Source organism: Rhipicephalus microplus, chromosome 2 (assembly GCF_043290135.1).
Source record: "Rhipicephalus microplus isolate Deutch F79 chromosome 2, USDA_Rmic, whole genome shotgun sequence".
NCBI classification, from domain to species: domain Eukaryota; kingdom Metazoa; phylum Arthropoda; class Arachnida; order Ixodida; family Ixodidae; genus Rhipicephalus; species Rhipicephalus microplus.
The window spans coordinates 198,692,548-198,836,726 of NC_134701.1; the positions used below are offsets into that span (position 1 = coordinate 198,692,548).

Here is a 144,179-nt window from a genome sequence, read left to right on the forward strand (position 1 = left end):
GGTTGACTAAGTTTGTGTTGACAGAAGGTATAACATTTAAAAATGAATTAGAGAAGCACAGGTCAACAGGAACAAGTGCAACTACCCACTGCATGCATCGTTTAAACATATATATAGCGCAAAGTATACATGCAAGCACTAGACCAAGATTTATAACACGTGAGAACAAAGGCTGCCTGTGCATTTCTTGTTTATATTTAATACTTTCAATCATTGCAATCTCAGTCACTGAAGCTCAACTAACAACCAAAGTAAGCCCCTAAACACAGAGAACTCTTTCTGTGCCAAGCGTTTTCCCATTAGCCCTTCTCCTTGAACAGAGACACTCCTTAAGTAAATTGCAATGTATTATATGAACTAAAAAGGTTTCGACAGCTTACATTAAGCTGTGCAAGGTTGGGGGCAAAGAAGAGTTTCCGGGCACCTAGCTGATCTTTTCATGGCTGGGCTTTTACACCCTCACTCCTCTCTTGCTGAACTTTTCGTATACTATACTTTATGTGGTTATGCTTGCTCTTTTTTATTTACCTCTATTTCTATGTCTCTTCAAGTCTTTTTCTCTCTCTGCAATCATCCTCTTGCGTTTCATACTTTGCTCTCTCTCTTTCTTGTTATATCTCTGTGCTTGCTCTCCCCTCCTCCTCATGCCCACTTCCCTTTTTCACACCACATTTTATACTAGAGTATACAAGGATATGCTATGCGAAGCTAGCGTGCATGCATAGTCAAGTGATTATGATGCTTATCTTTGGATAGTAGATACACAGGTTCGAATCTCGACTAGCCAAAAATTTCTCCTCCTCGCAATCTGTACTCGTTCTATCAGCACTCACGATCTGATAGCGAAGCAGAAGAGGACGAATGGAGCACATGGCAGTTTTTGACGATGACCATTTCCTATCTACGACACAAGGCAAACCTCGAGCATAACCACTCAGTTCTAAAATTGAGACAACCAGTTGCATTTGCACAAATGTGGAGATTAGTACAGTTGCACAGCTTTTTTTTTTCTTAATGCACACTGACCAAGTAAAAAAGCACCGTAATTGAAACTAAGTAAGCAGGTCTCATAATCTGCTTTGATAAGAGAGCATAGGACACCTTATCAATGCTTCTACGGTTGGTTACTTATTTGCAAAATAAAAAAAATGCAACTCAGAATAGTAAAAAAAAAATGATGGAATAACACCACCTCACCCTTATCATCAAGTTCAGTACACATAAAACATGCTCAGCTGTGGAAGAGCAATGCTAACGAAACATCAGTTATGTTTTCTGTAGTGAAATTGGGTGTGCAAGTTTCCTTCTGCAGTGACGTTGAAAGGTTGAAGAGGCCCCGCTTCATGAATTATGAATGCTGTTTCTATAATATGTTTACTTTCTGTTGGACTTGACGATGTTTGGGCAGCAGTGAAAGCACAATAATCAAAGCATAATTGTGTGCAGCCTTCCTCTCCAGGGGGGCCAAAAATACATTAGAACCCCACCTTCAATTAAATCAAAGTATAGATTAAGCTTTGCCACCCCCACCCACCCCTTGTGCACTTGCCTATGGATCAAAGTACTTGATACTTTAATAAGCCCAGGAAGCCAGTTTTTGTGCTGACTGCAGGTGATGGATTTCCACAGCCTAAGGATGAAAAAGGCTACCTGAAACAACAGAGACCACTCATCTAGAAACATGAAATAAAAAGGAAACACACAACAATGAACAAACTACATGCTTTGTAAATATGTGCAAATACTATGCATATATAAAACTTAAATGTGTATTCTAAATATTTGTCAGACACTGTTCAGAAAATGAAAATTGTTATAGTCATGTGCTTCGTTTATAGTATATGATATATAGTCAATTATAGTCACGTGCTTCGTTTCTCCCAAAAAAACGTCTTTTTCCTCTTCTTCCTGATGCACTGTTACTCGCAACACCGTAGCGTTGCACTCTGATAATTCCTAGCACAGGACGTTAGCCGGGTGGCATGTATGTGATGTGCAAGTTTATGCACACTCTGAATGGTTGTGCTGCGTGAAAACTTAAAAGCCACGCAAGTAGCTTGATGGTGCTCAACAACCAGACTATAAAAATCAGTAACAATAAGCAGTTCAGTAGAACGCTCGGCATGAAAACAGCAAATAATAAATACACATACATAGGTTTGCATAAAATTAAATCAATAACTGGAACTGCTCAAGGACAGAAATACCAACTACAGAAATAGATATTATATACAATACCACTACAAAAAGAAGAATCGTGCAATGCTAATGTAGCAATGCCAGCAATATAAAACAAATGAATCAAACACCAGCTAGGTAACAACAAAAACTCATTGTAGTAGAATAATCATACTAAGAGAAAAAAATATATTATACAATACATACTTATCGTGATACATCATGTTGCAAGAGAATGGAATATAAGCACTAGTCTCTTTACCGAAAATCTTGATATCTTACATTTATACAAAGCAGGTGGTTATGCACTAACGATTGATGTTTGCAATGTATTCTGAAATTTGGAGCTGACTATGTTTCTTGGTTTCATGTGTTCATGCTAGTTCAACAACACTATAATGATGCATATTGTCTTGTGTGGTTACTGACAAATTCTGAAGCACAACGTACAGCATGTCAGACCTTTGCATCTAACTGGTTGGGTTCAATTGTCTGATTGCAGGTCACATGCTTTCACTGCCTTTTAATATCAAAATAAAAATGCAAGTCACATTTTTAAGAATTACACTATGTATTAGAATTGCCGTGTTGGGCCCCATCGTGCTAATACTGGCAGCACCATGTCGTGAAAGGATGTGAGCTAACTCACCGAGAAACAACAATGAGAAAGCCATGGTCTCACAGGAGTCTGCAGCTATAACAATTGACATGTACTAGCTTTTCTTTTCTTTTTCACCCTCCTGCAACAACAGTGGTGCAATGAAATGTTTACCAGGTGCTCCTCTAGAGATGCAGCTACTAGTGCGTTATTACGGCAGGGTTGCCACTGGTGGCTACTTTTTGCCAAATTGGTGAATTTGAGAGGTCCGTGGTGACTTAAAATTATGAATGGCAACATGATAAATTTTTGGCGATTTTCGGCTTAGGTGTTGACTGAGTTATGCATTCTATAGTCAGTGTCTTCAGAGCAAATGGGCAACAACATTTTTCTAGTTTTTGTAGTTTCATACCCACCAGTATAGCACTTTCTGTGCAATTGAGTACATCTGTTCTGTTTCTCTTGTGTATCTCCTTAATTCGCCCACACCCTTGAAGTACTGGTGCTCTGGTATGTCAGCCAGCAACCTCCCAGTAGAAGGTCAGTAAACTGCTTCACGTGCCACAAGGCGGTAATGTTATACTAGGCTTTTAGGCGCTCCAAGAGCTTTAAGCTTCTTTAACGTTCGTTTCTGAAGTGGCTAGGTGACAGGCTGTGTGTTTCAACGACAGCACCAACTGCCCTGAACAGCTTGTCGACTTCTCCAGTGCTGTAGTACTCCCTGATTTGGTATGTAGAGTGCACACTTGTTATTAACCGACTTTTCAGGACGATCAGGAAATCGGGTTCTTTAGGCGGCTTTCAGAAACTTCAAAAACTGCACTGAGGCGAATGTGTAGCATAGGCATGAGCGCAAAGAAAGTGTTCTGCGGGCATTGTGACGAGTATGCAGTGTGTTCAAATTTATTTCCGTTGTTTTGTGATTAAGTTGGTCAACTATTGGACACAAGATTGCACTGCAATGAAATTCTATAAATCTGCAGGAATGCCACGCACGCTGCCCCTCGTTTGTTGTAGTGACTGCTTCGCCCTGTATTCGTTACAACTGAAAACATCACAAACTTTTCTTATGAGGCGCTAGCATTCAGGAGCGCTGTTGGAGCATGCATGCTCTTTCTGTGCGCTCTCATGGTGAAGTGGCTGACACGACAGGCATTAAAAAACGCCGATATAATTGAACTGTATAATTGAGTTATGAATGGTACTGTACTGCATGGGGGCTACACATAATTAGCAATTTTTATAACCAGACAAGCCACACACATGTAGAGTGGTGAAGTTTTTGGCAAACTTTGGCATGACTTTTCGTGACACTTCGCTCGTCATTTGTCAAATTCACTCGAAAGTCGGTGGCAACCCTGCACCAAGGTCACCTGTCGGTGATAAAGCTCATGTAGAAGTTGCCATGGGAAAGCCACAATAGATGGTTGCTTTCACTAACAAGTCAAAGTTGTTTTAAGGATGGAAGCTGCACACGTGTGGACTAGCAAAATGAAATGCCTCCCTTTGTTGTCCACTCTTGGTTTGAATTCAGAAGTTCGATCGATTGCTCACGTCACTTTAAGCACTAAGCTCAGCATGACACAAGGGAGGTGTTGTAATGGAGAACTTAGAAAATAAGACAGGGTCCCTATTAAGTGTGCATAAAACGTTATTCAATGAAGGTAACAAATCAACAAGAATGCAATATAAGGTGCTTTGACAAAAATAATTAAGAACATCACTGACAAGAACATTCCGGATAAAAATAATGTTGCTTCTGAAAAATTCTACATTAGCTATCAGTGGCTGTCCCACAAATTATCCAAAGAAGCCTGAGGCTCTATCAACAAAATGACAAAACAATCGTTGAACAGGGGATGTCACTGAAGCCAGTTTAGACAAAATGGACATGCCCTAGTTAGGGCAGCAATGTCCTAATGATGAAACATTCACTTTTCAAGATGTTGCCTGCTGCGATCTTTCGAGTTTAACTATCCTTTTCATCCCTCCAAGCCTCCAGATTCCACCAAGTTTTTGTCTTGGTTTCATTATTTAAAGGGGTCAGGACATGGTCACCCAACAATTTGCGGTTTTTGGAGAAAAACGAAGGTAGACGGTTGAATATGCTTGTACACACGTGAAAACTGGACTGTGAAAGATTATTTCAATCTAAAATAAGGCGTAGAAGTCTTCGGCTGTAAACTCCGCCCAGTGTCAGCGACTGCCATTTTGCTGTGGTGGGCGTGACATCACAAACTGATGGGAGCAGTGCCGTTGTCTGCAACCAAACGGCACCTTCGGCACGCGGTCAGTGTGTTCACTGTGTTGCGAGTGTTCCTTGCTGCATAGTCTGCACATATTGCAAGTGTTGCGAAGTGGTACCAATACCATCGCCATGTCACCGGCCCCATCATCAGCTCAAGATTTCGGCAATGATTCATCAAGCAGCAGAAGCAGCAACGACATTGGTGTACGCTCCGCATTCTGGTTTCGACACCATCACCACCAGCTCAAGCGACGAAGAAAGCGTCGAAGACGGGGCAAACCCAGATGCCAACGACCTCGGTGTTGTGGAAGAAGTTGCTGACGGCCTTCTGCAATTTCAAGCATGCCAGGTTGACAAGCGAGCTTAACGATTAGGAGACGCTGCATTCGCGAGCACTCATTGCGCATTGGAATTCGTAAAGCGTGCAGATTTTTGATTGCTAGCATGCACAACTTAATAAGTGGTGGTAACAATGCTGTGCATACTGACCGATGCTTTTGCATCTTTTGGTATACGTGCGGCATGTATGTAATTATTAATTGAAGCGAACGGCAAGTACTCCGTGCGACACTACGTGCGAAAACAAGGTCGGCACATCGTCTGGCCGCAGGCTCGGCTTTTGAACTGGCATACCGAACTCGCCGAGAAGACACTGGTCATCATTGTACCTGTCTGCTGTGAAGTGTGCCGAGTACAAAACAGATGTGTCACTTGCGCACCAATCCTTCCTGTGCACATTTATCTCCAGAGCCTTGCCCTTGGCGGGCTCTTTAGCGAACTTGAAGAATGACACAGTATTCTCCCTGCTTTGTGCCCTCTGGCACCCCACAGCACAGCATGGGCGACACGGTGGAATTGCTTCAACCACTGCAAGTCATTCAGTTCCAGTGGCACGTTGCACAACGCTAAAATAACTTGATTGCAAGCGCAGCTGACCATGAAACTTGATCACCCTGCGTACTGCACACAATGCAGAAGCTTGCGGAGTAAGCGGTTAGATACCTCACGGCTAGCGAGTGCGCCAGTGTTGCCCAACCACTAGGCCACTTGCTTGTTCATAAAAATGACGAATTATAAATGACTGGTATGACCGAATGCTCCGAAATTTCGCCAGCTTGTTTGTGAACGTACAAGGACCTACCCATACAACAAAGATTATGGGCGAAAATCGGGTGTCACGACCCCTTCAAGTCTTTTGCATTGGTAATCACCTATATCCAACTAGAGCATTTTGTAAAAGGGTTCAAATTGCAGGATGGTGTGCCAATTAGGATTAAAAGGATGGAATGTGTACAACTGCTTTGCTATTCGAAGCCATACCTAGGGCTGAACGAAAATTCAGCAATGGAAAAAAAATGTTCACAACTACCATAAAATACCGTGGAGGCACTTTTCTCACATTAATTTAAACTTGCATTTATCTAAATATGGTTGCATGTCTGGTCGAAGCAGTAAAAGTTAAGGTGGTCACCAATGAAAACCTTTGAGGTAGGACTACGGTGGGTACAGAATCGAAGAAAGCATATTTACTTTCAAATGGCAAACGATGAGGCACACAGCGCCCACTCATTGTCCCTGAACACATTCTTTCCCATATTCACATTTTTTTGCACATCACAGTGCCACTCAACTTTATTCCTCCTGACAACAGATTATGCATCGTGCTTCTTAATTGTGGCCTGCTCGAGAAGTGTGCGGATTGAGGCTGCACAAGCAGTTTATCAAAACTTGTCCCGACTGTCAAGACTTGCTAAGTGTTTACTAGGTGCTTCCAACAAGCATGAAAATGGGCACTGCCAGGGTGTTTTACAGTATGTTACAAGACCTGAAGTGACTTTGAGAAGTCGAAATAGAATAACAGGCTGTACTTTGACTGCGTATTTCCTTACAGAGAAACAATCATTCTGATTCATACTGAAGTGGATGAATGAGTTTTTGAAATAAACCATATTCAGTTCAGAACTAGCACAGCATGCATCATTTTAGAGTGAAATGGGCAAATAATGTTACGAAAAGCTAAGTGGGGCATAATGCCTGAAAGCTCTAGTTTGGACATATTTGGAATATGCAAAGGCTCTTATAGTGTCTACCATTTTTTTTTTTCGTATTCCCAGACTTTGAGAACAGTGAATTGAGTTTAAAAAGCGGATCTTTACCAATGAACATCACTGGATGAAGAGGCATTTTGTCTCGATGTAGTAACCGGAAATGCTTTTTTTTATATGGTCTAGTTCAGTGCATTGTACTAATATATGAAGCACGGTCAGTGGTTCTCCATATTTCTCACACATGAGAGGGTCATCACCGAACAGAAGGTACGAATGTGTACTGTAAGTGTGTCTGATTCTGAGCCTTGTAAGTGTAACTTCTGTATGACGTGGCTTGGACACTGGCGGCCAAATACCAAGTTGCGGCTTGGTAACGTGTAGTTTATTTCGTATGTGTAAATCCCATTTGCTCTGCCAGTAAGCTCTGAGCTTTTGTCTCAGGAAAGGTTTTAAGTCAAGCGCAGGGATAGCTACGGTTGTATTGGTGTTTTCGTTGGCGGATGCAGCTTTCCGGTCCGCCAACACGTTTCCTTGTATCTCGCGGTGCCCTGGCACCCAGCACATTACGACATGTTTTTAAGCGAGTAAACTGTGCACAGGAGTGAGTAGAGCGAGACTAGGATGGGTTTTTTGTGTCTTTTGGGCGTATTGAGGGCTTTAACAAAGCTTAGGGAGTCTATGTATATTACTGCGCTTTGTAAAGTGAGTTGTTTTATGTTTTTTACGGCCGCAAGTATCACGTAGGCTTCTGCTATAAACATGTTGGTGTTAGGACGCAGAACGTCGGCATCTGTAAAAGATGGACCGGCCGCTGCGAAGCTCACTGAAGTGTGGGTCTTTGAATCATCTGTAAAGAATTCAGGGCATGAGTATTTATGTTGGAGTTCAAGGAAATGTGTACGGATATGTGAAATGGGTGCGTGCTTGGTAACTTCAGCAAATGATAAATCGCAATCTGTGAGCTGCCACTGCCATGGCGAGACATATGCAGCAGGAGCAGCTAAACAGTGTTCAGAGGCGCGCCTGTTTCTTCAGTTAAACCCCTCACATGAACTGCATAGGGCTGTCTCGTGGCAGGGCGCTTGTTAAACAGGGCAGAACTAGACATATCATTGACAGTTTAGTGTAAGGTTGTTTGTTGTTGGCGTTCACTTTGATTAAATACACAAAAGATAGGCAGCACCTTTGGAGACGTAATGACTACTCGTTCGAGTCGACGTACAGGCTTTCTAAACACTAGTACGAAAAGCACCTGTAGAAAGACGGATGCCCAAATAATGCACAGTGTCAAGCATTTTCTTAACGCGCTTGGTGCTGCGAACTGATAGGTGATCGCCCCATAACCCATAATCCAGGCATGTGCGTCTAAGGCTTTTATGAAAATTCATCAGGCATTTTCTATTACTGCCCTATGATGTCCGCGACAAGACCTTTAGTACATTCATAGCTTTCAAGCATTTTTCATAGATTTTTTATATGGGTTACAAATGTAAATTTCATGTCTAAAATTATGCCTAAAAATTTGTGTTTAGTTTTCACAGCTAGTCGCTGGCCGTGAAGGTCAATGATCAGATCAGGATAGAGACTTCTCATGTAAATAAAACGCATGTGCTTTTTTGTGGGTTGAGGATGAAACCGTTTTCGCCTGCCCATTTATTGACCGTATTCAAACCAAGCTGAAACTGCCGCACGAAGATTGCACGATTGCAGGATTTAAAACTGATCTGAACATTGTCGACATATGTGTAATAAAACATGTTGCGTAGAATGCGGGAATGCAGCGTACTCATTTTTACAATAAAAAATGTGCAATTCAACACACCACCTTGCGGCACTCCAGTCTCCTGGACAAATGTTCGTGACAAGACATTGCCCACTTGAACACGAAAAGTGCGGTTTGACAAATAACTTTCGATTAGGGTCAGCATTTTACCTCGGACACCTAAGTATGAGAGGTCTTGCAGTATGCCAAAGCACCATGTCGTGTCGTATGCCTTTTTCATATCTAGGAATACTGAAAGAACTGTTATGAATGAAAGCGTCATAAATTTGTGCTTCGATGCATAAGGTGGTCGGTGGTGGATCTACCCTCACGAAATCACGATCGAGAAGATTTTTTGATTCCAAGTAATGTAAAAGCCGGCGGTTAATCAATATTTTGAAAAATTTGCAGAGACAACTTGTTAATGTGATCGGTCCTGAAGCGCGGTGAGTACACTGTCAGGCACTGTGTGCTGACCAGGTATGCATGCGACAGCGAGGTGCCCTGCCATCCTAACAACACTCGGTAATGACGTAAAGCGGGGGAGGTTAAGCTCGTCTGCATGCCACAGCCATGCCTCGGTCAGCCCAGTGGTCGGGTCCCTGCGGCATTCTCAATGGCACATGTGCATGTCAACAATGACTTAAACTCAGACGGTCGCGCTTGACCTGATTTTTGGAAGACGCACTTTCGTGCAAGATTTCCTTCCCCTTCTTGTCCCAAACGAGGGTGACCTTGACGGCTCTGTTCGTGAACCTTGCGAACAAAGGAGTCTTTTTTTCTTTCCCATGAGTGGGCCTTCCGCGTTCGCCTTCGCGGAACTGATCAGCGTCACTAGCTGGCAAGTAAGGAACTCGCCCCGCACTTCTGCAGCAGCAACAATACTTGCACCATACAATATGCCGCTAATGGGTGCCTCATACTAACTGCATGTATGCATTACAGAAAAAAAAAACAGTGACAAAGGAACAAAGGAAAAAAACAAAGTTCCCTTTATTATGCTCTGTTGTTTTAATGACACAGGGTTGTTTTAATGACATGCACTTGCATTTTTTGCTTGCTTCCAATACAGATGAGCCAGTATTCAGTGACATGTTCAGCAAAACTATTTTAATATTTCCTGTCGATCTAATAGTTCCCAATAAGCACAACGTGCACTGTCCAGATTTGGGGGTGAAGAAGGGGGGAACCTTCCTGCCTCCAGAGATTCAGAATATTTAGATGACAGTGAGGGTTTCTCATTTTTCTTCAATGTAATGGCTTGTCAAAAGCACATTTCCCTTGAGGTTGCTACCATGGCCCAACAGTGCATTGCTTTCCCTAAGTTGTCTTACTTAGGCCTCATGACCAAAGTAAAGGGTACTTAAAATAAAGAGTCATCTTTTTAAATCATTGTGCCATCACAGTACAGGTATGTCTGCTTGAGCTGTGACAGGTGGGTCCAAACCACATGTGCTCGGGTCCGTGGTGATGCAACACACCAAATGCCTGCAGATTCGCAAGCACCCCTGCGGGTGAAGTACTAACTCATTTCCACGCCAAAGCTGTTCAGCTAGGACTCATCCAAAATGGTTTCAAGAAGTCATGATAGTGATTGAGTAAAAGATAAAAGCTTACAAAAAAAAGGTTACAACCTACTAAAAATTCAACTCTGTGTTTTAGAAAAATACATAAAAAACATAATCAGAAAACAGCAAGACTTAGCAACGCGTCTTTTATTGTCGTTTGTGCTAGAATGCATGGCTTTTAAAATAGAAACAGAGGTTATAGGGAAGTCGCAACTTTACGAAGAAGGGCAAAAAGAGCAAGGGGATACCAACAATGATGAGGCTACTAATGTGGAAACCACACAAAGAAAGAATTATTTTGTTCTATCTGCTGAGTTTAAACCTTTTCATGTAGGCCTCACAAAAACTTTTCAGTAAAGTTTTATTGATTCCCATCAACCACAGCCATCACCCTTTACCAACATGCTTACGACTTCACGAGTAAAAAGAAAAAGGTAATGAATGCAACAGTAGTATTTTATGGATATGCAGAGAAGTCTAACACTGCTTCCAAGTCCTCTATGGAAAAGTTTTTAATTCTTTGTCATGGAAAGCATGCTGCCATTACATCCCATTGTTGCACCTACACCTGGTGGAGTGAATATGCGTGGGTGCTTGGTTTACGAAATCATAATAGTAAGACTAAATACTAAAAATACTAAAAAGGTATAGCACAATCATCATTTAGTTTCTTGAGATAAATGCAATCCAATCAACCTACTAGTATTAGCAAGACGACACATTAGAACAAACATCTCCCAAATACTGTACAGGTGTTTGTTCACTAAGACCTCCATGAGAAATTCTGAGGGCACAAAACACGCTCAAGTGTGTGGACCCTTGTGGGTAGTTTCATATTCAACAGATTCCCAGTGTCGTATTATACAGTCAACCAGATGCTTTCGAGCAATCTAAGCATCATGGCAATGCAGTTTACAATTTGTATGTCAAAGATAGTGACTCAAACACAATTGCCTAGGTTTTTTCGTGCACCACTCTTTACTTTGAAACTCTCTTTGCGTGCTACGCAGTTCATGTTCACCCAAATTTAAGTAAATGGTGTTATTGTTTTCCACCACCATAAAGATGCTCATGCTGTGGACAGAAATCGAACTCGCTCTTTTGAGCTAAGCATTGCCCTGCCGTGGTGGTCTAGTGGCTAAGGTACTCGGCTGCTGACCCACAGGTCGTGGGATCGAAAACCGGCTGCGGCGGCTGCATTTCCAATGGAGGCGGAAGTGCTGTAGTCCCGTGTGCTCAGATTTGGGTGCACGTTAAAGAACCCCAGGTGGTCAAAATTTCCGGAGCCCTCCACTACGGCGTCTCTCATAATCATATGGTGGTTTTGGGACGATAAACCCCACATATCAATCATCATCATGAGCTAAGCATTGCAACACAGCTGGAGGTGCAAAGGTAGCAAACCATCCAAAAACATAGGTCAAACATCACAAAGGCTTTTATCTCAGCAAACATTTTTAGTAACAACACAATGCATAAACAACACAGAAGTACAAGGTGCAACTAGTTTCCCTAGGGCAAAAGTAAAAAAAAATTCAGGGGTGTTCATACAGACAGGAGTCTATAAAATACATGCCCAAGTGACACAACAGTGATTTTAAAGACTAACAATCAACCATTCATCACACTTACACAAACAACTATTTTGAAGAAATACTGTATAAAGAAAAATCATGGTAAGGCAACAAAAGCTCTTTTAAAACATGTCTCCCAAACTTGTTGGAAAATTCTTGAAAATCCTCTGATTTCATGTGTCAGCTCGAAACATAAAAGCACATGGTCCGAGTTCTGACTGCATGAGCATCACATACACGAGCATCACATACACGAGCATCTCATGCACGAGCATCACTGCATAAACAACTGAAGTACCAATGTAATGACAATTTGCATATACCAGGCTGAAAACATTCAATGTGTTGTTTCCATATGACTCTTCAGGTAACTGTACCTCACAAAAGACTTTGAGAAGACAGTGCAACTGTATGGTCAATTGCCTGGGTGGATGCATACATGATCTGATAGAGTGGATCAATGTGAAAAGCTTTGTGGGCAGAAGGAGCATTGTTAAGGTCGTTCTCTAGTGTGAGTGCGCAGGTGTTTCTTTAGAGAGGGATTCCATCGAAAGCTTGCAGGGCAGAAATCACACTTAAACGGTTTCTCGCCTGTGTGTACACGTTGGTGTTCTGACAAGTAGGAATGCCATGCGAACCTTTGTGGGCAGAAAGAGCACTGATATGGTCGCTCGCCTGTGTGAATACGCAGATGTTGTGAAAGTATGTACTTCGTTGAGAAGCTCTTATCACACGAAGGGCACTGATGCGGCCGCTCGCCGGTGTGAACGCGCATGTGCTGGTTGAGATTTCCCCGCGATTTGAAACTTTGAGGGCACAAGTGGCATTGAAACCGTCGCTTGCCTGAGTGGGCCTCACGACGATTTCCCATGTCGTACAGTCTTCCAGTTTTACAAACACCAGTGGAAGAGGAATGGGACTGTCGCTTCTGTGACTCGCCATCCTCCAGAGTTGCTGTACAGCTGGAATGCCCCTCTTCTGCACAAAAAAAGCAAGGAGAGCCACCTGAACAACACTTGTAATTTAAAAGCAAAGTGTGGTTAAGAAAGGTCGAACAAAACTTCCAGAATAGATTATGGTGCTTGAGATGATCACCACTTATATTTCTTAACAAAAGAGAATGGTTGCTCCAGGCTTGTCAATCTTTTTTCCTTGCTCTACACATTCACGTAATTACACAATGCTTGGTTGTGTGCATTCTCCCCACACACCTGTAAAAGAAAATTGTTTCTGCATGTGATGGGTATACCCTGGAAAATGTTTTGAGTTGTACACCCAACATAGCACTCCAGAAAATTGTGGTTACAAAACTTCAATAGAGATTTAATATTCGTGACATTGCCAAGCAGAAAATTAGACCTGCAATGCAATGAAACATTTTTCTAGAACAGATTATGAGTGCCTGCAAGTCCCAAGCAAGACCCCCTTCCTTCTTTAATGAAAAAAATTAGACAATATTTGGTGAAGGGGCCTTTAGTTGGTCAGGAACCAAAATTTGAGATGGCAGCAATACAGCCTCTAAGAATAATGCACATCTGTGTATCAAATAAAATGCTTTATTTAACACGCATGCTTTTACTAATTTTACAGAACTAAAAGGAGCCATTGTGTCACAGTTCTTGTTTTATAGTAAAGGGTGAAGATGCTCTTCAAATGTACCGACAATTTTTGACACCTTAGAATGTAAAACTGAGGCACCGCACGGTAGAAGCACTAAGAAATCGTGCACATATCTAAAAGCTCTCAAAACTTGGGTCTATAGAAACCACGGCAGCAGGATTCTGTAACTGAGAAAAGGTTGCAAAAAAAAAAAAAAACACTAGGCCTGCGCGGTAGGCTCAGCACGGTCACAGAAAAGGCTAGAAGAGCGGCCTTTCAGAGCCTTTTGAAAACCCTCATTGGGTAACTACTGCAAGCACACTTGCTTGGTACCAATGAGGGCATTAATAATAAACTTTTGGGTAGTAGGTCAGCATTCACTATGCTATTTTTCATCGATTTTCTGAGAAGCGTGATATCTGTTAAACAGTAGCAAGGAATTTTGTGCCAATTGTCCATGCAGTGGCTGACGACCAATATGGGTGAAGTGAGTATGCGCCACAGTTAATAGGGGAACAAGAACCATCTCTCGTGATGGTTTGGAACATTGGACGGCCCACTCGTTACGCTATTCGCATTGTGTGACAACCGTTTGTTATTCCGCTGTTGTGAAGCGCTTTATAAGTCATATTAACGCAATCGCTTTCTCAACATCAAGACTGCCTAAGGAAAGTTTGACAACAGGTCACAAGCACCAGTGTAGCTCAGTGGTAGAATACTAAGCTGGCACCCAGCAGACCCGGGTTCGAGCCCCACTGTGCCATTAGTGCTAGGTCATGCCTGCCTAAGGCAAGTTTGACAAGTTACCAGCTACGGCATAACTCAGTGCTAGAATATTACGCTGGCACTCAGCGGACTCCGGTTCAAGCCCTACTGTATCATTAAAGCAAGGTTTTTTTCTAATTTTGCCTGATGTGGCTAAAAACAACAGCGGCGGCGGACAAAAACTGCCCGTGACTTGAAAAGTGATCTCATAACAGCTTTCACTGTAAAAAAATGACAGGAGGGTAGGGCAGGCGTTTGCTCAGTCCCCCCCCCTCCCCCCCGTGAAGCATATCTCAAATCTCCCGAAACGAAAGAACCGGGACGCGTGCTCAAAATTTTATGGTATTATACTTTACTGTTCAATACCAAACATGAATAAAACCAATATCCCAAATTCTTCTCACAAGCTACTTGTTGTGAGCCCATCAATGTTCTAGTTTTTGTTTCCCACTATTCACCACACCCTGTATGTACAGAGGGGAGGGGGGGAGGTCAAAAGTTCCCAGGTTCCTATCCCATGTATTCCTATGGCAGCCCGTCCTAGAAACTTTTGAACCCCCCCCTCCCCCCCCCAGTACACAAGCAATCACTAGCGTAACCACTATTAAGGCAGAAGTACATGGTTTTCGATGTTCGAAGTGGTATGCTGAACTGAGAACAGCTATGAACAGCTATGAACAGCCAAGGCCCCATGTATTACTTAATTATCACCCTGAAAAAATTATTCTCAAATTACCTGTTGCTTTGAAACACAACCAAAGACACAACGAAACCAATCAACAGTAACATTTGCAACAAAGCAACAGTTTCAACAGTGACCACACCAATAAATACATAGTCAAGACAAGGAAATTAAAATAAAGCATCACATAATATTTATTATTATGCATTAGAATCACCTTCCCCATCACATAATATTTATTATTATGCATTAGAATCACCTTCCCCATTTTCATACAAATGTAAAGGCAAAAGAAAATGATGCTGTAATGCTTAAAATATATCTTTTTTCACAAGAGAATCAGCTATATTGCCACGACAGGTTGGCCACGTTCAAGTAGCCCGCCGCAATTATCGTGGCATGAGCACCAGGCAAGACCCGGCTGGCATGCGCCACGCATTCGTGCGCTCAGGCTACGAGGAAGAAGAAGACAGTTGGATCTGTGCAACTCAGCTACTCGTACTTCGACGACCATAGTCATTAGACTCGTGGGCACAAGTTCACCCTAATAAAAACTTGTTCTTTTAGCCGCAGCTCCAAAGAATTTTTTTTTCAAGATGGGCAAGAACTTCTTCCTACAGAAGGCGCTTGACGTAGCGAAAAAAGAGGAGCGCGTCAGACGTGCGTTGCTACAGTTATCTGGAGCACAAGTCGACGCGGTGTCTTCGCATCCGATTCGAGATGGCGGCTCGGCTCGCCGAATTATTCAAGATGCTAGGCCAAATAGTGGCCGGCTTCCCCAACCTTCGTTGCAAAATGGCGCTGGCGAGACTTCTCATTCTCCTGCATGCACCATCTCGCCCTCCGCTGCTGCGGACACCTCCTCTCCAGCTTCGCCGCTGGCCCGCGCGGGTGCTTGATACCACTGCGGCGCGATGCTGCATTGGGCCTACTTTGCCACTTGCCATACCAGCAGCCGGACATGTTCCCGGTGCGGACGTCGTAGACACTTCGTGTGGGTCTGCGGCACTATTATTGAGTCGACCGGCTATCAAGGCACATCGTGACTGACCAATACAATTACTGTCCTGCAAGTTAGCGTGCCAGCTGGCCTTGCTCCTGAGGTGCCTGATCCTGCCTTGTGTCCTGCAGTTGAGCATACCCCGACTGCACGCGCTTCGACTGGGAATACTGTTGCGAGGAAGGCTGTTCCAGTCAGGTCTGCTGCTGCTGACCATACTCTTCCTGCATCAATTGTCCATCCTTCGCTTGTGCCTGCTCTCGCTCTGCATACTGTCGCTCTGCATACCTTCTCAGCAACTCTGATGCAACAAATGTCTATTTGGTGTTCCTATAGAAATACAGTCACTAGTGCTGAACTAGGGCGAGTCACTCAGCCACTAAAATTCGGCCACGAACATTCATTGGAAGGCCACTATAAATGACTGCTTCCACTATCGTGTGAAGGCTGTTTTATGAATGGATGCTGAACGAGTCTGGACTAGCTAAATAAAATGCTAAATGTAACTTCTCTCTTTGTCATCCACTCTTAGTTTGAATTTGAAAGTTGAATTGACTGCTCACGCCACTTTAATCACAGAATGACATGAGGAAAGCTTTGTAATGCAGAACTTGGAAATTGATATCTGAGTGCGTTGCCCCTTTTAGGCGTCTGTAAGACGTTATGCAATAAAGATTCACAAGTTACCACGAATGCAAAAGAATGTGCTTCTACAAGAATTATTAAAAATCATCACTGACAAAAACGTTTCATATAAAAGAATGGCGCTTTTGAAAAATTTCCTTCATGCTTTTCCTAGAATACCCAAGGCTGCGATCCTCTGCAGCAGGAAGGATGCTTGTCTAAAATGTCCTACTGGACTTGACCTGCAGCTTTACATAATTAATGGCAACCAAAGCCTGCAAAAGAGCAGATAAGGTAATATTAATTAGGCAGCACAGACCAAAAAGAAAGAAAAAGCTGCAGAAACAGCAAACAGAACCAGCAAGAAAATTATATAAAATGTGAAAACATGCAGCAAAAACAATGAAAGCACCCAGTGTCATCTCTTGAGCACTCAACCCTAATACACAATAGTGTTCTGAAAGTACAAAGGAGTAGACACCATGTTTTGAAAGTATTAAGGTCCTCATTCTGTATATTACCAAATAATCATAGAAAGTTTCAGAGTAACATAGAACGTAAACTCATCAGCAAACTTAAAGGGGCCCTGCAGCACTTTTTGAGCATGGTCAGGAAATGCTGCTGATCAGCAGAAAAGGCTCCCGAGAACTAGCGAGCCAAATATTATAGCGCAGCACACGGCCTGGAATTCACAAAAAATTATTAAAGTAGCTAAAAGTGGCTTTCTCTTTTCTTGACAAATGGCGGAAGAACCTCCAAAATCACTCGTAGAAGGCCATCTATCAGCTTTGGCTGATTTGAACATAACGCACTCGGTCGTTACAGGGTTCACATTGGAAGGCAACGACTTCTTTACGCATACGTGCACGATCACACTGAAAAAGCCATGCATTAGAATGAGAAGAAGAAGAGAAAAAAAAGTGCCTAGGTCACGAGGCGCGCGTGATTTACCATTTCCTTTGCCCCTGCCATGCCTCCGTGCTTAGCTTTCAGTGCTTTCGTCGGGACGAGAGAAGAGAGAATGCAATTGCAGCGTGCGACAAATCTATGTAACTTCGTCGTAGTGGGAGGATTTTTAAAAATTTTGCAGTGTTGAATTTGTGAATCCATTCCATGGTTACTTGAGAAAGTGTTTAAGGGCCCCTTTAACACCAAAGTCCCAAAACATTTCTGGACTTCGACAAGTTTGTTTGATGCCAGCCGCCAAGCACTGAACGCGGTTGCCGAGATAATGCTTCGGTATGCTTGAATAATATGTTGGCAAGGATGGGTAACACCTCACCAACAGAACTCAAAGCTACATGGCACAAGCATCAATCAAACTGTTTCAGGAAGTGCTGCGGAGCGTTTGTGTTAAGCTTGCCGTATAGTACGTACGAGGGTGCACAGACAAAGACACACTTTACAGTTGCAACGATCAATAATTAGCATGCATGCATTTGATAGGGGGAATCTAAACAGACATGCAGAATCCTTATGAGAGGCTTAGCCAGTGACAATTCTCTGGCATACAACGCATGCCAATTCCACATGGTTTTGTGACTTCATCCTGGACATGCCAGGGTCTATTTGTAAGGTTACTATTTTTATGCAGTTGATGAAACAGCGCACATTGATAGACTGCAGTATGCCAATAAGTGAAAGCAACCAAGAGCTACAGCGAGAAAACTGTAAATTATACTGAAGGGAGAATTTGACTTTTTTTTTTCCAGCAGTTAACAGGACCGTGGTTGTGAATGTTGAATAAACTAGTAAGCAGCATTTGCAATTTTCCAGCCTCATTACATAAAGCCTGTGCCTTGTGTTCAATTCATATTTTGGATTCGAAAAAGAACTTCAACAACTGAAAGAGTAGCAAGAAAGGCATTTCTGTGTAGTTTACAAATGAATATAAAGTAGTGCAACCAACATCTACCGAGTACACAGAACTTGTGTAGAAATGAGGCATTACAAGTACTGAAGTTCATTATGTGGCAATTTAATCAAACTGAACACAATAAGTTTGTTTAGTTTGTACATTAAAATCAGGAGGCTACCACTACATCGAGAATACGAATGACCCCTACTTGCTTTTTAAAATTGTCTGCCACCAAAGCTTAAGTTGAAAACACCACACAACAGAAAGAGAGGGAAGTGGAGATTTTAGCTACACTGAATTTCGCAATAGAAATGATACAGGTGGGTCAAATTTATGCTGTCCAAGATTATGCAATACCTAGCAGTGATTGCCCCATAGATTAAAACAAGCAGAAAGTGTGACCCTTTAACAACAAAGTGAAGAAACATCATTGAATGGGCGATGTCACTGGAACCAATGTTTAGACAAACTGGACTTTCCTTCATTATGGCAGTGACGTCCCGACAAGAAAACACTCGTCCATATGAATAACATTGGCTCCAGCAAGATTCCATGCTTAATGATTTATCACTTCAAGCCTCCATCTTCCATTGAACTCGTCTTAATTTCAAAAATTAAGCATTACATATTGATTATAACAAAGATCAAATGGTAGTTTTTATAACATAGATGGCTTCAAACTGATGGAAACAATGAATGTGCACAGAAAGATTGGAAAGATGGGCTGTGGAGCACTGCCTTGCTATTCGGAGACATAACAGGAGCAGGAATAACCTTCGGAAATGCCCAAAAGAGTTCCCCATTACCAGAAAATACCGTGGACGTGCCCATCCCCTTTCATTGAAAATTGTGTTATTCTAGATCGATATGAACGCTTATCTGGTCAAATCGGTAAAAACCGATATTGTAGCCAATTGAAGCCTTCGAGGTAGGGCTATAGTATTGAAGAAAACATATTTACTTTACCATGATATATGATGGGCTACACAGCACCAAATAATCATCACTCAACTCATTCTTTCCGAACATTACACCCTTCCGCGACTTGCGCGGCCACTCGAGAGCTTTGGTAATCTTGGCAAGGGAGTAGGAATCGATTGAGCAGCCCATGGTCGCCATGAGAAGTGTGCCAATTGCGGTTGCACATGCAATTTCTCAAAACATGTCTGACAAAAGCCTTACTACCATTGGGTTTTCCTTTAAGAAGTGTTCACTCTCATTCTGCATTATCCTGACCCCAATTCCCAATAAGTCTTTCTCCTACCCCTACAAGGGAGTGAATATTCCAAATTTGTGCTTAGACAACTTATAATGGCCACAATAAAGAAAATGTTTTGAATAATGGAAGCTCTTGGAATAGGTGGGCCTTGAAAATTTTCAGAATTTTGGAAGTTTATACACTGGGCATTTGTGCAAAACTGGTTGCTTGCAGGGTATTTTACAGTATGTTACAAAACTGGAAGTGACTTAAAGAATTCAAAATAATACCACGAGTTGCATATCGACTGGTTCCTTTCTTGCAGGAAAACAGTAATCTAGGTCTACAAGACAAAAAAAAATTTTTCTTAAACAAGCCATATTCTGCTTCAACGCCAACACAGAATACTTAATTTTAGAGTGAAAATGATTAATAACATCCAGAGAAGCAAACAACATATTGACGTAAAAAGTGCTCCATAATTTCTGTAAGCTATAGAATGACTATTTTTCAAATACACACAGGATGTGCATCTGCAAACAAAATTTGTGAAGACATATAAAAGTATGCAATATGACGCATCTGTTATATGAATCAATCATAAACTAATAAACCATAACGAGCCGTCTTCTTGAAGGGTGCGCCTTAACAGCTGCAGACTTGAAGTTATGCCCTTAAAAAAGACACTTGCACCTACGTTCGCTAATTGTACGCCTTCAAGGGACCCTCCAGCACTATTGAAGCACCTATTTTTTATTTGTGATTTGCAGAGGCCGATAGCTGCAGATAATTTTAGCATAGATTTAAACAACGATATCAAATGATTTAGTATTTTATTCACGCAATAAAGTCACTACACCGCTGCTGACCGCATTACCACGTAGCGGCGCTTGCCAGAACTTTGCGGGCGGAAATGACGCCGGAAGGTTGCCGCCATGTAATTGAATAAACGTAACGTTGAAACAGATCGTGGTGCAGGATCAAAACTGACATTACTAATCTGTTCCATTTTTCTTATCTGTGCTTGTTCATCGAACCCTGAACAGACGCGACTGCAGGAACAAAGATCACTGCGGCTACAAAGCCCGACAGAGACACCAGCTGCCATTTCGCCACTGTATTTTCGGCCTGCGTACCTCTCTCTTTCTTCCCTCTCCTTGTTTTTGGGAGTTGGTGAGCTGTCTCTTTCCACACGTGCGCTGTCGAAGGGGCGCAGTGTACTCTTGTTGTTCGTCAAGCGGCTCACCGAACAACGCGCAAAGGCTCAGCAGTACTTCACCGTCCTGGTCGTTCCACAAGTTCCTTTTTCAAAATAAGAGGAGGGAGTGACTCGAAATGTTGTGAAAAACAGCAGAAAATAGGGAGTGACTCAAGATATTGTAAAAAACAGCAGATAATACCTCGCTTCGACACAATAACTCCTGCTCACGATCTGGTAAGCCAGGCATCAGGCACTATGTATGTTACTGTGACAAAGTCAACATTAGTTTGAAAAAAAAAAAAAAGCAAGCAACGATGAGGTGCGAGCTTCCCCTACGTAGGCGCTTCCAGCTTACTTCATTGGGGCAGCCCTCCAACGTCACGGGCGAGTGAAATGTGGCCAAGTGACCCCGCGAAAATCGCACTGAAGTACACCATTTTTTTCGTTATATTTTGATCTATGTAAAAAAAAAAAATCAGACTGAGCGCTGTTATCACTGCAGTTTTTGTTGCGTTAGTCTGTACTTCAGCCTACACAACCAACGAATAAAACCTGGGTGTTGAATAGTGTTGGAGGGCCTCTTTAACGTGTTCTGCATGCGCTAATACGCGAGAATTAAGGTTTAGAATAGGGCTTTCTGCTCCCTGTTCAATATAGTAATGACGCAACACAATAAGGAGGTGTTGGGTCTCGCCTTAAATTGGTGTGCCGAATGGAAACAAACTAATGTAGTTTGCATCTCGCACATGAGCAGCAGCTTTTGAAAATATTAAGTATGAAGCATTTCTAAGTGAACCTGAGGTACTGTGAGGGTTTCAACACATCAGCAATAAGCAATGAGTATGTACTTCCAAGATACAGGTGTTATGTCAGATTAACGACAATATTAGTCTCAGTGTTGGCTATGCTTTAATAGCAGTTCAACAAACTTTGCATTTGTATTTATATAGTTCAGCAAGCTATATTCAAGCATCGCTTGAACTTGGAGGAACACGTTAGATTACACATGGTATTCACATCATCGCACCATACATGCACTTCACTTTTTATAATACTGGCGTCTGTGGTCTAAAATGAGTGCTTACGTCATGTCAGGGCATACACTACTCTTTAAATTCCAGTTTGACATTTTACATGCCAGGTGACGATCCTTATAAGCCCGTGATGTGCATGCAACTACTGCACTAATAAAAAAACAGGTCAGTTGACTTAGTAACGCTCGACTCAAAGGCAAAAAATGGAGCAAGGATGATTACTCCCAGAGTGTTCTACATAAAACTGATTGGGGGTATGCTATTTTTTTTCTTTTAGGGCCAACATTCTAAAACCGTCTATTAACTACCCACCGTTGTTTACTTTGTGCCATTCTCGACACAATCACTCAAAAGGAACACATACATGCAAAAGGTTCACAAATGGCTCCAACAGAATAACTATGAAAGAAATGCCAAAAAGAAACAAACAAAATGCAACACAGAGACAACCAATACATCAGAGCGGCATATAAAGGCCGCGATCACAAGCCCTCAAAGATGATGTGTTGGGAGCTTTATGCAATTTTATACTGACAATGAACATTTGCATATTTACGCCAGCTGTGCAAATTCTGTGCTGAGTTTGACGCCTTAAAAGACAGTACAGAAAACTTCACATAGTCTGCATTCGCTTTTCTGGTACACTGAACTTAGGCTTCAAGGAACTAGTAAATAATAGCAAGGAACGATACTTGTGATGATGAGATAACTGCACACCTATTTGATGTGAACATGTTTCTGCAAGAATTTTGTTAAATAAGTATTGCAACAAATAAGTTACAGTAGCTGGTTTCAGTTCCTCACTAAGCCACTCCACCCATCAACACCACTCAGAGAAAATGGCGAAGTTCACAGTCGTGACTATGCCAACACCAGCAACATAACACGTCAGAGTCTGCATCATTGTCGGGCAATATGATGTATAGCATAACAATGCTTCTTTTTAGGCATTATATTACGCATACATTGCATATACACTGCATGCTCGTTACAACAAAATATCAGTGAGAAATTTATATTTTGTGCCATTCGTGTTCGCTATATTGCCTTGTAGTGAATATTATGTTATCGTAGCTGGAAGGACTACTCGCTTTCCCAAAATGAAAATAGTTTAAAGGTTTTTGCGCTGGGTCCCTACTTCAAAAATTCATATTGTATAATAGTTGCTTTTAAGCACAACTAGTGCTGTGCAGATCTCCAGGCACCTTCATGCATTCAGGTTCAGAACATTTAGAAAACAACTAAAGTTTCTCATTTTTCTTTAACTTAATGCCTTGTCAAAAGCGTGTTGACCTCGAAGTTACGATGGCGCTATAGTTCTTTTCCTCCACAAAGGGCACCTTAAGGTCAAAGTAAAGGCTAGTTATATACCAGGATAGCCTTTTTTAGTTTTCTTTGCGATTGGGCTGCAACAGGTGGGCCCAACCTATACATGCTCGAGTCCGTGGTGTCGCAACACACCAAATGCCTGCATACTTGCAAGCACCCCTGAGGGTGGTATACTAAACTAATATGACGAAGCATCTTAGCCTTCACCTGTCTGCAATGATTTCATGAAGTTGTGATAATCGTCAAGTAAAATATCAAATGCAAATACACACACGAAAAAAGATTATAATCCGTAATGAACATGAAGTACCTCCTAGAAATTTATGTTTTCGACTTTAGACAGAGAGAAATTGAGATGATAAACAAAAAGTGATAACTGGCAAAGCAGCTTTTATTTTATTTTTGAAAGAATGTATGGCTTCGAAAACAAGAACAAAAGCGTAAAGTGAAGTTTAAGCTTTATGAAAACTGCCAAAAACATCGTTACACCAGCAATAACAAGGGTACTGACATGGACAATGCAAGGCAAGAATAATTATTTTCCTCCAGTCTGCTAAGTAGATCGATACAAAAAACAATTTTAGAAAATACTTAGCGATTTCCATCAACTAGAGCGATAACGCTTTACCAATTTTCTTATTTCTTCATTGGTATAAATAAAAGAATAATGCAACAATAGTATTTTACAGAAACAAAAAGAAGGATGATCTAATAATCTTGCCAAACATGTTCCAATGTTTTAATCCCTTGCGAAGGCGACCATGCTGCCATTTCATCCTATTGTTGCACCTCCTTTAGGTGAAGTGAGATTGACTCGGTAATTGGTTTATAAAAACATAAAGGTAAAACTGAATATGACTAATGACAGCAAAAGCTTTCATTTAATTTCATGAAGAAAAAGCAATCACGATGCTGACACTGTGGCTGGGAATTAAGCTCTCTCCCTTGAGCTAAGCAATTCAATACAACTAAGAGATGTGTTCACTAAAGTAGCAGTGCATCCAAAGACAGCACAAACACCAACAGGGGATCCTATTTCAGTACAGAAAGCTTGACAACAACTCTATGCAAATAACAAAAAAGGACAACGTGCTACCAGTTTCCTTGGCGTAGAAATAAATAAAGTTTAGGAGTTTTCACGCAGGCACGACTATATATGGTAAATACGTACATGCCCCAGTGAAAAGACGAACATATAGTATTTAAGCTAAATGTTTATCACTTCCATGCATACAACCATTTCATAGAATATTATAAAAATCACATGACAGCAAAGATACCTAATTTCTTTTAAAAGAAGCCTCCCCAACGTCTATGACGATGCTTCGATATCATGTGTCACTTCAGTATATAAGAGCACATGGTTTCTGTTGAAAATGCGTGAGAGTGGCAAGCGGAATACTACATGAGGAACTGAAATCCAAACAAAGCTACAATTCATACAAGGCAGGCTGGGAACACAATGTTGTGTGTTAATCTGACTTTGCAAGTGAGTACTCAACACAAAAGAATTTGCAGAGACAGTGTAGCTGAATGGTGTTTCCTTTCCACATATCTTCATAGGACTTTTCAAGCGAGCACTCTGCACAAGAGACTCGGACCAAACTGTGCAGCTGTACAGTCATTCACCTGTGTGTGTCTCCACGTGATTTTGCAAGTCACTCTGCTGAACAAAAGACTTAGAGCAGGCAGTGAAGCTGCACTATCTCTCCCCTGTGTGTGTGTGTGTCAAAATGTAACTTTTCAAGTGAGCCGTCTGCACGAAAGACCTTGAGCAGACAGTGCAACTCTATCGTCATTCGCCTTTATGAGTACGGAGGTGATTTGATATGGTGCATTGAAGCGAAAGGCACTGTGAGCAGAAGGAGCACCAATATGGTCATTCACCAGAGTCTTGAAAGTGAGTACGCAGATGTCTCTTCAGAGAGGCACACAATGAAAAAGTTTGGGTGCAGAAATGACAGTTAAATGGGCGCTCGCCTGTGCGGATGCGTTGTTGAGCTATTAGGTGGGATTGTTGCTTGAATCTTTGCGGGCAGTAAGAGCACTGATATGGCCTCTCTCCTGTGTGGATGCGCAGGTGGACCATAAGCGAGCCCCTGTACAAGAAGCCCTTACCACATGAAGGGCATTGATATGGTTGCTCGCCAGTGTGGGCGCACAGGTGTTTCCTGAGAAGGCCACTCCATTTGAAACTTCGGGGGCACAGGTGGCATTGATAGAGTTGCCTGCCTGTGTGGGCTTTCTTCTGAACTTTCACATCAGATGGTCCTTCAGTTTCAGAGACACCAATAGAAGAGCAAAGGGACTGCCGCTGCTGTGACTCGCCATCCTCTAGAGTTGCTGAGCAGCTGGAATGCTCGTCTTCTGCACAGAAAAAACAAGGCAGCTTGAAAAGGTCAAACAATACTAAAGGAATATATGCTGAAGCTGAAAATGATAACCACTTTTTTTCCCCAATAAGTGCAGAGGGTTGCTTCAAACTTCTATATAAAATTGAGTGACCCTTAAGCTTCACCTTCAGGAGTTAACCACGATAGCACTATCCTGTCCCTAATGCATACTCTAACCGCCTAGTGCGTACTTTAATTGTTTGATGTTACTCTAGAAGTTTAAATTGTAGATTACTACAATGTAAATGATAAAGTTGAAACTGGCTTGTGTCATTGAAGCTTTTGCATATGGCTGTATTCTGTGTGGTCTTACGAGAATACGCGCAGCAGTGAGTCTGCCTTTTGTAATGGGTGGCTGGCTTTAAACATGAACCTGCTACTATAATCAGATGTTCTGATGCCCGATGGCAATGTATGCTTGCATCATGCAATATTACTGCAATATTACATGTTGTATGTATTGTGAAGCCTGTATGCAAGACACATACGTTTGTAAACCAAGTTATTTTCACTGTATTTCCAATAGGAGAAAGTTACTTACATTGTATTTCCAAACAGACATGTGGCTGCATGGTAGAACCTCTACTTCCCACACAAACAGCCTGGGTTTGATCTTCACTCAAACCCAGAAATATTTATCAATTTCATTTGCATCTTTCTCAATTTTTTCAGCCCCGGACAAGATTTCTCACTCCCGGCTATAGATGCCCACACTGACGCCAGAATTTCTGCGAAAAGGGCTCTTTAATGCTATCACATTAATATTTCTTTTTCTCTACATATTTGGAGGTGACTATGCAATGCTTAGTTATGTACAAACCTGCCCACACAGGAGTAAAAACACACTGTCTATGCATGAAACACTCTCGAGAATGTTCCAATATATATGCATTGCATGCCGCTCCAGAAAAGTGGAATAGCCAAACTTCCATGGATATTTAATATCCATGAAAGTTTAATATACAGGGAAGTTAATATCCACTCTGTTATGCAGAAAAAACATACTGGTAATGCAGTGAAGCTTTTTTCTAGAAATGCCTTTTCGTATGTGCTGTTTTTTCATATGTAATACTAAATATGAAATCAAAATTTTAATTGTCATTGGAAGTTACGCGCGTTGAGGACATCAACAATCTCATTCAGTTTTCCAGCATTCAATGCACACCCTGCACACAAGCAACAACAGCAGCACGAGGGAAAGAGCCATTTTAAAATCATTAGAAATGCATTGCTGTCACTAATCTTCCAAGTGGCGTGCTAGATTTAGGGAACTAATGAACGACCAAAGCTCCATGTATGACATAATTATCCATACGAAAATATTATTTTAAAGTTGTTTGTTTCTTTGTTATGCACAAACATGCTTGCATTTCATATTATTTCCTTCTCTTCTTAACACGTCAAAAGTCACATTTATGACACACGTCGCCACGAATTCTGTTTCAACGTCAACAGCTTTCTTTGCATCTCTTACACATTGTCATGGTTGGTGGTGAGACTTTTACCACTAAGTTTGTTTAGACTCTCATGTTAGAATCACGAGGCTATCACAATGCTGAGAATACACATAACCTCGACTACAGGTTTTCCCGCTCACTTTAATCCAAGTGCCAGCCTAAATAATCTGCATGCCATTGAAATAATCTGAACGCCGAGCTATTTAATGCATGTGCCAAACATTTAATCCAAGCGCCAACATATTTAATCCAAGCGCCAACTCACTCAGGCCGCATGCCATTGAGTTTAATCCAAGTGCCACCGTGTTTATTCCAATTGCCAATGACATTAATTCAGGTGCCAGTCAGTTTAATCCACGCACAAAAACCAGAATACGGGGCGTAAAAATGGCAGTGCAATTGAAATGCAGTTCCTACAGTATAAAAGACAATAGTCGGAAGGTAGAATCACTCATTATTATTTGCATGCGCCGATAGTATTCTTGAAAAAATTTACTGCTGTGGTTTGCTTAAGCCATGTTTAAAGTGCTTATACTTTGCTAGGCGCAAGTTTGTATAATGAGTGCTTGGCCCAGGTGAAATAAATTTAATGAAAACGAAAAAACGCAGGAACATATTACTGAATATTTTACAGTGCAATGAAATTCAGTATCCGTCACTGAAGCTCATAATTGGCTTTGGTACACACTACAACATTACATGACCAGGACAGGTCATGTAATGCGAACGACACACTATGTTTATTGGAGTGCCGGAACGCATACTAAGAGATTAAAAGCATGGTCACGGGCAGTGATGGGTCAAAGACAGCTAAATAATCAAAAAATTAGGAAGCCGCTGCGCGGCACGCGCTGTGAATTAGAGATAATTCTAATATGTTTTTTTTTCCTGTAGTGAACATAAAACGTAAACTGATCATCCTGATGTGGCAATAGAAGTTTTATTTTACATTATTGTATGCTCTTATTTTTTTATTCAAACAAAGTTAAATGTCTCCAATGATACGAACAGTACTGATTGTTTGTTTAGTTCGTTAGTTTTGTGGCGTACTTGACGAATGCGATGAAACGAACACAGAGGAAACAAAATGATAATAACACGCAACTGACCTTGGGTCTAGTTTTCTTTTTTGTGTGTACGTGTTTTTTTGCGCGGCATTATGCCTCTCATCGCACATTGGAAGCTTGCGGATTCAGTGCAATCACTAAATTATTTGTTCTGTCCCCCCTTTCGATCTCTACACACACACGCACGCGAACACGCACACACACATACACATACGTGTGTGTGTGTGTGTGTGTGTGTGTGTGTGTGTGTGTGTGTGTGTGTGTGTGTGTGTGTGTGTGTGTGTGTATACAAATATATACATATACATATACAGGAAAACAAGAGTGATTACTACTAATTATTCAAGAAATGCAACATAGGCACAGGCTAGTGTATTTATTAATACAGAACTGTCTCATAGGGCTCAAAGACGGATGTTCACAAGTCATCTTCACGCAAAGCGGCAGGCACGAAAGAGAAATTGTGCCGATCAAAGGCCGCGCAGTCCATGCGCTGTATTTGTTGCATGGAGTGGCGAGCCGCATCCAGCAGTAAAGAACGCCTGTGCTCCTTTTTCGTCATGCCTTGCGGTGTCACTAAAACTAAATTACGACGTTCGCTCAGGTAGGCCTTCCCGTGTGACTTGAATTTCGAGAAGGCTTCTTCTATAGGGTTAAAGAAGGGACTGTACACTGGCAGGCGCTTAATAGAGTGCATGGAGTTAGCCAAAGCCGCCTGTTCTGCTCGAGCGTGAGCAGGTGCATTATCAAGAAGGAATACAGCTTCGGTATTTGGCTCATCACATTCTACACGGGCCGAAACATCACTGAGGAAGTCATTAAAAACAACCTAATGAACTTTGTCCACCACAGTACAGTGAATAACTCCATTTGCGAACATGCATGCTATAATGTTCAAGTTCACTCCCTTTGTCGTTGTGGTCATGTGTACAGCTGGTTGTCCTTTAGCTGCCCTGCCGAAGTTCCTGGAACACCAGATATTGAAGTTAGTCTCATCCAAATAGAAGCGGCAAACACGCGGTCCATCAGTCTGCAGCCATTGGGCGTACAGCATGCGGCTGTGCTTGATATCGTCACGGTTGCGATCTGTGGGCCTCTGTGTCACTAGCTTCATCGAGTAGCAGTGGGCATCCAGCAAGCGGTCGACTCTGCTTGCACTGATTGTTACTCCTGGCATTTCTTTCTCCTGGGGCCTCCTATATTTGCTTCAATGTAAATGCACAGTTTTCGTCGACAATTCGTCTCAAAGTACTCACGACGTCATCTCCAAACTTCATTTTTGAACCCCCACCATGCTTTGATGTTTCTCTGTCGGTAGCGGCAATCGATCTTGCTGTTTTAATGTTGACGCCTAGAGCGTCGGCTAGTTGCTTTAAGTCACCGCCACGCCTGTAAACGTCCACAATCCTAGCCCTGTCGACCACCGATACTCTGCAGTTTTTTCGACGAGGTTTGTTGGGGTTCTTAAAGTGCGGTCCTCGCTTGCGTCCAGCCATGGCTTCAAGCAAAGCTCTCTCTTCGTCTGAAAATGTTCCCGTATGAAAACACATGTTTCAAGTAAACACGCTTCAGCTACACTAAGCGTCGTCTGTTACATGAAAACTGGAGTATCTACTTTGATGCTTCTATAACAACTTATTTCCACATGAACCCGAATAAATGCAAGTTTGGTATTTTTAAGTGGTTATTTCTGATTTCAAGAACAAATGAATATCATCTGTCGGTCACTGTTCTCCCTGGTCTGAGCAGACGTAGCCAAATGCCGTCTGCTCAGCAGACGACACGAATCTATGCATATGCGATGGTGTAGATGGTTAAGCGGAATGAAGCAGTAGCAATGCAATAAAGACTAACATGGACTCTATGAGCAAATACATTCAAGTACCCATAAATGCAATTAATACTGACTGTTTTTTTTTTTATTTTGAAGCTATGACACCAAAATGTTAAGGGGAAGTCGCACTGCGCACTTCATTTCATAAGCACTACCATGTATAGCAGAGGGAAAAGTTCTTGCTGTGACGCCATGTTTACGTTATTCTGACATTTATACTATATATAGTGGCTAACTGTGTGTTTCTAGCGCATGGATTAAACTGACTGGCACCTGAATTAATGTCATTGGCAATTGGAATAAACACGGTGGCACTTGGATTAAACTCAATGGCATGCGGCCTGAGTGAGTTGGCGCTTGGATTAAATATGTTGGCGCTTGGATTAAATGTTTGGCACATGCATTAAATAGCTCGGCGTTCAGATTATTTCAATGGCATGCAGATTATTTAGGCTGGCACTTGGATTAAAGTGAGCAGGAAAACCTGTAGTTTTCTTTTGAAATTTTTTGCCACCAAAGCTGAAAAGTGTGAAGATATTGTGCAACACAAAGAAAGATTCTGCGATGTTTAGCTGCACTGAATCTTGCAATAGAATTGACAAAGGTGCAATCAAATTTATGCTAAGTTATACACAAGGCAGCAGTGACCGCACCCCAGATTAGAAATGAAAAAAAAAAAAAAGTAGCCTGCCACTCTGTTAACATAGTGATAAAAAAATCATTGAACAAGGGGTGTTGGTGGAGCCCCTGTTTGGAATAAGTGAACTTCCATCACTGTCACAATGATGATAGCGATGTCCTGGCGCAATAATGTTTTGTACACTTGGTAAAAAAATCATCCGCTCTAAAGACATTCCATCTTTAATGATTATTTTCATCACTTCAAGCCTCAATCTTCGACTCAACTTTTGCCTTGGTTTCATTACTGAAGCATTACATAATGACAATTAAACAATAACTGGCATTATGTTGTAATATAGTCCAAATTGCTGGAAATAATGACTGAGAGGTAAGATTGGAATGGTGAGATGCGTGTACAACTGCCTAGCTATTCGGCGCCATATCAGGAGCAGTGCTAACAGCTAACGCTGGTAAAAAGGGCATAGTATTGCCATAAAATACGAAGTTTCTAAGTAAGTTCCCATTTCACCTCCATTGAAAATTGGATTAATCTCAATATGAAGCCTGTCTGGTTTTAAAATTAAAAAAGATTACACCATCTCTCGCTAAAGGGAGCCATGCATGGATGCGAAGCAGCTCGGATATGAACGGCACCCACAGAAACTCATCTACGTCACCTTAAGCTTCATATGCATAGTAATAGAACTCTGCATAGAACTCTGCATAGTAATAGCATGATCTTTTTCGTTGGTTATTTTAATCTTGTCTTGTTTTTATGCTTTATCTTTCTGGAGGCTATATATTTGGTGATCCCTTCTTTTGAAATTTCGGTTGAAAATAGAGCTTGTCCTGTGTCCTCTGCTCGTCTTACGTATGTGCCTTTAGTGCTTACGGAAGTTATGGATCAGTACCAACTAGCCCAAACCCAGCGCCTTCTTTTTTTCTTTCGTGCAACTTATTTATAGCATTTAGTGATTATAAAACAGAATTTTAGTGCCACCTGAGTGTATTTTACAAGTGGGTTTGGCTGTACAGTGCAAATTTAGTTTTGGTTATGTCCATTTAGAGCAAAAAAGGAAAAAAATCATGTATGTATGTATGTATGTATGTGTGTGTGTGTATATATATATATATATATATATATATATATATATATATATATATATATATATATATACATATATATATATATATATATATTGATACAGGATATATATATACACACACACACACACATATTTGAAAGAAAGTGGTACGTGAAATGACTCGTTGAACATAGTAAAGTGATCGGCAAAGTGATCACATGCAACAGTAAACTGCCAAACGAAATTAAATGCAGACAAGTTTATAATGCAGGAGGTTCAATTCATCCAAACCTCGATATACTGCGCTCTTATTAATATATATATATATATATATATATATATATATATATATATATATATATATATATATATATATATATATATATATATATATATATATAGCCAAAACAAGTGGTGCACACAATTGGGCACATAGTGTCTCAAAGGGTTAAGCTTTGCCTAGAAGATGGGAATGGGATTGCCCAACATGGCCGATGTCTCACAAACAGATACTCTCCTGAAATGTCAGTGTTTCAGCCAGAGACACAACTTTCGGATATAACAAATTTTCGGATATAACAAACTTACTTCTGTGTAAAATGCAATTTTGTTAGAATGAGGTTTCAGTGTACTTAAAAAATCCATGTGGATTTGATGGTTGCCTTTAAGCACAGCATGTGTCGTGCAGACTTGGAGGCACGTTCCCGCCTTCAGAGATATAACATATTTAAAAAACAATGAAGCTTTCTCATTTTATATCTAACTTAATCCCTTGTCAAATCTACATTTTCCTTGATGTCACTGTGGCACAACAGTTCATTGTCTTCACCAAGGTTACCTCAGGGACAAAGTAAAGGACACCTAAGATAACCAGATCTACTCTTTAAACCTATGTGTCATTACAGCTCAGCCATGCCAGCCTGAGCTGTGACAGCTGGGTCCAACCCACGCATCGGTTGGACCCAGCTGTGGTGTCACAGCCCACTAAATGCGTAGAAATTTGCAAGTACCCCTACGGGTGAAGTACCAACACATTTTCATGCCAAAGCTCTTTTGGCCATGACCTGTCCACAATGGTTTCCCAATGCGATCACAGTTATTGAGTAAAAGAGGCTATAATTGACAATGAACATATGGTATTGCCAGTTAGAAATTGATGCTCTGCACTTTAGAGAAGGTAAAAAAAAAAGAAAGGTATTCAGAAATTCTTAAGACCTTGCAATGTATCTTTTATTGGCATTTATGGTGCAATGCATTGACAGTTACACAGAGAAGTTGTAACTTTACCATAAAGGGCAAGGAGAGCAAAAACATGCAATTAATGATGTGGTTACAGATACGAGAACCACAAGACAAGAATAACTTCCATCTGTCTTCCAAGTTTGCACTATTGAAAAACCATTTGAGTAATAAATGATTAATCCATTAACTACCACCATAACACTTAACCAATGTGCTTACGATTTCATTTTAAAAAGAAAAAGATATTGCAGCATTAGTGTTTTACAGACACAAAGGGAAGGGCAGTCAAACAATACTTTCAAAACCTTTATAACCATGTTTTTAACCCTCTATGATGACAAGCACGCTTTCATCCCTCCTCACTGTTGTACCTACCCCTGGTGAAGTGAGAATGTGCTTGGCTTACAAAATAATAATGGTAACCTGAATACTAAAATGAGGCGTTTTAGAGTGGCACTCTTTTATAAAACACGAGAATGGTCACGACACATCAAGTGGTAATGGCGGAACCAGCCGGAGTACCCAGCTAACCAATTGTCGTCTTCTTCATCGACTGAGTGATACCCCCTGCCTTTCTGAGTAGCACTCATTTCCTTCACTACATTTTCCTCCCCTCCGGAAAAGAGCCATCCTGGCGACTCATGCGCAGGAGACAAGAGAGGAATCGTAATACGGTTTTAGGCGGTCTATGTAGACGGTCTCACGTCCACGGCGTCGTTGATCTTGGGGCTGCTCGAGCGGCTCCACGATGTAATTGACGGGTGAAGTTTGTTTAACCACATGGTAAGGGCCGTCATACTTGTACATCAGTTTCGTTGAGAGACCAGGGCTGGTTGAAGGGATGCGAAGCCAGACAAGGTCATCCGATGCATAAGAAGCCGGAGGCGTCGGGCTATCGCGGTGGTGTTTCTGGCATTGCTGTTCAGCACTTGTGAAGGAGCGGGCAAGCTGACGACACTCCTCCGCAAATTTAGCAGCTTGTGACATCGTCGTTGACTCAGCAACATCTGAATGGTAAGGAAGGATGGTGTCTAGCGTGCAAGAGGGTTTGCGACCATAAAGGAGGAAGTGTGGAGAGAAACCAGTAGTTGTCTGGACAGCAGTATTATGCACGTATGTTACAAAAGGGAGAATACTGTCCCAGTTGGTGTGATCGGTTGCGACGTACATTGACAGCATATCTCCTAATGTACGGTTGAATCGTTCTGTAATGTCATTAGTTTGAGGATGATACGCGGTGGCTGTGCTATCAATGACTTAGCATTCTTTGAGAAGCGATTTGACGGCTACAAAAACACACGCCCTCGGTCACTCAGGAGTTCACGTGGTGCACCATGACGTAAAATGATCTGATGCAATATGAAACGACCGACGTCACTGGCTGACGCAGAAGAGAGTGGTGAAGTTTCTGCGTAGCGCGTAAGGTGATCGATACCGACAATTACCCAGTGATTTCCAGCCGGTGTAATCGGAAGAGGTCCATAGAGATCGATACCAACACGGTCAAACGGTCGGGCAGGACAAGGTAAGGGTTGTAGTGGAGCTGGAGAACTTGGAGTGGGATTCTTCCGGTGTTGGCAAGCAAGACAGGAACGTGCATAGCGACGAACGAAGCGATACATTCCACGCCAGTAGTAGCGGTGGGACAGGCGGGTGTAGGTTTTTAACACTCCAGCATTGGCGCATTGTGGGACGGCGTGAAAGGAGGCGCATATGTCTGAGCGGAGACGTCTGGGAATGACTCGGAGCCATTGGCGACCTTCGGAGAGATAATTCCGTCTGTATAGCAAACCATCTCTGATAACGAAGTGCTGTATTTGACAGTGCTATATTTGACGGCGAATATTTTGCGAGGGAGTTCGACTCAACAAGTTGATAAGTGAAGCAATCCAAGGATCTTTTTGTTGCTCCTGTAGCATGTCGCTGACACTAAGTGCAGATACGTTGGGGGCAGGCGACGACGGTGACTTGTCACTACATCGTAGAGGTGATCGGGACAAAGCGTTTGCTTCCCGTCCTCGGACTCCAGTGACCGTGCTTCATCTTTCCTATCTCTTCTATCTCCTCATCTTGTCGTCGCTCGCTCTGGCTCACCACCTCACGTCTCTTCTTCTCTTCTCCTTCTTCGGCTTTCCTACATCTTTACTCCTATCCTTTTTATCCCTCCTCACCCCCATCCCTCGTGAGCTACTGTAGCGGTGTCGCTCACTGAAGCAGACAATAACGGGGCTCACTTTTCTCTTCTTTTCCCTTTTTAAGAGTCACTTCGCTTCGGAATGTTTTCGGCCAGATTGGTAAACGACATAAATGTCGTACTCTTGTAGCCGAAGTGCCCAACAGGCGAGCCGGCTGGTGGGATCTTTTAACGAGCACAGCCAACATAATGCATGATGATCTGTAACCACGGTGAATGGGCGCCCGTAAAGATAGGGTCGAAACATGCCTATGGCCCATATGATGGCTAGACACTCTTTTTCGGTGACTGAATAGTTGGCTTCTGCTTTTGTGAGTGCATGGCTGGCGTAAGAGACGACGTACTCATCAAATCCAGGTTTACGCTGGGCGAGGACAGCACTGAGATCAACTCCGCTAGTATCCGTGTCTGTTTCCGTCGGGGCAAGAGGATCAAAATGTCGCAGTATAGGAGGTAACGTAAGAAGGTGACGGAGTGTGGCGAATGCATCATCACAAGCTGACGACCAACTAGAAAGGTCATTGTTGCCGGCAAGGTCAGTCAAGGGCGATATGATGGAGGCGAAGTTGCGAATAAAACGACGAAAATATGAGCATAAACCGAGGAAGCTGCGAAGTTCTTTTAAGGTCTTCGGCTTAGGAAATTCGGCAACGACACGGAGTTTCGTCAGATCCGGAAGAATGCCATCTCTAGATACAACATGGCCCAAAATTAGGAGTTTTCGAGCGCCGAAGCAGCACTTCTTCAAGTTGAGCTGTAGACCGGCGGAGGTGCGGCAAGTAAGCACTGTCTCAAGCCGCTGAAGATACGTTGAAAAGTCGTTTGAAAATATCATGACATCGTCTAAATAACACAGACATGTCTGCCATTTCAGGCCACGGAGGATGTTGTCGATCATGCGCTCGAAAGTGGCAGGCGCATTGCAGAGCCCGAATGGCATGACGTTAAATTCGGATAAGCCATCAGGGGTAACAAAAGCCATCTTGGGGCGTCAGCCTCAGCCATGGGAACCTGACAATAACCTGAATGCAGATCTAGTGACGAGAAGAACTCCAGGCCTTGTAAGCAGTCAAGGGCATCGTCTATGCGAGGTAGCGGGTAAACATCTTTGTGCATGATCTTATTCAACCGGCGGTAGTCGACGCAGAATCTTATTGAGCCATCTTTTTTCTTGACTAGAACAACTGGGGAGGCCCACGGGCTGTTAGAGGGCTCAATAACACCTCGCTTCAATATGTCGTCAACTTGTTCCGCATTCATGCGACGCTCAGATGTCGATACCTGATGCGGACGCCGAAGTAAGGGAGCGTGAAGGCCAGTGTCGATTTCGTGGGATACTGTGAAAGCACGGCCCAAAGTCAGTTGCTGGTGGTCAAAGCTGGCGCGGAAGCGCTCGAGGAGGGCGATGATGTCGGTGTGCTGCTGGGCCGTACGGTTGGTGTCGATGCAGCGCGAAATTGCGTCGGTGAATGATGGGGAAGAGGATGACGCGCAGCAATCAACAGTGTCAATAGGTAGCGTAGTCGAGTGGTCAGGAACTACACATGCACTCGAGGGATCAATGTCATCGGCAAAGCCCAGGCACTCACCACACAGTAACTTGGAAGGCGAGGGAAACGGATTTGAAACATAAATTGCACTTGATGCATCGTGAATATTCATAACGGCGAAAGGAATCAGGAAGCACTTGCGGCGAACAGGGGTTTTAGAAGGCGTAAAAAAAATCAGTTGAGGTTCTAGAGACGTCACAGGAAAGCGGAACTAGGGCGGATGAGAACGGGTGTATCGAAGTGTCGCCGGCAACGAAAACTTTTGCAGGTGAAAGGGACGAGTCGAGTGAAGCAGCGTCGCATAACGACGCGAACTCCACTTCGGCGCGAGCACAGTCAATGACGGCATGATGAGTGCAGAGAAAGTCCCAGCCTAATATAATGTCATGGGAACACTGCGGGAGCACTACAAACTCGACGACCTAAATGTTATCAGCAATAACGACACGTGCTGTGCATGCAGCAAAAGGGCGAATTCGTTGCTCGCTCGCAGTGCTCAAAACGAAGTCATGAAGAGGTATTGTGACTTTTTTAGTCGACGGCAAAGTTTTTCAGTCATTACAGACACTGCGGCGCCAGTATCAACCAATGCAAAAATAGGTATACCTTCAACGGAGACAGCAATGACGTTGGACAGCGAGAAACAAGGTCTTGTGGAGTTCGAAAGATCCGCAGTTCTTGCCCCCGGAATAGCGGCTCCTAGTTTTCCTCAGGGACAGGGCGAGGTCGTGTAGCATAGGGGAAAGGGAACGGCGTAGAGGTGAAGGCGACCGGTGTCTGTTGAAGTTCCGGCGAGGTGAAAATGTGTCCATGGTGGCAGGCTCAACAGATACAGCAGGCTCAGGTCATGGTGGGAAATCATAATTGTTGGGCCTGACGTCGTCACGCAGGAAAAACTCACGCCGTCGACAAAATCGCGCCACGTGACCCGCAATTCCACAACCGAAGCACATGGGGCGGTTGTCTTGAGTGCGCCAAGGGTTCTGAAAGCGCGGAGGTGGTGGTCGGGAGAAAGGACAGGCAGCCTGGTACATAGGCTCAGTCGGTACGACAAAGGGGCGCGTGGACGTAGGCGTTCACGACAAAGAAACGTGGCCGTTCGCGACAGGCGGACGTCGGGTTCCGTTCAGTGCTTCGGCATAGGTCAATGGAGCAGCCACAGGTGGTGCGTGAGCTGTTGGTAGTGCCTCGGACACTTGCTCCTGGACTACTCGCTGTATTGATGGCGCTAAAGTAGATGGGGCACCTTCGGAGGTATAAGGCACGAGGGACAACTGGCGTGCGACCTCCTCTCGTACAAATTGCTCGATCTCGAGAAGCAAAGTGGTGTGGTCTATAGCAGTGCCAGCCGACGTTAAAGTCGAGATTGCTGCACATGGCGCGCTGGCACGACGAGTGGTGTCACGCTGTTTCCAGAGCTCATCATAGTTCTGACAAAGTTGGAACACTTCCGCTACCGTTTGCGGGCTTTTGGCGACAAGCATCTGAAATGCGTCGTCAGTCACGCCTTTCAAGATGTGTTTGATTTTCTCGGCTTCTGTCATGGCCGAGTTCACACGCCGGCAAAGGTCGACCACATCTTCGATATAACTGGTGTAATTCTCACCATTCTGCTGAGCCCTAGTACGCAAGCGCTGTTCGGCCCGTAGTTTGCAAAGCGCTGGACGGCCAAACAAGTCCGCAAACGCCGTTCGGAAGGCCGACCAGGTGGGGAGGTCTCTCTCATGATTACAGTACCACAGACTGGCGACGTCGGTCAAATAAAATTGGACGACAATAAGCTTGTGCGTACCGTCCCACTTGTTGAGCTTGCTCACCCAGTCGTATTCGTCGAGCCAGTCTTCCACGTCTTTGTCATCGGTTCCACTGAAGGTAGGCAGATCGCATTGCCGAAAGGAGCCGAGACAGGCAGGAGCTGCAGTAGTTGGAGCCGAGGCGGCCACCTGCTGATCGTCGTCCGTGGACATCGTAGCAACTGGAGGCAACGTACGGTTTCGCAATTCCAGGATTAGGCGTTACCCAGCACTCTCCACCAATTAAAATGAGGCATTTTAGAGTGGCACTCTTTTATAAAACAGGAGAGTGGTCACGACACATCAAGTGGTAATGGCGGAGCCAGCCTGAGTACCCAGCCAACCAAACGTCTTCTTCACCGACTGAGTGATACCCCCTGCCTTTCTGAGTAGCACTCAACTTCTTCACTATAATACAACTAATGATATAGTACAATATTTATTTATACTCTTGAAGCCAAGGCAATACAATCGAACCATAGGTGCTAATGGGGGCCTGCATTAATAAAACAAAAATTTGCCAAATACAATACAGGGCTTTCTTCACTGTGACTTCATGATAAACTGTGATGGTACAAATTGTGCTTGTCTGTGTAGACCCCGGTGTGCGATTTCAATGAGTTAGGCAGATTATCAGTCTCGTACGATACAAATGAATAGCTCCTTTCGAGCACTCTAGAGGCTCTTATATTGGCGTTTACAATTGCTCGTCAAACACAACTGCACAGATATCTTGGAGCCTCATTCTTTCCAGCTGTTACCAAATTAATGCACATCTAAATCCAAGTACATTGGTGTCCCTGTTTTTCCTCACATCAGTATGCTCATGCGGTGACTACGAATCAAACTTGCTCTCTTCAGCTAAGCAGCACAACACAATGGGAAGGGGTGTTCACTACAGTAGCAGTGGATCCAAAACAGGTAGCTCAAACACTACGAGAGATTCTACCTCAGCACAAAAGACTTGTAAATAACTTAAGATGTTAACAAGATAAAAATACAATGATCAACCAGTTTTGGTAGTGCAGAGGTAAATTGATTCCGGAGTGTTCACACACGCCGGTGAATACTTGGAAAATACATACATGCCCTAGTAAGAGAATGGACATCAAGAAATTAACTAATATATTTACATACCTGCCAACCTGGTAACACAGCAATTAGACCTTTTTCAAGCATGCTAGTGCCACCAACAGGTGCGCATGCGCTCATGCGAAAAGTTGGTACGCTGCCACAGCTGCCGTGATGAGCGTGCGGACCTCATGCTTCAACTTTCCATTTGCACCGTGCCAGCGCTTCTCGAACAAATGAACTCAGCAAGGTGTGATATATTCACTCACAAACTTCAGTGTTTGGGTGTGATGACCTGTCTACAATTTGCACTTGTCCCCCTGTTCAACCAGCTGAGCGGCTTAGAAGCGTCAGTTAATTACACAACTTGGTTGCCTAAAAGGTGCAAGCACTGTCCTTAAGTTCACAAACGCATTAGGAATCAACATCCTCTGACGCTATTTACGAGTAAATTGTATTGTTCTGGTATATTAAAACAGTGCTATGGAAATAAGTGCTATTTCGTAAAATAAAATAGATTTACTAGACCACTGCTCGCCGCTCGCAGCATACGCTTCAACCAACTTCCCTTGGCATTGCAACTGCAGGTTGAAATGAAGGCTACAGGGCGTAAAGAAAGAAGTAGGACCAGGAAAGAAATGTGCACACCAGAAACGTTCACTCATGACTGAAAGCTTATTGCACCTGTTAACAAGCATAAGTAAGAAAAGGGGGGTGCATCGCACATATGATAAAGAGGTACAAAAAGACTAACAGCCAAAGCGCCTGTTTAGAGTTGTTTTTTTTTTTTTAAGTTGTAGTGGTAGCAAAGGTTAATTGACCTAAATAAGGTGCGGTGTTTTTCAAGATATGTCCCCGAGAAACTTGCCAAGCTTAGCTGGTTGCCCACGCCTCACATGTATCCCTGGTGCTTTTTTTTATACTGATGTGGACATTGATGTCGAACTTGTCACCATGTGTTCATGTCACAGCACACGTGGTGCAAAAACCAAAAGCTTTTCTTCAACAGAATGAAACATGCGATTCTGTTGTGGTCACATAACTGCTAAATTAAAAAAATTTGAATGTGGGAAACTTGGGAAACAAGGGGCAGAGTGGTGGTAGGCCATGCCTATTTACCTTCTCCCTCTCGCGCACTTTCTTTTTCACATCTCTGAAAAAAAGGTCGGGGGGGGGGGGGGGGGAGGGGCTCTCGAATAGCCTTGTAAGCATTAACATTGGTGTTGCGGTCTTATAATGACTGATAAACAACGCAGCTAGGATTTCCCAACTATGTGATACAAATCTCCAGTGAAGCGTAAATACTTTTATTACCAAAAATTTCGTATAAAAACTACACAAGCAGGTTTTCAACCGGGAGATACGCAAGAAACATCTATTTCTGCCAAAAAACTCGCGTATGTCTTTTTGGCAATCATGTGAACGGACCATGAGATGCCGGTTGCCCCGAACGCGTGCGTCAATATGCTAATTGAGGCCAAATGAAAACAGCGCGGCCAGGTCTGCTGCAACATAGACGTAGGCGAAGGTCGTCAAAATGCTTTGTCCCTTTTTTACGACTTTATAGGTTTTGATCTATTGCTGCCCTGGCCGCTTACCATAGGAGTATAGTGACTAGAAGAGATGTAGTTGCATGACCGGAGGGGTACGCTTGGTTTCCCGGCGGCCCTTTACGTTCTGGACAGCCGCTAGAGTTGGTGGGGGCGCTGCTGCTCCTTTTCACACTGATGGTGGCGTGGACAGTTTGGCGCCACGTGCTAGTAACGTTGGCTGGGCCTTGATATGACTGAGACTGATTGCAGAGGCCACACTGTTTTAATATATTCTTCAGCTTCATTTTATTAGGAATAAAATATTTTCCATAAGATTTCAGGCAAAAGGAGTAAAATCATAAGTGAGGTCTAAATTTGTTCATTTTACAGAAAATTTGGAAAAGTTGGCAGGTACGTATTTATCACACAAACACCACAATTTTGAAGGAATACCATATGAACAAGATCACGGTAGGGCAACCAATTTTTTTTAAACACCTCTGCCCAAATTATTAGATGAAGTTTGCAAATCTGTTGATTTCACATGCCAGCTAAAAATGCTACATTGCAGCTAGAGCACACATGCCAGCTAAAAAGCTAGTACATGTGAGTTCTAGGTGCAACTTGCTGCGTCAAGCAATGAACTGTCAATGTAATGACAATTCACACATGCAAAGAAGGAAACATCCTCAGTGTTGTGTTTTCACAAGACTCGCCGAGTGAGTGCTTCGCAAAAATGACTTCCGAGCAGACAGTAGCACTGAAAGGTCATTCACCTGTGTGTTTTTTCATATGTTTTATCAGGCAAGCCCCTCGCACAAACGACTTGTAGCAAACAGTGCAGCTGTACACTCCCGTGTGCGTTTTCATGTGTTCCGTCAAGTCAGCGCTCTGCACAAATGTCTTGCAGCAGACAGTGCAGTTGTACAGTCCTTCGCCCATGTGTGTTTTCATGTGTTCTGTCATGCCAGATCTCCGAATAAACGACTTGGAGCAGACAGAGCAGCTGTACGGTCGCTCGCCTGTGTGTATTCGCATATGACTCTTCAAGTAAGCATCCCGCACAAATGACTTGGAGCAGACAGTGCAACTCAGTCCTTTACCCGTGTGTGTTTTCATGTGATCTGTCAAGATAAATCTCCGAACAAATGACTTAGAGCAGACAGGGCAGCTGTACGGTCGCTTGCCAGTGTGTATTTGCATGTGACACTTCAAGTGAGCACTCTGCACAAATGACATAGCACAGACAGTGCAGCTGTATGGTCGTTGGCCTGAATGGATGCGTAGGTGAGCTGATAAGCTGGATGAGTGCGAAAAGCTTTGTGGGCAGAAGGAGCACTGAAATGGGCGTTCTCCAGTATGAGTGCGCAGGTGTGACATAAGTTTGGGCCTTTCGGAGAAGCTCTTGTCACACGAAGGGCATCGATGTGGCCGTACCCTGGTGTGGGTGCGCAGGTGCCGACTTAGATAGCAACTGCGTTGGAAACTTTGAGGGCACAAGTGGCATTCAAATCGCCGCTTGCCTCTTTGGACTTTGTGAAGAACTTCCATATCAGATAGTCTTTCAGTTTCAGAGACACCAACAGAAGAGCAATGGGGCTGTTGCTGCTGTGACTTGCCCATCTCCAGAGTTGCTGGCTCACTGCAATCCCTGTCTTCTGCAGAGAAAAAAAAATGGGCCATCTAAATTTTCCTTGTTTTAAGAGAACAATGTAGTTAAAAAATGTCTAACGAATCCAGAGGAATAGATATAGGTACTAAATATAATAACTATTTCTTTTTTCTTTTAAAAAACGTGGAGATTATTACTTCAGGCTGATCAACCTCTTTTCTTTTTTTTGGACTGCATATTTATATGCGACTACACAATGATTTAACACGTGAATCCTGCGCATATGGGTGTAAAATGCAATTCGATAAAAAGGCCCTTGCGTATGCACCGAGTTTCATGCATATTATGCTGCTCTAGAAAGGTCTGACAGCCAATAACTTCCACAGAGATTCAATATTCATGACAGTGCCATAGAGAAAAACATACTGCCAATGCAGTGAAGCTTTTTTTTTTAGTCAAATGTTCTTGAAGGGAGGGGTCCTCCAGCACTATTCAACACCTTAATTTTCACGCCTTAGTTGTACAGACTTAAGCATGAACAGATTTGTGCAGCAATAGCAGCAATAGTGGCACAAAGTCTGGAATTATTTCGTCTAGATAATACAGATTACAAAAAACATGCCTACCCTCAACTAAACTTTAAAAGAGTACCAAGACCTCATTTCACTTGCCCGACACATTTTATTGCCAATGGAATTATCTGAAAGCTCCCTCAAAGGAGAAGATTGCACACCAGTGTAGCTTGTTCTTTCCAACAAATTTATGATGCCACTGACATAAAATCCAACGAGGCATTTGACATCTGACTTGTCATTATTTCAGCGAGTGCTACTGCTTTGAAACGTGGCTTTGTCTGCAGTTCTCTTGCAACATTACATGCCACATCCTCCTCTCATTAAGAAAAAGGAGTTTGTGCAATGACATAAGCAATTAAGCACGCTTGACCCTACATGAATTTTTGGTGAGCTGCCAGACAAACTACCAGGGTGAAGTGACATTAATTGAATAAAGGGGATTACTTGCACCTTCAACAAGAATCAAAACCCTACAGCAGGTGCAAAAAGAGGCAGCTCACAAATGTACAAAAACAAGAAAATGGAAAGGAGAGAAGGCTTTCATATGATCATTCCACCCGCACAATAAACAATTTAGAGGTTAAATGGCAGCACGCACCTCTGTCATGCTTTTTTTGTACGATTGTTTTTTTTCTTTTAATGACGTATGCATGGGGATTAGCATAAAAGCAGAAAAAAAAAGAACTAACCATAATCTCCATTTTGATAGCATGACACAATAACAGAAATGAATATCTCCTGTTTTGAATGACTGAAGAGAAGGAAAAACTACAGGTTTTCCCACTCACTTTAATCCAAGTGCTAGCTTAAATAATCCACAGGCCATTAAAATAATCTGATCACCAAGCTATTTAATTCATGAGTCAAACAATTAATAAGCACCAATATATTTAATTCAAGTGCCAACTCAATTAGGCTGCATGCCAGTGAGTTTAATTCAAGTGCCACCACGTTTAATCCAATTGCCAATGGCTTTAATTCAGCTGCCAGTCAGTTTGATCCATGCACAAAAAGCAGAATACTTTGCATAAAAGCGGCAGTACAATTGATATTCAGTTCCTACAATATATAACACAAATATCACAAAGTAGAAAAATCATTATTATTTTTATTCGCCGCTGGTATTTGTGAAAAAAGTCACTTCTGTTGTTTGCTTGAGCTGTGTTTGTCCTTTGCTATGTACAAGTTTGTAGATGAGTGCTTGGCCCAGGTAGAGTCATTTTAATGGCAACAAAAAAAAGAGCAGCAACATGTTAAGGGATATTTTGTGTTCATCAATAAAGCCAATAATTAGATTTATACAGCATTACATGACCGCGCCAGGTCATGTAATGCAAAAGACAGAATATGGTTATTTGAGTGCCGGAATGCCTACTAAGATATGGAAAACCTGGCCGTGGTCAGCGGTGGGTCAAAAGCAGGTACATGCTCAAGAAATTAGAAGGCCCTCACAGGGCAGAACGAATTGGAAATAATTCGAGGAGGTTTTCGTCTTGCCATGCACATGAGACGTAAACTCATAATTTTAATGTGGACAACGGAAGTCATATTTTACATTCACATTAGCTGTTATCTTTTCCTTCGAACAAAATTATGTGTTTCCGATGATACAAACAGTACTGATCTTTCATATAGCTTGGTTGTCTGGCAACATACTTAACGCAACGGGATGAAACGAACACAAAGGAAACAAAATGATAAAGACGCGCACTTGTCCTTAGGCCTAGCTCTCTTTCTTTCTGTACACTTTTTTTTTTTGCCGCATTATGCTCTCACCCCACAATGGAAGCTTGCGGATTCACTGAAATCACAAATAATTTCTCTCACTCTCTATTTTATTTATATATATATATATGATATAATATAATATAATATATATATATATATATATATATATATATTCAAGAAATAAAGGAGCACACTTACGAAAATTGGATAGTTTTATACTCTACATTTTGGCCGTACAACGATTGAAATGTAGAGTACAAAAGTATACAGTTTTCGTAAGTGTGCTCGTTTATTTCTTGACTATATGTGCACCAGACCCACAGAACTTCTTTTTGAATATCTCTCTCTCTCTCTCTCTCTCACACACACACACACACAGACACACACACACACACGTGCACACACACACACACTAAGAACTAATACTGCTTACTTTAAACTAGTAGAGAAATGCAACATAGGTACAAGCGAGAGTATGTATATTTAATAAAAAAGGATTGTCTCTTAGTGCTCGGAGATGGCCATTCACAAGTCATCTTTACACAATGCTGCAGGCACGAAAGAGAAATTGTCACGGTCAAATGCCGCACAGTCCACGCGTTGTATTTGGTGCATAGAGCGCCGAGCCACATGCAGCAGCAAAAAAACGCATGTGCTCCTTTTTCACCATGACTTGCGGTGTCACTAATTCTAAATCACGGCGTTCACTCAGGCAGGCCTTCACGTGTGATTTGATCTAGAGAAGGCTTCTTCTATGGGGTTAAAAAGGTGTCTGTACGCTGGCAGGCGCTTGATAGAGTGCAGGGAGTTAGCCAAAGCCGCCTGCTTTGCTCGAGCATGAGTAGGTGCGTTATCAAAAATGAGTACAGCTTCTGTGTTTGGTTCATCACGTTACACGGGCGGAAACATCGCTGAAGAAATCACTGAAAAAAACCCAATGAATTCTGTCCACCGCAGTTCAGTGAATAACTCCTTTTGCGGACATGCATACAATAATGTTCAAGCTCGTTCCCTTTGTCGTTGCGGTCATCAGCACAGCTGCCCTGACGAAATTCCTGAAACACCAGATATTGTAGTTTGCCTCGTCCAAGCAAAAGTGGCAAACATGCGGCCTATCAGACTAAAGCCATTGGACGTACAGCATGCGGCTGTGCTTGACGTCCTAACGGTTGCAGTCTATGGGCCTCTGCGTCACCAGCTTCACTCCAATTTTACATTATTCCGAAATTTACCCCCGTCTTCCCAAACGCTTCTCGACTCGACTTTCACCCTTCACTTGACAGAGTTGATGAGCACTGGCCCCGCCGCGGTGGTGTAGTGGCTAAGGTACTCGGCTGCTGACCCGCAGGGCGCGGGTTCGAATCCCGGCTGCGGCGGCTGCATTTCCGATGGAGGCGGAAATGTTGTAGGCCCATGTGCTCAGATTTGGGTGCACGTTAAAGAACCCCAGGTGGTCAAAATTTCCGGAGCCCTCCACTACGGCGTCTCTCCTAATCATATCGTGGTTTTGGGACGTTAAACCCCACAAATCAATCAGAGTTGAGCACTGCGCCGCTGCTCGGCTGAAAATGGCGCTGCGCTACTCAAGAATAGCAGCAAATTATCACTGATATGCAGTGACTTGCCCTGCTTATAGATGGCGCTCCCATCGGCTTTCTCAGGTGAAGGTGGAGCGTTGAGTGAAGGGGCGTTCTAGAATACGGGGGTTAGACTGTATAAAGTGACAAACCATGTGTTTCTTGAACATGGATTAAACTGACTGGCACCTTTATTGAAGCCGTTGGCAATTGCATTCAACATGGTGACACTTGGATTAAGCTCTTTGACATGCGGCCTAACTGAGTTGGCACTAGGATTAAATATGTAAATGATGATGATTATGATGATAATATATGGTGTTTATTGGTGCAAGGGCCATGTGATGGCCAAAGAGCACCATGAACAATGATGAGCGAAAAGCAATGGTACATTATTGAAGTAATGTGAACAGAATATGAACAACAATGACAGTGTTACGTGGCTGTAAAGGCCTAAAATTCCCGCCCTGAGGCAGGTTAGAACTAAAAAATATTAAAATACATGGCAGTGACGTGAAATGCGTGAAGAAGAAGAAGAAGGTGACAAAAATTACAATGCTGGTGAACTGGGCCGTTGCAGCCGCGACATATGTACAGAGGTCGAGCTACGAATCACCTCGTAGTGATGAAAACTATGGACACCTTTTAAAAACCTGCGAAGTGATTGAAATTTAAAAGCGATCCCTACCGATGAGCATCACAGGGTGCAGTGGGAGCTGTTATCAGTAGGGCAGTAAAAAGTGTTTTTTCTTAGAGCATCTAATGCATTGCACTGGACGAGGATGTGGAGAACCGTAACTCGTTCTCCACATCTTTCACACAATGATGGATCACTAGCAGACAAAAGATATGAATGTGTCGAGTGTGTGTGTCCTATCCTTAGCCTTGTGAGTGTTACTTCTGTGCGTCGTGATTTTGATAGTGGCGGCCAATTACCAAGTTGCGGCTTAATAGCATAAAGTTTATCGTATGTGTGTCTATCCCACGTGCTCTGTTAATAGCCCCCGAGCTTTCGTTTTACAAAAGAATCCCGGCTGTGGCGGCTGCATTTCCGATGGAGGCGGAAATGTTGTAGGCCTGTGTACTCAGATTTGGGTGCACGTTAAAGAACCCCAGGTGGTCAAAATTTCCGGAGCCCTCCACTACGGCGTCTCTCATAATCAAATAGTGGTTTTGAGACGTTAAACCCCACAAATCATCATCATCATTCGTTTTACAAAAGGTTTCAAGTCAGATGCAGGAATCGGTATTGATGCATTGAAAGTGGTGTAGTTGGCGGATGCAGCCAGCTTGTTTGCCAAAACCTTTTCTTGTATTTCACAGTGCCCTGGCACCCACCAGACAACGACATGCTTTTTTGATGTGTACAGTGTGTATAAAAGTGAGTAAAGGGACACTAGAATGGGGTTTTTGTGTTTTCTAATAAAAGTTTTCAGGGCTTTTACCACCCTTAGAGAATCTGTGTATATTCCCGCCTTTTGTAGTTTTATCTGTTTGATGTGTTTTACGACCACCAGTATTGCATAAGCTTCTCCTGTGAAAATACTTGCATCTGGGTGAAGAATGCCGGCCTCCAAAAATGGTTGGCCTAGCGCTGCATATGACACAGAAGTGTTGGACTTTGAGACATCCGTAAATACCTCGGGGCATGTGTGTTTATGTTGTAGTTTGAGGAAGTATGTATAGATGTGTGCAAGTGGCGTGTGCTTTGTGACTTCCACGAAATAGACATCAAAGTCAATAAGCTGCCACTGTTAGGATGGTAGATATGTAGCAGGAGCCATCAAACTGTGTTCGAGAAGTGGCATGCTTGTTTCTTCGGCAAGGCCCCTCACACAGAGTGAGTACGGTTGCCTCAACGAAGGACGGTTCTGGAACAAGCCAGAATTAGACAAATAATTAATCGTGAGATGAGAGGGGTGTTGCTTGTCTGCCTTAACCTTCAGAATGCACACAGAAGACACGTAACAGCTCTGTAGGTGAAGCAACCATTCATTCGAATCCACATGCAGGCTCTCCACAGGGCTAGTGCGAAAAGCACCGGTAGAAAGGTGGATGCCCAAATGGTGCACAGGATTCAGCATCTTCAAATCACTTGGTGTCACAGATTGATAAACGAAGGCCCCATAGTGTGGGCGAGTGTGAATGAGGCTTTTGTAAAGGTTGAGCAAGCACTTCTTGTCACTACCCCATGTAGTTTGAGATAACACTTTCAGAATATTCATGGTTTTTATACTAATTTTTGATATGCTTAATGTGTGGTATGAAGGTCAGTTGTGCATCTAATAGTATGCCCAGAAACTTATGTTCAGTCTTTACAGGCAGACGCTGACCGTGAAGGTCAATGCCAGGATCGGAGTGAAGGCCCCTCTTACTAGAAAATAGGACGCAAGTGCTTTTTTGTGTGTTCAGTTTAAACCCATTTTCATCCGCCCATTTCCATATTTTGTTCAAACCTAATTTGACCTGGTGTTTAGACATGGAGAGGCTACACGATTTAGAACCGACCTGTAGATCGTCAACATATGTGCAGTAAAACATATTTCGTGGGATAGCGAGGCGCGAGGAGTTCGTTTTGACTATAAATAGTGTACAACTCAGTACACCTCCTTGCAGCACTCCTGTTTCTTGGACAAATGTACAGGACAAAGCAGTGCTCACTCGAACACGGAAAGTCCGATTGGACAGGTAGCTTTCGATTATTGCTAACATTCTACTCTACACACCTAAGTGTGACAGGTCTCGTAGTATACCAAAGCGCCACGTAGTGTCATAGGCCTTCTCCATATCGAGGAACACAGAAAAAAAGAATTGTTTGTGAATGAAAGCATCAAAAATTTGTGCCTCCATACAGACAAGGTGGACAGAGGTTGACCTAGCCTCTCGAAACCCACACTGGTATAGGTCAAGTAGGCCATTAGTTTCAAAGAAGTGCATCTCCCCCCCCCCCCCCCCGTCACCTATTTAACACTTTCTCAAAAGACCTTGCAAAGGCAACTAGTTAACGGTATTGGCCTGTAACTGGAGACTAAAGACCAGTCCTTGCCCTGTTTAAGAATCAGAATAACGATTGCTTCTTTCCAGGTGGAGGGGATCTCACCGGAAAGCCAAATGGGATTGTACAAGGAAAGGAGTGCTTTCGGGTCTCAGGGGGCAGACGTTTCAGCATTTCATATACCATGCGGCCAGAGCCTGAAGCGTATTTGTTGTAGCAGCTCAACGATGCTTACGGTTCAACTATGACAAATGGTTCATTGTATGCCTCAGTGTTTGTGGATTTGCATTTTATTCTTCCTTTGTATCTTTGGAATGCTTTAGCGTAATGGGATGAGCTAGAGACCTATTCAAAGTGCTCCCCGAGAGTGTTCGCCTGGTCTTCCAAACTTTCCCCTTGTGTGTTCACTAGAGGAAGTGAGTGTGCTTGTCGACCTGCCACCTTACCAACCACGTTCCAGACTCTCGCCTCATCTGTGTATGTATTAATGCCCGATAAAAATTTATGCCAACTTTCCGTTCTCGCCTGTCAGTGTGTTCTCCTGTCTTGCGACAATGTTCTTAAAGTTTATAGATTCTTCGACGTCGGTAAGTCTCTAAGCAACTTTCATGCCTTATTTTGTTTTTTTGCGTGCATTGCGGCACTCATTCCACCAAGGGACTCATCTTTTGTTTGACGGGCCACCTGTTTGTGGAATACATTTCGTTGCAGCATCAATAAAAAAAAGCCGTAAAGTACCCCACAGCAGGATTTATCCGACATTCCCATGTCCATCCATGAGAAAAGTGTCATTTTTTTGAAACTGTTCCCAGTCAGCTTTGTCCGTGAGCCACTAGAGAACTTGTGGAGAACATGCATTTGCTATTGATGTGCTGAGAACTATAAGAAAAAAAAATGGTCACTTCCAGATAGATTATTAATGACTTCCCATTTAAATAAGCAGGAGTGATGGAGATGTTATGCTGAGGTCTACTGTTGAGTACACATTGTTAGCGGTGTTGTAATAGGTTGGCTTTTTTACAGCGAAAGCTGTTATGAGATCACTTTTCGGGTCACGTGCAGTCGCATGTTGTCCGCTGCTGTCGCCGGTGTCCGTAACCACATCGCGCGAAATTAGAAAAAAAAAACATGCACCAATGACACAGTGGGGCTTGAACCCAGGTCCGCTGGGTACCAGCCCAATATTCTACTACTGAGTTACACCGGTGCTTGTAACTTGTCAAACTTGCCTTAGGGAGGCATGACCTAGCACCGATGGCACAGTGGGGCTCGAACCCAGGTCTGCTGGGTGTCAGCCTAGTATTCTACCACTGAGCTACACCGGTGCTTGTGAGTTGTTGTCAAACTTGCCTTAGGCAGGCCTGATGGCGGGAAAGCAATCGCGTTAATACGACTTATAAAGCGCTTTAAGACAGCGAAAGAACAAGCAGTCATCGCACAATGCGAATAGCGTCACGGGTGGGCCATCCAATGCTCCAACCCATTACAAAATTTTGTTCTTGTTTCCTATTAACTGTGGCGCATACCCACTTCAGCCTTAATTCCTCATCGTCCTCAGCAACTGCATGGACAATTGGCACGAAATTCCTTGCAAGTGTTTAGCGGATACCACGCTTCTCACAAGAATGACGAAAAATAGCATGGCGAATGCCGGCCTACTACCCAAAAGCTTATTATTAATGCCCTAGTGGGTACTAAACAAGTGTGCTTGCAATAGTTTCTCAATGAGTGTTTTGAAAAGGCTCTGAAAGGCCGCTCTTCTAGCTTTCGCCGTGACTGTGCTGGGTCTACCGCGCAGGCCTGGCGTTTCTTTATTCAGGAGGCACGCGCCGGAAGAAAAAAGGAATTGTTCAATCAGGCGACCTCGTGCATCGCAGCAAGAGTCCCCGCAGAGGCTACTATGTGCATTAAAGTCCCCATAGGACAAAACAAGGTTCTGGAATTTCGTCTATGAAGGACTAGAATTCATGTTTTTTTAGACGTTGTTATGGATGTACGTAGAGAGCAGATAGTGACGAGATTGTTCAAAAGAACTGCTCGAACAGCCACCCTCTTGAGGGATAATTGTAGGGGTAGGTGTGTACATGCAATCCCTTGATTCACTATAACAGCGACACTGCCCGATGACACAACGGCACAATTCCGGTCATTCGAAAAATAACAATGACGTAGAAAGTGTGTTTAGGTTTCAGGTGTGTTTCTTGCACACACAGCACTTTTGGTGCATGTTTGTGTAGAAGTTCCTGAATACCCTCGAGGTTCCTCAGCAGCCCTCTGACGTTGTAGTATTTCTGTCATTTTAATGTTGTATAGTGCTGTTAATTTACAGGGTCTTTTGGGGGCCCTGTATTTCGGGGTTTTTCTTTCTTGGCGCACCCCAAAGAGTTGTGCCTATCCTTCGGCGTCTGAGGCACCAGAGGAGTGGGACTTGTATCCATCACCTCTTGTAAAGTGGTGGATGGTGCCTGCTCGGCAGGCACATTCACAGAACTTTCGAACCTAACTGCCCTTGCAGTGGTCCGAGGTACAGCAGACACAGGGGTCGGCCGACCCTGTTTGTCAGGTGGCGGAGCAGTACAGGCTGCTCCAGCCGGGAGCGCTGATGGCACGACGACAGCCATGTGACAGTCGCAGGTGTGAAAACGTGTGGTGCAGTGCCCCGGCGCGTCACATCAGCAAAGGAGAGATAAGACTGGTTGTGTAGTGCAAAACGCTTAAGTGCCTCTTAGAATGACAGTATGAATTTGATCTTGAGTTCTACTATTTTTTTCTCTCTTTTCCATGTGGGGCATGATTGTGAGTAGGCAGGGTGATCTCCTTCACAGTTTGGACAGTGAGCATATGAGATGCATTCGTCAGATATGTGTTGAATGGATGCACACTTTGCGCAAGTGGCCCGCCTTTTGCAACTATGCGATTTGTGCCCAAAACGTCGACACTTGAAACATCACCTTGACTGGGAATGTGTGGTCTTACACGGAGCTTGCAATAGCCGGTTTCCAATTGGTTCTGGTAGGTCGCTGGTTCCAAAGGTAATTATTACGTGTTTTGTAGGGGTCTCTTTGTTGGCACACCTTATTGTTATTCGTTGGACTTTGACCATGTTCTGGTCCTGCCAACCTTGGGCAGTTCACTTTTAGAAAGTTCAAGGACATCACCATAGGAAATTTCGCTACGAACAAGGTTTATTGACCTGTGTGGGCCCACCAAAACAAGGGTTTCCCCAAATGCCGCAAGTTTAGACAGCTTGTCATATTGAGCTTTGTCACAAACCTAAAAAAGAAGATGGTCACTTCCCATCTTTGTCACTTTATAACCTGCACCTATTGCTTCTGTGAGAGTTTTCGACATGAGAAAAGATGAAATTGCTCAGGTTATCTTCTTTTCGTTCTGGCTGTGGATAACGTGATACTTTCGGAAGGTCGGCTTTGGTGTGTTTAGCAGAATTGGGTCTTTGGTGCGCTACCTTTTCAGGGAACAATCAGGAGGGGGAAGAGGGGGAAGCAATTGCCATATGAGGACTATAAAGTTCGGCAGCGACGGTGGCCACCCACCACCAAGGCCAACAAGGGGACGCTACAAGGTTGATCCACACACACTTGGAGATGCCAGCCATGCATCGCCACTATAACCTAATGTATTTACCCAAGGTTGGATACGTACGCAAGGTTAAACTTTTCCGCTAGGAAATTTGGAAGTAAATGGAAGGAAGAGGATGACAGGACAGATAAAAAGTGTGAAAGAAAGGTGACGATAAGGGAAGAGAAAGATAGGAAAAGGCGACTGCCGATTTCCCCTGGGTGGATCAGCCCAGGGGTGCAGTCTACATGAAGCCAGGGCCAAAGGGGTGTGTTGCCTCTGCTGAGGGGGCCTTAAAGGTCCAATCACCCGGCGTCAGTTCAACACCCAGAATTCCCTTTTCCTTGAAAACGGCTCAGCCACGCACGGCTAGGCATTGGAGAGGTCGAGACCCCCTGTTAGCTCGGGTCCATGGTGTCGCTACACCAAACACCTGCTTGCGCAGACGCCCCTGCAAAGTGGATTAAATATGTTGGTGCTGGGATTAAGTGTTTTGCACATGGATTAAATAGCTTGGTGCTCAGATTATTTAAATGGTGTGTAGATTATTTAAGCTGGCACGTGGATTAAAGTGAGTGGGAAAACCTGTAGTTGTGACCCTGGAGCCCCATTGTTATGGCTGGGTAACCTGCCGTGCCTGTGGCAACTCCATGTCCATTGATTATGCCCAGCTGTCAACAAACCTCACTAGACATACACAGATACACATTGACAAGAAAGGCTCGTAAAGCGTAGGAAGAGACCACAATCCTTGGCTACTTGAGTTCAGCTATTTCGGGTAATTTGATGTCCCAGACGCAGGAAGCAGGGTAAGTACCTGGATGTCCCAAGGGAATTAAAGACAAGAGCATTGAAAAGTGCGGCAAAACTTACAATGACTGTATGACAGCCCTGCTCTCAGCCAACAAGGAGATATGGTCTGGGAAGAAGCGATGCACGTGCAGTGCAAATACCTTGCTGATTGTGAGGGCGAAAACTGTGTGGCAAGTCCAGTGATAGAAGCGACTTTTTACTTACAGAGCATACTTTGGCACAGAAAAAGTACTGTTTTGAAGCAGCCATAAGTGTTTTCGAAGTGGAAAAATAATTCTAGTTTGAAGCACCTACTGGTGTTTTGGGAGCAGATACAAAATTTGCAGCACATCATTTGGAGTTGAAAGCATTGTCAAAGGATCTCATAAATATTAATATTTATTATAAAAGATATTTAACAGACAACAATCAATGTAAATTTTCCATTTGCAAACAATGAAAAATATGGCTGGTTGTCAAGAACGTGGGGTAAATTAGCTATATATTTAAAATATAAGTATTCTTTAATGAAATAGAATTATATCAGCAAAGCTGAGCACCACAATTTAGAAGTAACCACAGTTCCATATAACTATTGCCAAATAAGCAGTAGATAATCCATATGAGATAAAAGCAATCCTGCTCATTTTCACATTTCACCACACTAGCCTGCATGCCTGGCCGAAGAAAACAAAAACGGTCAAAAAAGCTGTATGCTTAATATACCAGTTCCTGTTGCATAAATGAGATCAGAGCCAATAATGGTGCACACCAGTAACACACTGGCATGATAATACACAGATTCTTTAGGACTTTATGGGTCTGTTTGACAGTAAAAGTTTGTCATCGGTCAGCAGCAGCGGCTTTGGAAATAGGCTTTCTGTCGCTAAACCAACGAATTTCACTACACAGGCGCCAAGACAGTGCATGTTGGTGGTGACCACTTCAGGCCGGCGGAATCATCCCTTGAAGACGACGGAGTGACACGTGCTCTGACGTGGAAGTGGTTCTTGGTGCGGCGCTGCCATCGACGCTACTTAAGCGGAACCGTGCCCAGCGTTCCTCACATCGGTTGGCAGCAGCGGCTTTGGCAACAGGCTTTCTGTCGCTAAACCAACGAATTTCACTACCCAGGTTAGTTTTATTCAATTGAAACTTTCCATTGTTCATATTTGCCCCATCTGCTGCTGCAAACCCGGTGTATTTTTCTTTTCTTCTTTAAAACCATGGTCAGGAATGTAGAATTGTCGCGTAAGGTTGACGCACTTCGAAAAGAGGTGGCGAAAATGCACAAAAGCCTTGAGATGTTTAACTCACTGTACGAAAAAATGAAACAAGATCAGGAAGCGTTAGCTTTGGACAACAAAAGTTTGAGAAAAGAAATCGAGGACCTAGCGAGAAGACCTGCTAATTCAGAGCAATACTCTCGTATCAACAACATTGAAATCAAGGGTATACCCTGCGCGCAAGGAGAGGACTGCAAAGCCATCTTGCAAAAACTTGGAAACATCATAGGGTGTCCAGTGACCTCTACAGACATTGACGCTATTCACCGTGTACTCGCCAAGAAGGAGAAAAACATAATAGCCCGATTTTGCGTGAGAACAAAGAAAGCTGGCTTTATCAGCAAAGCTAGGAAAGCTAGGTCAACTACGGCAGACCTTGACCTCCCACAGACTTCAGCCGTTCCAATCTATTTCAATGACGCCTGAAAACAAGCGCCTTTTTGCGCGGGCATTAGCTAGTTTTTTTGGACTGATGGTTGTCGTATCAAGGCGAGGGAAACGGAGGACAGCCGGGTGTGTGTCATTGGAAGCACAGGGGACCTGTCCGAAATTTGCTAGTGGGACCTAACCAAGTTTGACTTGGCTTGATAATGGGTTACGTGCCTTCGGGAATAAAACATTTAGTCTCAGCTAAAAAACCAAAATTGACGTTTTTTAATCAAAATGTTCGTTCACTGCCAAACAAAATAGACGATTTCAGCTTGCTACTCGACACTTTCGGAACATCGTTTTCAGTAATAATGTTAACTGAAACTTGGTTAACATCCACATCGGACATGTTTCAACTTCCTGGCTATCAATCGTTCCTCCGAAATCGTTGTGATAAGCGAGAAGGTGGTATCGCACTCTTTCTAGAGGAAAATATCTTGGCTGAGCTCATGGTCAAATTTACTGGTATAACCCCTGATTATGAGGTGCTAACAGTGCAGAGCAGTAACAACGTGTTCTCAATTATGTACAGACCTCGGTCTGGTGATACAGCAAGATTTTTTGCATTCCTTGAAAATCTTTTCAGCTATTCATTAGAAGAGAAAATCAACGTGGTCTTAGGTGGTGACGTCAATATAAACATGCTTTCATCGTCCCCGTTACAAAAAGATTTCCATTCATTCATCACAACTTGCGGTTTTTGAAACACGACATCTTCTGCAATACATGTGACTATCGATGGCGCATCCCTGTTAGATGTATTCATCTCAAACATTAACATCGACTTGTTAGAGGCCGATGTTTTGTACACTGACATTAGTGATCACCTAAATATTATATTACTGGTAAATCGAATGCACTCCATTGCTAGTAAAACTACAAAGCCAGTTCTTATTCAATCTATTGCCTTATCAAATCTTGAAGAATTTCGCAAAGTTATTGCCCAAGAGGCTTGGCATAGCGTTTACAAAGTGAAAGATAGTGATGTTGCATACAATGTTTTTATTAGCACTTTCCAAACACTTTACCATGATCATTTCCCCAAGAAAAAAGTGGCACGGGCATCCAGGGCACGGATACCTTGGCTAACGCCTGAGCTTCTTCGTATGATTAAACGCAAACATGCCCTGTATGCTCAATTTGTGAAGTCTAGAGATGCAGCCCTCCTAAACGAATTAAAAAAATATCGAAATAGTCTAACAAGTCAGCTTAGGTCTGCAAAGTATGCTTATTTCGTAGCAATGTTTAGTGACCCAGTCAATCAAAAAAGTGATGTGGTCTGGTGCAAACTGAATGCTTTGTTAAAGCCTACTTCACTTTCAGTACTTCCGGACGTTTTGAGTCACAATGGCCAAAAACTTTCGGGAAATGCAATACCGAATGCGTTTTATGAGTTGTTTTCATTGAAACCTCAGTTAAATAATGTTGATGGCCTCGATAACTATGCTCAGTTCCTACCTGTAAACACGTTTAGTAACACTCTATATTTCTTGCCCCAACTGCACCACTAGAAATTTTTTCTTGTTTCGGTACTATTAGTAACAGTCGCTCCTTGGACGTCGATGGTATCCAGATTCGCCCCATAAAGCATGTGCTTGACATCATATGCCCTGTTCTTACCCATATTCATAATTTAATATTATCTACAGGTGTATTTTCAAAACAAATGCAGACTTCACGTGTTGTTCCTGTTTACAAGCATGGTGCTAAAGAGAACATTAACAATTATCGACCTATTTCAATAATCCCAGTATTTTAAAAAGCAATGGAAAAATTAATGCATATCAGATTGTTATCATTTTTTAATCGCCACAATTTGCTTCAAGATTTTCAACATGGGTTCAGGAAGCATCGCTATACTGAAACAGCCCTCTTGACTCATAAAGAAATAATCATAGATGAGTTTAGTTGTAAGAAAATGGCATTAGGCATATACGTCGACTTTTCTAAGGCATTTGACCTAATCAATCATTCCATCCTTCTCAGCAAATTAGAAAATTATGGTGTGCATGGGGCAGCGCATGCTCTTTCAAAATCCTATCTTTCAGACAAAACACAATTCGTTGATGCCAACAATGAAATATCTGCAAGGAAGCCGGTCGTTGTAGGTGTGCCACAAGGAAGTATTTTAGAGCCACTTTTATTTTTGATTTATATTAATGACATTGTACACTGCACAAACAACGCAACATTTGTCTCTTACGCTGATGACACAACAGTTTTTATTACAGGGAGCATGGAAACAGAGATAGAAGAAATGGCTAATAAAACACTGTCTTCTATAGATACCTGGGCTTCAGTGAATTTACTAAAACTAAGCCCTTCAAAAACACAAGTGATTTTATATACACCTAAAGGAAAAACCTTGATAAATAAGATGAGCTTATTTCTGGGCTCTCAGCAGTTAAACATGGTTGATTCCGTTAGTATTCTTGGAGTATATTTTTTATGACACCTTACGTGGAATGTACATGTTGATATTCTATACTCCAAGATGTCATCGGCCATTGGTGTCCTTGCACGTATGCGATCTCTTCTTCCCACTGTGAAAATTATGATATACAATGCACTGGTATTATCTTTGTTACAGTACTGTAGCTTGGTGTGGTGCACAACCGGTGTGACGAATTTGCGCAAGTTGCACTTACAGAAAAGGGCCGTACAACATATTGCGGCTGAACACTATCTGTTCTTCACAAAACTTCTTTTTCTAAAATCTATTCTTCCAGTTTTCTTTTTGTACAATTACTGGGTGATGTTATGCTATAAAGAGTTTGTCAAACATGGTACCAGTACCGCAATAAATCTTAGTAAACTTAGCGTAAACACAAGTGTTCGACTCACCAGGCACAAAGAAGTTTGGACTGTACCCACCCCAAGAACTTATGATAAAGAATCATTGTCCTATAGACTACCTTCTTTGTTAAACTTTTTAAACCGCAAAGATTTCGATCCTTCCTCTAAACAAAACTGTCAGATTAAACACTTTGCCCAACTGATACATTTTCGTCAATGATACATCTCTCAGAATTTATGCCCATTCCTTCCTTTTTATTATTGCTTTCCATGTTCACGCCACTTCATGACCATACATTTGAACTATTCTGTTTTTATCTTAACACTGCTTTCATAAACTTCTTGTATTACTTTTTGTGATGTTATATCTATAATGTTTATTTCATATTTGTTGTGCATGATTGTCTGCCATTCCTGCTGCTTTGTCAACTTGTAAACGGGGTCTGGGCCTCGTCGAGCTCTTGAACTTTTAGTCCTGAACTCCACCTAATCAAAAGGAAATAAAATGATTGATTGATTGATTCTCAATCCCTCAGTGTCCCTTCGGAGCAGGTCTGGAGCAAATACTAACAAAGAGTGTGGTTTGGAGCCACATTGAGCAGCATCTATCTTTTGGAGCAGTTTGGAGCAACCGAAGCAGCACTTCCAGCAACACTTCCATCCCTGCAAACCCACTATGTGAACAGCCAACACCCATCACCGATTTCCTTGTCAATAAGAGAGACAAAGAGGTGTGCTTGGTAGAATTTTCCAAACTCTCCATGCACAATGAAGAACTGCATAGCTGAGGACGTTGACTTCATTCACCAACTTTCAAACGTATGTTGATACAACAAAGATCAACATATGTAATGACTTCCTAGTGAGCTCTCTAACAACAAAAGTAAATCTACATTATGATAGTTTTTGCAATAGACCTCTCCCTGTTTGCAAACAGTGTGACGTCCCTGCGAGCACCCCCCTCCACAATCCTCTCCATTGGAGCAGGTACTGGTTGGCAAAGTTCCGCCAGCAGGATCTTTCTGCATAGCAACGCTGCGCCCAATAAGATTTTGGTAGGCCAATTTTGTATCACATTGCTGATCTTTCAAAATGTGAATAAACAATTATTATTACTTTTATTATTATATTATTATTAGGTGAACATTCTGCATATTCACGGTGAGTAGAACTTTGACAATATGAACTTATTAAATTTCCTTTGCAACATGTGCAATGCCGTTTTAAACGAGATACAGCAATGACGGCAGGTAGCATAGTTTTCAACTGTTGTGCACGAGACCACAGGTAAGGTTCTCACTCACTACAAAAAGTTGATCTCAGATGAGTTGAAAAAAAAAACAAGAAATGTACTTTGCTGTGCGTTAGGCTAAAGCTATCAAATCCTTATGAAAATTAAAGCAAAGTTTTCCCGTACGGTGTTCCTCATAACCCACTGAAAGTTTATGCGATTTTGAGCCCAATAACTTCATTATATAGATTATCTTTTACGCAATTACGTCGCTGCATCTGGTGCCTACAATGTGTTTGCAAACTTCCTTCTCTCTTATAAAGCTAATACACAATTTGTAATGCACATTGTCACTTCGTAAAGATCGAGCGGTAAAGGTACCAGGTCCAGGTGGTTCAAACTAAACAGATCAAGGGCCATCAAAACTGGCCTCCTGTCATTTTGATTATGTGCAGAATGACAATGCAGTTGCAGTTTTAAAATAAGCATATAAGCTTTTTGAGAACATTTCTACTGACAGTACAAAAAAAGTCTGGAAGCCAATCCAAACAAGGGTTATCATGGCCACTGTAGCAGTATTGAAATTTTGGGCACCCTTTCTTGAGGAGCATCAGTCCAGGTCTCTACTATTAAGGAAGTAGGGTAAGCCCTATATACGCCACGTATTTTAGGTAAAGTTTATGTACGTTTTTCTCTATAACAATTATTTTGCTATAATTGAGATCATGAGCCCTTCAGGTGCAACACTGATAATTGTAATGCTAATTTTTTGTATTTTTTTACTTCAAGCATCTATCACTCGATAATAGCTATTAGATATCGTGTTGCAGAAAAGCACTTTCTCACACAACAATAATTCAGCTTTAGCATATTCCCTATTGCATTATCTAAACACTGGTTAAAATCAACATAACACTCTACTGTTTATATCAAGACGTACGAGGTCCCTGATAATACAAGTTATACATTTACTGGGTTTGCGTATTTACCGTGGTGCGGCATATAAGCAGCTTCGGCAATACGAAAACATGCCAATAGCTCAAGCGTAGTTGTGTTTCAGCCTAGAGATCATGCACTCTTCTTTTTTTTTCCTGCACACAGCCCAAATGCTGAGATGCTGAGATATTATTAAATATTGATGTCACTTATGTGAGCAATAAAATTACAGGTGTGTGGAGGTTGTCTTGAATATTGCGGTAAACATAGTAGACCAAAATGTATTTTTTAAAGCTAGTTGGTTAATTCTGAACTTGATGGCCATATCTGATCATAGTAACAATCAAGTTTTCATGCGTCGGTATTCATTTCAACAGGAATTTATCCTCGAATATTGCATTAGGTGCCCGTTACATGTTATGGTACTTTATGAATTGCATCTTTATATTATTTAACTAAGCTGGTTCAAGACTCAAGTGTTTTTGATTTACGGCTTGAAACATGTGCTCGTTTTTTATATCAATGGTTCTAATTACAAGAAGCAGATACTGATGCCTGTGTTGATCTGATATTGCCAAGTGCACACTGCAAGAATAAATAGTTGGTCGGGGCAATTTCCAGGTGGTTCAAACTAAACAGATCAAGGGCCATCAAAACTGGCCTCCTGTCATTTTGATTATGTGCAGAATGACAATGCAGTTGCAGTTTTAAAATAAGCATATAAGCTTTTTGAGAACATTTCTACTGACAGTACAAAAAAAGTCTGGAAGCCAATCCAAACAAGGGTTATCATGGCCACTGTAGCAGTATTGAAATTTTGGGCACCCTTTCTTGAGGAGCATCAGTCCAGGTCTCTACTATCAAGGAAGTAGGGTAAGCCTTATATACGCCACGTATTTTAGGTAAAGTTTATGTACGTTTTTCTCTATAACAATTATTTTGCTATAATTGAGATCATGAGCCCTTCAGGTGCAACACTGATAATTGTAATGCTAATTTTTTGTATTTTTTTTACTTCAAGCATCTATCACTCGATAATAGCTATTAGATGTCGTGTTGCAGAAAAGCACTTTCTCACACAGCAATAATTCAGCTTCAGCATATTCCCTATTGCATTATCTAAACACTGGTTAAAATCTACGAGATTCTAGATATTGTGGTTGCTAAGAAAAAGGAATGCAAGTTTAAAGAAAACATGTTTTGAGATAATTGCATTTGAAGTAGAAAATCTGCATTATTTCAAAAGTACCACAATTGACTGATATGTGGGGTTCAACGTCCCAAAACCACCATATGATTATGAGACACGCCATAGTGGAGGGCTCCGAAAATTTTGATCACCCGGGGTTCTTTAACATGCACCCAAATCTGAGCACACGGGCCTACAACATTTTCGCCTCCATCGGAAATGCAGCCGCCGCAGCCGGGATTCAAACCCGCGACCTGCAGGTCAGCAGCCGAGTACCTTAGTCACTAGACAACCGCGGCGGGGCTCAAAAGTACAACGAGATAACAGCAAATTGATGAACCTGTTCAATAGGTACCTGTCAGATAATCAAAACCAATAACATTCTTTTTTCTTTTTGTGTTGAAACATCTTGCCTGGCAAGCCTCATTGTCGCGTACTATGCAGCTGTCACAGCACAGTACTGTCAAGGGTGTATAAGCCCTGCAATGTGCAGTGCCCTGGCAAAATTCCAAAACACTTCAGCACATTCCCACGGGCTATATTGCCATCGTTAAAAGTGAACACAGCATCAAGAATGCATATTTACTGCGTTTTGTTGCCGAGGAAAACGTTTTTTGGAGCGTGCTCCCACAAGACAATCTTAACGACTCGTCATGGGTTTGAGTTTTCCCATGGAGGCATTAAGCGAGCAATTCTGGATGAACTAGTTCCAAATAATTTGGCATAGCAACCGCAATAAGAGGTGCTGGAAGGTGTTCCTTATGAACAAATTGTTCACCATTCAACTGGGCCTTGTTGAATTTGCACCAAGTTTCGGCGTCCTTCAAGCAAAGGCCGTGGGATTGATTGGTATACTTTGATGCCATGCGAAAATATGTGGACCGGACAGCTTTTCGCATGTCCTCTAAGCTGGCTCTATTTCTTTTAATAGCCCAACGATAATAGTCTTGCCGCTTGCCATTGATAACACTCCGAAGAGGTCCCCACCAGATATAGATTTCTAGACTGAAAGCTTGATGGCTCTGCTTTCTTTCGTTTTCACAGTTCTGGGCCCATTCTTTTCTGAATGTGCCAGAGACACCCCAGCTTGCAAATTGTAACTTCTCGATATGGCTATGGTGCTTGAACTGCAAGAAATCCCCTGCTACGTAATACAGGGGGCGCAGTCGGCCGCCGCACAAGTTTTGAAGTATGTCCTTTTCAGAGTGGAAAAAATCGAACTAAGACAAACAAACGGCTGATTCTAGTTCAGAAAAGACAGCAGATTTCAAATAATGCAATAAGGAAACAATAATTTTTTTTTTATAATTTTGCTCATCCTTTTAGTGTCCCGTTGAAGGGACACTAAAAAGAAATTTTTTTTGCGTATTATTTGAGTGAAATTAGTTAAGCTTGAGCTATTATACCACCTGCACCGCACTTCAGCTGGTGGAAATCACTGAGAGCTATGTGGGCAGCAACCGGGAGGACCTACTTGACAATGTGGTTTTCATAAAGACACCTACAAGCTAAAATACAGGGGTGGTTGTTCTGGGGGAGCTGTTTTCCAACATGCCACAGAGTTAACAAGGACATCTTCGCTGAAGGAACTGATAAAGTGTGCACAAACAAGTACTGCTACACTCTGAGCAGTAGCACAAAAATACAGGAGACATTTTTTTTTTTTTTTTGTGCGCATTCAAAAGAATGGTTAAGGCAAATCCAGATAGACTTCTTGAAGCCAGAGAAGTTTTGCAGAAAGTGAACTACATCATTGGCTGTCTACACAATCTGTTAGGAAAGTATTTGTTTTTATTTTTTTTCTGTGAACACATGATGGATATGCTTACATCGGCCAACCTTGAGCCTTCGTTAGCAGTGCGAATTTTTTCCCACCTGCCGATAGCATCAGTCGCTGGGATGAGACATTTGAGTGAAGTAATGCGCAGTGCTCTCGTTTTTTTTTTCTTTTGCAAGGACAATGACAAACCGACTAAAGCAGTCCTGATTGATATGTGGGGTTTGACATCCCAAAACCAACACATCGCCACGTTCCGACCTCAAGTCTTTTAATCGAGACGTTTCACTGTCAGTAATTCTCAGCGCACACCACATCTACAGTGCATCGTTCAAGAAGCTTCGGAACAGCAGTAGATTATTTAGTTAACATTACGCTCACTTTGTGAACGTTACAGATTATTCTGGAACCTATGCAGCCACTAGCGATAACGCTAGAATATTCTATGGTAAGTGTATAAATGCAGACACACTTCCCCGCTTGTCAGTTGAGCAACGGCCGATGCTCTGTTCGCCGCTATCAGTGCAAGTCTGCTACTGTAATCCAACGTTCCATTTACCGGGCACAGGTTCGCCCAAATAAACAGTTAAATTCCAACACAATGTCTCCTGTCGTCGGTTACATCACGACCCCATGACATCTGGTGGAGGTGCTGCTTCTTTGATGTTCTGGGCGCCCCCTTCAAGCCGCGAACCCAGCCGTAGCGGCAAAGAAGACACCAAAACCCACCCTGAGCAGCGACGAAGCCACAGGCAGAAGGGACTGCAACCAGAGTACAAGCCCCTTCGTGAAACAGCTAGGCAGCCCCCGATCCCTACATCATCAGCAGCAATGATTACCACCCCCGTGCAGCCTGCCCCAGTCGTTCCTAGCAGCCCAAGGAACCTCGAACACTCCATGGATCGTCAGGTGAAGACCGGGAAAACTGGATCAAAATATACGAACGAGTCGCCGCTTTAAACAGCTGGGATCCAAAATAAAAAGTACACCAGGTCTACTTAGAAGACACCGTGAAGACGTGGTACCACAAATCCCCGATACGAACCTGGGAACTCTTTCATATGACGTTCCTGAGCACGTTCACGAGCGTCATCCGCAAGAAAAGGGTCACCACATTGGTGGAGACAATGATGCAACTCCCTAATGAAACCCAAACCATCTTCGTCAAAGAGATTACCCGGCTCTTTCGACATGCCGACTTCAGCATGGCTGAGGAAAAGAAGCTCTGGTTCCTCATGCGAGGGGTCAAGCAAGAGCTGTTCGTGGGACTTGTCCGGAACCCGCCCAAGACTGTCAACAAGTTTCTTACCGAGACCACGACTATAGAAAAGGCGCTTGAGATGCACACAACGCAGTACAACCGCCGCACCTCATTCAACTGTGCCAATGCCTTCAGTACCGACGACCTGCGCGAGATGATTCGAGCGATCGTACGTGAGGAGCTGCGGAAGCTGTTAACTTTGACACAGCCTCAAGCCAATTCGATCGCCGACATTGTTTGCGAAGAAGTTCGGCTGTCACTTCAAATGCCAGAAGCACCGCAGAATGAACTGGAAGCAATGAGCTACGCTACTCACGGTGCGCCGCAACACTGCTCCACGCCCTCGTCAGGACATGGCCCCACTGCAGTTCTTCCGTCAGGCACTGCCGCCACCACCGCCCACGCCATACCGCCCGCTGGCTGGCCAGCCAGCACAGCGCTTCAAGGAAGACTGACATCTGGCGCGCCCCTGACCACCGCCCACTGTGCTACCACTGCGGTGAAGCCAGGCACACATACCGCTGCTGCCAGTACCGTCAGATAGGACCACATGGTTTCGCCATTGACGCGCCACGTCCACAGCGGGGTGAAAGACCACGTGACATCACTGACTATCGTGTCAGAGCACAGAGGACACCCGGGGATCATTTCGTTCACCCTCACCCGGCCGCTACATATCACCGCACCGTCGACAGTACACTGGCCCAAACCGGGGCCGGTCGCGTATCCTTATCAGGAAAACTAAGGGTAGCAACCGATGGAGGTGCTGTTGCTGTACGACGAACTGCCGAAGATTCTCCGCCACTACCGTTGACGCGATGACGCCTCAAGAATGTGCCGCTTCCCGAACGCAGCTCTGACGTCGATACTTCGAAGCCAGCAGAATACCTGACGATGCAATGTCGAAGCAGCAGTACAAACCATAGTAGCCGTGATTCGACACCACGACTCAACTACAACGCAAGGCGACGAACTAGTGACCTCAACGTTCTCATCGACGACCACAGCGTCACAGCTCTCGTCGACACCGGAGCCAACTATTCTGTCATCAGTGGGACATTCGCCGCGAAGTTGAAGGAAGTTAGGACAGCCTGGGAATGCAACAAAATTTGTACTGCTGAAGGTCACCTAGTTACGCCATCAGGAATCTGTACAGCCAGAGTTACCATTAACATCAAGCTTTACCCCGCAAGCATTATCGTAGTACAGCATTGCTCGAGGGATGTCATCCCTAGTATGGACTTCTTAAGCCTCCATTGTGCTGTCATCAACCTGAGAACAGAGTCCATAACACTATCCACCGAAAAAGCACTGCCATTGCACACGTCGTCAGGAAGGCATGCCTTGAATGTGCTGGAAGACCAAGTCACCATTCCTCCTCGCTCCAGCGTGAGCATTTTCATCTGTATTCAAGAATCAACAGACATGCAAGGCATCATTGAAGGCGACCGGCACCTGTTGATCAGCCGCGAAATTTGCGTCGCCAAAGGAATAGCCGAGCTGCGAGGAGGTAAGACAAGAGTGAGGATCACGAACTTCATTAATGAGTACAAGCACGTGAGCAAAGGTACGACGGTTGCCTACGTCGAAGAGATACTGGCAGACAGCAACCTTTTCACCCTCACTGATTCTGCCAAATCTACTCCAACGACTGAAACCCTTCAACCAACTTTTGACATTAATCCGAGCCTTCCGACGCATAAACAACCAACTTTAGACGTTAATCCGAGCCTTCCAACGCATAAACAAGAGCAGTTCAAAAACCTCCTGCAATACAAGAACTGCTTTTCGTCGTCATCGAGAATTCCACAGACCCCTGTCGCGAAACATTGAATCGTAATAGAAGAAAATGCCAGGCCACTCCGTCAGAGCCCGTACAGAGTATAGACGCGAGAACGCGAGGCCAAAAAGAAACAAGTTGGCGAAATGCTCCGCGACGACATTATACAGCTTTCAAAAGGTCCATTGGCGTCACCGGTGGTGTTAGTAAAAAAAAAATTGGCAGATCCCACGTACAGTGGAAATCGATGATATGCGAGGCACGAATGGGAAAGGTTTATATGTCACATTAAAGTTAGCAGAACGTTACGAGGTGGGGGTAAATGATGCCGTACATGACTTCCATGTCATGATTATCATGTTTGGATGTGTCGTTTACCTTCGTCATCTATTCACGTCACGTGACACCAAATTTAGTATACGTGGAGCTAGCGAAATGGCCGCAAGCACGCTATGAGCATGGTATATTATCATGTTCTTACATAAAACGCGTGTCAGGATTTTCATGTTTGCACCAGTCATACACTTTCTTCTTCCATTGATGTCACGTAACACCAAAGTTGGTATATGTGGAGCTAGCGAAACGGCCGCGATTGCATCATGAAAGGCCCAGTATACTCCAATGTAGCGTTGACGTGCACGCACACTAGGCACAGCGACACTATGTTGGCAAAACGCGAGCACTCTACAGGCTGACGCCAGGCGCAACCGGCACGACCAGCGTCCGTCGGCGCGGCTACACGGCAACCAGCGCAAAATGCGACATGCTGCATTTCGTGCCGATGCGTTACCCAGACAACACTGTGTCTCCCTCTTTTCGTGACGGAGGGACGCCGGATGCGCTGAAACGCGCATGTGTCAAAGCAGCACAGCGTGGCGTGTGTCTGCCAGTATATGGAAAAACCGGCGCCTGGCGTGGCAACGCCGGCGTGATGCGACGAAAGGAACACTGGCGAGCACGCGCACCGCGTCACATCGAAATGTATTTGCGCCTTGACTGTGGCATGTAGTCATGTTCTCACAGGGCTCGCATCTCATGTTTATCATGTTTGCACCAGTCACATACCTTCGTCATCTATTGACGTCACGTAATACCAAATTTGGCATATGTGAAGCTAGCAAAACGGCCACGAGCACATCATGAGTGTGGCATGTAGTCATGTTGCTACATGACACGTCATGATTTTCATGTTAGGGTCTGTCGCTTGTGTTCGCAATGCAATCATGTCATACCACACCAGTTTTGCAACATGCCATGTGAACGAAGCCACCGCAAGAGCTGCAGGACCATAAAATGTAAATCATGAAATTCATGACATACATGTTATGACTGGTCAAATATGTTATTCCTACAGTCTTGTTGAGCCATACAGAGTTTGGTATCGATACCATTATCGAAATGGCCAGAAGAGCTAAAAGTCCTGGATGTATGGATGGATGGATGGACAGACGGACGGGTGGGTGGGTAGGTAGGTAAACAAACAAACAAACAAACAAACAAACAAACAAACAGACAGACAGACAGACAGACAGACATTCTGTCTGTCTGGATGCTCTACACGACGACCAGACGGCTGGACACTTCGGCATTTTTCGTACTCTCACAAGAACAAGGAGAAGTATTACTGACCACGACTTGCCGCCGACGTCACTCGTTACGTCAGGACATGTCGAGACTGTCAACGACGAAAGACACCGCCGACTAGGCCAGCCGGACTTCTCCAGCCTATCGAGCCACCTCGCCGACCGTTTTAGCAAATCGTCATGGATTTAATGAGGCCTTTGCCGACGTTGGATTCAGGAAACAAATAGATATTCATAACTACTGACTACCTCACCCGCCATGCTGAGACAAGGGCTCTGCCCAAAGGCAATGCCACAGAGGTAGCAAAGTTCTTCGTCGAGAACATCGTCTTGCGTCACGGAGCTCCATAGATCCGCATCACAGACAGAGGTGCAGCCTTTACGGCGGACTTAACTCAGGCAATCCTGAGGTACAGCCAGACAAGTCACCGCCAGACCACCACCTATCATCCACAGACCAATGCCCTCACCGAGCGTCTTAAGACTATAGCCAATATGATGGCCATATTAGTCGACGTCGAGCACAAGATGTGGGATGCAATCCCTTCCATATGTAACCATCGTGTATAACACGGCCATCCAAGAAAGGACGCAGATGGCGCCGTACAAGCTGGTGTACGCAAGGAGCCAAGCCACGATGCTTGACGCCGTGTTACCCAACGTCAGTGATGAAGGAAACATGGACGTGACTGTCTACCTCCAGCACGCCGAAAAAGCGCATCAAAAATCAGCAGACGTCGAACAGCCACCCTTAAAATCTTCGACGAAGCTAGGTAGAATACCAGCCCGGCGACCGCATTTGGGTATGGACGCCGATGACGACTGAGCAAAAAACTTCTGTGACGGTACTTCGGGTCGTACTGGGTAGTTCGACGTCTCGACGCACTCGACTACAAGGTTGTCACCGACGGCATCACGAACTCTCAACGACGCCGTTCACGACCTAAAGTCATCCATGTCTTGCCCCTCAAGCCGTTTCACGCGCATTAAAGAATATAATGACTGCATTATTTGTTGTTTCTCTATAATTGTGCTTTATTGCTTATAGTTATGTGTTGTACTTTATGCTTTATTGTTACTTTATTGCATGCATCTTTCTTTCGTAGTTTATCTTAAGCATCGGGACAATGCCTTTTTCAGAGGGGTGTAATGCCACGTTCCGTCGACAAGTTTTGTTATCGCACTGTTTCACTGTCAGTAATTCTCAGCACAAACCATTCCTCAGTGCACCATTTGAGAAGCTTCGGGACGGCAGTAGATTATTTTGTTAAGATTATGCCCACTTTGTCAACATTACAGATTATCCTGGAACCTGCGTCGCCGCTAGCGACAACGCGAGAATATAGGGAACCAAAGCTCAAGTTTGCGGAGCGATGACAACTCCGCGCCTGGCCCTGGCGGGGAGCTCCGGAACACTTGAGGAGAGACGCGGGAAAGGTCACAGGCGAGTGAGTATGTTTCGCCGAAACAGAAGTGCGTGCGACATGCACGCAACCCGTTCTGCAGTTGCTGCGAGGAACTTAGGTGCCGTGCCGTCAGCTTGGCGCGCTAAAACAAGACGCTCGCTGTGCGAAGTTGCCTTTCGCGATGCAAGAAGCGGCCCCACGGAAACGTGAGCAAGGTCCGAAGTATTGTGTTATGGGCTGCCACAACAATGCAGAAAACACCAAGGGACGCTGTCCACGTGTAAAGCTGTATCAATTTCCCATCTAGTTACAGCCGGCAAACACAGCCACGTCCGCGAAAGATAGAGCAAATATGACACGAGAGCCAGAAAAAAAAAAGCAAGCACTTCAACTTGACTCATGGTTAAACTTAGCTTAATGCTTTGCGGCGACGTCAGTGGGTCATGCGCAGCACAGAGGACATGACTCTAAAACTTTTCAGGCATTTTAATGCCATGACCGTATAACTGAAGTTTTCATTTATTTTTTCAGCACACCGCAAACGTTTGCACATGACAGTATACAGCTGCTATTGCTAAATACCACATCAAAACAACAATTATATGGTTTTTATAAACGTCAACACAGCACATCGATAGAGTACGGGGCTTCATGTTGGCAGAATGAGACTTGTTTCGAGGCATACGTCGTACACGGTATTATCAGAGAGGACCCGAGAAATGCATTTTGAAGTGACTCAGGCGTCCTCCTTTTCTGTCGTTTGCTCCACATCATAAACTTGACTGACGAGCTTTACTGCTTTTGTTTGATTCGCTTCTCGGAAGTGCTTGTCCAGCTCAGAGATCTTTGTGAAGCAGCACTGCAGGCGGAACATTGTGAGGTGACTCAAAGGCAGCGCGCGCTGTCTACACGAGCACGTAAGCGAGCAGCAGCACATTGGAGCGAAGAGAAAATGGCAAAACGCGCCATCTACAACCCCGATTTCTACTTTTCGACCAAAGATGGCCCTGCCTCTCCGGAGTCGCGACATCACTATGCATTGGTTTGGCTTCCCATTCAACGGCAAGTGTATGAATGCCGACACGCTTCGCCGCTTGTCAGTTGATCGACGGCCGACGCTTCGTTCGCCGCTATTAGTGCAAGTCTGCTACAGTGATTCCACTTTTCGTTTACAGGGCATAGGTTTACCCGAATAAACAGTTTAATCTTCAACATACTGTCTGCTTCTTTGTCGACGTCATGACCCCGTGACAATATGATTATGAGAGACACCATAGTGGAGAGCTCTGGAAATTTCAATCACCTGGGGTTCTTTAACGTGTGCCCAAATCTGAGCACACGGGCCTACAGAATTTTCACCTCCATCGAAAATGCAGCCACCGCAGCCGGGATTTGATCCCGCGATCTGCGACTGGAGCAGTCCTACTGCATCAAACTTAGCCAGAAGCTGGGCGACAGCCAAGTGGAAACCATTTAGAAGATACAGACAGCTTTTGGTGACGATGCTATGAGCAGTGCAAAGATTAAGGAGTGGTGCAATTGGTTTAAAGACCGCAACAAATTGGTGGAGAGCAAGCCAAGCTCTGGTCGGCCATCAACATGTCGAAATGACTAAGCCATTACTGAAGTGAACGCTGGTTATGAGAGACCGTCGCGCGACTTCCTAAAGAACTACAGAAGAGGTGGGCATCAGCACTTTTTCTACATATTCTGTTAAGACCGATGATTTGGCCACGAAGACGGTTGCAGTGAAATTTGTGCCGAAGCTGCTCACAGTGGATAAAAAGCAACTTCGTATTGAAGTCTCACAAGACATGCTGAATTTCACGAACTGTGACCCCAATCACATGAACACCATAATCACTGGTGACTAGTCTTGAGTGCACGGGTATGACCTGAAAACCAAATCCTAGTACATACCACAGGGTGAAGCAATCACCGAAGATTACTAAAGGAATGTGCTTCATCATCTATGTAATGCTGTGCCACGCAAGATACCAGAGTTGTGGTCAACAGGAAATTGGGGCATCCATCACAACAATGGTCCTGCACATTCCTGACAATGAATTGAGATTTCTTTGGTGAAAAACCAGGCTTTCATAGTTCAACAGACTCCTTACTTTCCTGATATGGCGCTGTACAACTTTTGGCTATTTCCCAAAATCAAGAAACCGTTGAAAAGAGTGCAATTACGGACAAGAGAGAATATTATGGCTGCAATGACCACTGAGCTAAACTTTATTTTGAACGAGACTTTCTCGAAAAGCTTCCAACAATGGAAGCACCACAGGGTGATGCGTGCGGAGTCCGTCCAAAAAAGACTTATTTGAGGGTGATTAGGTTTCCAACACTTTATTTATGCTATTTTTTCCTTTAGCCAAAGGTCGGATACTTTTCCAACAGACCTCATAACAGTAACGTTGTATCCGACAGAGCTTGATGAATATAAAAAAAGTGTTGATCGATGAGTACCGCATGTGTTAACGGCAGAACACAAACAAAAACACCTTCCTGTTTGCATTTTTATTAATGTAAACTGCAAGAAAAGGAAAAAAAATGTGTGCAACCAGAATCAAGTTGCTTCAATCACTCAATCAATTAGACATTGATATTTATCACAGCACCACTACACCCATTCTCCCAGAGCGCAAAGACATCGGAATCGGTGGAGGAATACACCTTTTTTACGACAGGTACAGTGCCATTAGTGGCGAGAGCCAAAAGCAAATTTGGTGGCTTTCCGGTCAATGCGACAGCGTGGAAGCTTGCACGTTTCTTTGCACCCATCACCTCTGAGATGGTGCCCCAACAGGTTTCCCCAACAGGTTTCGGAGGCCACGAGCTACCAAAAATGTTTCGGGGTGGTGCCGTTCAAGCGTTTCCGGTGCGCATGCGCAGATGGCGCTTGTGAAAAAGGTCCATCGTGATGACGTCTAGCGTGCACAATGCCATGGGTGAGGGATTGTGTCGTGTTTTGACAGATTTTCATGCTGATGCCGCTCATCGAGCATTTTCCGGGGCAAAGAATGCTCAGCCATGATACTGCGATGAAAAGCAGGATCGAAACAAGCTTTACGTCTGATAAAGATCTTATTGCTGAAGGGTGTGAACCAAGCCACAAGAGGGTCAGCCCTGCTAGAAAAATGGTAGCCACAAAGTACAAGCACGTGATCACTAACACTGCTATCATGCTGTGGAGCTGAACTTGTCAACAAAACAAAGAGCTATGACAAGAAAAAAAAAGAATGTTGGAAGTGTAAAAGCCCGCAAGGTTCTGGCTGTACAATACAAGGGAGGCATAAACCTGAATGACCAAACAATTTGCCTGTATCTCATATAAATAAAGACTAATAAATGGCCTCTGAAAATCATTTATGACTTTACTGATATCGACTTGGTAGACAGTTTGCTAAATTTGTTTTTTCAATTTTCTTTTGCTGCCCTCTGGCACTTTCGTAGGCTTTGGTAGGAGCAGAGAGAACTGGCATTGCTAGAATGAAGGCCTCCGAGACCGGGAGCCGTTCTGTCCACTAGGGCAGCGGCATCGCAAAAAAGGCGAATTGGAATGAAGACAGCAAAGAGGCAGGCTACACTCAGAGCAAAGTGCTTCACCTGCTTCACCCTAGCATACAGCATGCCCACTCTATCACCCTACCCTCTTTCACTCCCCTTCCCCTACAAGGCACTGCGCCATGTCGCCCAAGGGGCTGACAGAAATTAAGTGCCTTCTTTCTCCTTCTAGAATCACACAACAACAACAGTCTGCAGTGATTTTTCGATTTGGAAAGATGGTCTTACAACCTTCAGTACGAGCAGTAAGTATGGATATATATTATATGTGCGACGGTGTACTGTTGTGTTCCGTATTGCAAGTCCTATTCGCGGAAAACACCCAGCATTTCTTTTCACCAATTCCAAAGCAATGCTGAACTGTGCGCTAAATAGCAAAAGAATATTGCGAGAGAGAACCTCATCGTCAATGACAAGTCTGCATCGACTGTCGTATGCAGCAGACACTTCTGCAATGTGCCGCATCAGAAAATTCTTCCAGACTCTGCGCCCACTCTCTTTGAGGACTATCCTTCCTACATAAGACCAAGCGCGAAGAAGCCCTGCAAATATTTTGCTTCACGAGCTTCGCCTCTACGCCAAACATCAAGGAAGTGAAAAGCGGAGGCCAACAAATCAGACCTGAATGTTGCGACTTCACAAGATGCTTCCACTGAACAAGAAGCAGTAAGTGTTTGTACGCAAACAATGAACAGCAATGCTCATCGCGCGGGTAGATACCTGGCTATGATAGGGAAATTACGCTGCCAAGTGTCGTACCATCGTTCAAAATTTGGGAAGGTGCAGCAGTTTTTGAAAGAAGAGGAAAAGGCGTCCACATATTATGGCGAAAGGAAGCACCACGCGTGTGTTAAGAAAATCGCAAAAGATGCACAGAAAGGAGAAAAAGGCCGCGTTTTTTTTTTTCATCAAATAGAATGTTACTGAGATAAGCATTCAGCATACCCAGAATAAGTTGTTAGGTAGTGTGTGATATTGCGCGCTCTGTCCCCAAAAGGCTACGATCATGCTCGCACTTCGGGGGTTCTGACACTTCCAGCAAAGTGCACTCTTCAGAACTATACAGGTCCAAGCCCAACATCATCAGGTACGAGCAACGCTACGAAGGACCGTCTGGTTCACAAGGCCTCGCTACTCAGCAGCAAACAACATATCACCTCAATTATAATAGATGAAGCTAGCATAAAACAAAAGTGCATCTATGATAGGAAGGCTGATGCTGTCTTTGGCCTCAAGGACAAGCTAGAGAGTAGTATGGCGAATACAGCGAAAGAAGCCCTTGCGAACAGAATCCTCTGCTTTGTGCTGCATAGTACCACTTGTCCGTACAAGATTCCATGCTCGTACTACTTCACGAAGCAACTGAGCGGTAGAGACCTCTTTGCATGGATGAAGGAGGTCATTGCTGCTGTGGAATCATGTAGCTTTACCATCAGTCGCATTGTCACGGACAATTATTCAGCAAACGTGACGATGTTTAGGCACATGCGTAACGGCAACCTCAACACAGTTGTACGTCCTCCACACGACGCCAACCGCCTTATCTTTCCGAGTTTTGACCTGTGCCTAGTGCTCAAAAATGTTAAAACCAGTTCCTCAAATGTGAACTTACAGATGGCACAGGAGTGATTAGCGGTGCATTTGTGCAGAAATTATACGAGTATCAAAAACAAAAGACTGAAGCTGGCCCGAAATTTGACGAGGAAACATGTCTGCCCTTCTAATTTGGAAAAAAATGAATATGCAGCGAGCAGTAAGTTTTCACCCCTCAAGTGTCTGCAGCCGTAGAGCACCCTGAGCGAAATTCCACAGGTGCTGCCAAAGATTTCAAGAGAGCAAGTTCAACCGTTTTCTTCATGAAGTCCATGAAGAAATGGTTTGACATCCATGACACTTCATTCAATGGAAGCGGCCACAAAGCTTCCATTTTTAGGAGCGATGACAATCGCCTACTGAGGTTTAAGGATGAGTTTATCTCATATGTGGAAAAAATACAGAAGAGTTCCATCGGATCGGTGAGTGCTATCTTCACCAACGAGACATACCAAGCCTTGCTTTTTACAAGGTCGACAGTGGAAACAACATAATTCCTCGTGGAGCAAGGGGTCAGTTATGTCCTGACAAAGAAATTGAACAGTGACCCTGTCGAAGCAATCTTCGGAAGGGTGCGGTGAATGTGCGGCGGGAATCACATGCTGGATGCTAGAGCCGTCAGCGCTGCTCTGGACCACATCGTCAAGTTGCACATCCCAACACCGAAGGAAATCCAGTTATAAAATATGGAAGTTGAGGAAGAGGCTGCAATGGTATCGAATATACTTGGATAAGAACCTGAGGTCTTTGTTGGAGTACGCGGCCCGTCCATCTCAATCTGTCACCTTCTCCGGCTTAGCATACCTTGGTGGTTACATCGCGAAGCTTATTACTGACCTCGGATGCGACTCTAGCGCTGTGCTGCTGACGACCAACAACAAGCAGCATCAGCTGTACAAGCTGCTGCGAGCACAAGAGAGGGGCAAACTACACTACCCGAGGCATGAGTTTCTAGCTCTTTTGGACAAGACAGTGGTCTTTTTTGATAAGGCCTCTGAACACCTACCATACAGAAATGTGCTAGAAGTTTTGCAAACAGCAGTCCAGCCCTACTTGCAATGCGCTCCCATCTTAAGCTGCCCTGAAAGCGTTCATGACAGCCGCTCCCGACGATCCCCAGATCTCATAGCCGAAAAATTCCTAACGATTCTCCTCGTCAACCAAACAAACTGACTGATGCAAACGACAAGCCTTGCACCTACACACAGCAGACTAGGAAGAATTTCAGGCTGTGAACAAGACATTTATGAAGTCCAGCAAAGTTTTTCACTTGAAAGTGTTGAACTACTGCCAGTGCTTATAAGCAATAAATTTATTTTCAGAGCTCAGAATGTCTACACGTATGATGGCGGACAGCTGTACTTCGGGCTATTACATTTACAAATTTTTCAATAAACTTAAGCTCGATGCACCTAGCGCAAATAAGAAGTCAAAGCAAACCAGTTCTGTGCCTTCAACAATTAGGCAACTTGTTTTTCAACGCGCAGTAAGTGGAGAAGCGCGCCCGAACTTATGTGTTTGCACGCTGTACAGAGCGGAGGAAGATGGCAGGGTCGCAGCGCCTCCCTCAAAGGAGTGGCGAGAGGCATGTACAACACCTGTTGCAAAGGCCGTAAGAAGAGAGCGTGCATGTGCAGTTTAGCCCGGCCGTGCATACAGGTAGCAGAAGCTCTCATCACAGGCTCACGATAAAGAAAACTGTGTAAAGGGCCAGCAGTATTGTAACACAGGAAAAAATTGCATACACAAATAAACCACAGGATAGGCAACCCAGCAAACAGTCAAGCAGTATTCTCTTTTTCTTTTTTTCTATATAAAAAAAGCAACACAAGATGACGTCTGCAAGAGAACCTATTTACAGCACACTGTGAATTTTCATATCAGCGCACAACGACACTTAGGCATCATAATGTGCTGGAAGATTTTGATGCCTCCTTCAAGCATCCCCTGCACAAATTATTCAGCTATTTGTTTAGGTACTTGACAGGATAGGCTACATCGTTTCATGATAGCGTAAGAATATGTTTTTGTGTGAATGTTCAAGTGATGACACCGCATTGAAGCACAATGAATAGACAGTGTACAGGAATTGTTGCTCATTTATGTAGAGACATCAGTGTGTCTCAGGGTGAGCTCGTAATGAGAAGCTATTGGCTTTGAGATCGAACATAATTGGCACCGAGCAAGCAGGGCACCATGTCCAAAAGTGTGGATGCCAGTAGCTTGCCACTGCTTTAGCAGCAGTATGTGTTGTGTTTGTTCCGAGAACTAACATGAAAGTTGGCAGGGGCAATTTGGTAGACCTTGAGTCTTTCCTTCTTGCATTCTTTTCTTTTTGTTATGAAAGTTCCTAAAGCCAGTCACTTTTATTGAGTAGTGATACAAAAAGCATTTGTTTATTGCTACTGCACCACATAAGCTTGACACTTTCCACCATGATGTGAGATATTTATAATTCTGTGCCACAAAAACCTTGCCCCTGAGCACAATTCTACGATATGTAGCAGACTATGTGCTGCTCTAGTGATGCTATGCACGTTATCAAATTTGTGCTTCTGCCTCGCAGGTATTGGGTGCAAGAGCTTCCAGTGGAGAAACCGGCGCTGCTATCATTTCAACATAGCAGATAGGATGCTCCTGCAGCTCCTGCTCACCTTCCCGTGTAGTTGTTGTAGAACATGATGTTTGAATTTAATTGTGGTGCGCAGCTTTCCCTATTTCTAGAAGTGCATTTATTTGCCCTGCAAAAACATCTCCACGAAGTGAATGACGATGACTGGGTAAAGCAATGGGAAGGCTCGGTGTTACCGTAAACTACCCGTGACATTGTCCACTACCACACATAAATGAGTGACAAAGTGGTGTACAGCCGCGACAACATCTGTGAAGAGTGCGTGAGCTGCTGGTTTTTGCTATGCGGCAAGACACCTTCAGGCAGTTTTGGGCTCCGACAAGGTTAGCCCAACTATTAGGCTGTTAATGCTTCGGACACACCAAGTCACAGCTTGAAACTGCCTCAAGGTGTCCCCCGCAGAGCTAAGACAGGCTGCTCGCCCCCTATTGGCCGCAAGATCGAGCGGAGTCTCTGCCTAGTGTAGATTGCTCCTTGCGTCGTCTGCTAGCCACGTTGCGTTTGCATGTGCGCGTACGCCATGCTTGTTCTCAGAGGATGGTTTGTTCGGTTATGTTAGTGCGAGTTTAACTGCTTGTACGTATGCCTGCAAGAACGTACAAATGCATTTGGTCTTGGTCGGCTGTTCATGCACTGTAACAAGATCACCGAATGTAACTTTTTCCCGAGTGCTGTGAGTAGTCGTACCCTGCATTCACCAGAATCATTTCAGTGTGGGTGCTGCTTTCTGCTTCAAGCGCATTGTAAAATGCACTTGGCATCGTCTCAAAGCTGAGGACTACCAAATGGTGAGGCAATACAGAGTTTGGCGACTCAGTTGTAAACAAGGACGAGGCTATAGAACGCGCACTTTCGCGTTGCTGTTAGGTGTAAAACTACGACACTGAGTTAAGATTTGGATGATGGATGGTTCAGATGATCACGACGACACATTGAAGGACTGGACTGCTTGCTCACTTCCTAGCAAACTTTGGTTTATTTACACAATGACACTTATTTACAAACAAAGGCCGGGGTGGCCACTAAACCAACCGCACAGTAAGCACGGGCATGTATTAATATCAACGTCGGCGTTACTTGCCGAGCACTTCGTATACTCCACACATCGACACCAACTTCTCAATGTAGTATCAACCTTGGATCAGAGTCTGCGCTAAGCACGACCTCTGTCCCCCACAACGTAGTATCAACCTTGCATCAGTGTCTGCGCTAAGCACGACCTCTGTCCCCACTTCCCGATCTCGTTCCCCAGCATTAAGCTCCCCTTCTCTCCATTTCTCTTCATTTAATACCTCCCGTCTCATCTGAGACGGCCTCGTGGGACAAACCCCTACTCGATGCTCCACCAATGGAGCCAACAACTGCCCTTCCTTTCCTCAGAGATGGGTCTCCGCCTCTGCATTCCCACACTTTGCTATCCTCCGAGCGTCGGCTAAGAAGAAATCCGTCATTTCAGCGACGTACAACTTAAATGATACTTTCGTGCGACAACAAGCCTGTCTAGACGGCCGGTCGGCTGTCTGGCGTTAGTAGACATGATTCTGCCGTATATCAACACGTATTGTTATAGCATGGCTTATAGCATAGCATTATCTTGTCGGAAGCCGTGTCGCGACAACGACTACTTATTTCTCAGTCTGGCTCACCGTGAGAGCGCTACCGCCGTGCGGGCGACTCCCCAGCACAAGGTGTGGTGAACGAAGGCTCACGGAGTTCGACGACAAAGACGCGTTCCGAGGAGAACGGCTTAGTTTGCATCTGGGCAGCCTAATTTCATTAACTTCCCTTTTGTCGGGCGCCGTCTACCGACTGGCCATCCTTCGTGTGCCCCAAACATAACTCTGTGGTTCATCGATCGTTAAATGTGCTTTAGCTGTGTAACAGTACAGACAAATATTACTATCAACTAAAGTGTGGCACTTCCGTATTTAAACTGTACTTAAAACAGAGTAGCCGTGCTCAATTTTAACTTGGAGCAATATTTAAGCAGGAACACTAGTGGAGAGGACAGGTAGTAACCAAGCAATGGAAAGGAAAATGACAGATTTAACCTTAAAAGACAAGAAGAGAGCAGAGTGGGTCAAGGAAAAAACGGGGTTAAGGATATCATAGTTTAAATCAAGAAGAAAAAGAAATGTACATGGACTGGGCACGTAGCACGTAGGCAGGATAATCGCTGGTCATTAAGGGTAACTGACTGGATTCCCAGAGAAGGCAAATGCACAAAGGGGAGACAGAAAGTTAGGTGGGCCGATGAGATTTAAAAGTTCGCAGGTGTAATGTGTAATGTGGCAGCAGAAATCCCAAGACTGGGTTGATTGCCAGATCATAGGAGAGGACTTTGCCCTGCAGTGGGCATAGTCATGCTGATGATGATGATAACCGGTGTATTTATATGTCGGAAAGCTTTAAAGAACCCAAATGTTCAAAATTAATTTGGACGGCATGGTTTGCATTTATGTTTTAAGTTTCATGGAAAATCTCATCTTTTTTTGCACTGTCTTCAGCGTTTGTCTAGCATTGTTATTGACTGACGGAAGGCGGTGGCCATTTTTCCTTTCAGTAAAGAAAAAAAGAAATGCTTGTCCCATAAAATAACCAGACCTTTGTTGTATCCCTGTCAGCATATAAACCATGAATGAAAGCTTTCTGCTAAACTCTTAAAAGCTTTCTATACTTTCACTGGTATAACACCGTGCATAACTGGTAAACATCAATGCAGTGCAACGCACTGTCAGCCACTGAGCTTTGCAGGCTAGACTTATCAACTGTCCCACATGTCACGTTCAAAAGAATGAGAAGAAAAATGCATATGCGCATTCGTGCAAACAGTGGTGCTGAACTCATCACATCAATATGTGAGCATTCTACAATCTTTCTCTTTTTTGTGCGTGAGTGTGTGCATCCAGATGAGCAAGACGTAAATAAGTAGTTCGGTCATGCTACAGTAGTGTATAGTAGGTGGAACAAAAGCTAAACATGTATAAACAACTCAGCAAAACACAGCAAAAGCGTTCATTTAGTGCAAAAGCACACACACATGCAGTCACCAAGGACAGCACCCCTTTACTAGGCAGAATGTGCTTCACTCGCTAGTAATAGTCACATTACATGGGCTTCGGGCATTAATTCAGCATGGAGGAGCGTAGATATTGTAAGTAAACTGCATGCAACAAAGTGCCGCTGCGTGTATTTGTATACGCGCCACCAATCGCCTATCCACACTACCATGGGCTGCCACTTATAGCCCGACCTCGCCGCAAATACACAGACGTGGCCACGGCTATGCAGTTTATATACAATGTTCATTGGTCATAAATGATATGCCATGTTAAGCTGTGGCTTCAATTTTGCTTTCATTATTACTGCTTTATGGTGCATAAAATGTAGAGCCAATAGTTCTTCGAAGTCTAATGTTGAATTCCAATGGCGGAGTCGGAGCAAGTTTTTCTGCTCCTTTCAGAGCAAGTGTGTTCCAATGACAGAGTGAGAGCGAGAGTGAAAAGTTCCAATGAGAGAGCAGGAGGGGATTCAGAGTGGGAGTCCCTCCGTGGAGCAGGAAAAACTGCTCCGCCGAAATCAGTGGAGTGGACCGGAACTCAGGGTGACACATTTCCTTTAACACGTTTGCCTGCTTGGGGGCACGGCTGGCGCCGCGCCAGCCGCGCAAGCATCACGCAAGTTGTGTTGATAATGGCGGACGGCATGGACAGCTCGGCTACCTCAGCAAAGCGTGCGGCAATACTTCTGCTACTCGATAGCGACAGCAGACATCGTGGACAATAGCTGTTGCACGCTTGGCGTGATATCCATTCCACACAGGTTAATAGCGCTGAACAAGCAAACGAACGATGCGGCGATGCTGGTAAACCACGTGGGAAACAGACAGCGGAAAAGACCACGCGCAAGGTATCCTGGGTAACGCGGCAGCTTCCGCCTTGCTCCAGCAGGGCGGGTTGTGTTCCGATGGCGGATTTGGAGGATTTGCTTTACCCCAGAGTCGAGTGCTCGCTCGCGAAGTCGGTCGGTTGCACCTACTCCGCAATTGGAATTCAACATAAAGTTGGCAAAGCCAAAATTCATGCCTGTTCCCCTCATGGTTATTGGATGTTTCCAGTGATCCGAAATGCATCATGGAGTGTATTGAGACATCATACACTGCAAAGGTCAGTCGTCCATGATGTCAACTTTTAAGTCTCCGACTTCACTGTCGTGACACTCACGTTAACACTTTGTCAGTACACTGTCATGACAACTGTTCAGTCGGATATGATTATGGCAGCGTGTTCGCCGTTGTGAGATTGGTTCATTTTTCATAGCAGCTTGTTGTCGGCCTTGCTGTCGAGCCACCGATTCCGTGCCCTCAACTCTGAGTCTGCTTGGAGTTTTTGTTGTTTTTCCATTGCCTTGCCACCTTAAGTTTGTTTTAATCCATGGCAGAAAGAGAATACTCCATGGTCATCATTGGGAACCTTCCATGCGCTGACATGCTTACTGATCGCCACCAGTGTCATCACCATTGTCGTGGCATTTAGTAAGTACCTTGCGTGTGCTAACGTGCTTATTCTTCGTCATCAGTGTCATTATCATAGTGGGTACAACAGACAAGCGTAGACCTTAAGGTGCTTTGTCCATTTGTTGGTAGTAAACACTAGACTTGTGTCATCTGTTGTATTTGCGAATTTTTTTTTACTATGAATGTGTACAAAAAGCTCGATTCCTATGCTTCTCGTGGTTCTCAACATTGGAAGCTTGATTTGGTCAGCTCGAGATTAATCGTATAAGCAGTGCTACGTTGCGCGCAAGCAGTTTCTGATAATAATAATAATATGATATTTGGAATTTTACATACCAAGACCACCATATCATTATTAGAGACGCCATATTGATGGTGACATTTCGTTCTCGCATTTTGCGTTCATCAAAATGTGACTGCCACGACCGTGACTGCACCACCTACTTTCGGGTCAGCAGCACAGTACCGCAAGACCACCGTGGCAGACTGCAAGCAGCTTCAGCTTTATGTTCGGTGCCTCAGTGCCCGACGTATTTGACAGATGCTGCTGTAAGTTTTCATCATTACTCCAAATGCAATGAAATGCGCAGAAGTTGGCCGATGATACGCAATGCAAAAATACGCAATGGAAAATACGCAATGCAAACTCAAGGGGCCGCAAAAAGCACTTCTGTGACTTTGTGCACACCGCCGCAGCTGAGATGTTTGGTAGAACTGATGTATCTTCACGAGCCCTCCCCCGGCAGCTCATCGTGTGCATTTGTTGATGAATTTACTGATAATGAAGAATGACAGGCTTATTGTAAATTAACAAAATAAGTAGAGAAAGAAAAGGAGCACCCACATCTAAAAAATATTTCACAGCTAAGCCTTTACAACGCATATTTTGCCTGTTTACGATCTTATCGAAGGTGCTGAAAACCAAGATTGATACATTGCCGACAAGTGTAAGCCCAGCCAAAAAGTACATTTATCAGTAGTTAAAAAAAAAAACCTAAACAGTGATGATCATCAGACAGATCAAAGCGTGATGAAAATGAGCAGTGGAGAAAAAATTTGCCCATTGTTTCGCAGATTCCACGAGCACCTTTAAGCCCATGCACGCACGAGGGGTATTACTGTTCAACGGCACATTTTCCTAGATCGTGCAACTATCTTACTCATTTGACACAAAGTCTGGGAATTCTCAGGCGAAAAGTATTAAACAACATATTAGCAGCTAAGATTTCCCAGCATTACAAGCTTTGTCCTGTATGGCGTCAGCTGCACTGCCATTAAATATCAATTGTACCATGCTATATGTATTACCATGCTATATGTATTACCCGGATTATCAGGTAATATCCCTTGTTTGACAAATTTGAGCTAATACCCCTTGTTTGACAAACATGAGGCAATACTTCTTGTTTGACAAATGACTTCCATAACAAGGGAGAAGCATGTGCAGTGCCCACAAAAAAAATGTGTAGTGTTCGTAAAAGCACAGGAAAAGCACAGGAAACGAGCAGACATGGGCATAGCCAGAGATTTACGTCGGGGAGGGGTTCAACCATAAATTATGTTTGTGCAAGTGTTTATATATGTGCGTGCATATACATGCGAGTAAAACAAAAATTTCAAGGGGAAGGGGGTTGATTATCCCTTTCGTGGCTACGCCCCTGCCAGCGACCAACATGCTCCAGCATCCTGTCACATCACGACATAGGTGGTGCCACGCTATGTCCTCGAAGCCAACATCATAATAAAACATATATATATACGCCAGCTTCAGCTATGAGAAAACAATACCGAAATTGAATTGTTCATGCCCTACAGAATGCGAATAAAACAAGACAGATACGGTTAGTTACAACACATACCTCAATTTGTTCTATTGCACCCTGTAAGGCAGCTTCTGCTAATTAAATATACACCACAGTAACTTCAGTTTATAAGAAGAAACTTGCTCCCCAGTCACATTTAGTGTTTAATTTTTAATTTTATAAACTAGAGAGTCTGTTTATTCTTATAATTCTATCCAGCCAGACATTTCTGTCAAAAGAGTTTACTTTTAACTTCAATTTTGGTGGTATATAAAGCCTCGATAACTGCTGTAATATCTATTTAGAAGATTCAGAGAATAAATATATTAGCATAAGCAGTGGTGATAAACTCACCTGCACTGGTTCATTTACCACATGCATTCCCAAGCATTCCCAAGCCCATGCATTGCTTGCTCGCAAAATGACTTTTTTACTTTGTGGGAGATATGCAGAAACTGGACGACCTTTAGAGCTGATATTTATGGTTCAGAACACACAGAGCCTATGGTATTTGAGTAAGTGTGATAAAAAATGCTTGAACTAGAGAAAGGCTCGATGACGCTCGTTCAAACAGCTCGCAGCTAGCACAACTAAACCTCCAATTCACAACAAAGGTGCCGCACAAGAGCCGTGAAACTGACTGCGCGACTGGGAACTTGATGCATTTGCTTGCGGCAGTACGCAGAAGTGCAAGCAAATCATGACTGAAAGCCCTCGCAAAGTCGCCACAATATTTCATAGACTGCAATGGTGTTCGTGTGAGCAGAGACTATGCATGCAACCAGAATAAGTCCGCAAGCTACAAAGAAAATCGTGACAAGCAAATTGTGACTGGCAGCCCTGGCCAAGCCACCACAGTCTTTAGAAAACTGCGATGGGGTTCACATGCATAAAGCACAGACACTGCGCATGTTACAAGAATGAATCTACAGATTCCTAAGAGGAAAAAATGTGTTGGCATAGTTGACTGAGCATCAACACCATTTGTCAGCAAATTGTGTTGATCAAAGTGATGAACACCTATAGTAATCAAAGTGCATACTGTGTGCACCACTGGAAAGAGCTTCTGACAAGCCATTCTCAGCTATGTAACACTCTCTCAACAAAAATAAAACAATATTTTAAAATAACAATCACCTTGAGAAAGGGGTACGAATGTCAACCACAAAGAACATTTTTTTTTACTCTTGTGCTAAACGACACTATCCTTGTAATCAGTCAACGCAGATGACTGAAAGAGCACCAAGATACGACGTGCAGTTCTTCAAAACATTACATGCATTAAAAGATATAAGTAATATCTACTCACTCTGTTGGCAGTCCACCATAGGATGAAGAGGTTGCAGCGAATCTCAATGCAAGGGAGTAACTTTTCATGGAGGCTCAGAAAGGTCCACAGAACTGCTCACCACACAAACACAACACAACTGTAGTGTCGGGAGAATGTTGGCCTCCACTGGAATCTTGGGTCCACACGGCTGCTCACCACACAAACACAACACAATAGCAGGATCACTGAAAATGTAGGTATCCTCCGCAACCTTGAATCCACAGGACAGCTCACCACACTAACACAATACAATAATGAAAACATCAACAATGGGGAACTCCTCTGAAGTCTCGAGACCCATCTTCAGAGAAGGCAACTAATATCCTTGTAGAACCAGTTGAAGCATCCCTCGCCTGTTCAAGCAATCCAGTAGATCCTGCTTTGAGTTCCTTGTAAACTTGAGCACAAACTTCAAGTTGGGGGCCGTGTTTCCTAAAGATCTGGCCACCATTGCCAAAAGGTCATTTTTTAAACATCTGCAGAGTATCTGCAGAAAACGCACACATTCGCCACTTTATAAGGCATATGAGCACATGACCAACCACGGGATCTCGTAACCTTGGTAATTTTCTTGCCTTGTGCCAATTCGCACCCAAGCACTCATTAGTGTCCCTGACAAACTTCTCAGAGGGTACCAGTTCATATGCTGACATCTGCATCTGAAATCCCTATGGGTGACATGTAGACGTGGGGCACCAACTATCCGCAATTGCACATACTGTCTCATTGCCCTTGAAATGAGACACCTCATTATGTGACGTTTCACTTGCACATAGCGTGTGAAGGTGATGGGAATGTATAAGCGGTGTTACGGTTGCTCGTCCTTACACTATTGCAGGTGAAACAAGAGGTGGAATATGTGCACGAAGGTTTCAAGACACATGTACCACTGATACAGATGCTTGACATGTGGACGCAAATGTGTCCTGCAAAGTCTGATGGTTTGCGGGTGACATGACCCCAGTGGCGGCGTCGGTGGAGACACATGCCCTTGAGGCCATGCTTGATTTGATACCTTACAACTGGCGATTGGCCACCAAAATACAGGCCATGTGCAAATACATAGCAGGTCATGTGTCTGTATTTCCAATCACAAAGAAAAAATTTCGACAAAGTGAAATAAAGCATCAAATGCTCACTTGCAATTCCATAAAATAAGACAAAGCTTGGCTGGGTAGGGAGAAAGCAAAGTTTCCGTCTACCAGAATAACATAGCAAAAAATTTGCACAAATGCAAGCAAGCTATGAAAAGTGCTGGAGCAAGTAAACTGAGACAAATATTACTACGTGTCATTGCTGGCATACAATTTCAGTGCAATTGTCTGTAAAGTTTGCTTTACAGGACCTGCAATGTTTTCACTGAATGTATGTATGGAAGTGTCACTAGGCAAAAATTACAGTGACAGTATCAGAGAGGTTGCCATTTCGTTTTACTGCCAGTACAGTGAAATGGAGGAAACTTTGAGAAAGACAAGACGGTGTATGACAATGTCACACGTTCCCTGCATGCATAGACGTCAGACTCTGCCCAGGCAGCACTGTGAAAAACACCACCACCAGCACTCTCATCACAGCATCGGCCATAACTGGGTTGTGCAAAGAAAGCCGAATGCAAGCTAACGTACACAGGCCCTCCTCTTTCATCGGTGTGGTTTCCTGGAAATCAAGGACCTGGCAAGCTTCTTCCGTCAATCCTACTTTGCTTTAGAAAAGTAGGAAGCTCATTAAAGCCAACTATGGGTACAATGCAAAAGATGCTTCAGTTATTTCAGCGTGCTGCAGCTCGCAATTCAAGTGCAAGCGAGCATCGCATGAAATTGAGTTCAAGACAAGCCCTCCGACATGCATTCTGCAACGCCTAAATGCATTAAATTTGGGCATACGCAAGATGCCAAAGCGATGAAGTACATACATGAGCAATATATTTTATGATGAAGCAAAGCTTGCTCTATCTGGCACGAATGGCCCCAATGATTTTTGGCTTTCCATTTACATTCTCCAGTCATTTCCCGCTTCCTCTGTGTCGAATTGTTTTATTACACATCCTAGAATATTCTGTTGACGAATTTCTTTCATATTTATATGCTGCAAATGAGGATGCATGCGTCTCCACTTTCTCGCTGTACCATGAAAGGCGAAACCGAAACCTCCAAGATAGCTCCAGCAATCGCAGAGACCGACGGCAAGAAAAAAACCGCATGTCGTCATGACCAAAATGCTGAGATTTACCTGTATGACGTCCATGTTCGCATTCGCTAGTTAAAGCCGGAACTCAGAGCCTTATCAAATTATTGGTGGTCATGGCATGTGTGGCGTTCATCGCGCGCGTCACACGTCTACTGCTGTGCGGCGCACACCGCAGTCAGAGACCATGTTGAACTTCATAATCAAATTTACCATGGTTCTCCATCAAAGCTACTAAAAAAAAAAATAACAGGAGACTTACATTATCACACAGTATCATGCGACCGGCTTAGACATGAGTAATTAGCTTACCCCACATGTTCACAACGGGCCGTATCCAGCACTCTCACTGTTCTGCTTGGTGAAAGCTATGGAGATCGGTAAAACTGAAGTCCTTTACGTTCGTGGCAATTCACAAAACAAGAGTAGTGTCGAATGAGCTCTTTCTTGCAGAGCCATTGCGTTTGCTCTAGTTTTCTCCGCCGTTTTACCGAGCAATCTAGCAAGCACTTCATGGCAGTTCAGTTACGTGTCCGACTAGTGGAGAGACATTTGTAGCGCTCTTTTTTTTTAGTGTTCAATGTGCAAACACACCTAATATATAGCTCAATCATTGTTTGGCACGCTCTAGTTGCAGCTGGTTGCCCACAAACTGTGCAAAGGAGTCGAGTTTTGTACTACCCGAAACTGGGCCGAGAGGTAGCGCTACGTGTCTGCAAAACTCCAGAGTCTGACGTCTATACATCTTGTCAACGAAGGTTCCCTGGGAGCCACCATAAGCCCTTCTGCGCTGTTGTTAACATGGGGGAGCCCCAAAAATGCAGGGCCAAAGCTGTGACTTCAGCTTTTGTACCCCTGTGCAACAGCGCAGAAAGGGGGGGGGGGGGTGATCCTCCTCTCTGTTAAAGAGGTCTACAAGATAGGGTTGGTAAAGTAGGAGAAAGTAAGGCTGTCACTGACCTATGAATATTTTGAAGAGTTGCTGAATTACATTAATCTAATCACTTGGAACTCCACGAGCATCTGAGTGAAGTCACCACGACAGGGAATCAAACATGAGACTTAGTGCTCCGCAGCCCACCACAGCCGCAACAGCATGTGTATTGTGGTGAAGCTTGAACAGTACACATTTTTGTAGCGCTTTTGTAACACTTCTGTAATTGTGTTTAGGCACTACAAAAATGTCTTTGATCAAGGGCCTACTTGACCGGCAAGACGTTCTCCTGAAGCTTTGAACAATTAGCCAAGAATAAACTGAACGTACACATCCTCTGACTCAGTGTAACAAAGGGAGAATGCCATGCAATACCACTGCCATCTAATGTCTTTCTTGAGTCAAGCCAAGAGATGCTTACCTAACTCTGAATCGTCTTCCAACTTCCACCTAAAAACAATAACAAAACATATAAACGAAATAAACAACAACAACAAAGAAATAGGCCATACGTGTATATGTTGTCACTCCAAAACAAAACAATGTGCTGTTACATGCACCCGGCAACAGCAGCAGTCGAACAAAGGTTAGAAATAGTTTCAGGTTAACAAAAAATTTGCAGGAGATATCAAAATTTTTGTGTGTTTTTTTTTGTCATAGCTACAAAAAAAAAAAAAAAACGCGCGAGGGGTTTCACACAACAGAACGAGAGGCTGCACATACAAGTTGAACTACCGGGTAATTGTCTGAATGCAAGTGCACTAATGGTAAGGAATATAGTTGGTCTACGAAGGTGCATCTCAACAAATGACACACGAAGCGCCCAGCTTGTTACACAACGTAAAACACACGATTCGGTCAACTTTATCACATACCATGGCACGTACGCTGCGCGGGTGTCAGCCATGTCTCTAGTTATCAAACAACACTTACAGTGTTGCCAAATGTCGGCCAGCAAAAATAGCTAGATGGCAACGTGAAGGTAGCTAGAAGTAGCCAAAAAATCCAACAAGGAGCTAAAAGTAGCGAAATATTTTTAAAGCGCTTCTTTAACACATTCTGAATATACAAAGCATTCATTGACAGCTGTTTTATCTGAAAAGATGAAACGCAGCTCTCAAGTTACGTTGTCTTGGAGGCAACTACGCAGAACATGTATGCACGAATAATAAATGTGCTCCTATAGTTAAACTGCAATAATTTATGGCTGGCGTAGTTTTCGCAATGCGTAAAGACTTACCCGCTCAGAAACGACGAGCTCCGAATGCATCAATGCTCTGTAAACCTGTTCAAAATGAAATTAATGGGCGTAACCAAAGGCCTAATGGAAACTGAAATTCTGTTCGATATACAAGTGTAAAAAATTAAAGAAACAAAAATTGTTTCGTTACAAAAAACTTCTTCAATAAAGTATAGAATTTTCAGTGCCTGTTTTATAGCTTTGCACGAAGCATGTCTATATTGTTTTTTTTTTTTTTTGTTGCCATATGCAGTAGCACGTGCACGGCCAGACAGATGAACACAAAATTATGAACGCAAATGGGCACAAAACGAACGAAACAATCCAAAATAGCATTTTATGCACATATTGTACAAAAGAGATTTCAGCGCACTTCTAAAAGAACAATCATCCACATTAGCGAATGAAAACAGAACCATCTTTTAGCAATTCCTGCAGAAGGCGTGGGCAAAACAATTATAATCAATGATGGTACACACAAACAATCAGTCCTGCTGTACACACAGTTCTTCGATAATGTCTGCAGCTTGCAGAGTATCGTCCTCTGCCGTTGAGTACGATGCCATCGTACCGATTTTGGCCACCACATCACTTGGCAAGCTATATTCATGGCATTTTTTTTTTTTTAATGCCTCCGAAGTCTATATTCATGGCATTTTTTTTTTTTATGCCTCCGAAGTAGTAAGTGTTACACTTACTACTACTACTACTACCACTAAAGGTGCGCTTGAATGAGCGCCGAGATGTTGGCGCGCCGCCGTCAACAATTTTCGCTGCGCTGTTATTGTTGACACCAGCTGATCGGCGCGCTGCCGCTGCCTATGCGTTCTTTCAGCGCGTTGTTTATGTACGATTATTTTTTTTAGTAAATCCGCCTTTATTAAGCAGTTTATTCTGTCATCAGTAAATTGTCAAAACTTTCTTAATACTACCCTTTAGCAAACGCATCGCAATCTATTCGCCTGCCGCTTACAGTTAGATATTTCAATCAGAAGAACTTGTTCTGTACTGAACACGTGCTCCTAATAACGTAGAAAGGTAGTGTTGGACTCAAAATAAACGTTAATATTAAGCTACTTTCAAGCTCACGGTAGTTAAGCGAATACAGACCAACATATATGACGATCGAGTCTACTCCATTTCACACAATATGTATGAATAAAAGGTGTGGAAAGTCGGTATTGGAATAACAATCAATACGACTGTGAGAGTGAGTGAAGGAACAGTTACAGTTCAAAGGGCAATATCGTCGCTAGTTATTGTAGAAGCACTTCTATGCGTATGGAAGCAATTGCATATATTGCTCAGCAGTCTAAACGAGCAAAAGGAGCTCTTTGCGGCATACATATTTTAAGTTGGTACACAGCCCTTTATGAAGAAAAAAAAAGAGAGAGAGAGACAAACACAACATATGAAATATGCTCTATCATATAAACGATCCAGTTGGCAGGATCAGCAAGGTCGACTATTGGGCGAGATTGGCACAACCATAAACTTCGTGTGAAGTACTGCACAGAACATGTATGCATGCGGACAAAACACTGAAGTGTGTGAGTGTAATGTCTGGTGTTTTCTCCGCTTTGTCACGCACTCGCTACACAATCAAACTGAGTAATCTTCGTTTTACTTCGCCTGCTTTCTATCTCTATCTAAATTCAACTAACTAGATTTAGATGACCATTTGTTACTACGGTGTTTGAAACAGAGCATCACTAACACAGCTTGCTTTGCGAGTTGCTTCATAATATTCGGAAGAGTAAACCAACGAAAGACACGAAGACAGCAAAGGAGCAGGGGCTCAGGAACGGGGGGGGGGAAGCAGTAGGGGCCATCTCCCCCACCGGTTAGAAACAAACCTGTGCAAAGGAGAACAACCACACAGAACAAGATCTAGACTTCAAACACAATATTTTTTGCAGAAAGCCCACCCATACAGCACCCAGCAACGCATGCATAAATAGGCCCCGCCTGCTCCATCTCGATCGAGCGGCCGTGACTATAGCCTATCCGAGTCATTTTACAGTCGCACACCAACAGTGCACAGGTGTTAAGGTGCATATTTTCATGAAACACTATAATACTGACGCCATGCAATGCAATCACTATGTAGTATGTAGCAACGCGAATTCTTTATCTGTAAGGAAAACTGATGGATGATTTACACATGACGCTTTGCCATGTTTTGTTTTATTTTGAAGGCTTTAAATGCTTTACGTTCAAGCTCATTTTTCATTTCCTTGCCAATGATGATTTGAAGTCAAGGATGCAGAGCCTTTGCAGTGCAACGGCGAGTTTGGGAGTAGAATTCAGTGTTCACGCAGCCTGTCATTGAAGCTGATCGGCCATATATGGAACGGCTCTTTTGATCTTTGTATACACGGCCACATGACAAGAAAATTTAGGAACTTATGTACGTCTGCGCTGCAAAGTCTGTAGCAGCGCCCCAGATTTCAAGTCAGGGTCTCATAAAAAAAGAACTGAGAAATAAGATTAAACATGAAAGTTGCGATGCTTTTCGAAATAATAAAAAAGACATATGTGATGGTTAAGGACGTTCGTCACTATGTTTGTTAATAGCGGACGAGAAAGGATTGACATCAACATGTGATGCGACCAAAAGAAGCTTTATATTGCACACTAGAGAAGGAAGTGACACTTTCTTGTTGATGAGCTGCGCGAACCAATGGCTCTGCGCCTCCTGCGCGGGGAACACGCCCCCAAGCAGCTGCAGCAGCCCGACGAAGGCCAGCGTCGGGTGCGGCAGGTGCGGCGGAAACACATACTTGTACAGGCACACCTTGTTCTCGGTTTTGTGCACTTCCTGGTCCAGGAATGGGAACGTCGCAGTTTGGGTCCCCGTCGTCCCGACATGATGCGGTCGTCGACGTGCGCGAGGGCAAAGGTGGCACGGCTGGAACGGCTGACCGCACACGGATGCGCTACCGTGTGCAGCGCCGTTGAATCGGACGTCGCGTCCAACCCAGCAGTCAGGGTCGCAACTCCCGAGGTCCAGGATCAGGCCACGGCTCACGAGGACCACGCCCGGTAGACCTCGCCCACGAACCTGCTCCCGGCCACTGCACCCAGGCAGGAGCCGTTCAGCAGGCCCCGTCCTTGGACGTTGTACGGGCCGACGGACTCTACCTCGAACCGACACACCGGAGCTCGACCTGGCCGACACGTACGCTTCCCACGTCCGTCTCAGGAACGCTGCCAGGAACTCGTCCTCTCGAGCGGCGCACCACTTCGTCTGCCTTCGTGGACTCAACTCTCGAGCTGTGGTGGCGGAGATGCCTGGACCAGCGCGACCTCGTTTCCAAGCTCTTGATCACCACCCGGGCGTAGCGGTTCCACGTGCGGGTTCTGGCCAGCACAGCACCGTCTGTGCCGTGCTGAAATGCTGCTCGCTACAGCTGCGGAGTGGCAGCTCACTCACCGGCGTTCCTCGCCTTGGCCAGGGCACAGCCAGGTACCCTCGGGTGCACAGCTCGTGAGCTCGCGGCCCACTCGGCACGGCTCGGCACCGCTCGGCGATCCTCGATTCAGCCAGCAACTCCCCTGGCATCTGAATCCTCGGACACCCTGAATCCTCGCCCGGCTCCATGGTCCTCCGTACACACGCCCGCGTCTCGCCCGGCAGAACATCCCTTGCCCTTGCCGAAGTGCGACGCTCTGGTGACACCGGCGCTTGATGGCATGGGTGCGACTACTGAGCAGTCAACCCGCATCGGAGACGCGATGCTCCATGCGGGGAATGGCCAGCCCGTCCAGCGAAGAGCGTGCCCCGAGACACGATGCTCGACGCAACCGTGACCATTAGCCAGGCCACGTTCATCGCTGTGTTGAACGGCTGACCGCGGAGACGCCTCGCCGAGATCCGCGATGCCCTCGGCAAGGAAGAGAACAGCAGGCCAGGCCGCGCCCCGAGATGCAGTACTCGTGCCGGCAATGCCGCCCCAGCTGGTAGTTGGATGACAGTAGCGTAGACAGCCGCGTTCCCTGGCCGGAACCTGGATCGCCTGCGTCCGACGCTTCGGCCTGCTGTGTCCCGTCTGCCGCTGCTCCGGCTCGTCCCCAGCCACACAGCCTACTGCCACGTAATGGTCGCACGTGGCCCAATCGTGGCACGCCACCTCTATGGGCCACCACTGGTAATCAGCTGATTGGCGCACAGTTGCCTCGTAATCGCACGTGCCTTCTTCTTCTCTTCTTCATTTCTTGTTGTCGCCTTCGTGCCACCTACCCTCCGCTCGTCTTCTTCAGTTTTGGTTTGCCGTTCCTCGGCGTCTTTAAGTCCTTTCCTTACAACATATTAACATATGGGCTGTGACCCCTCAGTTTTTAGTCAAAGGGTGCACGCGGCATTGATATATAGGACAGGCTGGACGCTCAAAGAACATGAAATGTCAGTCACATCAGCGGGAAGAGACTCGTCTGCTCGACTTCAGAGTTTGCGGTTGCTCGCCCGATTTTAATGATAGCCATAAAGCCCCGGGCCGCCGCGGTGGTCTAGTGGCTAAGGTACTCGGCTGCTGACCCGCAGGTCGCGGGTTCAAATCCTGGCTGCGGCGGCTGCGTTTCTGGTGGAGGCGGAAATGTCGTAGGCCCGTGAGCTCAGATTTGGGTGCACGTTAAAGAACCCCAGGTTGTCGAAATTTCCAGAGCCCTCCACTACGGCGTCTCTCATAATCATATGGTGGTTTTGGTACGTTAAACCCCACAAATCAATCAATGATAACCATAAATGAAATAAATTCGAGATGGAACTGATACAAGTATATCAAATGCCAGAGGGAATTGACTGAAGTTTATAAAATGCAAGGAAAATAACATGGTCCTGATCGTGTACCTTTAACAGCGTTATCACGAAAAGAGGCTGATCATCTTTTTACAGAAATGTAATTTAGAATGTATCATGCTCTGCGGTAAATCTTTATGGTTTTTACGGTGCATCGGCACGTGTTGGTAATCAATTAGTATCGGATTGTCTCAAGCGCAGTGTTTTCATCTGTACTAGCTGCACCACGTGTAGCGCATGTGCGTCTTAATTTTTCTTTCTAACCTTGTTGCTTCACTAAAGAGCTGCTAGTCCAAGCTTGCTTGTTGAATCTTATTGTGTGCGCGCGCACTTAAAGGCTGGGTTCGTGGTTCTTCCAAATGATATGTCAGCAGCTTGCCGCCATGAATCATGCGAAACGTACTCAAACGTGGTACCAAAAAGAAAAAAAAGAAGAATGCTACACATTTGTGGAAGCAACAAACATACATACAACATGCGTACCACAGTGGCACGATATTCTGATGTGTGTTAGATCCCAGCCGGAGTAATCGCAATTTGGCGAACGCTATCCGGGTGGTCAAAACTTCCCCAAAAATAATGAAATACTGAAATAAGTATGCCCCCTCGGCCCATTTTTTCCCCTCGAAATTTCAATATGCATGCTTAAAAACAAAGCATTTAGGAAACGTTTGCCAATTCTCTTCTAGTAATCTCATATAGTACGTCATCGTTTTAAACTTGATGTTTCGGCCGCCACCACCAATGAAAAGTGGTCGTGCGCCACCACCGATGATTTTACCCGGCGTACGCCGACGACGCCGCCGACTCAACTATCACCGCTGTCGTCCATTGAACAACGTGATCATGACGCCGATTGTAATGTTGTCATAGTCCCGCAGCATAGGAAACTCATGCTTCATAACATAGAGTTTCATGAATACCTTCAGCTATGCTGCAACGGCGCTTGTACTGCCATGGGTACCCATGGTAATTATCATTGAGTTTCCTAATGTAGGGAAATCAATGGGAATTATTGAATATTTACCTTTCGTTGAGAAGATGAAGAGAAGGAAGCCGTCGAAAAGACGTCATTTAGGGAATGGGTTATAGGGAAAACGCAAAGGGCTTATATTCGTGGCATTGGGGACAGCGGAAGCCAGAGTACATTTATTCGTAAAGATGTATCCAAGACGCTTGGATTGAAAGAACTTGGATTGGTCTATCTACAGCTAAATGTATTAGGACAGGCAAGTTTCGTTACGAGACAACATCGTGTCATTTAACTAAAACTTCACAGTCAGTATGACACCTAGGAGTACCTGTTAACCGCCATAGTAGTACCATTCGACTGCAAGGATGTTGTGCAAGTACCAGGCGACCATGCCTTTGTCAGGGACATTGAAATCGGTGATCGTCTCCTTGCTGATAAATTGGTGATACCGAGCATGGCTTCAGTTCCATGAATCAGCCTTTTGATCGGTGCTGATCAGCTTGGGTAGTTTATGTCGGGAGAGACGAAGCGGTATAATGGACAGAAAAGCTTGGTGTCTATGGGTTCTGCTTTTGGATGGATGTTGCAAGGACCACTTTCTTTTGACACCCTTTTGAAATCAGCTCTCAACGTATGCGTCTTTCGACTAAGTACGACTGCCTCTACTGACGAGATTCTGCGGAGGTTCAGGGACTTGGAGAGCATCGGGATTATGCCAGCCGACAACACCCCAACCAAAGAAAATAATATCGCAAAAGAAAGATTTGAACAGGACGTTACCTTCCTCAATGGTCGCTATCAAGTCGCGCTTCCTTGGAAAAAATGTTGGGGACAGCTAGATGGCAACCGAATGCAAGCAATGAAGCGACTGAAGTGTCCGGGACAGAAAATCAAGAACAATCCGGAGTTTGCTGAGGAATATGAGGCTATGACGACCTATCCAGATTCTGTACCTGATAGGACTGTCTTCGATGGAATGAACTCAAAGGGCGCGACTTTGCGGTGGGCGGAGGATATTGAATATTTACCTTTCGTTGAGAAGATGAAGAGAAAGAAGCCGTCGAAAAGAACGCGTGAAACTTGAAGAAAGAAGAGAAATAAGAAAGCGTCCGTCATTGACTGTTCCAATTGACCATTTGCGGGAAAACCACTGCGCATAAGCAGTAACCGCACAGGTAGCGTTCCTGTACAGGCGTTTTGGTTTTGGTTGGAAAACATCAGCCTGGCGTTCCATCAATATGACCCGTAGTAACGGCGAACACTGCCGTTTTCACGCAAACACAGTACCTCACAGACGGTGCACAAGTCATCCTCACTGAACCTATAGTTAATCGACAGACATCTCAAGGTTCAACTTCGAGTGTATAACATAATGTTCTTCTTAAAAGAGCAGGTGTAATGAGCCTGGCGAACCGTCGAGGTAGCGGAGTGCAGGTATCACCTCACTTGGTTATTTCTCAGGCTGAAACGCGAGAAATTCTTGTTTTACACCGTGTATACAAACGTCAACAGAATGTTTTTCTCCTTTACCTTCTTGTTTCAGTAACGGGCATGCGTTTTTGGTCCTAAAGCAACAAAACAAGCGCATTTAAACCGCTAAGCACTGCATTGAGCGTGTTAGTTGACGAAGATGTTTTCCAACCAAAAGCGAAGCTTTTCTGTTTACACGACAGGGGGCGCTTACTTTTCCGCAAATGGTCAATTGCTATGTGTAAATAATGTAAATATAGTCTTGTTTCTTTGTATGGCGTGACCAGTTATTTCACAGGAATTAATCCGAATTATGGAAAGTACAGACTCCGATCTTCTTCAAATTGATTACGTTCTTAAAATTCACAACGTTTGTTTACCGATTGTAAAACAAAATGATATGAAGTTATATTTAATTAAAAACTGCTTCATTCTTTTGTATGCATTTAATTTTCTGCAAAATCTTTTTGTGACCATTGAGGTAGAAATGAAATCTGGACAAATTTACCCACCACGGTATGCATTGCTCTGCCATTGCATTCAAGATTGAGCTATGCTCGAAAACAAAGATGCTTGTTTCGCCATCGAAAGTATGTATTATCTATTTATGGAAACATTAGTGCAGTATTAAGTGAGAAACATTTAACGTTTTAAAACGTCTACTGCGATGCCAGGTGCATCTGCCGAGTATGAGGAGCGTGATGGTGCGTCTACTTAGCTTCGTCATCGTTTTGCAGTCAATTTCAACGAGCTCTGACAAAACGAGCTTACAAAAAAATATGAACTCAATGTTGTAATTTGCACTGGCATGAGACGCTACATCTATGCGCAGTGGTGAGTGGACGGTGTTTCGGTTAAACTGCCAAATACGACTTGTAAAGCTTCAAAGGCGCCCCCAAATCTCAGACCTAGTGGCGTTCAGGAAAAGGAAATAGGAGGAAAGAACGGCAGGGAGGTTAACCAACACCCAGCCTATAGGCAGCCGGCTTTTTCTTCTTTGAACAACAAAGGAGCTGCCTCAGTGATATTCTCCGCAGCCCACCACCCGCACTGCGCAAAGAACGAAACCGAAACTGTATAAAAATATTTGTAAGCAGTTAGCTAGTTAACGCAATTTAATTTGAAGCCTATATTATGGCAATATAAAAACAAACAAAATTAAACAAAGCTTATTTGTTTAAAGTTTTATGTTTTAAAATTTTTGTTACGACTTTAATTTTATAAGAAAACGTCAATTATATTGTTTTTTTTACATTTTTAACAACAAAATAAAAATTTTGTGATCATGACGTCAAAGCAAAAGAAAAAAACGTAGCCTTTGAGATTTGTGGCTTAGAAAACCGGTTATACCGAAACCGAAACGCTTCGCAGGCGTGTGGGAGCGCCCGAAGCGCGGCGATCAAGCGGGATCGCAGCCAGGAATGGCGTCGGCGAAGAGCGTCGCGAAGCGCCGCTGGAAACCAGTATTGCGCCCAAGCGTGCCGCCGTCGGTGGGCACGGCCGCAGGAAGCAGGAGGTGACGCGGACGGCGCAAAACCGCGGAAGCCAGGCTGGCGCTCCGACGAGGCCGCACGACAGTGCCGGGTGTTTCGCCGTGATCGCGACATCGGTGCCTGTGCTCTCTACTGTGCGCCGCTGTCAACAAGAACGCGGCTTGTGCGCGTGGCCGCAACCATGTGTTGCCGCCTCTCGACGCGACGGGTCATAGCATCGGCGTCGCCTACGCACTCGTCAGCAGCGCGGGCCGAGGAGAGGCACCCTAGGGGCTATTTTTGAAACCCTCCATGCGCCCAGAAAGCCCTGAGCCGCGCCAATGGATCTCAGGTCGGAGTCGGACTTTTACGTCGGCTGCCGGGTGCTCGCGCCCGTCGCTGCATATTTTGGACTCAGTATTGACAAGGTATGCGAGCTACTGCGACTGACGCGCCTTTCGCGTTCCCTTTTAACCTTGCGATACTCGCGGATCGTACACGCTTGGTAACCACGGCCGGTGGGGCGGAACGTTTCGCTGTTGCGGTGCATGAGTCGTCGAGAATCGCTGAACGCCGTGTTAAAAAAAAGTCACGATGTCTGAGTAACGAAAAACGAGGAAAAACAAAAAATAACACGCGAATTCACGTGTGACGTGTTGCACACGCGTTAATTTGCATTGCTACGTTGTATTTTGCCTCCCTTGAAGTTAATTCGACACGTTAAGATGCACACTTGTATACAAAGCCGCGCCCGGTCTTGGCACGCATACGCGCAGCAAAACAACTTGCGTAATAAACGCGTGCGCGTCCGATAAACCGCCAGCAAACGCCCAGCAAAATTGACACCCACATGTTTTCGTGCGTGGACGTGCGCGATACTCGCGCTGTAGTTTATTCTACCGAGACGGGAGTTCAGAGGCTTGTGTAGCGTGTGGTCTGCAGTTTTTACTAGAATCAGGGCGGTGCATCTAGAGAAAATATGGTACGCTTCAGGCGCTGTTTTGAGATTATGCAAGTATGTGCGGTGCACCATTTAGTCTATTTTAGCGCATATAAACTTCGCAAAAACAGTCTTCTTTACTTCTCCCGTGCATTTCGTGCTCTGAAAAGGTCATTTTTACTGCAGTGAGGTACTGATTAAGGTTGCTCTGTATAGCTGCGCTTTTTGATGGGTGTTTTGTGACTACTACCACTTGGTGTATGTTTTCACCGATTTTTATTAAGTAAAGTATTAAATAAAAAGAAGAAAAAAAATCAAGGAATCAATGCACCGAGGGTGTTTTCGGTGGCGCTACGATCTCGACAAGAGTTTTCGTTTTATCTTCCAGAGAGAGCTCGGCTGCCCGTATAATACGTGACGGGAATAATGAATTCCATTTAGGACCCGGCGCTGTTATCCTCTCATTGTTTTATTGGTGCCGACATCGCCGAGCCAGAGAGAGTTCGCTGATGCTTGCACGTGTACCGAACACAATGGCAAGTTGTTGCTGCCGAACTGATAAAGACCCTGTAGATGTACCACGGTATCAGCGCACCGCTCGACATGGGGTTGTTGCACAAGACGTGTTCAATGCGTTGAAGGAAACTGCACGCGTAAACAGCACCCACCTCGAATGAACTTTGAGCGATCGTGTGAAACCTGTTTGACGAGGATCAGCATTATGATTACAGAACTCGAATAATCAGAGAGCACGCAAGGAGGATGCATTGAGATGGTAAACCAGACAAGAGGTCGTTAAGATTGATCTAAAGTATGCGTAAACATGACGTTTTTGCTTTTTCATCACATCAGTTAATCTTAATAAAGTGAGAATTCAGCCAGCCCGTGTGGTGTGCATAGTTTATTTTTTTCCTTACTGTATTTTTTTTTCTCGGTAGTTGAACCGCTCAAACGGGCTCGTGTTAACTGCCGGGCTGTCAGTCATTAACTTGCACATGTACTGCGCGGCTATAAGTTGCAGCTGACGCCGCAATTGACGCGTAACGTTCTAACAGCTGTTCTCGTGCGTTGACTTCGCATTTTCAAAAGCAGCTTTGAAATGGGCGGCTTTCTTGCGCTCAAGATTCTTCAAGCCGCGCTTAATGAAAGTTAACATATTCCCGAACGTGTTTTGAGCTGCAGCGTCGAAGCTGTGTACGGGTCATTCTAAAGCATTCTTACGTGCATCATGTGCATCTGGCTTCTTAAAAAAGTGGTGGCAAAATGAAAATTAAGAAGCTAAGTTGAATGGTCATATTGGCGCATATGTCACTTAAAAATATACTTAATTCACCGCACGCGTCCGTCGGCGGATCCTGTTTCGACAATTGGCGATTTGGCAAAACGTGTTCATTATTATTCTGCACGACACATTGTGGGCGCGTCGCTACGGACGGTCAGCGCATTCTGACCTCTTAAAGTAGCGAGTGAAGAGTGTCAGTTTAATTGCAACTCTGATTGTTGGCAGTTGGTACGCGCTGAACGTAAAAGAGGGCGCCCAGACGGGACAAAAAACGAAAACAAGCAAACATCCGCAGCGCTGTGCTATTAGCTAAAAAACATATAACGTAGAAACTAATTCAATATTTTAAACTGCATTTGTGACCCCACGCGTATAGAAAGAGAGAGAGAAAAATATTCACTTCATACATGCTACCAAGCTGCCTGTCGCTTCACACTGATGTTTATGCGGATGATTTCAAACGAGTTGTCACGTTGGACGGGAAAGTTTTGTTGCAGTGGCTTAGTGAGCCACTGCGGCGACGCTATAGGCACGCGCGTGATTCCTTGTGTTTGCAAAAGACTCGTATGCAGTGCGACGGGAACCGCTCAGCGCAAACAACGGCTTGCACAATAAGAGTGCCCTCTTCGAGTGGCCCTGAAACTGTGCACATGCATGGTGTTTATTTTTTTTTTCTTTTTGATTGGGGAAATAAGTACTTGCTTGCCGTGAACATACGTGACATTTGCGTTGTATAATGAACTCCGAACATAAAAACGCTAGCCTTGCGCAGTGCAGCTCGGGTAAATTGAATTTTCGTGTCTAACGATTCGAATGTGGTCGGGAGTCGTCTGCGCGTCATTTTGGCGACTTGGCTCATAGTTGTTTTTTTTTTTTTTTTTGTTGTTTCGAACGTGACGACTCGGTGACTAGAAGCTCTCTTCACTGCAAGCATTATGGGCTTGCAGTGAAACTCACCTGACTGGATGCAGACATTCACTATGCGTTTCGTTTTGGTTCCCTTTCTGAACCACACTTCAGCGTCAATAGGGCGTTCAATGTTAAGAAATGCCTGAAATGTACCAACTGAGCCTACGCAGTACATTGTCATGGGCTCAGATTTCGCGGTGAGCCACACGTGCAGCTCAAAGGGCAACAACTGTGAGAAGGCATTGGTCATGCAAAGTGGGAGCTCGCATAAGCAGACGGCTAACTTGAGTAGATATTGTCGTAACTACCGCGTTCTACTGCCACGGTGCAGCATCGGTGCTATTCTCTGGCATATTGGGTAGGCTGTGGCCGCCTGACAATTGCTTGGGCGGCAATTTCGGTCAGAGTTACAGAGATATTAAAGGGAAAGTTATGTCCACCCACTTCGGTGGGTGGATATTACTTATTAGGAAGGCACTGATTTGCAGGACTTTTGTTCTTGAAGTGCCGCACGACTCCGTATGTACAGAAGGCGAACAAATAGCACTCTTTTTTTTTTTTCGCTGTCTTGTGTCTCGTCTCCGAACTGTTCAACAAGATGGAAGAGCACAACTTGGTCTTGCATCGCACACGTTACTTGCATGGCTATGAAAGTGGGAATAGACGGCCACCTGTTTTTAGCACAGCCGTTACGAGCGAATTGGAACATATATTTCAGAAAGAAAAAAAAACTTCCTAGCTGACAAAAACATCCCGCAGTTCGGGGTATTCAACCCGGGACAGACGCCTTGCCGGGGCGAGCGGACGGGTGGATGTTAGTAATTTGCTTTCACAACCCTAACTGCACGGTATTCCGTAGGACCGATTTGATTCACTGCGAAATATACTCCAATGGACTTCTATTTGGGCGAACTTGGTGTTTACATTGCTTAGTTACACTTGCCTGTGGCGCAGAACACATTTCGTGAAAAGAGGGTCGAAGGGTTGCTTGACTTTTACGTCTTCAACCCCTTTTTCATGAAATGTATTTCAGTCAAGTGCATCTAAGCAATGATTTACAGCAATAGTCACATAGCCACCCTAACGCCTAAAGAACATAAACGTTATTTAAAGTTATTTTTTTTTTCTAATGTACAATGTATAGGTGTCTTGTTTTTGTGCAATCTCACTCTTGTATGCGCAATGTGTTGCTCATTTACTGCGTTGTTTAATTTCTTCTGCCACGTATGTCACATGAATGTATTTTTTCTTGTGCCTATACGGTGCAATCAAGGTGCAGTTTTGTAGCTTTTGCTCAGGGGTCGACCCTTCCCTCTTTCTGAATGGGTAAAATAAGGACAATTAATATTGTATATTTAGGCATGCGACTTGCTGATCTCATGAGGCAATGTGTTAGGACTATCAAAGAGAGAGGTCTTGAAGATAGCTACGCGATAACCGCGATGGTATACGGTATTTCGGTACTCGTCGTACATTAAGCCTGCGCCGCTGAAATACCATAGTATCTTGCATCGCACGCAAACAGAGCTATCGTGTTGTACTGATTGAACAAGTGCATATCGTTACGCATACTTCCTCGCAGTTCAACTTCCTGTTCTGCCAAATTGCGTTCCTGCTGTTCTCCTTCCCGTACCGAGTGTTCCTGCATCCGGCTCGGGTGTCCCCGTCGACGAGGCATGCCGTGGCGCTCTCTGTCGGGCTCGCCTTCGGTTATTTCTGCTTCGGATAGTGAGTATATATGCACACGTCATCGTCGCTCGCTATGAACGAGACCCACTTGGCGGAACGACGCGCCCACGTGTCGTCCACACTGCACAGCGCGTGGGCAGCGTAAATGCCTGGCACCTCGGGCTGTGCCAAATAAGCCAGACGTCAAAGTGTGCCTCGGCGATGAAATATAACGCTTTGCTCTTCTACGCAGAGCTAAACATAAGGGGAACGGGAGGAGGAGGAGGAGGAGGAATAAACGAGGAAGGACAGGGAGGTTAGCCAGTTAGGGGAACGGGAGAAGCGTGTTATGTTTAGGACGTGCGCGGATGGGGGAAAAAAAAAAAAGACGCGACGCTTTGTATGTATAGTTCTTGGGGCAGATTTGCGGATTATGACTTCTAACGCTAATTCCCTATACGAATCACGGTGTATAGCCGGCTAATCTGTTGCGCGACCCGGCATTCCTTCATGTGTTGCAGTGCAGCGCGCCGCCGGTTAATTAGTATTAAATAATTATTCACATGCTTTTCTTTCTGTAATGCAATGTTATCTGCTGTTGCGGGTAGCGACTCATGCTTTGTCAGTTTATTCACTGTTTCTCCACCGGTGCTCTAAACCTCTCTCGCTCATCTCGAGCGCTTCGCGGCGGATGCCTTTTTGCTTGTTGTGGAGTTGCCCGGCTGCGCGCCCGTAGGTCCATGAACGGGTTTTGAAAGGTGGACGAGATTTCAAATTAGTCTGAATGTGCGTCTCTATCTGAGCATCTCTACGCACAGCATTTGTAGCTATAAAGGGCTAATGCCGCAACGCATTTGCTGTCCGATTGAAATGATGGTCTCGTTAACTCAAATAGAGAGAAAAAAAAAAGCAAAAAAATATTCTCGATAGTGGTAACGATCGCTCGAACCACGCGCTAACTGTGCACCGTAATCAGTAATGACAGTACAGTATATATGAACTACGACATAGCTCCTTAATTGATGTGACTGCCCAACGGAAAAGTATTTCAGCGTTGGCGAGCGACGGTGTTGAGAGAATGAAGTGAGGACGTCGGAAGTTGTTTTTGTCTGTTGTTGCACATAACCTTTGTTCAACGTCAGTTTCGCTTTCAGCGATGCACCATTCGGTGATCAAAAGTAACATTTGAGATGTGGAGTTAAGCGAGAGAGAGGCTGAAGCGAGGAGAAAGAGCTATTCATCTAACTGACCCTCTTTTTCTCTCTCTCTCTCTCACTTAACTGTGGGTGTCAAAGGTGTTAGGTACAGTGTGCTGAAACCCCTGAACTTCGTACAGGGGCTTTACAGTGTGCGCGTTTGAAGCGGCGAAACTGCTCGTGACAGTCTGCGAAATTGTAAAACAGAAGCTTCCACGCGCTCTGTGCACAGTTTTGTCTTTAAATCTATGGAAATTGGAGGGCCAGAATCAAGTTTTGTTTGGAAAGCGTATACCCGTCACTATTCATGAAGTTTTTCCTTGAAGGTTTTTTTTTTTTTTACAGCCAGGGGTGAATGCTGAGGCTTTCAAAGAGGAAACAACGGCGATGTTTCATTTGCGTAATGTCGGTGGATCACTCCTGTATTTCGACATAACGCGTGATTACAATTTGCAGAAGTTGCAAGAGTGAGCTAAAAGGAAAGCCGCGAAAAAGATTTGCCGCGAGCAGGTTCAAGAATTTTTAGGATGGCCTTTTTTTTTTTTTGCCGTAAGATATTCTGTGATATTGGACAGAAGATTTTGATACGTGCATATGCATTTAATTGTTCAAACGTCGACGCACTTTGATATAAAAATAAATAAAATAAAAGAAAGGATGTGTGGCTTTGACGTCAATCAATGTCAGTGACGTACGTCAAAATAAGGTTGACTTCAGCTTTATTTTTTATTTCTTTTATTTATTAGCGCGAGAGCGTTAAGGAGCTCGTTCCGCAGAAATATCGTCGTCAGCGTCGTTGGTTGTGAGCAGAAAATCATCTTATGCGTGACAGAAAAATTGAGAATGATGCAAATAAAAGAAATCATTAAAAAGATCCTGGGTCAGAGTGGTGACCGAATCAGGGTAGTTTGGGTCTGAGCGGGAACCGAATTAGGGTCGTCTGCATGGCAATTAAGCGGATGTTCTACCACACGGCCGCGAGCCTGCTTTTGAGCAGAGTGAAAAGAACTGCCCGCAAATGCAGTGAAAGTAGCTGGCCATGCTTTACAAACGCACGGGTACTTTATACATGCTTCGCAATGCAACATGAAATATTGCAGTAATAATGCGTTGTACAAACGCCCATTGCCAGGGGGCGTCAGAACATGCGATTATCATAATGGCTTCGTAGTTTAAAGAGAGTAAGCCACTACAAAAGGCACACACGCTACTGCGCCTATTTTTTTAAGACCACGTAGTTGGTGCATAGCAGGTTCGAAAAGGTTTCGTGCACTAAGAACAAAATTTAGCCATCTCGTCCGACTCCTAAAGGTGAAGCTTTAGGGTCTCCCAAATTTCTATCTTTTTTTAACAGTAATTGACATTCTTATTTGGCACGAACAACGAGAAAACTTCAGATGGGAAACTTGTACGCTGGGCTTTGAAAGTAGAAACATATTTTTTATAGCAGCGTGAACTTCGTGAAGAAATGAAACAGAAAAAAAAGAGGAAAGACACACAGGCGCTGCGCTCACAACTGTTTGTTCAAAAACAAGGTGCGTACACACATACAACATGAAATAACTATATTGCGCAAGTGCCCAAACATGTTTTATTTATTTCTTTAATCATCTTTCGAGCACGTTTGTATCAAGAGTATACTTACAGCTGATAAGAGAAAACGCGTGCATTCTTGCGGTTAGTTATTCAGGTTGAAACTGGTGTTTTCGAATGATCCTCAAAAACGCTATAGTGAACTGTATAGTCTTCAAAATGTGGTGGACACATATCAGTATTTGTGTAGAATGTATTTTTGCTTTTCTCGTAGTCAACGCTTTCAAGTGTCTCGCCAAGCTCAGTCTGTGAACGCTTCTCGAAAGTGATGTACGGTGAACGTGCTCATCTGTCTTATACGTCAACTGAATATCTTAGATCAAACTTATATCCATCCAATCTGTCTTATACGTCAACTGAATAGCTGTCTTACTTTTTATCTTAGATCAAACTTATATCCATCCACGTTCAATCGCTTGACAGCTATAGCGAACGCGAACATCTTAGTTTAAGCTCCGGCGCGTGCTCGTGTGCTTCACCCACAGGTCGTGGGTGCGATCCCGGTCGCGATCGTCGTATTTCGACGAAGGCGGAACGTTGTAGAGGCCCGTGTACCCTGGATGTCCAGTGCGCGTTAAATAACCCGACACGTTCTATGTTCATGGAGCCATCTACTATGCACTCTTAATCAGGTCATAATATAGCCAGGAAATCGGACATTTCTTGTCTGGATTACTGGATTTAGCCAGCATTTAACCAGGAAGTGATTAAGAATGTACGGCGTACCTTGTAATCATGCCGCAGTTTTCGCTCGCGTTAGAACCTTTAAAAATAGATGCCTTATACATGCCTCATCGTACGAGAAAATTGACCATAGGCGTCTGGCAGAGTCGGCGTCAACACGAGTGATGCAAAAAGCCATCGTCAAATGACGGCGTCATCGTCAGTCATGACGCCACAGGTGCCCAGAAAGTGTGGCATCATCACGACTTTCTGTGCCGTCCACACACGAAATGACGCTCGGTCAAATGTGGGCCGATCACGGAGGCCATGCTAAACGGCGTTGGGTGCACAGTGCTTGCAACGCCTCCGATCTTGGAGACAGTGTAAGGCTACGTAAAGTGGGAGGCAGGTGAGCACCAGTACTTCTACTGAGATAGAAAAAGAAGAAGATGACTTCTGCCTTCCAGTCGTCTTAGGCGAACGCATAAGGGATATCTTGTGAGCCTTCGTTATTAGTAGTGTTCCGGGGCCTCGAGCACACATGGCCTTATTCTGAATTTAGGAATGCCGGGTCTTCAGGGCTATAGACGCCGAGAAATAAAACTATAAACGTCTGAAGGTAGTTCGCAATATGACCTGAACTAACGCTGAGCTCCGGTGTTTCTTCTTACATACTTTATTTCACAGTAGTGCCGCTATATATTTCACAGTAGTGCCGCGGCTTTTGAGTGTTGTCACTAGTGTAAAAATTGTCTTGAGATTTCTGTTACTTTTGTCTGGTGACGTCGAGACCAATCCCGGCCCCGCATCCAAAACTGAACAAATGTTATTAGAATTGCTAGCTGGGCAAACACGTATTAGCGAAGATATATTAGCACTCACCACAAGGGTTGCAGCGTTCGAAGCCCGTCTAACAAAGTTGGAGACTAGTGTCACTGATAATAACGATCTTGTGAAACGTGTGCCGGAAATGGAGATTAAAATGAACGATCTAACTAAAGCAGCGCACACACTTGATCGCAAAAACGACGACTTGGAAAATCGATCACGACGAAATAACCTTATAATACATGGATTGCTGGAACCACATGATGAGAAACCCGAGCAGCTACTACCGTCAGTCGTGAACCTTATATCAACGAAGCTTGATATTGAATGTGACAACATCGAACGCTGTCATCGCCTCGGAACACGCAGAAGCGACAGTCCAAGGCCAGTAATTATCAAGCTACTCGATTTTCGAACCAAATCCGAGATCTTAAGCAAGGCTAGCAAATTAAAAGGAACGGATATCTTCATCAACGAAGATTTTTCAGTCAAGGTTCGACAAATCCGCAAGGAACTATGGCAACACTCTGCTGACCTAAGAAAAGTAGCCAAAAAAGTACGACTACAGTACGATCAGTTAGTAATTGACAGTGTTCGCTACGTCTGGGACAACGTCACAAAGTCAGTTATTGAAGCGTCTAGCAATCGTGTTCCCCGTAGCAATGAATGACTTTCCGGAAACCAGCGTACATTAGTGCTGCTGAACGTAAATGCTCGCAGTTTGGTGAATAAGACTGTAGATTTTAATTGGCTCATCCAAACTTACGCCCCATCACTAATTTGTGTTACTGAGACATGGTTAAATAATACTATTTCTGAGGCTGAATTCCTACCCCCGGGTTTCTCGGTGCTACGTAAAGACAGAGAGGACAGCCGCGGTGGCGGTGTCGCCATCTTCTTAAAGAATAGTTTGAAGTTCTATCCATTACCCGACCTTCCCGAGTCAGAATCTTTATGGTGCAAAATCAGCGTTGGGGGGGGGGGGGGAATAACCGTATTAGGCGTAATATACCGGCCTCCTGGTACTGACCACGTTGTTTTTCCTGCTATTAGTGATTATATATTGAAAAACAGGCTTCACAAATTTAAACTGATTTTATGTGGTGATTTTAATGTACCGCATGTTGACTGGAATTTACTCTTACCCACTGGTCGCGATAGGGCACTCAGTGAAGCTTTAGTTGACCTTGTTGTGTCGTTTGATCTTACCCAAGTAGTCGATGTTCCTACGCGGGAAAATGCAATTTTAGACCTTGTATTCTTGAATGAGGCTGTACAGCAGAATGGATTTGAATGTGAAGCAGTGAATGGGGTATCTGACCACAAGGCAGTCCTTCTTAGCTTGAATGTTGCCTGTGAACCCAAACTTCCGACGTACAAAACGGTTCTGGATTTTACCCACGCGGACGACAATTCAATTCTTGCAGTTCTAGCAGCGTCTTTTGATGTTTTTTTGTTCAATAGCAACCAATGTCATGTGGACTTGTTAGTTGATCAGTTTTATAAGATTGTTGAACACTGCATACACACATATGTCCCACAGAAGTGCCTAAAACGAAACCCTCGGCATCCTTGGCTAAACAGAGAAATTATTCAGCTTACTCGGCGAATAAAGCGACTTCGAAGGCATCGTAACACTCTCCTAAATAACCAGCACTTATTGAACTCTCTGAAAACAGAGCTAAGAGAAAAAATGCATGCTGCCCGCAAATTCTACTATGAAAGTTCGTTAACAACCTTTATGAAAAACGACCCATCTAAATTCTGGAAAACTCTTAATCCTGCAGGCCCGACATCTTCCTTACTTATTGTGAACGAGCAGCCCTCTTCGGATTCTTTAACTATCTCGGAAGCGTTCAATGGTTATTTCAAATCAGTGTTTAGTACAGATGATGGCACCAGTCCCGCTTTCGGTCTTGACAGTACATTGCCTGCCTTCCCAGAACTACAGATTAGTTACGCTGGAGTTGTCAATCTCCTACTGAATATCGACACAAATAAGAGTGCCGGCGCTGATAACATCCCTAACACATTTTTAAAACGTTACGCTGAATGGAATGCGAGGTATTTAACAGTCATTTTTCAGAGATCCCTTGAAACAGGAATTGTACCGCAGATTTGGAAAAATGCAAAAGTTGTTCCGGTGTTCAAATCTGGCGACAGACAAGTAATTCCAAACTATCGACCTATTTCATTAATCTGCACCTGCTGTAAAATTCTTGAACACATTATTCACAAACATGTAGTCACATATTTAACTGAAAACAACCTCCTCTCCCAAAATCAACATGGCTTTCGTGCAGGATTTTCAACAGTCACGCAGTTGCTGGGGTTTACGCATGACATCGCTTCGACTTTAAACGATCGCGGTCAAGTGGACGCCATTTTTATTGACTACTCGAAAGCGTTTGACACTGTTTGCCACAATAAACTCCTCCTCAAATTAAAAGCCTTTCTGCGCGGCACTCACGGCATTCGCTTGTTATCTTGGCTTTCAGATTACCTAAATTTAAGGCAGCAGTTTGTCGCGTTTAACAATTCGCATTCGTCATCCCTCCCTGTCACATAAGGTGTGCCGCAGGGCTCGGTCCTTGGGCCTCTTCTTTTCCTAATTTATCTCAACGATGTTGTCGAAATAACAAAAAATACAAAGGTCAAACTCCGTCTATACGCCGACGACTGTGTCCTCTATTCTTGTATTAGTACCTCCCGTGACCAAATACAGTTAAATAATGTTTTTTCTTCTTTCCGTACCTGGAGCTCAACGTGGCAAATGGCACTAAACCTTAACAAAACGGTAAGCATGACATTCACAAACAAGAAGGAACCCCTACGTTTTTCCAATGGCCAGAACATGAAGCATGTCAACGAATACAAGTATCTTGGCGTAACATTCTCACCAAACTTAAAATGGCATAAACATATAAACCTAACCTGCTCGAAAGCGCTCCGAAAATTGGGCTTCTTGAAGCGAACGTTAAAAGATGCAACTCACGAATGCAAACTAACAGCATACAAATCCCTGATACGGCCTGTTCTTGAATACGCCTCCGTTGTCTGGTCACCTCACTGCGCATGCGACATAGCAAACTTGGAAGGTGTTCAAAAAAAAGCAATAAGATTCATATATCACCGTTATGATCACAATTTTTCGCCTTCGTCACACGCTGTACGTCTATCACTCAAATCACTTGAACACAGACGTACTTGCGAGCGTATCGGCACTTTACATAAAATCGTGAACAAGATAATCACCATTGACATGCCCTTTTCCTTTGCCAACTCCGTTGCAAACACTTGCAGGTCAAACCCCATTCATGCCATTTCTAGATTGTTTTAAGTTTTCATTTTTTCATTTCACAGTGGAATTGTGGAATAATCTGGATGTTTCTCTCCGAAAGTTGCCTACCAATAGTTTTTTGAATGAACTACCAAACCATGTGTTTTGTTAGTTTAGTATGTATTCACTGTTATGGACCCACTCCTGCAATGTCTCGAACTGTGAGACAGCAGTATTTGTAAATAAAAATAAATATATGTCTGTCTATAGCTATATCGTGCGTGCAACTGCCAGCATCGCCGTCTACTGCATATATACGTCGCGCGGAGTATTGTCTTCGCCTGAGAGCGGCCTTTTCCCAGACGTCTCGCCATTACGGCAGTTCGTGCACGCAGAAAACGAATCCGGGACGTCGCCCAGCGCAACCTCCTTTCCCTGGCATTTACGCCGAGCCAGCCTCGATGTTTTTACGGGATAGACACAGCCCATCCCGTATATAGATGCTTTAGCTTTCGGCGCGTGCTTGCCCCCTTCTGCTGTTATAAGGACTGCTTTCTCTGTATTAACGTTGCAAGGTAATGTTCCACGACGCTCGACCAGGATCTTATAGCTGCAGCTTTTGCGTCACGTTAGATTATGATGTCGGGAAGCTCCCGTTGATGCGAGGAGTGTTTTTATGCAAGTATGTGGGATTTTCGTTTCACCGTTGTTTGTACACACACTTATCGCACCGATCATGTGAGTACGTGGTTGGGCCGAAATACGCGGACTGATATCAAGTTCTGTAATGTTAGTTTAAATACAGGTTATGCTTCACCGCTTTATGACCCCCCCCCCCCTTTTTCCCCCCTTTAATATGTGACGAGATTTGGGTATACATGGGGTTTCTTTTCTGTATCTGTCTTTAGTAAAGTTTTGCGTTACGTTACTTATAAAACGATGAAAGAAAGATTTCGCTGCTGATAACCTTGCACTGTGGAACTTTCTACAGAGAGTGGTCGTCGTGGTCTAACACCGAGCATATAATTGTCGATGAATTCTCACTTGGGAGAACTTGGAAATAGTTAGCCTAATTGAAAGTTCACTACATAATAATTAGTGGGGTTTAACGCCCCAAAACCATCGTGCGATTATGAGACGCCGTATAGTGGAAGGCTCCGCAAATTTTGACCACCTGGGGCTCTTTAACGTGCACCTAAATCCAAGCACACGGGCCTACAGCATTTTCCGCCTCAATCGAAAATGGGGCAGCCACGGCCGGGATTCCATCCCGCGACCTTCTGCTCAGCAGCCGAGCACCATAACCATTACACCACCGTGGCGGGGCCTGAAAGTTGACTAAACTGAACATTTACTAGAACAAGGAAAAGTATGAGGCACAGTCTATAGATGTCGTCAGAAGTGTGACAGGCAATTTATTTTTAAAATACTTGGACTGGCACCCCTATGGCGCAAGAAGAAACAAAGCTGCTTAGAGACTGTGCATATGACTTTCTTAACGTCCACTTGCCTTTGGCCGCTGTCTATATTAGATACTTTGGCGCAGAAGGAGAGCGTAACACTTCAGGTTCTTTTAAATTAATATTACATCGCCCAATACCACTTTCTCTCTATATAGACGCTGGGGGATTTCGAAGTTGTCTCATAGAGACAACCGCCTCCGTTCAGTCCAACTCCTACAACTGTTCGTGAAGTTTGCGCACGGCGCACGAACTGCGCTGTCGTTACCAAAAACGAATATGATCGAACACTACCGATGAGGCAAAATTAAAACAGAAAAAAAAACAACAAAAAAGTCACAGCTTTGTAGTAAAACCGAAGTAATGAACACAATAGCAACAAATTAGAATGTCACGCGCAGAATGGCAAGCAAATATAAACATGTCCCGCGTTTCTCACGCACAAATGACGCACGAAACGTAGTCACAGGTACGATGAACGCGAATAAGCGCCTCAGTTGTTACTTCGCTGTGTCTGAAAAGCGCGCCCTTTTCGCTAACGGAGGCTGTGCAATGATCGCAGTGACCTTTTTGTGCCTCGTAACTGCAACAAAATCGTTCCAGTGCAAGCCCAACGCCAGCCAAGACGTATGATCCTCTCCACCGGGAGATAAGGGCGCTCGAGAGATTGTCCACTCCCCTCCTTTCCGCGGGCCAAAGTACGCGTGAGAAATGAGAGCCGCCGCGCGCTCATAGCGCAATCTTGCTGATAATGCTGACAACACAATAGTCGCCCCCCCCCCCCCCGAGATGCCCGTCAACAGCGGTAAGTGGTAGATATAAATAGCTTGGCGTTTGAACGTTGAAGGAGGTGCCCCTCGGTGGCTCAGTGGTTAACGCCGGAGTCTTTTTCTGGATTTTGTTCTTGCGCTTTCATATATATAAATACGTATGCATATACGGTGAGTGACGGCGACGCCGACGCCGGTGGCAAAATCCAGCCAAGAGTGTCCATATAGTTGCTATCGCAATGAAAAAGAACTGGCAGCCACGTATATAGCTAGTTTTTGTCTTTAGCACAACCGCTGTGCCTCGCCGGTGCTGCACGTGTTATCGATGTGGCAACGCCGCCGATGGATGAGGGATTTGGGCAATTTGGGGACGGCGCATATAGGCTACGCCAGTGCTACTAGGCGCAAAACGCCGTTGAATTGATTTCCAATTAAAATGAGCCCGAGTTGATGGTCCGTTCGTTCAAGTGAAATGTTCACTATTCAGAATTTCGTCTATTTTCGTTTTTTTGCATGAAACGCCTAAGAAATTTATCGGAAATTTTCTAAAAGTTCGTTATTCCGAAATATTTTTTAAACCAGCGTTCCTAGAGAGAATTCACCGTACCTCGAGCTGACCTATGTGCTAAAGCTGTATATGCACTGCTAGAAGCCTGGACAAATATCATATCTCTGGTACATTCGGAAATACTGAGCGAGCGGCGACACTGTGACCTTGAACATTACCATACCAACACGTGGACCTGCGTTTGTTTTTCCTTCTACAAGGAAACCACTATATACGTGACAAGGAAAAGAAGCGCGATAAATATGTGCATGCATTCACAGTGTATCTCTAGAACGCACATTGGCGGCTGGTGATTGTGAATACGTGTCCTTCAGCTTTTTAGTTCTGTCGCGGCTGCTAATAGCATGTGCTAAGCGCGCTATTCGCGCCTGTAAACGCATACCTCAGTATTGCGCTTTCCTTCGCGCACTTTTGTGCATGCGTTCTTGCGCCATACGTCATGCCGACGCTTGCTGCGTACTCCTGTCCCACGTCGCTTATTTATGGAGAGTTTTCCAGTAGCGTATATGCTAATGCGTTAGCGGGCGTTGCTGGCGTAGCGTTTGCGTACGGGCGCCATATGAGTTCTCGAATAGCGTTTGGCCCCGCAAACGCTGACGCACGTTCGCAACACACTCGTAAAGGATCTTTGCGGGTCTTATGGTCCGCACGCTATTTGGTACTTATCGCAGGCGGACAGCAAGCGCGAAGGGCGGTTTGCCTTGCGGCGCATGCATAGTTGCAGCGACCGCACCGCAAAGTCTTGTGGTACGCTATTCGAAAACTTCCTGTTAATATTGCTAAAATACTTCATAAGTTCATCACAACAGTGGCGTGGTGTTTCTTGCTAAGTCTGAGCGTATTAAGCGCGGTATACCGCGCACACGCTCTGTGAAACGCTGTCGTGCTAATTACAGTATGTATCGCACTGTTTACGTTTGTGTTCGCTGCTTCGTATAGACCCTTTCGAAATTTGCAAACACAGCGTCATGAAGACATCCGGTTTTGTCCACCGATGTGTCTTAATAGCATCGGTGGACGACAAGAACTTAAGAAAATAGCCCGCTGATATTCGAGTTTTCCCCCTTATTTGGCAAAATAAATTCAAATAAATGTTCTTTAGCTACAAAAAAATGATACAGCATTCCGTTGTACTTTATGCGAGTTTGTTTTATGTGAAAAAGGAAGGGAAGACTTTCCTAATCCTTGCAAAGAACTTGAAAACGTGCTTTCACTTTCGACGTTACAGGAGCTGCTAAATGAGGTGAACGGAAGCTTTTGGGGGTACAACGCTTGTGACCTTGAAAACCGCTATAGGACTTTTCTAGTGAGTTCTGGCGCGTTGGTTCGACATATAGTTTAACATAACGAACGAACGCTGCCGTTGTCGGAAAGCTCGCACCCGTGTATTCCGCGTCGGCAGGCTCTCTGCGCATGCGTACTGTGTAGGATCGTTGGGTTGCGTGCTCTAAAAGGGAGTTTTTAGAATACCACATACGCAAACACTTGCAGACGTTGCGGACGTAGCGTTAGCGTTCGGCACTCAACGGATGGCCGCAAGAGGTTGTCGTACGACGCATGCGCAACACAAAGCTTTGCGTTGCGCTGTTCGTAAGTCTCAGTTAGAGTTCAAGCGCTGGAAAGCTGCCATATACGCACGTTCTCGCATTCCTCTGTGAAGATAACGTCGTGTGTGCCCTTGAGTGCCTTCTTTTGTACTGTATCCTGTTTGCGCTACGTGAAAACTCGTATAAAGCGCGGTGAGCTTCGGCAATTTACATTGCTGCTAGTCTATCGGGGATAACGCGATCGTCACTAGCTGCCTTCGCGGGCAGCGAACTGCCATCCATGGCAGCCTTCTCCTCTCTTTGCAATGGACCCCGCCACGGTGGTCTATAGTGGTTATGGTGCTCTTAGATTGCTGACACGAAGTTTGCGGGATCGAATGCCGGCCGCATTTACGATGACGGCGAAAATGCTTGAGGCCCGTGCACTTCGATTTAGGTGCGCGTTAAAAAAACTCCCGGTGGACAAAATTTCCGGTGGCCGCGGCATCTTAAGTAATTATATCGTGGTTTTGGCTCGTTAAACCCCATCAGATAGTGTCTTTACACCCCTTGTGGTCATCTTGATGGATGAAGAGAACGTGTTTATTGTGAGCAATATGAGATGCAACATCCAAATCCTGGTTTATCGAACAGTTGTTTGTTATTGATATGAGTGTGAAGTATTTAATTGTCGGACATGCTGTTCCGCTCGGAAATTTAGTGTTTAAAGCACTTTCAAGCTTTACACCTATGTGTAAGCTGCTATATATATATATATATATATATATATATATATATATATATATATATATATATATATATATATATATATATATGACCTTTAAAGGAGTAATTTATATGTCTCGACTTATACACATAGTATCTAGTTTCTTTTTGGATATTGCGTGGGATACGCTGACGCACGACTGGTCTGAAACACGCATCTGGAGGCACGCGTCATAATTGGGTTTCGTGTCGGTGAAAAAAAAGAGTGGGGTTACAAGATGTCATATTATTAAATATCGTCCGGCCAGCTCTAAAAGCATGTCGAAAAATGACATGTGCTAGCACAAGTTAACTCTCATTTTGACAAAAAAGCGAAGCAGGGGGCATCGCGAATCTCGTCGCTGCCCCTGATTAGTCGAAGCTGCGTGACGCCATGGCAGCTCTCACAAAGCAACTGGGTTTGTATAGTCCACTAACGATAGTGCCTTGTCCGTGTTTTTTTTCTTTTGCCACTTGAAATAAGTTTATAGCTGCTATTACGGTGAACTATGACAGCCGCAATTTCATTACACGTCCGTCCACGCATGTTTGAGCCATTCGCCCATGTACGAGAGACGTGTGTGAATGGCAGCACCGATGACACGGTGCAGGGAAGCATGTCCCATACTACAACCTCCACTTGCAATATAAGCAGAGGTTGACAATTAATGAACGATGCACTAATTACTAATCTCCCGTTATTAAACGTCCCACAGGCACGGATTAGGATGAATGTCGGTCCGCATATCTCATGTGGATGAGCTTCCGCTAAATGAACACTTCGGATCGCAATTTTGCTTGATACAAAGACATTCTATTGCGATAGAACGTCTCGGCAGCGATTATGTAATGTCCTCTGCATCATCATCTGAGTGATTGCGGTATATCCTAAAACAGTGGCGATTCGTAATACTCATCGAAAAAATATTGTCACAATCTGGCGTGATAGAAACTTCCCGCGCGAAATCGGTGCGACTCGACCACTTCAACTGTTTAACAGACAAATATTTTCAATCGCAATCGATAGCTGTCGCCGCTAAAACGGTACAAAAAGCCGATTTTTATTAGGCAGACTTTAATAACTTTTCATTCAGCATGACGGAGTTTGTTACAGCCGAAAATAGCAGCTGACAGGGTCCTATGTATTGACCAGTTTACTAGGCTGTTAGGCCGACGTTTTCTTGTTTTCTATACTGCCACGTGAAATATTATGGCCGTGAAACATCGTATGCATGCCAACCCAACCGTTTCCATGCGTATGCGTCTACCGTGACACTGTTCATTTAGTAATTCAATATGCAAAACACAAAAAAGTTAGCAGCTCCATATGGTGGCACAGAAAACCTATATAATAATAATATAATAATATCTGGGGTGTAACGTCCCAAAACCACCACATGATTATGAGACATGCCGTAGTGGAGAGCTCCGGACATTTCGGTCACCTGGGGCTCTTTAACGCGCACCCAAATCTGGGCACACGGGCCTGCAGCCATTTCGCCTCCATCGAAAATGCAGCCGCCGCAGCCGGGATTCGACCCCGCGACCTGGGGGTGAGCAGTCGAGTACGTTAGCCACTAGACCGCCGCGGCGGGTCGGTACAGAAATCCATCCGCAAATATAGTCTAGAGCGAAAACAGCGATTGGAAGTTCCCATGTTACAGCCCGTGATCCGGACCGGGTTCGATATATAGGGATACTATATGAGTGAACATTAGACGGAAGGGAGTGTCTGGAGTTATGCCCTGACGTAACGGTAACCAGCGTGTTAACAAGTAAATTCACCCTTGGTAACCATTCCCTATCATGGTTTGGTGGCGCGGCGGGCTAACGCAATGTAAACCACTCGAGGCTGCAATATAGCACATACGGTTCACGACTGCATATAGATTGCGCCGCGCAGAACTTCGGCGTGCACGAGTACGCTTTAACTCAGCGACAGTAAAAATTCGTAAAAACAAAGCTGCGGTGAAGTTGCTATCGCAGGAACCTCCTCGTGAGATGGCAAGACGGTGCGGTGGCAAGGTCTACATACCTGTGAACCCCGTTACTGAATACCTTGCTATAAGCAGCCAATAATGGCACAAACCAATGCAGGAATATTTTACGCGATACTTGCGAAGACATCAATACGCTGTCCTTAACCTGCGCTTCACGTGAGCGGGGGCATTGCCACGGCTAATGTTTGCCGGTTATATATATATAGCACTATTGTTAAATAAATATCGAAAAAAAAGCGTAGCATGCAAGTTAGTAGAATTCACAGATTCCCAACGTACGTAGTGAATTCGTAAATAAAATGCATGCTTCAACATCTCTTTAAGCCGCCCGGACTTCCGTAGGTACGTGAGTAAGACGCCGTGCCTGACAGAAGTTTATTTATCTGTCCGTTTTTTTTTTTTTGGAGCAGGTCATCGCGATTATCCAATGCCTTAACTACTCAGAAAGTGTAACAAGAACAGCGTGTGTGAAAGAGAAGCACGATTCAACAAATACTCTGTACGTCTTGCTGTCAGGCCACATTCTTTTCGTGTTATATATGTCTTGCTGTTACGAAGGCAAAAAAAAAAACAAAGAAAAAACGAGGAAACAGCAGCAATATCAACAATTTTTTTTTATGGCAGACGCTTTTTTGTCATTTGACAAACAAAGAACGGCAATACAGAAACAAGCCCCGCCGCGGTGGTCTAGTGGCTAAGGTACTCGGCTGCTGACCCGCAGGGCGCGGGTTCGAATCCCGGCTGCGGCGGCTGCATTTCCGATGGAGGCGGAAATGTTGTGGGCCCGTGTGCTCAGATTTGGGTGCACGTTAAAGAACCCCAGGTGGTCTAAATTTCCGGAGCCCTCCACTACGGCGTCTCTCATAATCATATAGTGGTTTTGGGACGTTAAACCCCACATATCAATGAATCAATCAATCAATCAATACAGAAACAAGTGACATAGTTGACATTGCAGTCCCCCGACAATACGGTATCCCCGTCCAACGGAACGTTTGCTGCCGCTCCACCCGCATCGGGCGCGAAACGCTGCTTTCCTGCAGCTGCAGACAAGGAAAGTTGGAGCAGATGGAGCCCGTAACTTTGTCTCGCGGGTCATCGAATCGCCGCAGGTGCGTCCGCCCTCGTCGGTTTGTCGACGGACACGCCGAGCTGTCTTGAGCAGAACGGTTCCGTATGCGTGAAGCCAGCATGCATTGTGTCACAAAATTGGACGAGCAGTTTTTGTTTTTTTTTTCTTTTTCCGGAGTATCATAGAGTGAATGTTCACCGGGTGTGCACCGATACAATAAAGTGGACCCGGATTAACGAGAGTATTGTGTCAGCTTTAACTGGCCGTTCATACGCAGTGTTAACAAAGGTTGGTTAAATATAGAATAAGTATTTTACGGTCATACGGAGGGCTATTTATTTTGTCCTCCTAGGTACGTTCTTTGTTATTTATCTCAGGAAAGTACTATCATGTTTTCCTTAGTTAAATAGAGCTCATGATATACACGGAATGCATTTTTAGCGTTCTTGTAATTTATTTACCTCTTTGTTTATACTGTTGACCCCTGATGGGATTGAAAGTATAACTGAATCTTTTTTTTTCGTATTTGAAGGTACTATTATTACGATGTATCATTACGTTCTCTTGTTTTTTCGTTAAAAACGTATGGGTTGCGTCCCAAAACCAGGATATGATTACGGGAGATCCTGTAGTGAAAGGCTCCGAAAATTTGGACCACCTTGTGTTTTTTAGCGTGCAGTTAGAGCGCGTAGTGCACGGACCTTTGTTAACTGCCAATATTTTCTTAACGCGTAATCGAATTTCTGCTATTTGCATTGTAACAAGTGAACATGCCCTCGCTGTAATGATACCTGATGGAAATGACAGAATAAATAAATAAATAAAATAAATAAATAAAAGCTCTGCTTCTGGGAAGTCTGTCCCTAACTTAAGGGTCAGTGCATTCATCTACCTAGAAGTGCTATTTATTGTAGTTGTCACCGTTTTTATTTCACTCGGTAATCTTCTTGCTTTGTAACTTCGTTTTCTTATGACGGTGTCTTGAAAAGACGCCATATTATTGGACTTTGGTTGTCTGTTATTTCATTAGCCCATTCTTTACCGCGGGTAGATTGGTCACACTTTGTATGTTTCAGTAATTATTTTCGAAAAGTTAATTCGAGCGCGAAAACTTGACACGATCACTCACACACGCACACACCCATGCATCAAACACACAGCGCTCCTAACGAGTTAAGAGGGAGGCCCACTGTACGAGAAATGTATTCTAAAAGAACTTGTTGTTGGGCTAGTTGGTAGAGCATTTCGAAAAGTTAATTCGAGCGCGAAAACTTGACACGATCACTCACACACGCACACACCCATGCATCAGCGCTGTGTGTTTGATGGAGGAGCGCTGTGTGTTTGATGCATGGGTGTGTGCGTGTGTGAGTGATCGTGTCAGGTTTTCGCGCTCGAATTAACTTTTCGAAATGCTCTACCAACTAGCCCAACAACAAGTTCTCTTAGAATGCAGTAATTATTTTTTCTTATGAATTATATAATATACATACAATGTAGCAGAATATATCAATACAAGGCTAAGCGCATTGCCTACACTGGGAAAAAGTTCAGGAGAAGGCAGAGTATTAACGCGATGAAAAATTCTTGCAACACAGTTCGTCACTGGAGGAAACATTTTGAAAAGCGTAAATGTTTTCTTCGAGGACTAGTTGCGACTTTAAAGGAGACAAGTACGCTTGTCGAAACGCCTGCCCGAGCGACACTCCGTGTTCCATTGACTTTTAATTGTTGTGCACGTTGCGTGAATTAGGTATGCTCTAACGATGCCACCAGAACTCCGAGCAACAGTTTAATTACTGCAGGAATCGATACGATCTCTATGCAGGTGCAACACGCAAGAATATCATTACAGAGACAATTTTCATTTGGAACCATTTGAAGCTTCCGCCAAGTATAGGGACAGCCCGCGATCTTTCTCTTTCTTTACGTTAAATGTTGCATAAGACCGTGACAAAGTAATACGTTAAGTTGAATAATACTTTTAAGAAAACAGTTAAGACAAGAGACGGCAACAAGCGCGGACTCTTGTCTATATGTGTAAAAGTTTCGGCGTTAAGGATGTGGCTCGCGAACCCACAAGACTTGTCGGTCCGCGCCAACGAACTCGAACTCACAAGCCGTTAATGACGTAGAGCACGCGATGACATTTACTTTACTTATTCGGCTGTTACGAGAATATAATCAGATACGGATAGGGAGAACTTTATTGACAAGACTTCCGAGAGAAATCCTGGTTGCCCTCAGGAAGCATCTTGGGCCTGTCACATGAGTAGGCCAAGCTGGTATAAATAACAAAAAAAAAACGCACATGGACATTTAGTAAAATAAAGAAAATATATGAGTTTGTTGAAGTTATCACTTCTAGAAAATCTTAATTTTGCCAGTTTTTCCAGATTTAAACGCCACGTGAAAGCTAATTTTTTTTAAGTGCATGCCGTGAACATTTCTTCATATGCTGTGCCTTTTATAACTGTGCCTATGCAGGCAACTTATACGCGACTTTTTTAAGTGCGCATGCCTATTTCTTTCGGCAATTTTTTTTTATCAGCACTCGCGTATGCTTCATGGCGCGTTCAAGAACAAGCACTCGAGTTCGTGTATTTTATTCAAAGTTACACTGTCTTTCTCTCTCGTTGTTTTCCAGTCAAATTCTTCACCTTGTTGCGCAAGCCACCCTTGTTTACATGATCATCAATTTCGCGAGTCCCGAAAGTATGCACAAGTAAGTGAAACGATATTCTTACGTTTTCAAATGGGCGAAAATGCATGACACGTGGCGAGCCAGCATGCACGGAGGGCTTTGCTGCGCGCTGTTAAGGAAGCCGTACCTTTTCTATGAGTGTTTTCCGGGGCGTTTGAGCGATATGTCTTGTGCATAGCATGCCAATGTGTTCACACGATTGAAATTACAGGGTTCGACTAGATGAGCTAGGTTTTTCGCACTTAGTTGAATGTTTAGCAGCAGGAGTGGTGCTAAGTTGACGTCACGAAGGGACGGGGACGGCGCTGCAGTATAGTCAATTTTCGCTGAATGTAATATATATATATATATATATATATATATATATATATATATATATATATATATATATATATATATATATATATATATATATATATATATATATATATATATATATATATATATATGGCTCAACAGAACAACGCAATCAGGCGAGATGAGATTACACATCATTCTTCAATTTGATATATCAAGGCATAATTTTGATTTAAAAACAGAACGCCATGGTAGTACATGTGTCCCCTTCGCGACGTTTTTTGATTTACGGCGCTCTTGATCTCTACCTTTATCGGCACAAATTCTCAACCATGTTTGCTACATACTCAGAAAGCAACAAGAATTCATGCACACGCGGAATTGTTGTGGTTTGTGCACCACTTGCGACGCAACGAATTGGCGAAAACGACATAGTTTCTCCGCCACAAGTAAAACTACTTGAAGACGGAAGGAAGAACGAAGTCGGAGTGAACGTACGCAACGCAATTCGCCTACCGGCCGAACCGCCATTCTTTGAAGCTATCCCACAGACATTAGCGCCAGCATTTCCTCGGTGATCTCGTATACAATAGAGAATGGTTCCTCCCATTGAGCTACACCTTCGCGCGCGTGGCTTGAAGGCGTATAATTGTGGCAATTACGACCGACCAGCTTTACTGGCGTGAAGGAGAATAGTATGGTGCGTACAATAAAGACGTGAGGCATTTAATTTCTTCGTGTGGCTATTGTTTTGGCGAATGAGCAAAAAAAAATAAACGAAAGAAGTAGCAACTGTCTCACTTTTTTTTTAATGTCATTGACAGCAGTAGCAATGTAATGTCCATTTCTTCTTGGCCTCGTCGTTTTTTGCCTCTGTTTTTCCTTACGGGCCCTGCGTGCCGCATCTTCAAGACGGGCACGTCGCGCGATCCCTTTTCTTGCCGGCATTATTGCACCGCCTCGTGTTTTCTTACTGCCACGTCATGACAGCTCCAACGTTGAACCTTATAACATCCGTCGCAGGTGCTGCAACTGTATATTTTCGGTCGCTTCGACAGCCCTCGCGTTTGCACGGGTTGTGTCCGCATCCGTGTTTGTGCGTCTTTGTGCGTGCGTGTATGTACATGTGTTTTTACATATGTTACGGATGGGACACCGGGGTAGATAAAGGAAAGTTTGGTTGGACAGTAATTGTATCTTATCGTCAAGGACACCTTGAAGACGAGAGACAAGGACAGTGGTAGAGGGTGGCACCATAAAGAACAACACGAGCGCTTGTTTCCATGTCCACTCTTTCGGTGCCCCAATTGGGACCGTGACCCAGAAACATCACGAATACGCCTGTTTTATCCGTATAATTGCCATCGCAGTGGAGGTGTGTAACTCAAGACCACGAGCACAAAGCCGAGACGCATTAGGGGCCGCATGGCTGCTTTTGCTGCTGCTGTGCTGCTGCTGCTGCTGCTAATACTGCTGCTGCTGCAGCTGCGGCAGCCAACTTTTGACGCTGTTTTATCTCTTTGTGACAGAAATTGTGCACACGGAACTTGATGCAATCGTTCTGGATGAGCCGACCGCAGCCTCATTTCAATGCATCATTCAGCGTAGATAAAATGAGTTTTTTTGCCTGTGTAGTTTGCTGCGTTAACGCCGAAGGCTGCTTCGCCGAACCGTGTAGTACGATGGCTCGTCATGCTCTGTATACTTTTACGCCCGCACCGGATAATGAGATATTGTATACGGAGAATGTCCAGCCGATTGATGCTAATTGTTAATTGCTGCTGATGGCTTTAGCTTGGGCCGAGTTATATATACCATGAATAGAGAGGCGAACCTATTAAGCTCTCGCACTCTCGTTCATTTCATGATATAGTCTAAGTTTCTATATTACAGTAGAAAGTATGTATATAACAAAGTATGATAAGAAATGTGAACGCCATTCACATAAATTAAACACAGAAATGGTTGACGCGTGCACGAACACAATCATCACAGGCAGCACTTAAATAAGCCTTCAGTTATTTCGTAGACGTTTGGGTCAGAGCCTCGCATTTATTGTCTTAAAAAAAATTCTCGACTTCTTGAGTTATAGTGCAGCAGCGTCTTGAATAAAGCGCAATTAAGTTATTGAGATTAAGGCAGTTTCTCACGACGAATAATTTCACGTAGGCGCGCTAGGGAGAGAAAATTGAGTGAACGATATCTCGAACTTGGTTATCGGTCAATAAATGTCTGTTCGTGAGAAAAGAAAAAAAGGTGTCCACGTCCACGTAAAAGCTGCATACGTAGTATAGCGGGAAAGTGATGTGTGAAATCGTGTCTCCCAAATGTGGTTATTATTACTATACTTATACACCACCATTTATTTATTCACTTTCTTTTGCCGTCTTTCTCAAAGGCTTTCTTAGACATGCTTATTTTTGTTGAAGTTGCGTGTGCAGTTTCATGTGCATGGGTGTCTTTCGTTTATTGTGGTCATTGAAAATGTCTCTTTTATTTCATTTCTTCGTCGTGGCCACTTCGTTCCTTCTTTGGCACCTTGTCTCCCCCCCCCCTTTTTTTTTTCAGGATTGCGCTGGCGGTCGGCATGCTCTACCTGTCTGTCATCCACCTAATGCGGCAGACGTACGACTACGGGGGATACCACCTGGACGTAACGGGGTAACGGTCTACGTTATATTACACAGGCCCTTGCTACACTGCGCCAGCTTTTTAAGTGCATAGCACTTTAGGGGTAGACCCTTTTCGAAATCATAAAGTTCGCTTTCTAGCTAGACAGTTTAAACAACTAATGGCGGTGTTCGCTCACTGCAAACAGCCTGTTAAAGCGTGGTTTGCTTACGCAATGGCGTGAAGAACGTAAAGTCTACTCTCTTAATATAAGCACTTATAATATACAAGTCCTAGAACTTCAAGCACGTCTACGCTTGAAGCACGACAGATGTCGCCATTACTTGGGCAAATATGCAGGTTAGAGAAGTGCACTTGCAAAGTATCAAAAGGGTCCCTGGTCATTCGTCGACTCTTTCATGTAGCATGTTCACACAGGCGCCAAACGAGGCTACCAATGCTCAAAATAAGTGCAAGATAAAGCAACGAAGTCTAATATAATATACAGAAATAACCAAAAATACAATCGCAAAAAATGAACTAAAACCACGAAAAACGCATCCTGTACAAAATAAACGCAAAAGGACGGAGCACGAGGAAAAAGAACGCAGACAAGCGTGTCTAACAACTCAAGTTTAAACAAACAAAAATAAACGAAACGAAAACTAATGCATGCAAGAGCAAGACGCTGACCACGATGCAAAGCAAATAAAAGCAAGTCTTTCATTTGCTTTGGTGGCCAGCGTCTTATTTCGATTGCCTTCATGTCTGTTCCTGACCATACGGGTTTCCGTCCAACTATCGATTTCAGCATAACCTCGCTCCAGGCTGTGTATACACTCCACCGTTTACGTCCTGCTCACAGTCTGATTAGAACAATCGAAATCACTCGACAGTGTTGCGATACACACAGGGGCGTCTTGCGGCGAGGGATTACACGCGGAGCAATTGCTAGTCCATACAAACCAGTCACTTTTCAAAAACAAGTTTATATGCGAGTGTGGTGATCGGGCCGCATCGCATGGGCTGTAGAATAGCACGGATATACATGCTCACAGGACCGAGCAAGCACAAGACCGAGTTGACTGGCGGAACATGAGAGAGGCCTTTGTCTTGCAGTGGGCGTATAGTCAGGATGATGATGACGACATACTCACTAACTTCGTCTCTGGTTTCTTTTTTGTTTTCATTCTTATATTCGGTTAACAAAACAACCGTTGAAGTCGCAATTCGGTGTAATCAGCACACCGAAGAGGAATACTAGGAGGCAGGAGTAATTCGAGGCAATTAATTGTCGTTTTGTGGGTGCCTTAAGCATGTCTCCATGCCCACCACTTGACATGGTATAGCCCCGATCACAGTCATAGCTACCTCAACCAGTCGGGCTTGGGCTTTGCGCTGAGTGTCACGCTTGTACATAAGTACATCAAGCGCGTACGTAAAAGCTTTACGAACTTCGTATTAGTACGGCCCCGTTAGAAAGGGCCATCAAGAGGACAAACTCAACAAGAGCACCGCACTTGTGCGTGTGCGCGTGTGTGTGTGAGTGAGTGTGTGTGTGAGTTTGTGCGTGTGTTTATTTTTTTCGGTGTACATTCGAGTGAAGTGCAGCTTTTATGAGATGACATTCGTTTCAAGCATTTGATGCACGGTGTTCTCTCACGCCGCAGCCCGCTGATGGTGGCTACGCAGAGGGTGACCAGCATAGCGTTCAACCTGCACGACGGTCTGACCGAGAAAAAGGATGTCATTCTGCACCCCGAGCAGAGAAGGCAGATGATCAGGTGAGGGCTCCGTGCAGATACGCATTGAGTCAATGGGGCAGTGCAGAAACTAAGTGTCCTTATACATCGAATATGTCATATACTTCAAACAGCAGGAGCAGTTTACGTGACACTGTAACAACTGAGGTACGAAGAAAATAAGTTCACACAGCACTGATAAAGCGAATCAATCGCACCAAGCACCTTCAACATAAGTACGCCGCAGTCGTCGGCGGTTCTGCGCACGAGTATTACGCGCATTTACATGTAATGATGAGTGTGCGTGGAGCGCGTTCAAGTGTACTATTTATTGCCTGATTAACAGTTGTGGGGTCTCGAAGTGGCAAGCGAGCACCAGACTCATGGAGGGAATGAACACAGTTGACGCAGTCGGACCACACCAAAACAACACACACACTTATTTGACTATTTTTGAACGACGATATCGTCAGCCGAATTATTATACATCAATTATGATCATGCTAAAGCAACCTTACACAATCAACAACATGACAAACAAGGTGGTGTCGCCAACGCCTGACTCACCACGAGGGCCCCCGGCAGACGGCCCGCGGTGCCGTGCACCGGAGACACACTGCGAGAGACAACCGTTCGCGCCAAACGCCAGGGGCTCACCACCGGCGTTACCGATCTAACCACGATGATGATAGTGGTGATCAACGCTCGCGAACGCAACGCCACCTACCACTCAATAGTTGTGACCTCGAAGTACGGCTTCTGAGTGGGACACGTGCGCTGCGTGGCGCAAACAACTTTACAAAAGGCGTCAGCACTCCCCACACATTCTGTGCACGAATGTTCTTCGTTTTCTGCTTCCTCATTGCGGTGGTCCTGTGGCTAAAGTACTCGGCCACTGACCCGCAGGTCGTGGTATCAAATCCCGGCTGTGGCGACTGCATTTCTGATGGAGGCGGAAATGTTGTAGGCCCGTATGCTCAGATTTGAGTGCACGTTAAAAAAAAACCCAGGAGGTCGAAATTTCCGGAGCCCCCCACTACGGCGCCTCTCATAATCATATGGTGGTCTTGGGACGTTAAACCCCACAAATCAATCAATTACGGGTGCCTCGTTCCGTCGCGAGTTCATTTCCTCTTGCGGGAGCTGGGTGCAAGTTGGGTCTGAAGGCATTATATGACTAGACATGAGGAGGGGAGGGAGATATGGATAAATGAATGGATAGATCACTCCAACCCAATACCCTGTCCTTCGGTATGAGAAATGAGGCACCAAAGAATGAAGTAGAAAAGTGCGTGGCGACACTCTTCCAAATAATGCACGGAATGTTTCCTCATACGCGCCATGTAATGCTATACGTATTAAAAAAAAAGTTGGGCGCAGCAATTCGTGGCTTCTGAGAAAATTTATGCTCGATTGCAGTGTCGTTTAAGCTAGCGCATCAAGCATCAAGGTTGCTATTGACGTATACCTGAATCTCGCGAAGGAGCACCGGTACAAGTGGTGAAATAAGCGACTGGACAAGGAAACCAACCGAACGGTGGCACGTATATGCACTCGCCTCTTCGATAGAGCAGTCGATGAACTTGCACGTATGGTTTGCTGCCGTACAGTGAAATGGCATCCCGGACCGTGACTGTGCATGACGACGTGCTCAGTATGAATGGTTCCTCGTGGCGTTGATCAGTTCTTTTTTTGTTTTCCTGCGCATCGTATGGACTTAAGTTAACTAGTGAATGCAGTTCTAACTTTGGAACGTTCTTGAGGAAAACTTTAACTTCAACAAGTTATTATGTCGTACGTGCACGTCAGCTTTCGCCTGAGAGTTATAGAGTGACAAAAAATTGTTTGAATCGTTTTTTTTTTCATTTAATCATTAACGTGTTTCACTCGTATAGGAATCTCTGAGAACTCGGCGGGCGTTTTTTTTTTGTTTAGTTTTCCTCCGCATCATATGACCTTGAATTTTTTTTCAGAATCAGAAATAATTTTATTATGCCACCAGGAGCGTTAGAAATTGTTAGTATACAGTATACAGAATTAACTAGTGAACGCAGTTTGTAAACGTATGAAAGGAAACTTCTGACCTGGACATTTATTATATTATGTGCATGTATGCTTTCGTGTAATTCGCCATGGTTGTCTAGTGGATTAGGCACTCGGCTGCTGACCCGCAGGTCGTGGAATCGAATCCCGGCTGCGGCGGCTGCATTTGCGATGGAGGCGGAAATGTTGTAGGCCCGTGTGCTCAGATTTGGGTGCACGTTAGAGAACCTCAGATGGTCGAAAATTTCCGGAGCCCTTCCCTACGGCGTCTCTCGTAATCATATGTGGCTTTGGGACGTTAAACCCCACATATCAATCAATCAAGAATGCGTTATATGTTCGCGAGTAACTTGTGTGGAAGTTTTCTATATAGCAGCTCACAGGTTCTGAATGGGCGGCACGCTGTGCATGTTGCTACGTTACTGTATTTCATATAGTCAACGACGAAAACGGCGTCGAAGACGACGACGTGATTCGAGTCTGGCGCGCGTTTTGCCGTTTGGTCCATGGGGTTGGGCGCAGTGCAAATACACTCTAAATACTCCTCATCCGTACGCCTTTACGTAACAGTTTTTGTAGTTTTCATGATGCATTCGCATGATTATGCCGTTGACTACCACTTTGGCGATGTCGCATTTCACATAGTATAGTATAGTTCGGTCACACTCCTTCCAAATCACGGGGAATTTTCGTCCATTTCTGCTTTGAGTATACCCCGCATATTTTATTTTAAAGACGTCATCCTTTAACGTGAAGTCGAGGTGTTGGTAGGGATAAGCTGGGATATATATGTACTGTAGACAAGCACGATCTTCTCTGGGAACAAAGAAAGATCATAGAAAAAGGAAGAGGTGGCGGATATTTTATAGTTGACATCATCTGAAAGAAATGGGCCTGGGCTGGCCACGTAAATCGTATGGCAGACAACAGGGGGACATTGATAGCAACGCAATGGCTACCATGGGATGGGAAATGCAGTTCGGAAAGCCAGCGAGTTAGATAAAAGTAACGAACTTAAGAATTTTGCACGGTTCAAAATGGAACCATCTGGCGAAGGGATAGCGTAAACCATGAAGATAGCTGGAAGAGGTTTTCATTCCACAGTGGAGTAAGACAGGCTGACTGTGATGATGATATAATTTAAGGATCGTAATTTTATGGCGTACCCCGCCGTGGTGGTCTAGTGGCTAAGGTACTCGGCTGCTGACCCGCAGGTCGTGGGATCGAATCCCGGCTGCGGCGGCTGCATTTCCGATGGAGGCGGAAATGGTTGTAGGCCCGTGTACACAGATTTGGGCGGACGTTAAAGAACCCCAGGTGGTCGAAATTTCCGGAGCCCTCCACTACGGCGTCTCTCATATTCTTATCGTGGTTTTGGGACGTTAAACTCCACAAATCAATCAATCCTTAGTTTTATGGTGCGTACATATTGCAAGTGAACATTTTCTCACTAATCGAATCAACAAACATGGTGTCTCGCGCCTACGAACAAATACGAATAGATGTGACCACATGACTGCAAGCGCCATCAGTCGCCAGGCTGCATGGTCATTTCTGAGCATGTGCGTCGTGTTGCTGCCCCTCCTTTCAATAGCGCGCGTCCGAAACTTCTGAGATGACGCGACCTCGCGAGACGCTTGAGGGAAGACAGTGCACGCGAAACGACGAGAAATCCCCCTTTCGCTCAGATTTTTCGCACCCTCTGACTTCGTCGCCGCCTTGTTTTGCAGGCTCGACGTGTTCTACAGAATGTTTACGACCCTTTGTTCTTGCGACACTTCTTTTTCCCCTGCTCTTTTTCCTCGTGCGGTAAATAGCTCAGATACGTAGTTTGTTGTTCTGTTTCGGTGGCACAGAACACGAAATAAGTTGCCGAGCTGTTGCTGACAGTGAATAACAGTGTACATGCTTAAGCTACTACGTTTTTTTTATTTGTTTGAGATATATATGCGCTGTGAGTGAGTATTCTTGGCGAGCGCGAATACCGAATAACGCTGAGGCGCCTGCAGACACGGGGGTATGTATGAGTATAGTGTTTCAGAAAATAAAATTGTGACTTTAAAGCGTAAACGCCTCTGTGGAAATCCACGAAGTGGATATGTTTACTTAAAAGTAGCACAAGGAACTCGTGCGAGACTACATTTGCAGCTTCGAGCTCTATTGCAAGATCGATTACTATTACTTTCATTTATGGAAAGCATATAAACCAAAGTGCATAAGCTGAGTCTATCAGCTTCGTGCAAGATGTTATTTGACCCTAGTTTCGTATCACTTTCGAAACTCCTCTGGAAATTCCTGGCTTGTTCCAAGCGCCACTCCGACGCGAGGTTTAAGGAAAGTGTCCGGGTGAGGGAATGGGGGGGGGGGGGGAGGAAGAGGATAACATATTACTTTGTATTCAGCAAGGTAGCAGTTCGAATAAGTTGGTGTTTTGTAAGTACAGCACGTATTAGCGCGATACGCATAAGGAAAAAAAAAACGGCGACGCATACGAAGAGACAGGTTGGCGCTCTTCGTGCGTGTCGTGGCTCTGTTTCTTATGTGTGCTGTGCTAATACATGCTGTAGCTTTTATTAGTTCTCACCGGCGGTGCCACGTATTGGCGACGAAATGAAACTCGGAAAGTGTAACGACCTCTGCATTCGCTGGCACGCTATACGCTCTCCTCTACTATAGAGAGGGGCATTAGTACCCGGTACTATATAGTACGAGAATAGACAAAATCTTGGTCTATTAGAGAGCTGTCTTAATAAAAAATTATAGAGGGTTTCCTTTGCAGCTCCGCGCTGCAAACGCGTAGATGACAATTTCAACCCTTTAGCAAAAAAAAAAAAAATGAAGACTAAACATGTCATTTCTTTTTCCGCTTTAATGGGCCATTACGCCTCTCTTTTACTCTGACAGATACAGGGAGGGAAGCTGTCTGCAGTAACGAGTAATCATTTTGCTTTGTGTCTGTGACTGAATAGTTAAAGTTAATCTTGCAGCGAGCAGTCTCAGTTCTGGCGGTTTTCACGCTCGATCAGAATTATTATTAGACAGGTTGTACAACGGGCTCTGCTAAACGTACGCGCATATTTAAGGACACGAGAGCTTTTTGCATTTCATTTCAACCAAAATGAGGCCACCGTTATGCAGGACCAACTGACAATATGGAACTAGGCAGTGCGGCGCCATGAACTGTGTAGGCTGTCGCGTCGGTGGAGTTGTATATGTGTATGCTTCGAACCAGACAGTTTTTCTGCAAACGGCGAGATATTCCATTCTATTATTAAATGCGAAGCAGCTCTTACGCTGTCCCTCCGTGCGTCCGTACAAACGCGCTACAATGCGCTTCCTTTGCCGCAAGTGTTGGAGCGGTGTCAAGTAGGTCACGCCGCAGCTGTGCGTTGACGTCACGCTCATCTCACAGTGCGCGCTGACATCACTCTCTCCCTCGCCTGCCGTGTGCTCGCCGCACTATTTGCAGCTGTCGCCACGTCCGTTCGTTTGCAACACCTACCGATACCACCACTCGCACCGCTATCGCGACCGCCGTTCACAAATTTTCCAACGCTCACCGCAGCCCTCGCATTAGCGCCGTTCAACTCGTGACGCCACCCGTGGGCAACGCTACTGCATCGCACCCCGTTAAGGTTCCCTTTGGGAAAAAGGTGTAAATTTTAGGGGCAAAGCTCCTCTTAGTCTAACCTTGTCATGTGTCACGCGTAACCAAGAGAAGAAGAGACGAGAAAGAAAAGAAGTAAGTATCTCCCCAACAGTAAATAGACGGCGCTGTCTCATAGAAGTACATACAAACTGCAGTTGGGTGAGAATATTCTTGATGGCGCTGTACCGCTGCTCTTCCGATTGGCTGCTGCGTGGGTTGTGCCTGGGTGCGCGAGCAAGGAGTGCCTCCCTCAGTCTCCATGGATAGTCGCCGTACGTGGTGGATCGTTGCTGGAGCGTGGACGAAGCAGAGCGGCGGGCGCGTTGAAGACGCTAGCGCTTGGCTTCCATGGCTTGCGCCTCGTGGGTGTTACCCACGCGCCGTCTACATTCTCAAACGCGATCGGACGCATGGACGCATGCACGGACGGACGGACACACGAACGCTTCGCCCCACTCATTATCATTCACTCCATGGATATGCTGTGATTTTTTTTCGGTAGTCCATGCGCTTCCGCTGCATATAACTTTGACTCAGAAAGTATCCTTACTTTACAATATCGCTTTCGGAATAGGAGGACACAACTCAATGTGTCGGTCATGTGATTTGTTTTGGCGTTATAGCCTGAAGTTCCAGAACTTTGCTTAGACCGTCTGTCCTGATATGTGGGTCTTCCGGCGACGGCGCTAAGTCGTCGACGGGACATGTTCGGAGGTTGTTCCCTACTTGAGCGGACACAGTGAAAGTGTCAGAGTCAGAAATACAGGAAAGTATACGTGCAAAATATTTATATACCGACATCGCTATGCAAGATAATATAATAAGGACCACAAAAGCGAATAAAATGAGCACAGATGAACTCTTATAGGCCCTCTCGTCAAATGGTTAACGATAGTTGCTGACAACCGTAACCCGGCCAATTTTCACTCGTCCGCTTCGGCAGTTCTGCTTCCCGCTGCTGTCATCGTACGCACCCGTTAATTGGAAGGTTGTCGACTCGAACAATGTCTTACCGTGACAGGCCGCTTACTACGTGGGCGGAGAAAAAGAAGACGCAATAAAGGTCCCGTCTAACAACAACAAAGAATGAAATAAGGAAAGAAGGAAGGAAAGCAAGAGAGAGAAATAAATAAAGAAAGAAAAGGCGAGACGGTTTGCTCGTTTGTGCTTGTTTGGATCCATGCGGATATCGCGCAAGCTTCTGCATTTTTCACCCTTTGTTTCGCTGTCTGCGTCGATTCATCGCTTCAAATACGAGCAATGACAACGTTCCACCCGATTATTTCGGGCGGATCAATAGCTCAGTCTACGATAGGACCTGTCACAACCAAAACATCGCCAGATCACTCCTGCGTGGTAGGTTGGTGCCCCGAGATTTTATTTTTATTTTATTTAGTACATACTGCGAACCATAAATGGTCCAAGCAAGAAGGGCACATCACATAAAAAAACAGGAATAACATGCACCATACATAATGCAATTCACTCTACTTAATTCACGATGAATGGGGATCACATAATTTGTTCCAATCAGACACTGTCCGTGGAAAGAGAGAATACATAAGGACATCAGTTCTCGCGAAATATGGGGTAAGCAAATTGGGATGGTGATGTCGGGTCTGCCTACTTGATAGGAAAGCTAGATATGGTGATGGATCAATGGCGAGTTTATTGTTAAGTAGCAAGAAAACGAAATCAAGCCGTTGTTTGAGTTTGCGCGAAGCAAGTGGCTGAATGCCGCTGGCAGTCATTAGTGCAGAAGGTGAATCAGATGCTAACTATTTGTTGTATATAAAACGAACTGCTTTCCTTTGAACCCGCTCAATTTTATCAATATTAAACTTAGTGTAAGGATCCCATACTGTGCTGGCTTCTTCTAATTTAGGCCTTACACAATAAAAATAACTAAGGAGCTTTACATTTGGAGGGCAGTTACGCAGTTTATGTCTTAAAAATCCGAGTTTTCGGAGGGCAGCTGAACATACGTTGTCTATGTGGACGTTCCAAGATAAATTGTTAGTTATGGTCAAGCCCAAATATTTATAGCTAGTGACCTCTCTCAGGATTGACGGCCCTAGTGGTAGATATAGTTGGTAGATATAGATTTAACTGTGTTTGCACAGTAATTAAGGGTAGCTAGCTGGATTCCCAGAGAAGGCAAGCGGGTCATGGGGAGACAGAAAGTTAAGTGGAAAGACGAGATTAAGAAGTTTGCGGGTATAAAATGGCAGCAGCAAGCACAGGACCGAGCTGGCTGGCGGAATATGGGAGAGATTTTTGTCCTGCAGCTGACGTTGTCAGGATGATGATGATGATGATGGTGGTGGTGATGATGATGATGCACAATAAATCACGATAACCTATATCCCGTGCATTATCTGCGAGTGACAGCGCGTTACTGGTACCATGATGAATTGTATATAGAATTTTAATTTATAGGTCGGTTTGAGCGGATGACCGCATCTGGTGACCTCGCACGTGACGATGGCGGAAGTCCAGTGGCAAGCGCTTTGTGGGTTTCGCCCATTCTATTTCGAACGCATGTATATTTATCGTTAAACAATAAGGTTATTTTTATTTTCTGTTATCTACTACTGCAAATCTTCGCTGATCAAAGTGGAAGAGAGAGAGAAAGAGTTCACAATTTAACTTCATTGAAACAGCGCCCGCCCTAAAATAAAAAAAGTATGTACATACCATGAAGGCACACACACCACTTACAAAGATGTTTCATTAGGACCCTTTATGTACGATATTGTCGCGGCAGGAAATAAGTAGGCGAATGCGTTCTATTTGTGCACTGTCCCATCAAGAAAGAAAAGAAGAAGCAGTCTTTACGAATGATTGGTTTTTGCAAGCACTCCTTATCGGTATTCTTCTGATGAATATACCTTAGTAAACTGTCTCTCACAATGCGTTGTTCTGACGAAGTTCCAAGCTCGCGAAAGCACATCTAGCGAAAAAAAAATATAGCCTGCATGTTTTACTATTTCTTGGTTTTTTTATAGACGATAGTCTTTCTTGAGGACCTTCGACGGAAGCATTTTGGTCTGTCTGTCTGTCTGTCTGTCTGTCTGTCTGTCTGTCTGTCTGTCTGTCTGTCTGCCTGTCTGTCTGTCTGTCTGTCTGTCTGTCTGTCTGTCTGTCTGTCTGTCTGTCTGTCTGTCTGTCCGTCCGCCCGCCCGCCCTAACTATACCTCAAACGGCACCATACGGCCAACCCTATCCGCAGCGCCCACCAATATTGCTCAATGTTTAGTGTTCATAGTTGTGCGATTGTCCATTAAAAAAAAAAACAAATATTGCGCATATCTGAGGCGCCATAACAACATGTCTATGTTTTGTATGTTTGCCTTTATATTAGAAGAGGCACACACAAATAACTCTAGACTGTAGCGTTTATCGCGCTGCGCGGACAGTGCAACGCGATGCTCAAGAAGGTGTTTCCAACGCTTTGCTACGACGGCACGGTGGTGGCACTTCCCGTCGCTTTCCTTTCTACACCTTATCACATCCATGACTGGCGCGCATCTTTCTCCGTGGTCGCGCACGCCTTCGTTTTCGAAGATAACTGCCAGATAGCGCTCGTGTTTAACGTGCCTAGATGCGCTTGTTCGCCTCCGTTACACGCTCGAGGCACTCTAACGCAGCGTCTTCAGAATACCATTCAGCGATTTTCTTGCGCAGAACACCAAATAAAAGCTTTGTTCACTCTCTCCAGATGCAATACTATCGTCTTTCGACGACATTTACAGTGTAACATTTAGATTCGGGCCAATTTTTTGTTTTTCATTTTTACGTGAACAATGAAAGTCACAGCGTTACAAGGTATTGCATGTGCGAAACAGAACTCACGCACAACTATATGGCAAAAAAAAAAGGGTTACTTTCGTTCCTGAATAAACTGCTCATAACTGCCTACTTTGAGAACTAGTCTTCAATGTTTGTCTATGCAGTACAGCTTGACGAAGTTACGATTTCCGTGCAGTCAGCAACTGAAATCCACGAGAGAACTTGTAAGGAAAAGAAAAACGATTGAATCGCGCAATTCATGGCTTATCCATCCTGTATTTAGCATTGCACATAATTGTTAAAGCTTTTCCATTTGGTCAGAGGCACAGTTCCATTACAGATTAAGAGGTGGCAAGGCAAGCAAGTTGGTGCTGGTGTTCCTGTATATGAAGGAGCCACATACAGTAACTCTAACACCGTCGTGCTATGCCACCACCAATAGTGCTAATGCATATAGCTTCTAAAGTTTCTGTATGTCGAAGGGGTTCGGATGACCAATATTGTGTCCGAGGAGCCGGCAGCCGACAGCTATACCATGCACCAAGAGTGAAGGTGCTCATACGCGACAACGATAATGATGCACGACCAACACACGATGATGATGATAATGTACAGATGAAGGGGATGAGTATAAATGCTTATAATATCGCTTCTGATCGAACTAATTGATTGATTTGTGGGGTTTAACGTCCCAAAACCACCATATGGTTATGAGAGACGCCGTAGTGGAGGGCTCCGGAAATTTCGACCACCTGGGGTTCTTTAACGTGCACCCAAATCTGAGCACATGGGCCTACATTTCCGCCTCCATCTGAAATGCAGCCGCCGCAGCCGGGATACGAACCCACGACCTGCGGGTCAGCAGCCGAGTACCTTAGCCACTAGACCACCGCGGCGGGGCCTCTTCAATGTTTGTCTATGCAGTGCACCTAGACGAAGTTACGATATCCGTGCAATTAGCAACTGAAATACACGAGAGAACTCTTAAGAAAAAAAAACGATAGAATCGCGCAATGCATGGCTGATTCATCTTGTACTTAGCATTGCACATAATTGTGAAAGCTTTTTCGTTTGATCAGAGGCACAGTTCCATTACTGATTGAGAGGTGGCAAGGCAAGCAGGTTGGTGCTGGTGTTTCTGCATATGAAGGAGCCACATACAGTAACTCTAACACCGTCGTGCTATGCCACCACCAATAGTGTTAATGCATATAGCTTCTAAAGTTACTGTATATTGAAGGGATTTGGATGACCTATATTGGGTCCGAGGAGCCGGCAGCCGACAGCTATATACCATGAACCAAGAGTGAAGGTGCTCATACGCGACAACGATAATGATGCATGACCAACACACGATGATGATGATAATGTACAGATGAAGGGGATGGGTATAAATGCTCATAACATCGCTACTGATAGAACCATGTAAAGTTACTCTAGCCGGTGTCGAGCAAAAGAATGTCCTCCCTATAGCATCAGCGGCAGTAATCTGCTAAAGTATGCTTATTTTCATTACAATAACCTTTAGGGTTGTCGTGTGAACAAATGTAGGTGTTTTGTAATCACGCTCTCATGCTTGTGTCTGATTGCGTGTTGAAGCCTCCTAGACATCTGAAATACTGTTATTGTGTTGATATGTTTTGTGCGCGGATATAGGGGTATAAATGCTCATAACATCGTTACTGATCGAACTATGTAAAGTTACTCTAGCCGATGTCGTGCGGAGGAATGTCCTTCCTGCAGGAATAGACTTAATCGCTTGATCACGCTCGCGACTGGCTGATCTCCGCGGCAGCTTTTGCAGTGTTTCTTCAGTGTATTTTGTGTGAGCGGTGGAAGCGTGGGACGGTGGCACGCGAGACGGATGCTCACAAACTCATTCTTACATACACTGGAATTCACTGATGCATATCGTTAAATGCTCTTTTTTGTGCGCTGCACGATTAACTGCGATCACACGCGTCTGACTCGGTGTATCCTTTACGTCGTAGCCGAATGCCGAGTCCACTGGAGTTCTACAGCTACGTCCTGCACTACCACACGCTCATGTGCGGACCGCTGGTGTTCTTCAACGACTACATGGACTTCATCCGGGGAAAGCAGTTCTTGAGGCACACCGTCCGCACAGGCGTACGTATGCGCACCTGCGCGGTGTATGCGCGAAGATCGGCATGTAATGGGAACGAGAGCCCATGCGCACGATCAATCCTATTGGCGAGACTTCTTAGCGAATTTGTAACCTGTAGATAACCGGCACTCCTGAACTGTCAGTCAGTTTGCGAGCTCGACATTTGTGCTGCAGTGTACACTCAAGCAAAAAAAAAAACGATTAAGATTCGTTTGAATCCATTCGGTGGGTTCTTATTTGCCCTGTAATTGACTCTCTTTGCAGAAACATATGAACTGTCTTTGGCAACCACGGTACTTTCTCAGGAAAATCGTTGGACCCGAAAAAAAGTTGATGTGCCTCTTTAAAGAGAGTTTTAAAGGGACTTTAGGAGAATCTTTAAAGAGACTCTTATTTTTTCATTTTTTTGAGTGTTTGTGTCTGCTTTAAACTTCGCGGATAGCTGAAAAGAAAACACCGAATGAGGCAGGCAACTCTGACTAGACAGTTGTTGGTTTTACATTGATTGAAGGCAGTGTTACAAAATCGTGATAGTCGCATTCAAGGTTCGTGGGCACTAGCCAGTATTAACCAATTTTAGCTGTCACTCAGCCAATGATATATGATCAATGTTAGCCACTGGTAACGAGCGCTGGTAGTATGCGAGTATATGCAGTAGTCGAAGTCACTTGACTTTGACGCGCTCAATTGGTTCTCGCTGCCTACGGGATTAATGAGTACATTTTCGGACATAAATCGAAGTTCCCTGTTGCAGAATATGCGTGGAAGAGAATGCTTTTTCTTTGTTTTAAGTATAAGTATATAGGCAGCACGGGCTGCTCGATAGCTCGTAGAGTCAGCGCACAGTGTCACAGTGTATGCGTAACAAAAACTTCGTGCACTTAACCTGAATACTGTGGCGTACCACTTAACATGCCTTTAATACGGCCTGTAGAGCCGAGACGTGACCGATCACATTCAGGCTACAGAACAACCTCCAGATTTAGGATTGCTATAGTCGATGTAGGAAGTCTTTAGGGAATGCTAGTCATCTACTCAATGTACCGATGGCTCAATTGCAGTACTCAATTGGGGAAGTTCGTTTCACGTGGGTATTTAAATTAACGACAGCTCAACCTCTCACGACGTTGTAAATCAGTGTACGGCGAGTCGAGCTAAAACGTGTCTTGCCGTGCACGTATACGAAGGGGGTGTGCCACATAAGCAGCGACTGTGTATATACCATGGCTGCCGTGTAGGAAGTCTTTAGGGAATGCTAGTCATCTACTCAATGTACCGATGGCTCAATTGCAGTACTCAATTGGGGAAGTTCGTTTCACGTGGGTATTTAAATTAACGACAGCTCAACCTCTCACGACGTTGTAAATCAGTGTACGGCGGGTCGAGCTAAAACGTGTCTTGCCGTGCACGTATACGAAGGGGGTGTGCCACATAAGCAGCGACTGTGTATATACCGCGGCTGCCGTGTAGGAAGTCTTTAGGGAATGCTAGTCATCTACTCAATGTACCGATGGCTCAATTGCAGTACTCAATTGGGGAAGTTCGTTTCACGTGGATATTTAAATTAACGACAGCTCAACCTCTCACGACGTTGTAAATCAGTGTACGGCGAGTCGAGCTAAAACGTGTCTTGCCGTGCACGTATACGAAGGGGGTGTGCCACATAAGCAGCGACTGTGTATATACCGCGGCTGCCGTGTAGGAAGTCTTTAGGGAATGCTAGTCATCTACTCAATGTACCGATGGCTCAATTGCAGTACTCAATTGGGGAAGTTCGTTTCACGTGGGTATTTAAATTAACGACAGCTCAACCTCTCACGACGTTGTAAATCAGTGTACGGCGGGTCGAGCTAAAACGTGTCTTGCCGTGCACGTATACGAAGGGGGTGTGCCACATAAGCAGCGACCGTGTATATACCGCGGCTGCCGTGTAGGAAGTCTTTAGGGAATGCTAGTCATCTACTCAATTTACCGATGGCTGAATTGCAATACTCAATTGGGGAAGTTCGTTTCACGTGGGTATTTAAATTAATGACGGCTCAACCTCTCACGACGTTGTAAATCAGTGTACGGCGGGTCGAGCTAAAACGTGTCTTGCCGTGCACGTATACGAAGGGGGTGTGCCACATAAGCAGCGACTGTGTATATACCGCGGCTGCCGTGTAGGAAGTCTTTAGGGAATGCTAGTCATCTACTCAATTTACCGATGGCTGAATTGCAATACTCAATTGGGGAAGTTCGTTTCACGTGGGTATTTAAATGAATGACGGCTCAACCTCTTATGACGTTGTAAATCAGTGTACGTCGGGTCGAGCTAAAACGTGTCTTGCCGTGCACGTATACGAAGGGGGTGTGCCACATAAGCAGCGACTGTGTATATACCGCGGCTGCCGTGTAGGAAGTCTTTAGGGAATGCTAGTCATCTACTCAATTTACCGCTGGCTGAATTGCAATACTCAATTGGGGAAGTTCGTTTCACGTGGGTATTTAAATTAATGACGGCTCAACCTCTTACGACGTTGTAAATCAGTGTACGGCGGGTCGAGCTAAAACGTGTCTTGCCGTGCACGTATACGAAGGGGGTGTGCCACATAAGCAGCGACTGTGTATATACCGCGGCTGCCGTGTAGGAAGTCTTTAGGGAATGCTAGTCATCTACTCAATTTACCGATGGCTGAATTGCAATACTCAATTGGGGAAGTTCGTTTCACGTGGGTATTTAAATTAATGACGGCTCAACCTCTTACGACGTTGTAAATCAGTGTACGGCGGGTCGAGCTAAAACGTGTCTTGCCGTGCACGTATACGAAGGGGGTGTGCCACATAAGCAGCGACTGTGTATATACCGCGGCTGCCGTGTAGGAAGTCTTTAGGGAATGCTAGTCATCTACTCAATTTACCGATGGCTGAATTGCAATACTCAATTGGGGAAGTTCGTTTCACGTGGGTATTTAAATTAATGACGGCTCAACCTCTTACGACGTTGTAAATCAGTGTACGGCGGGTCGAGCTAAAACGCGTCTTGCCGTGCACGTATACGAAGGGGGTGTGCCACATAAGCAGCGACTGTGTATATACCGCGGCTGCCGTGTAGGAAGTCTTTAGGGAATGCTAGTCATCTACTCAATTTACCGATGGCTGAATTGCAATACTCAATTGGGGAAGTTCGTTTCACGTGGGTATTTAAATTAATGACGGCTCAACCTCTTACGACGTTGTAAATCAGTGTACGGCGGGTCGAGCTAAAACGTGTCTTGCCGTGCACGTATACGAAGGGTGTGTGCCACATAAGCAGCGACTGTGTATATACCGCGGCTGCCGTGTAGGAAGTCTTTAGGGAATGCTAGTCATCTACTCAATTTACCGATGGCTGAATTGCAATACTCAATTGGGGAAGTTCGTTTCACGTAGGTATTTAAATTAATGACGGCTCAACCTCTTACGACGTTGTAAATCAGTGTACGGCGGGTCGAGCTAAAACGTGTCTTGCCGTGCACGTATACGAAGGGGGTGTGCCACATAAGCAGCGACTGTGTATATACCGCGGCTGCCGTGTAGGAAGTCTTTAGGGAATGCTAGTCATCTACTCAATTTACCGATGGCTGAATTGCAATACTCAATTGGGGAAGTTCGTTTCACGTGGGTATTTAAATTAATGACGGCTCAACCTCTTACGACGTTGTAAATCAGTGTACGGCGGGTCGAGCTAAAACGTGTCTTGCCGTGCACGTATACGAAGGGGGTGTGCCACATAAGCAGCGACTGTGTATATACCGCGGCTGCCGTGTAGGAAGTCTTTAGGGAATGCTAGTCATCTACTCAATTTACCGATGGCTGAATTGCAATACTCAATTGGGGAAGTTCGTTTCACGTGGGTATTTAAATTAATGACGGCTCAACCTCTTACGACGTTGTAAATCAGTGTACGGCGGGTCGAGCTAAAACGTGTCTTGCCGTGCACGTATACGAAGGGGGTGTGCCACATAAGCAGCGACTGTGTATATACCGCGGCTGCCGTGTAGGAAGTCTTTAGGGAATGCTAGTCATCTACTCAATTTACCGATGGCTGAATTGCAATACTCAATTGGGGAAGTTCGTTTCACGTGGGTATTTAAATTAATGACGGCTCAACCTCTTACGACGTTGTAAATCAGTGTACGGCGGGTCGAGCTAAAACGTGTCTTGCCGTGCACGTATACGAAGGGGGTGTGCCACATAAGCAGCGACTGTGTATATACCGCGGCTGCCGTGTAGGAAGTCTTTAGGGAATGCTAGTCATCTACTCAATTTACCGATGGCTGAATTGCAATACTCAATTGGGAAAGTTCGTTTCACGTGGGTATTTAAATTAATGACGGCTCAACCTCTTACGACGTTGTAAATCAGTGTACGGCGGGTCGAGCTAAAACGTGTCTTGCCGTGCACGTATACGAAGGGGGTGTGCCACATAAGCAGCGACTGTGTATATACCGCGGCTGCCGTGTAGGAAGTCTTTAGGGAATGCTAGTCATCTACTCAATTTACCGATGGCTGAATTGCAATACTCAATTGGGGAAGTTCGTGTCACGTGGGTATTTAAATTAATGACGGCTCAACCTCTTACGACGTTGTAAATCAGTGTACGGCGGGTCGAGCTAAAACGTGTCTTGCCGTGCACGTATACGAAGGGGGTGTGCCACATAAGCAGCGACTGTGTATATACCGCGGCTGCCGTGTAGGAAGTCTTTAGGGAATGCTAGTCATCTACTCAATTTACCGATGGCTGAATTGCAATACTCAATTGGGGAAGTTCGTTTCACGTGGGTATTTAAATTAATGACGGCTCAACCTCTTACGACGTTGTAAATCAGTGTACGGTGGGTCGAGCTAAAACGTGTCTTGCCGTGCACGTATACGAAGGGGGTGTGCCACATAAGCAGCGACTGTGTATATACCGCGGCTGCCGTGTAGGAAGTCTTTAGGGAATGCTAGTCATCTACTCAATTTACCGATGGCTGAATTGCAATACTCAATTGGGGAAGTTCGTTTCACGTGGGTATTTAAATTAATGACGGCTCAACCTCTTACGACGTTGTAAATCAGTGTACGGCGGGTCGAGCTAAAACGTGTCTTGCCGTGCACGTATACGAAGGGGGTGTGCCACATAAGCAGCGACTGTGTATATACCGCGGCTGCCGTGTAGGAAGTCTTTAGGGAATGCTAGTCATCTACTCAATTTACCGATGGCTGAATTGCAATACTCAATTGGGGAAGTTCGTTTCACGTGGGTATTTAAATTAATGACGGCTCAACCTCTTACGACGTTGTAAATCAGTGTACGGCGGGTCGAGCTAAAACGTGTCTTGCCGTGCACGTATACGAAGGGGGTGTGCCACATAAGCAGCGACTGTGTATATACCGCGGCTGCCGTGTAGGAAGTCTTTAGGGAATGCTAGTCATCTACTCAATTTACCGATGGCTGAATTGCAATACTCAATTGGGGAAGATCGTTTCACGTGGGTATTTAAATTAATGACGGCTCAACCTCTTACGACGTTGTAAATCAGTGTACGGCGGGTCGAGCTAAAACGTGTCTTGCCGTGCACGTATACGAAGGGGGTGTGCCACATAAGCAGCGACTGTGTATATACCGCGGCTGCCGCTCCGTTCCGCCACGCAATACGCGTATACCCCGTGCACGATGTTAATGTATACCCTCGATAAATGTCGGCCTGTTCACGTCGATTCTTAAAAAAGTGCTGTTCGAGTGGCAGCTCAGCTTCTTTCTAATTACTGTAATTAGAGCTAAGGAAAAGGCAGATAGACGCTACTGCACGCGACAGAGATGCTCACTGTGTACGTTCATGCGTGGCTAATCTTTTACTGATTATATGACAGTAATTAAAACACTTAGTCAACCAATTGACTCGCGTACTCTTTCCGAGTATATACGTTCCAACCTCTCCCTGCACTTCCGAGAGATTCAAACTCATTGTTGCTTTTTTTTTTTCATCAATTCAGCTGCGGGGAAACCCCACGTCTGTTGTGGAGCCGTCGCCTAATGTAAGTGACATGTTCTCTCCATTTTTTAAAGACACTATATTCCGCAAGTGGCGTCTTTCACGTTCTTTGCGCATTGTTACTTCAGGCGTGTGGGTTATATGACCGGTTGTGTTGTTTCATTTAGTTGTGATCCGCTGCATGCAAGAGAGACAGGTTTGGGTTAGTGTTCAGCAAACTGGCGAGCATAGAGGCTCTCAAACGTGCAATAATAAGAACGCCGACCACGTTGCAAGGATTGTTTTTCAAGTGAAGGTGCCTCGTGTATAGATACGGCAGCTTTAGAGAGGAGGTGATTCATGGACAGAGTGCGTGTACATTCCAAGAGCCATATACGTGTAATGAATAGATAAAACATGTACTCAGCTTTATGCCAGTAATGTTTACAGCTTTGTCGACACATTTTACAACAAATACGCCAGTTGTCCGTTTCGATTCGAATCGTCGGGACATTGCATTGATCAACCCCGCGTTGAGCACGTCAACCCCGGAAAAGCTGGTAGT

At 44.3% G+C, this 144,179-nt stretch overlaps 2 protein-coding genes across 2 annotated transcripts in view; one reads left to right on the forward strand and one right to left on the reverse strand.

Moving 5' to 3' along the window:
• Positions 1–21,793: 21,793 nt before the first annotated feature.
• Positions 21,794–89,126, reverse strand: LOC119170498 (uncharacterized). Its single transcript, XM_075887233.1, has 3 exons — positions 89,074–89,126; positions 88,620–88,648; positions 21,794–25,633 (listed from the first exon to the last, which is right to left on the reverse strand). Exons 1-3 carry the CDS (start codon positions 89,103–89,105, stop codon positions 25,146–25,148), a joined length of 549 nt encoding a protein of 182 aa, XP_075743348.1. The 5' UTR covers positions 89,106–89,126; the 3' UTR covers positions 21,794–25,145.
• An 8,988-nt stretch (positions 89,127–98,114) lies between these two features.
• The window catches only part of oys (lysophospholipid acyltransferase 6), a 57,405-nt gene continuing 11,340 nt past the window's right edge, over positions 98,115–144,179 (forward strand). Inside the window, exons 1-7 of the mRNA XM_075887234.1 lie at positions 98,115–98,579; positions 102,865–103,010; positions 121,319–121,396; positions 124,241–124,333; positions 125,953–126,066; positions 137,500–137,638; positions 143,637–143,678. Of these exons, the coding sequence (XP_075743349.1) occupies positions 98,493–98,579; positions 102,865–103,010; positions 121,319–121,396; positions 124,241–124,333; positions 125,953–126,066; positions 137,500–137,638; positions 143,637–143,678 (699 nt within the window). The 5' untranslated portion in view covers positions 98,115–98,492. The remainder of the gene's footprint in view (positions 98,580–102,864; positions 103,011–121,318; positions 121,397–124,240; positions 124,334–125,952; positions 126,067–137,499; positions 137,639–143,636; positions 143,679–144,179) is intronic.

Excerpts from the sequence above, each read along its gene's own strand:
- LOC119170498 (XM_075887233.1), bottom strand. The coding sequence starts at position 89,105 with ATGGCTGACACCCGCGCAGCGTACGTGCCATG. Across the intron at positions 88,649-89,073 it reads CGCGCAGCGTACGTGCCATG|GTGGAAGTTGGAAGACGATT; the intron begins GTATGTGATAAA and ends TATTGTTTTTAG. Across the intron at positions 25,634-88,619 it reads GGAAGACGATTCAGAGTTAG|AAGACGAGCATTCCAGCTGC; the intron begins GTAAGCATCTCT and ends TTTTCTGTGCAG.